The 132,316-nt window shown below is 50.6% G+C and overlaps 3 protein-coding genes and 1 non-coding gene across 4 annotated transcripts; 2 read left to right on the top strand and 2 right to left on the bottom strand.

Annotated features, from left to right (window-relative positions):
- The first annotated feature begins 11,561 nt into the window (after nucleotides 1-11,561).
- MYH6 (myosin heavy chain 6) lies at nucleotides 11,562-82,298 on the top strand. Its single transcript, XM_060255351.1, is given in 42 exon segments — nucleotides 11,562-11,573; nucleotides 13,331-13,532; nucleotides 15,392-15,535; nucleotides 15,783-15,939; nucleotides 18,047-18,074; nucleotides 18,560-18,668; nucleotides 22,617-22,709; nucleotides 25,348-25,411; nucleotides 26,698-26,796; nucleotides 28,144-28,247; nucleotides 29,328-29,466; nucleotides 31,780-31,898; nucleotides 33,489-33,638; nucleotides 35,613-35,783; nucleotides 37,714-38,023; nucleotides 40,630-40,703; nucleotides 41,413-41,500; nucleotides 41,948-42,065; nucleotides 42,180-42,303; nucleotides 44,696-44,780; nucleotides 44,783-44,831; nucleotides 47,755-47,810; nucleotides 47,813-47,880; nucleotides 51,319-51,447; nucleotides 53,109-53,351; nucleotides 54,647-54,823; nucleotides 56,185-56,330; nucleotides 58,953-59,043; nucleotides 59,889-60,278; nucleotides 61,852-61,978; nucleotides 62,747-62,865; nucleotides 62,983-63,179; nucleotides 65,129-65,312; nucleotides 66,733-66,898; nucleotides 67,039-67,163; nucleotides 67,797-68,105; nucleotides 70,650-70,853; nucleotides 71,150-71,275; nucleotides 71,944-72,219; nucleotides 76,900-76,995; nucleotides 77,630-77,764; nucleotides 82,225-82,298. Coding segments are annotated over 41 exon segments (5,811 nt in total). The 5' UTR covers nucleotides 11,562-11,573; nucleotide 13,331; the 3' UTR covers nucleotides 82,246-82,298.
- On the top strand, nucleotides 31,273-31,345 carry TRNAP-GGG (transfer RNA proline (anticodon GGG)). Its single transcript has one exon. It is a non-coding gene; the product is annotated as a tRNA-Pro (tRNA).
- A 4,668-nt stretch (nucleotides 82,299-86,966) lies between the features above and the next one.
- On the bottom strand, nucleotides 86,967-91,914 carry LOC132583740 (zinc finger protein 239-like). The gene is made up of 2 exons (XM_060255391.1): nucleotides 91,784-91,914; nucleotides 86,967-88,049 (listed from the first exon to the last, which is right to left on the bottom strand). The coding sequence occupies exon 2, from the start codon at nucleotides 88,024-88,026 to the stop codon at nucleotides 87,043-87,045; it is 984 nt and encodes a 327-aa protein (XP_060111374.1). The 5' UTR covers nucleotides 88,027-88,049; nucleotides 91,784-91,914; the 3' UTR covers nucleotides 86,967-87,042.
- A 5,165-nt stretch (nucleotides 91,915-97,079) lies between these two features.
- On the bottom strand, nucleotides 97,080-108,649 carry CMTM5 (CKLF like MARVEL transmembrane domain containing 5). Its single transcript, XM_060255401.1, has 5 exons — nucleotides 108,541-108,649; nucleotides 103,486-103,638; nucleotides 101,959-102,054; nucleotides 100,866-100,944; nucleotides 97,080-97,111 (listed from the first exon to the last, which is right to left on the bottom strand). Exons 1-5 carry the CDS (start codon nucleotides 108,637-108,639, stop codon nucleotides 97,095-97,097), a joined length of 444 nt encoding a protein of 147 aa, XP_060111384.1. The 5' UTR covers nucleotides 108,640-108,649; the 3' UTR covers nucleotides 97,080-97,094.
- Nucleotides 108,650-132,316: the final 23,667 nt, after the last annotated feature.

The following is a 132,316-nucleotide window of genomic DNA, read 5'->3' on the forward strand; positions in this document are numbered from 1 at the left end:
AGAGGCTAAAAAACTGTGAGCTAGCTCACACTAACTCAGCTTCGAGGGAACACTGGCCACGGTGTGTAAGGATATCCGGAGGAACTAAATCACCGTGTATAACCAGATTCCAGGACCGTATCTATAAGTTTTTGAGGAGAGGCAAAATTAAAAACTGGTACCCCCCTTATGGGCCCATTCTATTTTATGGGCCCATAGAATAGTATGGACTCCATACCCAATTTGGCGCCCCCCCTTCCGAAGTCGCCCGGCCCTCTGCTCCCCCCTAGATCCGGCCCTGCCAGATTCAAAACTGTTATGGTTGTAGATAACATTTATTAACAATAAAGGATGCCTGTACTTCCAAAAATTGCAGCAGTGTATTATTGAAACAAAATGAGCAGCACGACTCCGTATTACGCATATAAGCAACTAGAAAGCGAGAGCCTAGCAGACTTCGCACAAGATAACTCAAATATACAAAGAACAAGATACACAAAAGCCCAATCTCATATGTTAAAGCGCATAGGACTTCACAGGGCACAGAGACAAACAGGGACCGGTAAAATATCCCATTGTGCGTGTCTTCGTCAGAGTTGAATTTGACCTTTTCAAACACTGCAAGGGCCCAATCGCGATCAGGCCAGGCAAGCTGGTCCCCCCACCCCACACCCCCATAATGTCCCGTTTGGTTTCAAGCCTGCCGAAATCAATGGGTTTAGACTGGAATGGGCCTGCGTAGGATTGCTGTGTAAGCCACGGACAGACCGTATCCCGAACACGCCCTTGATGGCCAGGAATAGCCCTAAGATCCAACAAATGTTTTAAGCTCTCCCTGATCTTCTGGATACATCCCCCGGAGTCCTTTCGTGGTGTTGGCTGAACCCCGCCCAGGCAGCTTCCAAACCACCGGGCTTGACAGTTCCAAGAGCTATCCCGGATGCCTGATGGAGAGGTCTATCAACAGCCATTAGCCAGGTTTTCTAAATGGAGCCTCCATGTTCGAGGGCAGTGTTCCTTAAGACGAATTGCTGGTTGGCAGACAATTGGAAATGGGGGCGATGCCTTTATCTCCACCTTATGGGCTTTTCAGAAACATCCACCCAGCCACTGTTAGAAACAGGCAACCATGGCAGCCACTGAAACCCACCAAGTGTTTTTAGTGAGCGGGTGGAGCTTTGCCAAGCAAGGCTTCTGACTGGAGATTTGATTGGCTGTGCAGCTTTCTAAAAAGCAGCAGCCACCACGACACAATGATCTTCACCGTGGGGCAGAAGGTAAGCTGCGGCAGCCATCTTGGGGGTAGGATTGCCAGTAGTGTTGCCAATCCCCAGGTGGGGGCAGGGGATCCCCCGGTTTGGAGGCCCTCCCCCCGCTTCAGGGTCGTCAGAAAGCGGGGGGAGGGGAGGGAAATATCTGTTGGGAGCTCTATTATTCCCTAGGGAGATTTATTCCCATACAAAATAATGGATCCGTGGGTATCTGGGGCTCTGGGGGGCTGTTTTTTGAGGTAGAGGCACCAAATTTTCAGTATAGCATCTAGTGTCTCTCCCCAAAATACTCCCCAAGTTTCAAAAAGATTGGACCAGGGGGTCCAATTCTATGAGCCCCAAAAGAAGGTGCCCCTTTGCTTCATTATTTCCTATGGAAGGAAGGTATTGAAAAGGTGTGCCGTCCCTTTAAATGTGATGGCCAGAACTCCCTTTGGAGTTCAATTATGCTTGTCACAGCCTTGATCTTGGCTCCACCCCTAATGTCTCCTGGCTCCACCCCCAAAGTCCCCAGATATTTCTTAAATGGGACTTGGCAACCCTAGTTGCCAGCCTCCAGGTGAGGCCGGGAGATCTCCCTCTTTTACAACTGATCTCCAGCTGGCAAAGATCAGCTCCCCTGGAGAAAATGCGGGATCCCCCCCACTTTGGGGGCCCCCAACCCACCGGCCTGCCGTGGGCCAGTGGGGGGATCTCCTCCTGATGTCACCGGCGTGATGACATCATTGCACCAGTGATGTTGTGCGCCGGCCGCTCTAGGAGCTTCCAGGAAAACTCTGGGTGTTCCCGGATGCTCTAGCAATTTGGGAGGAAAACTCTAAGGAGGCCGCGGGGGCTTGGCAACCCTAAGAAAATGGCTGCTTTGAAGGGTGGATTCCATGGCACTGCACCCTGCTGAAGCCCCTCCCCTTCCAAACCCCGCCCTCTACTGGATCAACCCCTCAAAACCTCCAGGTAGTTTCAACCCAGACCTGGCAACCCTATTGGGGGGGTTATCCTGCCTCTCTTGGCAGCCATTTTGTAGCAGTCATTGTGTGGCTGTGCCCACCACACTGTGTCAGGATTTCAAATGTCCCTGCTGGGTCCAAAAGGTTGAGGACCCCTGATCTTGATAATAGAATCATAGAGTTGGAAGGGACCTCCTGGGTCATCTAGTCCAACCTCCAGCACAACGCAGGAAACTCACAAACGCCTCCCCCTAAATTCACAGGATCTTCATTGCGGTCAGATGGCCATCTAGCCTCTGTTTCAAAACCTCCAAGGAAGGAGAGCCCACCGCCTCCCAAGGAGGAAGCCTGTTCCACTGAGGAACCGCTCTAAGTGTCAGGAAGTTCTTCCTAATGTTGAGCCGGAAACTCTTTTGATTTAATTTCAACCTATTAGTTCTGGTCCTACCTTCTGGGGCCACAGAAAACAATCCCACACCATCCTTTATATCAGGGGTGGCCAAGGGTAGCTCTCCAGATGTTTTTTGCCTACAACTCCCATCAGCCCTAGCCAGCATGGCCAATGGCTGGGGCTGATGGGAGTTGTAGGCAAAAAACATCTGGAGAGCTACCCTTGGCCACCCCTGCTTTATATGACAGCCCTTCAAATACTTGAAGATGGTGATCCTGTCACCTCTCAGCCGCCTCCTCTCCAGGCTAATGATGGTCCAATTCAGCTGGGTTTTTCTTACCTATCCAAGCCTCTTGATGGGGTTTCCCCCCCCCCCCGCCCCGTTAGGGTCTGCAAGCTACCAGTCTGTGTCCACATCAGCACCCTGCAGAGCCTCAATCACCATCAGGAAACTGGGGGAAAGGATTCCTGGGGGGAGGAGTCATATCTCTGAGCAAGATTTAATGAGCAGAGGGAATGAGGGAAGAACAAAGTTCTCCATCGGGGTGGGGGGGGAGCCAACTTTTGCCTGCAATCACACGTACTAAGCAATAAGAACATAAGAGAAGCCATGTTAGATCAGGCCAATGGCCCATCCAGTCCAACACTCTGTGTCACACAGTGGCAGATTTTTTTTTTGATATATATATATATATATATATATATATATATATATATATATATATATATATATATATATATATATATATACACACACATACACACACACACACACACACACTGTGGCTAATAGCCACTGATGGACCTCTGCTCCATATTTTTATCTAAACCCCTCTTGAAGGTGGCTATGCTTGTGGCCGCCACCACCTCCTGTGGCAGTGAATTCCACATGTTAATCACCCTTTGGGTGAAGAAGTACTTCCTTTTATCCGTTTTAACCTGTCTGCTCAGCAATTTCATTGAATGCCCACGAGTTCTTGTATTGTGAGAAAGGGAGAAAAGGACTTCTTTCTCTACTTTCTCCATCCCATGCATTATCTTGTAAACCTCTCTCATGTCACCCCGCAGTCGACGTTTCTCCAAGCTAAAGAGTCCCAAGCGTTTCAACCTTTCTTCATAGGGAAAGTGTTCCATCCCTTTATGCAATGCACTTTCAATCTACCTTCAGTGCACTTTCCAACTGGATTTTGCCCGTTCACACTGTAAAATCCAGTTGGAAAGTGCATTCTTGTGTGTGTGTGTGATCGCAGCCCTTGCAACCAAAACAAATGCTGGGAATTCAACTTGATTGGGCTGTGCTGGGGCATCAAAGTCCCATCTTTGACGGCCAGTTAGTCACCATTGCTACCTGCTATTGAGGTAGCAATGAGGGCTAGAAACTTGCCTTAGTTGGGTCCTGAAAACTGAAACTCCTCAAATCAAGAAGGCGGAAACCCCAATACTTCTCTTTCGGAAATGAAGAAGCATTGCAGAGACCAAGCACGCCTGGCCCAGTTCTGAGCTGGCATTTCCCCCACCCCGCTGCCCCAGTCCAAAGAACCTTCTCAAACATACTGCCCTCCACTTGACGATAGATTCAGGAGGGCAGCTGTGCTGAAGCAACAGAACAAAGTCAGAGTCCTCCAGCGGCACGCACAGAAAAGCTTATACCCAGAATTACACTTTTTTGCTCTTAAAGGTAGGGTTGCCACTTTAAAGGTAAGGTGTAAAGGTAGGGTTGCCAAGTCCAATTCAAGAAATATCTGGGGACTTTGGGGGTGGAGCCAGGAGACTGGGGTGGAGCCAGGACCAAGGTTGATACAAGCAGAATTGAACTCCAAAGGGAGTTCCGGCCATCATATTTAAAGGGACTGCACACCTTTTAAATGCCTTCCCTTCACAGGAAGGAAGAAAGGAGAGGGGCGCCTTCTTTGGGGGCTCATAGAATTGGACTCCCTGGTCCAATCCTTTTGAAACTTGGGCAGTGGTTTGAGGAGAGGCACCGGATGTTATGCTGCAAATTTGGTGCCTCCACCTCAAAAAACAGCCCCCCCCCAAGCCCCAGATACCTGTGGATAAATTTTCCATTATACCCTATGGCAGGGGATGCCAACGGTAGCTCTCCAGATGTTTTTGCCTACAACTCCCATCAGCCCCAGCCAGCATGGCCAATGGCTGGGGCTGATGGGAGTTGTAGGCAAAAACATCTGGATAGCTACCGTTGACCACCTCTGCCCTGTGGGAATCGGTCTCCATGGAGTGTCCAGCAGACATTTCCCTCTCCCCACCCCCCACCCCGCTTCCTGATGACCTTGTAGCAGGGGGAGGGCCTCCAAACCAGAGGATTCCCTGCCCCCAACTGGGGATTGGCAACCCAACTTCCCACCCTTCCAAATCATTCCCCACCCTGCCCTATAACAAAGGGGCAGCCCAGGACGTGATCTGAACACCAGCGGCACAAACAAAGCAAGATGTTAATCTCCAAGCCCGGGGAGTCCTTCTCACTGCTTGCTCTTACCCTTGGGTTAATCCTGGCTCTGTGCACCGGTCCCCATTCTCCATCCCTCCCACAGCCCGTCAACAATAGCAGCTGGGAATAAGCGCAGGTCTCAGAGGCCTACAAGGCCATAAAGTCCTGGGGGCCGAGCACGTGCCAGTTCTCCCGCCCCCACCCTTCCCTTTCATCTCTGACCTGCCCGCACCGTCCCCTGAAACAACCCCGGAGTCCACCCAAGGTCAAGGAAGGTGAGAGACGCGGTTGAGGAGAAGGTCAGTTCATGCAATCCCACACATACACACACACTGATCGTTCATTGAGTTTTGCCTTTTGCCGTAGCTCTGACACTCTGGGGAAAAAAACAGGTCAATGAAACCAGGGCTCCCACCCCATGGCTCCGTTAAAGTAGAGCAGGAAGGATGAGCGGCAGCGTACAACTTCGACAGGAGCCAGTTTTTAGAAACTGTAATTGGTTCTTCTTCAGCTTTTAAAATCGGTTAATTTAGCCCCCGTGGCACAGGGCGGTAAAGCTGCAGTACTGCGGTCGGAGCCCTCTGCTCACAACCTGAGTTCGATCCCGGCGGAAGCTGGTTTAGGTAGCTGGCTCAGGTTGACTCAGCCTTCCATCCTTCTGAGGCCGGTCAAAGGAGTCCCCAGCTTGCTGGGGGGGGGGGGGAGTGTAGATGACTGGGGAAGGCAATGGCAAACCACCCCGTCAAAAGTCTGCCGTGAAAACGTTGTGAAAGCAGCGTCACCCCAGAGTCAGAAGCGACTGGTGCTTGCACGGGGGACTACCTTTACTTTTTAAATTTATCCCCACCGGATTCCTGAGAGCGCACTGTGCAGGAGCCATCCGCTTTCGCGTTTCCCGGGTCTGTAACAGACTTTTGACGGGGTGGTTTGCCATTGCCTTCCCCAGTCTTTTACACTTTCCCCCCAGCAAGCTGGGGACTCCTTTGACCGACCTCAGAAGGATGGAAGGCTGAGTCAACCTCTAGCCGGCTACCTGAACCAGCTTTCGCTGGGATCGAACTCAGGTCGTGAGCAGAGAGTTCAGATCACAGTACTGCTGCTTTACCACTTTGCGCCACAGGGCCGCATGAATATTAACATACCATAAAACATTAAAACAACGGAAGCAATCTAAAACATAGAAATTAACATTTCAGGAGCTATGATCGTAGGTGTGTCATCTTGCTATTCCAGCTAGGTGCTCTCGGTAGAAGCAGATCTTAATCGTCCAGATGTTCTATATGAAGCAGATTGCAAGAGGTGGGCCAGATATTATTCGGAGACTGTAGCAGCTAGGGTTGCCAATCCCCAGGTGGGGGCAGGGGATCCCCCGGGATCCCCCGGTTTGGAGGCCCTCCCCCCGCTTCAGGGTCGTCAGAAAGCGGGGGGAGGGACCTCTAAACCGCCAGGAGGTGGTGGCGGCCACAAGTATAGCCACCTTCAAGAGGGGTTTAGATAAAAATATGGAGCACAGGTCCATCAGTGGCTATTAGCCACAGTGTATGTGTGTATATAACATTTTTTGCCACTGTGTGACACAGAGTGTTGGACTTGATGGGCCGTTGGCCTGATCCAACATGGCTTCTCTTATGTTCTTATGTTCTTAAATGTCTGCTGGGAACTCTGTTATTCCCTATGGAGATTTATTCCCATAGAAAATCATGGAGAATTGATCTGCAGGTATCTGGGACTCTGGGGGGGCTGTTTTTTGGGGTAGAGGCACCAAATTTTTAGCATAGCACCTAGTGCTGCTCCCCAAAATACCCCCCAAGTTTCAAAAAGATTGGACCAGGGGGTCCAATTCTATGAGCCCCAAAAGAAGGTGCCCCTATTCTTCATTATTTCCTATGGAAGGAAGGAATTGAAAAGGTGTGCCGTCCCTTTAAATGTGATGGCCAGAACTCCCTTTGGAGTTCAATTATGCTTGTCACAGCCTTGATCTTGGCTCCACCCCTAATGTCTCCAGGCTCCACCCCCAAAGTCTCCTGACTCCACCCCCAAAGTCCCCAGATATTTCTTGAATTGGACTTGGCAACCCTAGTAGCAGCCAATGACTTAACCTGCAAATGCCTGGGGGAAGAGTGTCGTCTTGCAGGCCCTGCGGAACCGTACGAGCTCTCGCAGGGCCCTGACCTCCTCCAAGAGCTCATTCCACTAGTGTGGGGCTACTACAGAAAAGGCCCTAGCTCTAGTTGACATGAGCCTGGCCTCTTTAGGGCCGGAAATTGAAAGCAGGTTTTTTGACCCAGACCGAAGTGTTCTCCAGAGAACATATGGGGAAAGGCAGTCCCTAAGGTATGCAGCTTCCTGACCCTATAGGGCTCTGAAGGTAAGAACCAACACCTTGAAACGAATCCGGTATGCAATAAGCAACCAGTGCAGCGCTTTCAGCACAGGTTGAATGTGCTCCCGTAAGGGAAGACCCATTAACAACCTGGCTGCAGGATTCTGCAGCATGTATGATGATGATGATGATGATATTGGATTTATATCCCGCCGTCCACTCCTGAGAGTCTCAGAGCGGCTCACAATCCCTTTCCCTTCCTCCCTCACAACAGACACCCTGTGAGGTGGGTGGGGCTGGAGAGGGCTCTCACAGCAGCTGCCCTTTCAAGGACAACCTCTGCCAGAGCTATGGCTGACCCAAGGCCATTCCAGCAGGTGCAAGTGGAGGAGGGGGAATCAAACCCGGTTCTCCCAGATAAGAGTCTGAGCACTTAACCACTTAGCAAGAGCTACGGCTGACCCAAGGCCATTCCAGCAGGTGCAAATGGAGGAGTGGGGAATCAAACCCGGTTCTCCCAGAGAAGAGTCCGCGCATTTAACCACTACACCAAACTGGCTCCTTGCCATTCACATGAGTATAGGGTTACCAGCTCCGGGTTGGGAAATACCTGGATATTTTGTGGGTGGAGCCCGAGGAAGGCGGAGCTTGGGGAGTCGTGGGACCTCAGTGGGGTATACTGCCACAGAGTCCGCTCTTCATAGCTGCCATTTTCTGCAGTCATAATTCCAGGAGATCTCCTGGTCCCACCTGGAGGCTGGCCACCATACACGAAGACGGCAACGTCGCAAGAAAGTGTAGCGGACCGGATCTGACATAAAAGAGACCTTGTCGGGCCGGGCCATGTCAGGGTGGGCCGAGCCATGTCAGGCCAGGCCAAGATTAGGGCAGCTGTTGCGAGAGCCCTCCCAGCCCCACCCACCTCACAGGGGATCTGTTATGGGGGGAGAAAATATGGGAGATTGTAAGTCGCTCTGAGTCTCTGATTCAGAGAGAAGGGCGGGGTATAAAGCTGAAGAAGAAGAATTGCAGATTTATACCCTGCCCTTCTCCCTGAATCAGAGACTCAGAGAGGCTTACAATCTCCTATGTCTTCTCCCCCCCACAACAGACACTCTGCAGCTGCCTTTTCAAGGACAATCTTGGCTGACCCAAGGCCATTCCAGCAGCTGTAAGTGGAGGAGTGGGGAATCAAACCTGGTTCTCCCAGTCCGCGCGCTTAACCGCTACACCATACTGGCTCTCTACATCTGCAATTCTTCTTCTTCATCCGCACGGCCTCTCCCCGCTGTTCGCCACCCATTCGTTCTCTGCCCTCCTCTCCTCCCAGCGGATCCACGTCTCCCCCCAGCCTAGCATCGGCCTCCTCCCCCAACGACAAAACACATGTTCTCATTCCGACTCGCTTCCCCCATGCTTATCGGCCACCAGCCCTTCCAAATGCGTGAGCATGTGTGTCCCAAAGGAATGCGGCTGTCCTCCGGGAAGCAATGGGATGGGGGGTGGGGTAGGGTGGACAGATGAAGGGATGGAAGAAGAGGCCATTCATGGTCAGGCTGTGGACCTCTGGGGAGCCATCTCTGGCCCTTCCTTGTCATCGTGTCACTCACAGCTGCGATGGTGAGACGGCGGGAGGGGGGGGGAAGGATGGGGTGGGGGTGGAGGATGCTATTTTGGATGGGAGGATATAAAGGCAGGGGGGACTGCGCGGAGCTCAGATCGCTCAGACTGGGACCGAGTTGCCTTCCTAGCGTGAGAGACGGGGCTTATTTTATAATGGGGGGGGGGGAAGGAAGGTCAAGGGAGGGTGGTCTAGAAGAGAAGGCATGGTGGGTTTTAAACCAGGGCTCGGAAAGAATTGGGGGGGGAGGGCAGCAGGTAACAGGCCCTTCGGCCTGGTGGTGGAAAATGCGGTCAAGTTGCAGGCGATTTCTGGCGACCCCGTTGGGTTTGCGAGGCAAGAGATGGTTCAGAGGTGGTTAGCCGTTGCCTTGTCTCTGCTTAAGAGCCCTAGACTTACCTGGAGGTCCCCCATTTAAGTATTAACCAGGGCTGAGCCTGCTTAGCGTCTGAGATCTGATGAGAGCAAGCCAGCCGGGGCCACCCAGGCTAAGGCCCTGGAAACCTACCTTCTTTTAGATAATAGCAACCAAGCGGGGAGAAAACTGGATCCAGCGGGTGGTGATGTACAGCCCAACCTTGTAGGCGTGGGTTTGCCGTTGTGGGTCAAGTTGTCATTACGGTGGCAGCAGAGATACCTCACCTGGATGTGATACGGACACCCCCGTGTGCAGTTTTCCATGGGCAGAGCAGTGCAGCAAGGAGAAATGAGGAGAGGCCAGATATGAAAGGAGAGAATGGAAACCTAGAATTAATGAGACTGAATGGGTTTTTTTTTTTGTTTGTTTAAATCTCTTACCTTCCTAATTGTCTGGGATAAGTATGGAGTTATCAATGGGGTTTTTAAAAATAAAGATACATGCTTCATTAGACCAACAGGAAAACTGAGATTTACAGAACCCTTCCTCCTTCCAGGAGGGGGACATTTTGAAAGATAGGAAGAGTGGGGTGGGGTCAAGAAGAACATGGCTGATGAACACGGGTCATAGAATCACAGAATCGTACAGTCGGAAGGAATCTCCAGGGTCATCTAGTCTATCCCCCTGCACAATGCAGGAAAAAAGGGGAGAGAAAGCATTTCCGCTATGGGAAGCAGCAGAAGTAAGGGACGCAAAAGAGGCTGGTAGCAGAGAAGTACAAGGAGGAAAGTAAGAAAAAAAAAAGTTGACATTAAATCAAAAGAGTTTCCGGCTCAACATTAGGAAGAACTTCCTGACCGTTAGAGCAGTTCCTCAGTGGAACAGGCTTCCTCGGGAGGTGGTGGGCTCTCCTTCCTTGGAGGTTTTGAAACAGAGGCTAGATGGCCATCTGACAGCAATGAAGATCCTGTGAATTTGGGGTAGGTATTTGTGGGTTTCCTGCATTGTGCAGGGGGTTGGTCTAGATGATCCTGGAGGTCCCTTCCAACTCTATGATTCTATGATTCTAAGAAGCTGAGAGTTTGAAAACACTCAGGACTCAAATCTTCAATGTGATCCCTGTCCTAATAGAGAGGCCGTGCAGAGAGGTTACATCGTCCTAGCGACAGTAGGAAAGGAAAGGTCCCCTGTGCAAGCACCAGTCGTTTTTGACTCTGGGGTGACGCTGCTTTCACAACGTTTTCAGGGCAGACCTTTTTACAGGGTGGCTTGCCATTGCCTTCCCTGGTCATTACACTTTCCCGACCTCATGTAATTTTACCGACCTCGGAAGGATGGAAGGCTGAGTCAACCTGGAGCCAGCTACCTGAACCAGCTTCCGCTGGAATCGAACTCAGGTCGGGAGCAGAGGGCTCCGACTGCAGTACTGCAGCTTTACCACTCTGCGCCACGGGGCTCTTACACAGTAGAGCCCCGTGTCTTACACAGCGACAGTAGAGGTTAATAGAAACTTTCTGCTGAATGCTTGTTTAGTGGAAGGCTAGCAAGTAGCTTGAGAGGGGTCAAGACTGGGGGAAGGGGCAAAGGTTACCGTTTTGGCCCAGAGAAGGTGTTGGAGAGGAGAAGGAAATGGAGCTAAGATAGGGAGGAAGAGAGAGGATAAAGAGGTCGATGCAATGATTCTGAAAAGGTGCAGAGCCGGCCCTACCATTAAGCAAACTGGGTAATTGCCGGGGCGCCAGCCTTCTAGGGGCACCATATTGGGGGCTCTCATGTGACTCGGTGACATTTTCAGTGCAGGACGGGGTTTGCCAGAAGTGAGCCTTGCCTAAGGTGTCAGACAGTTTAGGGCTGGCCCTGGAAAGGAGAAGAGGCTTGGGTGGGTGACGGGAGGGGTGGATGTTTGGGAAGGAGAGCCTGAAACGTATTTGCGAATGACAGGGAGAGAAGCTGGCTGGGTGAATGCAAATAAGACCTAGGGCACGGGAAAGAGTTCTTCGTCTCCCCTCCACAACCCCAAAGTTTGCAACTCCCTGCGCCTTACTTCTTGCCACAATTGATTCTGGACTTCTTTCAGGGACAGCCGGCGTCTAACTGCACCCCCACGAGATGCGAGCAACCGATTGTGAATCTTGCCAGTTTCATCCTATGGAATAATTGCTCTTTGCTTTCCCCGCAGTCTCTTTTTTGTAGGCCTCCAGATCTTCTTCCGCTCTCTCCTGCAAAGCTCTCAGGTAGGTGGGGTCGCCAGCAGTGTTCCCTCTTAAGCTGAGTTAGCGTGAGCTCGCTCGCGGATTTTTAGCCTCTGGCTCACACATTTTTGTCTTAGCTCAGGAAAAATGGCCCCAGAACACAATCATTGATGCAGCAGCCCACCACTTTAATGCCACCAGCTCACAGCTTTAATACCAGTAACTCACAACATAGAATTTTGCTCAGGACCTAGCAATGGTGATCCATGCGACGGTCACCTCAAGATTGGACTACTGTAACGCCCGCTACATAGGGCTGCCTCTGTGCCGGACCCGGAAGTTACAACTAGTGCAGAACGCGGCGGCCAGACTGTTGCTTGGTCTCCCAAGATGGGAACACATACGGCCGGGGCTACGTGAACTGCACTGGCTACCAATTGTATACCGGGTCCAGTACAAAGTGCTGGTCATTACCTTTAAAGCCCTATATGGCCGAGGACCAGCCTACCTGAAGGACCGTCTCTCCCCGTACGAGCCCCAGAGAGCATTGAGGTCAGTAGGAAAAAACAGATTGACTACCCCTGGGCCAAAAGAAATCAAACTCCAAAACACCCGCACACGGGCCTTTTCTTCTGCGGCCCCATATCTTTGGAACCAGCTCCCAGAGGAGGTGCGGGCCCTGCGGAACCTCGATCAATTCCGCAGGGCCTACAAGACCACGCTTTTTAAACTGGCGTTTTCAAATAGCTGAATTACAAGTGCACAACAAAGAAATATTCGCCATCGATACCAACTGACAGATATAGCGTCAGCGACAATAATACAATTAGATTTAACTAATGTAACTTAATTTAATGTAATTAGATTAATAATGGTTTTAATTAATGTATTAACTGGTTTTTAAGGCTAATCTAATGTTTATTAATGCAATGGTTTGTTAATGTATTGTTGTTGTTTTTCCTGTTGTTAGCTGCCCTGAGCCTGCCTGGCGGGGGAGGGCGGGATACAAATAAAATTTTACTTACTTACTTACACAAGACTCTGCGGCTTAGAGGGAACATTGGTTGCCAGGTCCAATTCAAGAAATATCTGGGGACTTTGGGGGTGGAGCCAAGAGACTTCGGGGGTGGAGCCAGGAGCAAGGTTGTGACAAGTATAATCGAACTCCGAAGGGAGTTCTGGCCATCGCATTTAAAAGGAATCGCACACCTTTTAAATACCTTCCTTCCATTTGGAAATAACGAAGGATAGAAATGCCTTCTTTTGGGGCTCATAGTATTAGACTCCCCGGTCCAATCTTTTTGAAACTTGGAGGGTGTTTTGAAGAGAGGCATCAGATGCTGTGCTAAAAATGTGGTGCCTCTACCTTAAAAAACAGGGGCCCCCAGAGCACCAGATACCCGCAGATCAATTCTCCATTATACCCTATGGGAATTGGCCTCCATAGAAATAACGGAGTGCCCAGAAGACATTTCCTTCCCCCCACCCCTGCTTTCTGATGACCCTGAAGCGGGGGGAGGGCTTCCAAACCAGGGGATCCCCTGCCCCCAACTGGTTGCCTCTGTGCCACCCACCCAAACGCACATTTTGGGTTTAAGATGGTCTACTTGGATTTTGTTAGGTGGAACTAACAGAGGTTCTTGTGGTAGAGGGAGAGCATGGATTTGTGGAATGGAAGGGGGTTCTTCTTGGCACATCTGGGGACCAGCCCAAGTAGGATGTAAGGGATTCCTGATGCTATGCCAGAGCCAAGGGGTGCTAGGGTCCGTCTCACAGTCTCCCTGCCCTCTCTTGCCCAGAATGACGGATGCCCTGATGGCTGAGTTTGGAGCCGCGGCTCCGTACCTTCGCAAATCGGACAAGGAACGCCTGGAAGCGCAGACGCGGGTCTTCGACATCCGCACGGAGTGCTTCGTGCCCGACGAGAAGGAAGAGTTTGTCAAGGCGAAGATAACAAGTCGAGAGGGCGGAAACGTCACCGTGCAAACCGAGGACGGCAGAGTACGCCACGGCAGAGAGGGCTGGGGCATTGATAGAAGGTCAAAGAATGGTCGGGGGGCAAGGAATGTGGCTGGAAGTGAGCTGGAAATGCATGACACAGGGTGAAAGCCGGGAGTGAAAGGTCAAAAGTCACTTGTACCTTATCAGTATTCTGTTTTTTGGGGGCAGGGGCTGAAGCAGAAGATGGCAGGTACACCTCTGACCCACTTTCTTACCAGTACTGTGTACTGGGCTGGACAGGCTTACTTTCTCCTCTAGACCGAAATGGCATTACTGAAGAAAGCTTAACAGGATAGCGTACGGTTGCCACGTCCAACTCAAGAAATATCTGGGGACTTTGGGGTTGGAGCCAGGAGACTTTGGGGGTGGAGCCAGGAGCAAGGTTGTGACAAGCATAAAGGGAGTTCTGGCCGTCACATTTAAAGGGATCAGGCTTCTTTTAAATGCCTTCCTTTCGATAATGGAGGATGGGGGCACTTCCTTTGGGGGCTCATAGAATTGGACCCCCAGGCCCAATATTTTTGAAACTTGGGGGGGTGGTTTGAGGAGAGGCACCAGATGCTATGCTGAAAAATCGGTGCCCCTACCTCAAAATATAGGCCCCTGTGCCCCAGATAACCATGGATCAATTCTTCATTATACACTATGGGGGACCAGACTCCATGGGGTATAATGGAGTGCCAACGGACATTCAACCCCACCACCACTTTCTGATAACCTTGAAGCAGGGGAAGGGCCTCCAGACCAGCGTAGGGTTGCCAAGTCCAATTCAAGAAATATCTGGGGACTTTGGGGGTGGAGCCAGGAACAAGGATGTGACAAGCATAATTGAACTCCAAGGGAGTTCTGGTCATCACATTTAAAGGGACAGCACACCTTTTTAAATGTCTTTCTTCCATAGGAAATAATGAAGGATAGGGGCACCTTCTTTTGGGGCTCATAGAACTGGACCCCCTGGTCCAATCGTTTTGAAACTTGGAGGGTATTTTGGAGAGAGGCACTAGATAGTATACTGAAAATTTGGTGCCTCTACCTCAAAAAATAGCTCCCCCAGAGCCCCCGAAACCTCCAGATCAATTCCCCATTATACCCTATGAGAAATATTTCACATAGGGAATAATGACAACGTTTCCCTCTCCTCCACACACCCCCTTCTCGCAAATCTGATGTAGGGGATTGGCTGTCTACTCACCAGCCAGCTTCTTCACAGTAACAAAGACACAGACACAGAAAGTTGAAGCCTTTCACCACCTCCGGAGGTGCAAAGGCACATGGTCCTTTGGGGCGGGGCAGGAAGCAGCCTGGGAAAGCTCCGGCTGCTGCGATGGAGCTGGGTGGGAAGGGGAGGGGCAAGGAGAAGCTGCTGCGATCGGAGGTGAGAAGGGAAGGGAAGGGAGGAGAACCATCAGGGATCGGTGGGAAGGGAAGAGGAGAAGCTGCTGGGTTCTAGGCTGTGTGGGAAGGGCTGCCATTCCCCCCGCTTTCTGGATTTTTGCCAAGCGGGGGGGAGGAGGCTCCAAATCGGGGGTCCCCCACCCAGGCGGGAGATTTGGGAAGCCTAGACCAGGGGGTCCCCTGCCCCCCAATTAGAGATTGGCAACCCTAGATAGCAAGATGGCGCAGAAGGGCTGAGACGTTTAAGGAGCTCATCAGATTCCAAAAGGAAAGCGGCAGTGACATCCTGGCTGTCAAAGAGCCAAAAAGGGAAGAGGACAGCCAGAAAGTCACGATGAAGGTTCAGGAAGAGATAAGTCCAATGGGAACTGTTGGAGGAGCTGTTGTGTGTCCAGGCATGTGGACCAGGCCGCCGTCGAATTCTAGGTGCCTCATCCCGCTCCTTGGATTCTCCCCACTTGCAGACAGTGACCGTCAAAGAGGCAAACGTCCACCAGCAGAACCCGCCCAAGTTCGACAAGATCGAGGACATGGCGATGCTGACCTTTCTGCACGAGCCGGCCGTCCTCTACAACCTCAAGGAACGTTACGCAGCGTGGATGATCTATGTAAGTCCGGGAACTCCCGTAAACCAGAACTGCCCTGTTAGGCACCGTGCTCCGTAAGTAATAAGTAGTACCAGAAAGCAGGGGAGATGGTTTAACGCCCGCTGCCACACCCAGAGGCCTGGAGGAACAGCTCTGTCTTACAAGCCCAGCGGAGCTACAACACGCAGATAATGGTTCCTTTGCATCTCTGCCATTGCAACAGAATACTTTCTCCAGCTCTGAGATATTTTAACTTCCTCTTCCTCAGACGTACTCCGGGCTCTTCTGTGTGACCGTCAACCCCTACAAGTGGCTGCCCGTCTACAATGCAGAAGTGGTTGCTGCCTATCGGGGCAAGAAGCGAAGCGAGGCCCCTCCTCACATCTTCTCCATCTCCGACAATGCGTACCAATACATGTTGACGGGTATGAAGACCTTGCCGCTCTCTGTCTTGTGACATTCCCCCCCCCGCCCCCCGTGACACAGTTTTTGAGCCCTGATCACAGCCTCCCCGCCTCCCCCATGAACTGCTAAGTAACTTGAGGTATCTTGAGGATACATCCTGCCCCCAAATCCTTAGCATCAGGGGTGGAATTCTAGCAGGAGCTCCTTTGCATATTAGGCCACACCCCTCTGATGTAGCCAATCCTCCAAGAGCTTACGGGGTTCTTCTTACAGGGCCTACTATAAGCTCCAGGAGGATTGGCTACATCAGGGGGTGTGGTCCAGGGATGGAATTCTAGCAGGAGCGCCTTTGCATATTAGGCCACACCCCTTTGATGTAGCCAATCCTCCAAGAGCTTACAGGGTTCTTCTTACAGGGCCTAATATAAGCTCCAGGAGGATTGGCTACATCAGGGGGTGTGGCCCAGGCGTGGAATTCTAGCAGGAGCTCCTTTGCCTATTAGGCCACATCCCTCTGATGTAGCCAATCCTCCAAGAGCTTACAGGGTTCTTCTTACAGGGTCTACTATAAGCTCCAGGAGGATTGGCTACATCAGGGGGTGTGGCCCAGGGGTGGAATTCTAGCAGGAGCTCCTTTGCCTGTTAGGCCACACCCCTCTGATGTAGCCAATCCTCCAAGAGCTGACAAAAAAAGAGCCTTGTAAGCTCTTGGAGGATTGGCTACATCTGGAGGGTGTGGCCTAATAGGCAAAGGAGCTCCTGCTAGAATTCCATCCCTGCTTAGCATAGCCCTTTTGGTGATGGGAGGGGGCCCATCCTCCTATAGGAAAGGCTGGAAGGATCCAACGCCGTGATCTGTTGTGGGAGTCTGCGATGTGATATGCAGCGCACGCAAATCACTTGATTCCTCCACGATTGATTACGGCCCTCTCAATGACTGGCAGTTGAATGAGTGAACTGGCACCTGTGTAGTGGTGTGGAAGTTTTGTCTGTATTGTTACACCCGGCCTGGCCTACGCCAGCAGCAGAATGAGGTGGTATAGTCCTGATCCGCTCGCATAGACTTTAGCCCTGCCAGTGTGGGTGAAACAACATTTTTAAATGTTTCCCTGAACAATGAAACTACCTGCCGACCAGAACTTAACAGAGCAAGGACCTGAACTGTAGTGAGACATATTTGGTTTTAGAATCTGGGCAATCCATCTAGCAACCTCTTAATCCTGTTCCCCGTCCAATTTTTCTCCCAAACAGCTGCCTAAATTCTTCGTTTTCAATAAGTAACCCATGAAGCATAATGACGTAAGCTGTTGTTCAGGGCTGCAAGGCGTAAATAGCATCAAAAGTCTCGATAAATCCAGCAGATAATAGTCTGTGAGCGATACTCCCTCTAAGCTGTGTGGAGTCTTGTGAGTAAAAATTCTGCCTCTTGAGCTACTGGCATTAAAGTTGTGAGCTACTGCATAAAGCAGTTTTCTCTGGACCCATTTTTCCTAAGCTAAGACAAAAATGTGTGAGCCAGAAGCTAAAAAACTCTCACTAACTCAGCTCAGAGGGAACACTGTCTGTGAGTTAGTTGGCCACAGCTGCTAGAAACAGAACCTCCAGGTTCAGGGGAAGTCTAACCACCAGATCCAGAGAATGAAGGAAGGGCTTTCCTTTGCCTGTGAGATTCCTGGCAGAATCCGGCTGTCCCCTGGTAGAGACAAAATGCTGGTTTAGGAGGACTTTCCACCTGAATCAGCAGAGCTACCCTGATATTATCGAAGAATATAAGAACATAAGAGAAACCATGTTGGATCAGGCCAATGACCCATCCAGTCCAACACTCTGTGTCACATAGTGGCCTGTATATATATATATACATTGTGGCTAATAGCCGCTGATGGACCTCTGCTCCATATTTTTATCCAATCCCCTCTTGAAGCTGTCTATGCTTGTAGCCACCACCTCCTCCTGTGGCAGTGAATTCCACATGTTAATCACCCCTTGAGTGAAGAAGGACTTCCTTTTATCCGTTCTAACCCAACTGCTCAGCAATTTAATTGAATGCCCATGAGTTCTTGTATTGTGAGAAAGGGAGAAAAGGACTTCTTTCTCTACTTTCTCCATCCATCTGTTTCCTTCCAGATCGAGAAAACCAGTCTGTCCTTATCACGTGAGTACCAAGATACATTTCCTGTTTAACTTTTTTTTAAATAAAGAAGTCCCAGTTGTAAAAATAAAAGTCACATTCCAAAGACTTAACAGCTTTAGAAGTGGGATGCCCCTCCCCATCCTCACTTGGGGAGGGGCCACGGCTCAGTGCCTGGGCACCTGCATTTTAGGGATACCAACCTCCCTGTGGGGCCTGGAGATATCCCAAAATTACAACTGATCTTCAAACTCCAGGTACCAGTTTTCTTGGAGAAATGGCTACTTTGGAGGATAGAATCCATTGCATTATACCTCACCAAAGTTCTTCCCCAAATCCTTCTCTCCCCAACAATTCACCTCTGGACCTCCAGGAATTTCCCAAGCTAGAATTGGCATCCCTACTTGCTTTGCAAGAAGAGACCTGGTTCAGTGGTTGGCACTTATGTGTCTGGGATGATCTTTCTCTGCAATTTCCTGTGGTCACCATCAGTTTCTTCCTTATTCCAGTGGAGAATCCGGTGCAGGAAAGACGGTGAACACCAAACGGGTGATCCAGTATTTTGCCAGCATCGCAGCTATTGGCGACCGCAAGAAGGAGGCCGCAAGCAGCTCAAAGGTTCTTGTCCAATGTCGATCCTGATCCCTGAAGCGTGGGCCTGGGTTCTGGGTTTTTTCCTACTCTAGGCTTAGAATTTGGCCACAGAGGGGTCAGCTAAGAAGCAGAGTTCTATGGAGGCTGGTGGGTGGCTCTCAGAGTTTGTTTGGCTAGAACAGGGCAAGTCTGTGAGCGTTCTGCAGAAAAGCAAAAAAATATGATCAGCATTTTGCCCCCAAATCACCCACACGCTGTCCAGCCCTAAAAGCTCAGACAAGTCTCCTTCCTTGGAGGTTTTTAAGCAGAGGCTAGACGGTCATCTGACAGCAATGAAGATCCTGTGAATTTAGGGGGAGGTATTTGTACCCAGCTTGCTGGGGGGGAAATGTAGATGACTGGGGAAGGCAGTGGCAAACCACCCCATAAAAAGTCTGCCGTGAAAATGTTGTGAAAGCAACGCCACCCCAGAGTCGGAAACGACTGGTGCTTTTATTTAATTTCTGAGTTTCCTGCATTGTGCAGGGGTTGGACGAGATGACCCAGGAGTTCCCTTCCAACTCTATGATTCTAAGTATAAACTGGGCTTTTTTTTGAGCAGGAACGCACAGGAATGTAATTCCGGCTGGCTTTGTGTCAGGGGGTGTGGCCTACTATGCAAGTGAATTCCTGCTGGGCTTTTTCTACAAACAGCCCTTTTGTGAACAATGGTGATGTTAAGGGGGTGTGGCCTAATATGCAAATGAGTTCCTGCTGGGCTTCTTCTACGAAAGAAGCCCTGAGTATAAATGATTGTCAGGGGCATCTACTTTTGCCGATTTTATTTTGCTTTCATTAAGGATAGCAACAGGGTTGGGGGCCCGCAAGGAGTGGTAGGGAAAAGGAACAGTTTGAAACACCCCACACCCTCAAGATCTCCCCCTGCCCTGCCCTGAATGGCCCAGGAAAGCCCATTCTTGTCAGATCTCGGAAACTAACCAGGGTTGACTCTGTCACGTACCTGGATGGGAGACCTCCTTGGAATACCAGATGTCAGGAGGCAGGGGCGGATTTCATTCAGCCCTCTCTCTGAATATCTTCCATGCCCCCAGTAGGGGTCATTCACCAGACCGCCATGACTTCTGGGTGCAAACACACACATGCACATAAAAAATATTAAAAAGACCAAAAAAAGAGATCTCTCCTACCCCGGGATTATATAAATTTGCAGACGTTCGAGTTGGCTAACGTCCTTCTTTCCCTATTTCTCCTAACAGATAGATCCAAGCGAGCAGCCGTGTTGGTCTGAAGCAATAGAACAACGTAGGGGTCAAGTGGCACCTTTAAGACCAACAAAGTTTTATTCAGAACGTAAGCTTTTTGTGCGCTAGAAGCACAGTTCATCAGACGATATTTAGGACTGTTTTGTCATTCCATCCTATTGTCTGATGATGTGTGCTTCTAGCTTACATTCTGAATAAAACTTTGTTGGTCTTAAAGGTGTAGTGGTTAAGTGGTTAAGGACTCTTATCTGGGAGAACCGAGTTTGATTCCCCACTCCACCACTTGCGCCTGCTGGAATGGCCTTGGGTCAGCCATAGCTCTTGCTAAGTGGTTAAGTGCACAGACTCTTATCTGGGAGAACCGGGTTTGATTCCCCATTCCTCCACTTGCAGCTGCTGGAATGGCCTTGGGTCAGCCATAGCTCTGGCAGAGGTTGTCCTTGAAAGGGCAGCTGCTGGAAGAGCCCTCTCCAGCCCCACCCACCTCACAGAGTGTCTGTTGTGGGGGAGGAAGGGAAGGTGATTGTGAGCCGCTCTGAGACTCTTTGGAGTGGAGGGTGGGATATAAATCCAATATCTTCATCTACCTCACAGGGTGTCTGTTGTGGGGGAGGAAGGGAAAGGAGATTGTGAGCCGCTCTGAGACTCTTCGGAGTGGAGGGCTGGATATAAATCCAATATCTTCTTCTTCTTCTTCTTCTACTTTGTTCTAATTCTCGCTAATGTCTCTTGATAATCCTGACAGCAGCACTCCGAGGTAGAGCAGTGTCAGAGGTTGGGATCAGAGAGAGCCATTGCTGGGGTCCCAAGTTCCATCCTAACCAGTGGTGGCCAGACTGAGTTCCCTGAAGGGACTGGGCAGTCCTCACTCCCTCCCTCCCTCCCTGACTTGTCCTGTTCTCAACATTTGTTTCCGAGCAGCTGACTGGAGCCACTGAGGGGAGAAACACTGAGCCAGCCTGCACTGTTGCTACTTCTTTGATCACTAGAGGGGCAACGGCAGCTGGGAGCAGTTGTGCCTCTCCCCCCATGTGCTCCGTTCTCTTGGGCTCTTGCTGCTGAGGTTGTCAACCTCCTGGTGGGGCCTGGAGAGCTCCCAGAACTAGACCTGTTCTGTTCTCCAGACGACAGAGATCAGTTCCTCTGGAGAACACGGCTGCTTTGGAGGGTAGACTTTGTGGCATTATAACCTGCTGAGGCCCCTCCACACCCTGAAACTCTGTCCTGTGGGTCCAATCCCCGAAACCACCAGGAATTTCCCACCTGGAGTTGGCAACCCTGCCAGGCTTGCCACCGCACGTTAAAATGTTCCTCTCAGCAAAGCAGTTCTTTCTGAACAGAAAATGAGCTTATCACGCAGAGGGTTTGAACCAAGCGTTCTCGCAGACACATCAATGTAATTTTTTTTTATAATTAATCAGATTTTTATTAACAGATTTTCAGTTTACAATAAAGAACACTGTAATCAAGCACCTCAAATAATGCAGCCTTAGTGAGGATATAATAAATACATTTAACAAAAAAAACAAGAAAAAGAAAGAGTAATCCATAAAAATAGAGAATCAAGGAGTAATCATACAATTATACTTAAGAGCATCCAGTGAAAATACATTCTATTGACTGATTCTACTGTAGGGATGTACAATCAACTCTCCCAATATTCTATTAAGAAATCCAGTTAATCAAACTCAACTAAGTAGAGCTCGCAGTTTTTGTATTCAGATCAGAGGAGAGAAAGTGAGCCCAGAACACATTAGAAATAGATCATATCATGATGAAAATGGTTTGGGGGGAGAATATTATGTTTGGTGAGATATTCCACTATTTGGAACCAGAACACAGTAAATTTTTCTTGAGTACGTCCTGTCAGAGCATCAGCGCCATAAGTTGAGATTTTACTTAGTAGGAAATAATCCCACAGTCGGGTTCTCCAAGCATGTATTGAAGGCAGAGCCTTGTCTTTCCAGTGTGCAGCAACCTTCAATCGTGCTACTGCCAGCAAAATGTTCTATGTATGTAGATTTTGTTCCCCATGCAGAACCATTTGGTCATGTGAGAACCAACGTTCCCTCTAAGCTGCAGTGTCTTGTGAGCAAAAATTCTGCTTTGTGAGCTACTGGCATTAAAATGGCGAGCTTCTGCATCAATAAATGTGCTCTGGGGTCATCCTTCCTGAGCTGAGACAAAAACGCGCGAGCTGGAAGCTAAAAATCTGTGAGCTAGCTCGTGCTAACTCGTTTTAGAGGAAACTCATTGTGTCTGGCGTTCGTCCCGGGAAGCACAGCACACCGCACCTGTGGGCGGTGTCTGGAAGGGACGAACGCAGCCTGCCTATGACGATCAGCGGCGGGAAGTTTAACTGGCCAAGATTGGACCTGACTAGGAAGAAGGTTGTTCTGGGAAATGTATATAACAGGGGATCCGGCCCTGCCGTGTTGTCTTTGTGATGTACTCGCTAATAAAGCATGTTGCCATCTGAATGTCTTCGACTTCAGTACATTACAGAACTGGTGAGAACCACCACCACCCATAACTGCTGCAAGGAATCAGGTTCTTGCCTTGTGTTTAGCCTGTGTGACTGGAACATACCCATGTCCCCCAGGTCTCACAGCTTCTCCATGGTAGGGAGAAGATAGGCAGAGGTGTCTAATGTGGGGGGTTACCTGCCATTGCTTCTCTTCTCTGTCCTGATTGTTTGCTCCGTCTGCAGGGGACACTGGAAGATCAAATCATCCAGGCCAATCCCGCCTTGGAAGCCTTTGGCAACGCCAAGACAGTGCGGAACGACAACTCGTCCCGATTTGTGAGTCCTCCGGACAATCCAGCAAGATCATGGGGACAGAGGGAAGGTTTCTCTGGATAAGGACGGAGGGGTGGTATATCAGCATCTGCCCTGTTGGGATTTAATTTTTTAAAGAATGTGCTACTTTTTTTTGTGTAGCGCAGTTTGGTGTAGTGGTTAAGTGTGCGGACTCTTATCTGGGAGAACCGGCTTCGATTCCCCACTCTTCCACTTGCAGCTGCTGGAATGGCCTTAGCTATCACAGAAGTTGTCCTTGAAAGGTCAGCCGCTGTGAGAGCCCTCTCAGCCCCACCCACCTCGCAGGGTGTCTGTTGTGGGAAGAGAAGATATAGGCGATTGTAAGCCGCTCTGAGTTTCTGATTCAGAGAGAAGGGCGGGGTATAATTCTGCAGTCTTTTTCTTACCTTTCTCCCTCCCAGGAGTTCAAAGTGGCATCACAATAACCCTGTGAGGTGGCCATGGCCAGTCTTGGAACTAGGGCCGTATTACATATTATGTGGGAGACATGAGGTGTGAACCACCTTGGGGAAAAACAGCTGCCTGGGGGGATTTGGCTCTCCTACAGGAAGGAGTCATGATTCAATGTTTCCCCCCAACATTTTCCTGGTAGAAATCAGAGGGTCTGTGGTAGAGCATTTGCTTGGCATGCAGAAGATCTCAGATTCAATCCCTGACATCTCCAGTTAAAAGGAGTAGAAAGGAGGTGATGTGAAAGACCTCTGTCTGAGACCTTGGACATTTGCTGCCAGTATGAGTAGACAATACCGGCTATGATGGACCAGTGGTCTGATTTAGTATAAAGCAACTTCATATGTTCTGGGGAGGGGCCATGGGTGGCTCAGTGGTAGAGCATCTGCTTGGCACGCAGAAGGTCCCAGGTTCAGTTCCCGGTATCTCCAGTTAAAAGGACTAGGCAACAGGTGATATGAATGACCTCGAACCCCAAGACCCTGGAGAGTGGCTGCCAGTCTGAATAGACAATACTGAGCTTGGTGGACCAATAGTCTCTAGGGTTGCCAATCCCCAGGTGGGGACAGGAGATCCCCAGGTTTGGAGGCCCTTCCCCCACTTCAGGGTCATCAGAAAGTGGAGGGGAGGGAAATATCCGCTGGTCATTCCATTATTCCCTAGGGAAACTGATTCCCATAGGGTATAATGGAGAATTGATCTGTGGGTATTGGGAGCTCTGAGGGGGCTGTTTTTTGAATTAGAAGCACCAAAGTTGCATTAAACACCTTCCTCAAAACACCCTCCAAGTTTCAGAAAGATTGGACCAAGGGGTTCAATTCCATGAGCCCCCAAAGAAGGTGCCCCTATCCATTGTTTCCAATGAAGGGAAGGCATTTTAAAGGAGTCCCTTTAAATGTGATTGCCAGAACTCCCTTTGGAGGTCAATTCTGCTTGTCACAACTTTGCTCCTGGCTCCACCCCCAAAGTCCCCAAATATTTCTTGAATTGAACCTGGCAAACCCTAATAGTCTCGTTCAGTATAACGCAGCTGGTGTTCAAACGTTCCACCTCAAGATTAATACCCCCTTTAGGAAAACAAGAACCTACATTTATTTAAATATGTCTGCCCTGCTACTTTCTGAGAAGGCAGCTAACAACCATGCGCCAGCAGGCAGAAAATACCTCAGACTCCTAAATCCATTTCCTCAGACGCAAAACCAAAGTCAGCAGAGTTTTCCGCAGCCTCAACAGTACCCTCTCAAAACACCTCACGGAGAAGTGGGCCTCAACCAAAACACCTCAGAAATCAAACGATTTTACAAGCCTTATTACAGATTGAGGCCCACTGCCCTGTGAGGTGTTTTGAGAGGGTACTGTTGAAGCTGTGGAACATTTTGAGGGCACATTTTGGACTTCCTCGGCGCGGGGGGGCTTTCTGTAAAACCAACCCAATGACTGAGAAGGCCCAAAATGACACTGAGGAGATTCCACCAAGTTCCCAAAGGAACCTCAAGAACAGATTGAGAGCCAGTTTGGTGTAGTGGTGAAGTGTGCGGACTCTTATCTGGAAGAACCGGGTTTGATTCCCCACTCCTCCACTTGCACCTGCTGGAATGGCCTTGGGTCAGCCGTAGCTCTGGCAGAGGTTGTCCTTGAAAGGGCAGCTGCTGTGAGAGCCCTCTCCAGCCCCACCCACCTCACAGGGTGTCTGTTGTGAGGGGAGAAGACATAGGAGATTGTAAGCCGCTCTGAGTCTCTGATTCAGGGAGAAGGGCGGGATATAAATCTGCAATTCTTCTTCTTCTTCTTCTTCTTCTTCTTCTTCTTCTTCTTCTTCTTCTTCTTCTTCTTCTTCTTCTTCTTCTTCTTCTTCTTCTTCTTCTTCTTCTTCTTCTTCTTCTTCTTCTTTTTCCCCTTTAGTTGTAGCCTGGGGAGTTCTACCAGGGAAATTGCGCAGTGAGAAAGATTTAAGACACATTGCCTTTGTACCTCGGATCCAAGAACACCTACGTGCAGTTGCTTTTTAAGGTTGAAAAGCACTTCCGGGGATCCGATTACGGATCTCCCACATAAAATGTCATACCCATGCTGCTGAACTTTACATCAAGTGGGCGATTGGAACCCTGATTTCCCTGGTCTGGGGTCAGCCCCTCACGCCACGCGCTCATTCCTTTGTGTTTCTGTCCAGGGTAAATTTATCCGAATCCATTTTGGGGCGACGGGAAAGCTGGCGTCTGCCGACATAGAAACCTGTGAGTGAGGTGGCTACTGGGAGTTTGTTTTTCCTCTCTTATCCGTGTGTCTACTTGTGGCTGCAGTCCTAAGAATGCTTTCCTGGAAGTAACCCCCTTTTTTAAATACAATCTGATTCCTTCCGAGTAGACCTGAGTAGGTCTGCTTCATTCACGTCTCGATAACCATCTTTTCCTTTCTGCCTCTGCTTACTTGCTTTTCTGTCTGGCCATCCCTTTTGCCCCCCTCTCCCAATTTCTTCTCTGACCACATATACCGTCTTTCTATTCAGTTCATAGCATATATGCCCCTAAAATCGCCAGGCGTTTTCCAAGATGGAGCTGGCAACCCTATGCAGCACTCTAGGAACCCCCAAATCTCTATGGTAAAAGCCACAGAGATGAGTGGAACTCCTAGAGCATGACAGTAGCCCGTGGCGTCACTTCTGGGGTTTTGGTCAGAAATGGCATTGTGACATCGGTGACTCCCCTTTTCCTCCTGATGCCACATTGATCAGTGGTGAGCAATTAAGTGCAACGGAGAGGATTGCTCCTCCGTGTAAAAATTCCCTCCATGTGAAAAAAAAATTGCATTTATGGGAGAATGGTTTGGCCTACTTGTATAGTGTCTTGGTGCTCCAGTCACAGAGAATTATTAATGTTAGGGGATTTTGACAAATGCAATACCTTTCCCATCGTGAGGTTTTCTGTTCTATGGTCTCGGTACTCAGTTTCCTCTATCCCACCTCAGTTTTGCTTTGTGTAGGCCAGCGAGTAGAGAGAGTGATCCAGTGAACATCTTGGTTATGTAGCAAGCAGGGATTTGAACTCGGGTCCCCCTACTCCTTTAGGCAGGGCTTTTTTTGAGCAGGAACGCACATGAATGCAGTTCCGGCTGGCTCGGTGACAGGGAGTGTGGCCTAATATGCAGATGAGTTCTTGTTGGGCTTTTTGTAGAAAACAATGGTGATGTCAGTGGTGTCTGGCCTAATATGCAAATGAGTGCCTACTGGGCTTTTTCTACCAAAGAAGCCCTGCCTTTAGGCCTGCTTAATGCACCTAAATATCTTTCCTTTCTAAGTTACAATTTTCATAAAGATGAAGAAGACAGAAGGAGGTGCAAGAAGGGATGTTTACGCCCCTACTCTTCCCACCTCTTGCTTTTTGTTGTCATAACGACTTTCCTTCTCCCCTCTGGCCACACTGTGGCTGATCTTTTCCCCATTCCACGCTGCTTTTGTCATGTTTTTATGCGCCACCCTCCCTCCAATACATCTCTCCATTCATTTCCGCCTTAACTCTCCTAGACCTCCTTGAGAAATCCCGTGTCATTTTCCAGCTCAAAGCTGAGAGAAACTACCACATCTTCTACCAGATTTTGTCCAACAAGAAACCAGAGCTTCTGGGTAAGTCTTCATTGTGGGTGGGTGGGTGCATGGATGGGAGCAGCTGAGTTCCTGCTGGGTCCTTAGCTAGGGTTGCCAGCCCTCCAGATGGGACCTGGGGAATCCCCTGGAATTACAGTTTATCTCCAGTCCACAGAGATCTGTGCTCCTAGAGAACACTGATGCTCTGGACGGTGAACTCTATGGCATTGTGCACCACTGAGGTCCCTGTCCCCCAAATCTCCAGGATGAGGGAGTTGTTGACAGGCCTCAGTTGCCAACCTTCAGGTGGGACCTGGAGATTCCCTGGGCATACATGTTCAGGAAATCACTGTGGGGAATGCTGCAGAAGGTGGACTCTATGGTATTAGTCCACTGAGGTCTCTCCTCTCCTCAGCCTCACCGCCCTCAGATTGCACCCCCAAATCTCCAGGCTTTTCCCAGCCTGAAATCTGGTTGCCGTAGATGGGCCTGTGCTTAGTTTGCAGAGGAAGGATGTGACGGCTACTCTTTGGCTCTTTTGGTATTAATTTTTTTTTTTCTTTTGCCAGACTGATTGCCAATGCAAAATATTTGGAGATTTGACCATAGAGATGGCAGAAGTAGAGCAATACCATTTGACGTTGATAGAAACTTACGGGCAATGGTAGCTTTCAATTTAAAACCAGAACTGCAGCCAGAAGCGGCATCAAACACCCGTCTGTCCCTATATGGCAGAATGAAATCACCCAGGGGTGGGTGCTTTCTGCCTCAGCATCCAAAGCCTTCTGCCAGTCAACCCCAGGGCCACATTATGGTTTTCACGGCTGGTAACATCATTAGGGTTTGTAGAATCTTTCGGAGCAGGCGCTCTGACCTTCTTGGCTGCTGTGCATTGAGTGATGCACAGCAGCCAAGAAGGTCAGAGCACCTGCTCCGGCTGCAACGCCACTGAGGATGTTCTCTGCAGCCGAGAACGAAACATCTGGAAGAAAAACTTTCTCCAGTAGAACACGGCACTTAAGCCCGAAAGGTTCTACAAACCCTAATAATTATGGCTTTTGTGGGCCCATTTTGCCTTCACAGGCCACTTTCCACATAAAAAATATTTTTTAAATAAATTTAAATGCTTTGACATCCCCCCCACCCCACCCCCCCGTTTTAGGCAAAACTTGATAGATTTTCATGCGCCCTAAACATTTCATCTTTTTTCCTGATGTGACAAAAAAAATGAAAATGTTTTCCTCAGCCCTAAAAGTTCTTTCCGCTCCTGATTTTAAAAGAAATTTCAACATTTTTGTGGGCCCCTAAAGGTACCGTGGGGCAGGGGCACTGTGGATAAGCCAGGCCTGTTCGACTTTTTCCATCCTCACTTCTGCCTCCAAACAGACTTGCTCTTGGTTACCAACAACCCCTACGACTACAGCTACGTCTCCCAAGGAGAGGTAACCGTGGCCTCCATCGATGACTCCGAGGAGCTGCTGGCTACGGACGTGAGCGCTCTTGGGCGGGGAAGAGGGTTGTCAATTTTGGGTGGGGGAATTCTTGAAGATCTGGGGAGGGAACGGTTTGCAGAGGGGAGGGACTTCGGTGGGGTGTATAGTTGGTGGGGAGTCCACCTTCCAAGGCAGCCATTTTCTCCAGGGACACTGATCTCTATAATCTGGAAATTAGTTGTAATACCAGGAGATCTCTTGGTTACCTAGTATCTGGTATTGACCTGGGCAGTCCAGTATTTTCACTGACTGTCAGGAGGGGGGAAAATTAAAAGTATTTAATGTTTAAATGACCCATATTTCCTCCATTGGAGAGCCAGTTTGGTGTAGTGGTTAAGTGTGCGGACTCTTATCTGGGAGAACCAGGTTTGATTCCCCACTCCTCCACTTGCAGCTGCTGGAATGGCCTTGGGTCAACCAGAGTTCTTGCTATGTGGTTAAGTGTGCGGACTCTTATCTGGGAGAACTGGGTTTGATTCCCCACTCCTCCACTTGCACCTGCTGGTTTGGCCTTGGGTCAGCCATAGCTCTGGCAGAGGTTGTCCTTGAAAGGGCAGCTGCTGTGAGAGCTCTTTCGGCCCCACCCACCCCACAGGGTGTCTGTTGTGGGGGGAGAAGATATAGGAGATTGTAAGCCGCTCTGAGTCTCTGATTCAGAGAGAAGGGCGGGGTATAAATCTGCAATTCTTCTTCTTCATTGTTCCCCATCTGGCAACCCTACTCCAGGCCCCAGTTGGAGGACAGCAATCCTGAAGCAACTAAAAGACAGGAGTAGCCTGTCTAAGGTTCTAACCAGGTACTTATGGCAGGAAGAAGTCCACAACACTACAAGCCATGCACAATTACCTGGCTCAAGTAGAGCCAGAAACCTGCCCTGGGAGTATTTATACTAAGCCAGGACCCTTCAGCCCAATCAACTCTGAGCTATCTTCTTGAGGATGAGCAGAGCCACCTGCAGGCAGGTATCAGAATGGCAGGCCAAGAAAAGCTGCCACTCCTGGGAGACAACAGAGAGACGTTCAATTTATGCTTTGTTCTACGTCATGCTTCTTTTCTCGCTCCTTTCCATGTGTGCAGAGTGCCTTTGACGTCCTGGGCTTCACCCCAGAGGAGAAGGTCGGCGTCTACAAGCTGACGGGAGCCATCATGCACTACGGCAACATGAAGTTCAAGCAGAAGCAACGGGAGGAACAGGCAGAACCAGATGGGACTGAGGGTGAGAAGAAGAGGGGCATCGTGCCAGGGAGAAGGCAGAGGGGGATGAGATGAAGCTCTGAGGAAGAGGTCTGAAGGGCGAAGTGTGTAGGGCTGGTTCTCTAACCAAACTCCCAAAGTTGTAACCAAGGGAGGCAGGGCCTTTTTGGTAGTGACACCTCAGTTCTAGAGGTCCCTTGTCACGGTGCCAAGCTTGTCATGTTTCAGGAACCAAGTGAGCACTTTTCTGTTAGGCTTTTGATGTGTGCTTAAGGGGCTGGATTTCCCCTTTTCCTCATTTGTTGGGTGTGATAAACATTGGGGGAGGGTTTTATGGTAGGTTTTGTTGTTATCCTAGTTTTTTCATTAGGGATTCCGCCCCCCCCCCTTTCATATTGGTTTTATCGAATTAGACTTGAGTCCTGGAGCACCTTAGTAACCAATAAGATTTTGGGCAGGTATATGCTTTCAAGACTCAAAGCCCCCTTTGTCAGGTACCCCAAAAATCTTGATGGTCTAGGTTGCCAAGTCCAATTCAAAAATATCTGGGGACTTTGGAGGTGGAGCCAGGAGACATTGGGGGTGGAGCCAAGAGCAAGGGTGTGACAAGCATAATTGAACTTCAAGGGAGTTCTGGCCATCACATTTAAAGGGGACTGCACGAATTTTTAAATGCCTTTCTTCCGTAGGAAATAATGAAGGATAGGGGCACCTTCTTTTGGGGCTCATAGAATTGGACCCCCTGGTCCAATCTTTTTGAAACTTGGGAGGTATTTTGGGGAGAGGCACTAGATGCTATACTGAAGCTTTGGTGCCTCTATCTCAAAAAACAGCCCCCCCCCAGAGCCCCCAATAGCCACGGATCAATTCCCCATCATTCCCTATGGGAATCGTTCATGGAGGTGCATGATGGCTCTGGGGGCGGGGCTTCCCCGCCGGCCAGCTGGCTGGGGGAGGGGGGAAGCCTGTAAAACCGGGGGGATCCCCCTCTGGGACCTGGGGATTGGGAAGCCTATGCTGGTCTCAAAGGTGCTACCGGATTCAAATTTAAGGGTGCATTCACACTGCACTAAATCAGACGTTGAATTTAGCAGGAGCTCACAGGAGGGCAGCTCCTGAACCTTTCTGAGGGTTCCCCCTTCTCCTCCCCACCTTGCCCGTTGAATAGGAGGTGCAGCTGCATAACAGTCCCTGGATGAGCTCCACCACCTATTTTCCTACAAAACGACCCCTGCACTAAATAATGTGTTTTGCTGCTGGATTTTTTACTGTGTTAGTAAAAATCCAGCTGCAAAACACTAGGGCTGCCAAGTTCCCCTCAGGGGCAGGGGGACCCCCCGTTTGGTAGGTCCCAACCTGCTGACAGGCAGGAGGCCACCGGGGGGAACCCTGCCCCCTGAAGAGTCCTGCTGCCGCATGATGACATCACCCGGAAGTCCCCCCCTCCCAAACTGCTAGAGCGTCCCCAAGGAAAACCATAGAGTTTTACATGATTCCCTAGAGTGTCCCTGTGCAACGTGCCCAGCGCAATATGTCACTTCTGGGTGACATCTTTGTGCCGTACATTCCCCCGCCAGCAACCGGGAGAGGGGGTGGGACTTGGCAACCCTATGCCAAACACATTATTTTGTGTCGTGTGAATGCACCCTAGCTCTTCCGCTGCAGACTAACACAGCCAGTCTCTGAAACTATGTCAATGTTATTGTTAGGGTTAGAACATTTGAAATCCTTTTGGACAACTCTGTCACTGTTTATGTAGGTCTGTGCTGTTAAGCTGCAACCCACATACAGTGACCTTAACAAGGGGCTTTCAAGGCATGTGAGAAGTGGAGGTGGTGGCTCAGTGGTAGAGCATCTGCTTGGGAAGCAGAAGGTCCCAGGTTCAATCCCTGGCATCTCCAAAAAAGGGTCCAGGCAAATAGGTGTGAAAAACCTCAGCTTGAGACCCTGGAGAGCCGCTGCCAGTCTGAGAAGACAATACTGACTTTGATGGACCAAAGGTCTGATTCAGTATAAGGCAGCTTCATATGTTGGTTTGCCATTGCCTTCCTCTGTAGAGTCTTCCTGGGTGGTCTCCCATCCCAGTCTTGATCCCCCTTAGCTTCTGAGATCTGATGAGATTGGCCGATACCATGCCACCTTCCTTCCCTGGTCACTGTTCAGTGTACTGAATATTCCTATTGTTCCTTAATTTTATGCTGTGAACTTGGTAGTCATTGACTGCACATTCTGGGTTATTGTCTTCTTAACTAATGGATGGGAAAGGAAAGGATATTCGATGGGTGGCCAGTAACGGTACCCGGTAGACATATTTCCAAACGCTTTTCCCTTCCAGATGCAGATAAGTCTGCCTATCTGATGGGGCTGAACTCAGCTGACCTCTTAAAGGGGCTCTGCCATCCACGGGTGAAGGTCGGGAACGAATACGTCACCAAGGGGCAAAATGTCCAGCAGGTGAGAAGGGGGGCCATCTCAAAGGCAGCACCAGAGTTGGGCTGAGAAGGTTTTGCATGATGCTGGCGATACATGAATGGATCATCTTCCAGCCAGTAACATAGCCTCAAAAATGTAACACTGGGAAAGGAAGTTTTAACAGCCCGCCGCCAATGCATTTGTGTAATAGAAAATACCCTTCCTCTAAGCTGCTTTTAACCCTAGTATTTTCCTACTAGGGTGAAAAGAAGACCAGCGTAGGCTATTTGGGACGTGTTGGGTCTACAGGGCTAGGACGGGACTGGGAAGACCAAATCACCTCTCATATCTTTCCTGGCATCTGCCAAGAATTTTTTAAAAGTGGGTGGGGCTACTCGGAGCTCCTGGCCTGCAGGGTTTCTGAGTTAAAAGGACGCTGTTTCATCAGCGGCAGTTGTCACCCTAGTGTTGCTTTTGGTCTCCCTCTCTCTCTCCTTTCCCTCCCAGTGTATGTATTTGTTTGTTTGTTAATTTGCTTATCTATGAGATTTATATCCCGCCCTCCCCTGACAGGCTCACGGCGGCTAACAACAGTTTAAAAACATGAACAATGAACAAACATACCATATTCAAAATAAAATATATAATAAAACATTTCCGTACGTCAGCGATCGTTAATCCGTTCATTAAAAGTCCCAAGACAGCACGTTTCTGATTTCCATTATATGAATTCAGTGAGACTGTTGGTGCTGTAAGGTAATAGCCACCTCCCCCTAACCGTTGAAGGCGAGTTTGAATAATTCGGTCTCGCAGGCCCTGCGAAACTATGGCAGGTCCCGCAGGGCCCTGATGTTTTCGGGGAGGGCATTCCACAAAGTGGGGGCTATTACCGAGAACGCTCGGGCTCTGGTGGTGGATAATCGATACACCAGTTTGGTGTAGTGGTTAAGTGTGCGGACTCTTATCTGGGAGAACCGGGTTTGATTCCCCACTCCTCCACTTGCACCTGCTGGCATGGCCTTGGGTCAGCCATAGCTCTGGCAGAGGTTGTCCTTGAAAGGGCAGCTGCTGTGAGAGTCCTCTCAGCCCCACCCACCTCACAGGGTGTCTGTTGTTGGGGAGGGAGATAAAGAAGATTGTGAGCCGCTCTGAGACTCTTGAGTGGAGGGCAGAATATAAATCCAATGTCTTCTTCTTTCAGTCCAGGGATCTTAAGGAGATTTCGAGACCCTGAACGTAGTGCCTTCTGGAGTACATATGGAGAAAGGCGGTCCCGAAAGTATTTGTCGAAATTCCTGCCCCTTTCCCCTTGCTTCCTCTATGTTTGTGGCTCCACCTCCTGCAACAGCCATTTTGGGGCGGCACCCACCACCCCGTGTCAGAATACAAAGGCACCCATAGCCTCAAAAGCCTGGGTACCCCTTCTCTACAGATGTACGGGTGCTTCCCACCTTTCCTAGACCCTTTGTGGTGCAGACTGAGCGAAGGCTTATGTTCCTGCTTTTACTCTTGACGTTATTTTTCAGGACCACCAACTCCCCCCTCTTCCACCAGAGCTTTCTCACTTTCTCTTCCTTCCTTCCTGTTGCTCCTTTCTTGGGGGGCGGGGCTGCCTCTCTGGCACCTGTCCAGGTGTACTACTCCATCGGAGCCTTGGCCAAATCCGTGTATGAGAAAATGTTCAGCTGGATGGTGGTGAGGATCAACAACTCCCTGGAGACCAAGCAGCCACGGCAGTACTTCATTGGGGTGCTGGACATCGCGGGATTCGAGATCTTTGACGTAAGAGAATCCCTGAAGGGGCTGGGAAGAGCAGAATAGAAGTGTCAGCTTGCCACAAGGTAGCCTGGTTGGGAAATTCCTAGAGATTTTGACCATGGAGTCATAAGAGCATCAAAAGAGCCCTACTAGATCAGACCAGCAGTCCATTGAGAGCCAGTTTGGTGTAGTGGTTAATTGTGCGGACTCTTATCTGGGAGAACCGGGTTTGATTCCCCACTCCTCCGCTTGCAGCTGCTGGAATGGCCTTGGGTCAGCCATAGCTTTTGCTAAGTGGTTAAGTGCATGGACTCTTATTTGGGAGAACTGGGTTTGATTCCCCACTCCTCCGCTTGCAGCTGCTGGAATGGCCTTGGGTCAGCCAGAGCTCTCATAGAAGCTGTCCTTGAAAGGGCAGCTGCTGTAAAAGCACTCTCAGCCCCACCTACCTCACGGGGTGTTTGTTGTAGGGTGGGGGGAAGGTAGAGGAGATTTCGCTCTGAGACTCTGGGATATAAATCCAAAAATCTTCTTCCATCTTGTGTAGCTCATGTCTCACACAGCAGCCATTCAGTTCCTCTGGGGGTCCAACAACAAGGTATGGAGGCTGAGGCCTTCCCCTGATGTTGCCTCCTGGATATTCAGAAACTGAACTCGAGAGGAGTTTGGAGGTTCCGTTTCATCATCACAGCTAATAGCCACTGATAGACCCGTCTTCCATGAATCCCCCCTCCAAAGCAACTGATCCCTGCAGGGTATAGTGTAATAGAGCAGGGCTGGCCAAACTTGCTTAATGTAAGATTCACATAGAATATGCATAGAATAAACATCAGATGTTTGAGAGCCAAAAGATGGATGGATGGATGGATGGATGGATGGATGGATGGATGGATGGATGGATGGAAGGAAGGAAGGAAGGAAGGAAGGAAGGAAGGAAGGAAGGAAGGAAGGAAGGAAGGGAGGGAGGGAGGGAGGGAGGGAAGGAGGAAGGGAGGGAGGGAGGGAGGGAAGGAGGAAGGGAGGGAGGGAAGGAGGAAGGAAGGAAGGGAGGAAGGAAGGAAGGGAGAAAGGAAGGGAGGGAAGGAGGGAGGGAAGGAGGGAGGGAGGGAGGGAAGGAGGGAGGAAGGGAGGGAGGGAAGGAGGGAGGGAAGAAGGAAGGGAGGGAGGGAGGGAAGGAGGAAGGAAGGAAGGGAGGAAGGAAGGGAGAAAGGAAGGGAGGGAAGGAGGGAGGGAAGGAGGGAGGGAGGAAGGGAAGGAGGGAGGAAGGGAGGGAGGGAAGGAGGGAGGGAAGAAGGAAGGGAGGGAGGGAGGGAGGAAAGGAGGAAGGGAGGGAGGGAAGGAAGGAGGAAGGGAGGGAAGGAGGGAGGAAGGGAGGGAGGAAGGAAGGGAGGGAGGAAGGAAGGGAAGGAGGGAGGAAGGAAGGAAAGAAGGGAGGGAGGGAAGGAGGAAGGAAGAAGGAAGGAGGAAGGAAGGGAGGGAAGGAGGAAGGAAGGGAGGGAGGGAAGGAGGGAGGAAGGGAAGGAAGGAAGGAAGGAAGGAAGGAAGGAAGGAAGGAAGGAAGGAAGGAAGGAAGGAAGGAAGGAAGGAAGGAAGGAAATAGATGAGGGAGGGAAAGGTGTAAAAAAATCAACTTTACATGGATTCTTCAAGCTACCTGTTGGCTTAGCTTGGAGAAATGATTTAAAGAGAGAAATGCCTTCTCCGGGCCTGCTGACAAGGCATTGGGTGCTTCAGGAGCCACACAATATGTGTGAAAGAGCCACGTGTGTCTCCCAAGCCACAGTCTGGCCACCCCTGCCATAGACTCTACCCTCCAAAATGACCATTTTCTCCAAGGGAACCAATCTCTCTAGAATGGTTGCAATCCTGGGGAATCTTCAGGCCCCACCTGGAGGCTGCAACCCTCCCTCAGTGGTGCAAAAATGAGGGAAGGGGAGAGCCGCAAAAATGTGGGGATGTTCACTTGCTTCTTCCTCTCCCCACCCCCCGGACCTCCAGTACAACAGCTTCGAGCAGCTCTGCATCAACTTCACCAACGAGAAGCTGCAGCAGTTCTTCAACCACCACATGTTCGTGCTGGAGCAGGAGGAGTACAAGAAGGAGGGCATCGAGTGGGAGTTCATCGACTTCGGCATGGACCTCCAGGCCTGCATCGACCTCATCGAGAAGGTGTGGCCACAGGGATTATGGGGGATGCTCATAGTCAGCAGGATGTGGAGACAGAGAGCACCAATGGTAGCAATTAGAACAGGGATTCCCAGCTAGATCGACCACTGATCCGTGAGCCCGCCTCTTGGGCACAGTGGTTAAGAGCCAATTTGGTGTAGTGGTTAAGAGTGGCGGACTCTAATCTGGAGAACCAGGTTCGATTCCCCACTCCCCCTCCACATGCCGGGTGACTTTGGGCCAGTTGCAGCCAGTGTTCCCTCTTAAGCTGAGTGAGTATGAGGTAGCTCACAATTTTTTAGGCTCCGGCTCACGTGTTCTTCTGTCTCAGCTCAGGAAAAGTGGCCCCAGAGCACACTAATTTACACAGCAGCTCACAACTTTAATGCCAGTAGCTCACAAAGTAGATTTTTTTTGCTCACAAGACTCCACAGCTTAGAGGGAACATAGGTCACAGCTCTCCCTCAGAGCTCTCTCAGCCCCACCTACCTCACAGGTGTCCAGTTGTGGGGAGGAGAAGGGAAGGCAACTGTAAGCTGCTCTGACTCTGAGTGAAGGGTGGGGTATAAATCCAATCTCCTCATCCTCCACTACCACGACTTTCTTCTTCTAATAATAATAATAATAATAAGCTTTAAGAGGGGATTGGATAAAAATATGGAGCAGAGGTCCATCAGTGGCTATTAGCCACAGTATATATATATATATATGTGTGTGTGTGTATACACACAGAGACATATATTGGCCACTGTGTGACACAAAGTGTTGGACTGGATGGGCCATTGGCCTGATCCAACATGGCTTCTCTTATGTTCTTGTAGATGGAACTCTCTGTGTGGGGCAGAGATGCTCTGTATTCTGGGTGCTTGGAAGGGGCAACAGTGGGAGGGCTTCTAGTGTCCTGGCCCTACTGATGGACCTCCTGATGGCACCTGGGTTTTTCTGGCCACTGTGTGACACAAATGTTGGACTGGATGGGCCGTTGGCCTGATCCAACATGGCTTCTCTTATGTTCTTATGTGACACAGAGTGTTGGACTGGATGGGCCATTGGCCTGATCCAACAGGGCTTCTCTTATGTGACACAGAGTGTTGGACTGGATGGGCCTTTGGCCTGATCCAACATGGCTTCTCTTATGTTCTTATGTGACACAGAGTGTTGGACTGGATGGGCCGTTGGCCTGATCCAACATGGCTTCTCTTATGTGCCACAGAGTGTTGGACTGGATGGGCCACTGGCCTGATCCAACATGGCTTCTGTTATGTTCTTATGTGACACAGAGTGTTGGACTGGATGGGCCACTGGCCTGATCCAACATGGCTTCTCTTATGTTCTTATGTGACACAGAGTGTTGGACTGGATGGGCCATTGGCCTGATCCAACATGGCTCCTCTTATGTTCTTATGTGACACAGAGTGTTGGACTGGATGGGCCTTTGGCCTGATCCAACATGGCTTCTCTTATGTTCTTATGTGACACAGAGTGTTGGACTGGATGGGCCATTGGCCTGATCCAACATGGCTTCTCTTATGTAACACAGAGTGTTGGACTGGATGGGCCATTGGCCTGATCCAACATGGCTCCTCTTATGTTCTTATGTGACACAGAGTGTTGGACTGGATGGGCCTTTGGCCTGATCCAACATGGCTTCTCTTATGTTCTTATGTGACACAGAGTGTTGGACTGGATGGGCCTTTGGCCTGATCCAACATGGCTTATCTTATGTTCTTATGTAACACAGAGTGTTGGACTGGATGGGCCATTGGCCTGATCCAACATGGTTTCTCTTCTGTTCTTATGTGACGCAGAGTGTTGGACTGCATGGGCCACTGGCCTGATCCAACATGGCTTCTCTTATGTTCTTATGTGACACAGAGTGTTGGACTGGATGGGCCATTGGCCTGATCTAACATGGCTTCTCTTATGTTCTCAGCCGCTGGGCATCATGTCCATCCTGGAGGAGGAGTGCATGTTCCCCAAGGCCACCGACATGACCTTCAAGGCCAAGCTGTACGACAACCACCTGGGCAAGTCGGCCAACTTTGGGAAGCCCCGCAACACCAAGGGCAAGCCGGAGGCCCACTTCTCCCTCGTCCACTACGCTGGCACCGTCGACTACAACATCATCGGCTGGTTGCAGAAGAACAAGGACCCCCTCAACGAGACGGTGGTGGGGCTCTACCAGAAGTCGTCTCTTAAGCTCCTGGCCACCCTCTTCTCCAGCTATACTGGCACCGATGCTGGTGAGGTGGGGCTGGTGAGGTGGGGCTGGTGAGGTGGGGTTGGTGAGGCGGGGTTGGTGAGGCGGGGCTGGTGAGGTGGGGCTGGTGAGGTGGGGCTGGTGAGGCGGGGCTGGTGAGGCGGGGCTGGTGAGGTGGGGCTGGTGAGGTGGGGTTGGTGAGGCGGGGTTGGTGAGGCGGGGCTGGTGAGGTGGGGGCTGGTGAGATGGGGCTGGTGAGGTGGGGCTGGTGAGATGGGGCTGGTGAGATGGGGCTGGTGAGGCGGGGCTGGTGAGGTGGGGCTGGTGAGACGGGGCTGGTGAGGTGGGGCTGGTGAGGTGGGCCAAGCAGGCAGCGAAAAGGAGGTGGGGATCAAAAGATGCAGGATACAGGGATGGGAAGATGGAAGACAGGTGGGAGAGATGTAGACCAAACTGACCTGTTGGGGCTGGAGTAGATGCAAACCAATTCCAACATAGTTTCCTACGCAGAGATGGTTTGCCTCCTAAACTTTGTCTTCTCGGGCACCGTGGCACTGCCAGCCAGATTCAAGTTTGTCCCCCCCCCCCCCAAGTGGCAATGCAGGATGAGATTGTGGTGAATGTCCTTACCAGCCACGCCTACAAAAAAAAGCCCTGTATATTATAGCATTGGGGAAAGTCCAGAAAAGGGCAAGTAGAATTATTAAAGGATTGGGAACACTTTCCCTATGAAGTACCAGGGGCTCTTTAGCTTGGAGAAATATGATAGAGGTTTACGAGATTATCTGTGGGATCGAGAAGGCAGAAAAAGAAGTACTTTTCTCCCTTTTGCATAATACAAGAATTCGTGGACATTCAATTACATTGTTGAGCAGTCGGGTTAGAATGGATAAAAGGAAGCACTTCTTCACCCAAAGGGTGATTAACACGTGGAATTCACTGCCACAGGAGGTGATAGCAACTACACGCATAGCAGCTTCAAGAGGGGATTGGATAAACATATGGAGCAGAGGTCCATCAGTGGCTATTAGCCACAGGGTATAGACGGTAAAATGAGTACCCAGCTTGCTGCGGTGAAAGTGTAGATCAGCAGTTCGCAACCTTTTTGGCACTAGGGACCGGTTTTGTGGAAGACAATTTTTCCATGGACCGGGGCAGAGGGGTGGGACAATGATTTCAGGATAATACAATTGTGCACTTTATTTCTAAAGTGTTTGGGGGGGGGGGGTGGGTTAATTGTGCAGACTCTTATCTGGGAGAACGGGGTTTGATTCCCCACTCCTCCACTTGCAGCTGCTGGAATGGCTGTGGGTCAGCCAGAGTTTCTCACAGAGTTGTCCTTGAAAGGGCAGCTTCTGGGAGAGCTCTCTCATCCCCATCCACCTCACAGGGCGTCTGTTTTGAGGGAGGAAGGTAAAGGAGATTGTGAGCCGCTCTGAGGCTCTGAAATTCGGAGTGGAGGGCAGGATATAAATCCAATGTCTTCTTCTTCCTACATTGTAATATATAATGAAATAATTATAAAACTCACGGCCCGGTTGCTAACAGGCCACGGGACCGGTATTGGTCCATGGCCTGGGGGTGGGAGACCCCTGGTGTAGATGACTGGAGGAGGCAATGGGACTGGATGGGCCATTGACCTGATCCAACATGGCTTCTCTTCTGTTCTTATGTGACACAGAGTGTTGGACTGGATGGGCCGTTGGCCTGATCCAACATGGCTTCTCTTCTGTTCTTATGTGACACAGACTGTTGGACTGGATGTGCCACTGGCCTGATCCAACATGGCTTCTCTTCTTTTCTTATGTGAGTGTTGGACTGAATGGGCCATTGGGCCTGATCCAACATGGCTTCTCTTCTGTTCTTATGTGACACAGACTGTTGGACTGGATGTGCCACTGGCCTGATCCAACATGGCTTCTCTTTTTTTCTTATGTGAGTGTTGGACTGGATGGTCCGTTGGCCTGATCCAACATGGCTTCTGTTATGTTCTTAAGACAAAATACCCCTGCTTTTGGAAAACTAACATACTGAGAAGGTGAAGCTTGGAGCTTTCTTCCCTGATTTGCTAGTTTTCTATCCAGAGGGGGTTGCTTTGTGGGGAGGAGCATTCATGTGAATACTCCTGCCCATGCAGTCTGAATTGGTAATCAGTGAAAACTGGACAATGAGAAAAGGGCCTTTAGTAAAGACACAGAGCAGAGAGGGAGAGAGGGAGATGGAGGCCGCGCCAGTCAGTCTTTCAATGTTAAGGCAGTTGGAAGTTGGACAGTTGTGAAAACTTTGGGGAGGGGCGTTCCTGCCAAGCTGGGGGTTCCTAAATCCGGTGCGAAGTGGCTTCCTGTGTCTCTACCCCCCACGCTCCCGTAAAGAGTGAGCTTGCTGTAATGGTTAACTGCAGAGACTCTAATCTGGGAGAACCGGGTTTGATTCTCCACTCCTCCACATGCACCTGCTGGAGTGATTTTGGATCAGTCGCAGCTCTCTCAGAGCTGTTCTCGAAGGAGCTGTTCTTGAAAGAGCTCTCACAGCTCCACCTACCTCCCAAGGCTCCTGTTGTGGGTAAAGAAAGGGAAAGCAGACTGTAAGCCGCTCAGAGACTCCAAGTGAAAAGGCAGGGTATAAATCCCATCGCTTCTTCTTCTTTAGGTGGAGATGGTGGCAAAGGAAAAGGCTCTAAGAAGAAAGGGTCGTCTTTCCAGACTGTCTCCGCACTTCACCGGGTATGAGACCAGAGCTTGGGGGGTCAGGTGGAAGGAGGGGACATCTGTACCAAGGGACAGGGGGATCCTAGGAAGGCAGACATGGGAACTGGAGGGATAATGGTTCTGAGGTGGTACCCAAGGGGGCACAATAATTAGAAAACTTGGAAAGTGGTCAAGCCAAGAGGAGAGATCCTGGTCTTGCTGGGGTGTCCTGCTCTCCCCCTGTCTTCCCCCATTTCTTCCAGCCAAAGATTAAGATCTGCCAGGTCTCCATCCTAACTGGAAGTGTTATTTTCTAGCTTATGTTCCATTCCTCATGCCGTCAGGACTGGTTATTTTGCACCGCTGGGCACCCAGACTGGTGGTGCTAACATGGTGTAGTTGTTAACCTGTCAAACTAGGATCCAGGAGACTCAGATTTGAATCCCATTTCTGCCATGAAAGCTCGCTGGGCCAATCACACACTCTCAGCCTAACCTACCTCACAGGGTGGCTGTGAAGATAAAAGGGAGGAGAGGAGAATGACGAAGGCCACTTTAGGTTCCCACTGAAGAGAAAGACAGGGTAGAAATAAAGTAAATAAATAATGCTGAGGACTGCAGAAAGAGGAAGACCCAACAACTTCTGACATCGGTCTGTCTGTCTCTGTCTCCCTCTGTCTCTGTCTCCCTCTGTCTGTCTCTCTGTCTCTGTCTCTCTCTTTTTCTGTATCTTATGCCTTCTGCAGGAGAACCTGAACAAGCTGATGGCAAACCTGAAAACGACACATCCCCATTTTGTGCGGTGTTTAATCCCCAATGAAAAGAAGGCACCTGGTAAGGATGCAGGGTGGGGTGAGAGAAGAGCCCTTCTGTTGGGGGCATTGAAAAACCGGGGTGTGTCATTCCGTGTTCTGTCTCAACATAACCCCAAATCAGCTCGGACAGATCTGTCGTGGTTAGCGTATCACACTAGGATCTGGGAGATGCAGGTTCGAATCCTTACTCAGCCAGGGATGCTTGCTGGGTGACCTTGGGCCAGCCACTGTCTCTAAACCTGACCTTGGGAGAGCTGATAAGACTGAGCCAGCCTGGATCATCCAAAACAGGGGACAAGATACAGAACAGAATAACAAACAAGAAGACAAGTCTCTGCCTTTAAATCCGAAGAAGAGGGATAAAGATTTGTTGGGGAAACGGGAGACGTACTTACCGAAAGAGGATGACGCCTTCTGCCCAATCTTCCTCTCTCACTTTCTCTTTCTGTCCACGTTCCATGCCCAGGCGTGATGGATAACCCTTTGGTCATGCACCAGCTGCGCTGCAACGGGGTTCTGGAGGGGATCCGGATTTGCCGTAAGGGGTTCCCCAACCGCATCCTCTACGGGGACTTCAGGCAACGGTAGGTCTGGGAGTCAACCATGTGTAGCTAGCGATTCGCTTTACATGGGCACCCTGCCATCCGTGAACGTAGGCTACTTTGGTAGTTCTTACCAAATGTTTCCCTCCCCACCAGGTATCGTATCCTGAATCCAGCCGCTATTCCGGAGGGTCAGTTCATCGACAGCAGGAAAGGAGCAGAGAAGCTGCTGGGCTCCCTGGACATCGACCACAACCAGTATAAATTCGGGCACACCAAGGTGAGGGGTCAGAGCGCTTGTGGGCCAGGAGGGCGTGCGAAGACTGGAGACTGTGTCTCTTTGCAGATGATACAGAGTCAGCATCTTAGCCGTGCTACAGATTGAAACCGGTTTAACTGTCATTCTCAGACAGCTATTGCATTGTATTGTATATTGTTTTTTAGTATTCTATGTTGGGGGTAGCCAACGGTAGCTCTCCAGATTTTTTTGCCTACAATTCCCATCAGCCCCAGCCATTGGCCATGCTGGCTGAGGCTGATGGGAGTTGTAGGCAAAAAACATCTGGAGAGCTACCGTTGGCCACCCCTGTTCTATGTGGTTTTTAACTGTTGTTAGCTGCCCTGAGCCCGTTAAGAACATAAGAATACGAGAAGCCATGTTGGATCAAGCCAATGGCCCATCTAGTCCAACACTCTGTGTCACACAGTGGCCTATATATATATATAGTTTAGGCACTATAAATCCAATATCTTCATCTACCTCATAGGGTGTCCGTTGTGGGGAAGGAAGGGAAAGGAGATTGTGAGCTGCTCTGAGACTCTTTGGAGTGGAGGGCAGGATATAAATCCAATATCTTCATCTACCTCACAGGGTGTCCGTTGTGGGGAAGGAAGGAAAGGAGATTGTGAGCTGCTCTGAGACTCTTTGGAGTGGAGGGCAGGATATAAATCCAGTATCTTCATCTACCTCACAGGGTGTCTGTTGTTGGCGGGGAAGGTAAAGGAGATTGTGAGGCGCTCTGAGACTCTTCAGAGTGGAGGGCGGGATATAAATCCAATATCTTCATCTAACTCACAGCGTGTCTGTTGTGGGGAGGAAGGGAAAGGAGATTGTGAGCGCTCTGAGACTCTTCAGAGCGGAGGGCGGGATATAAATCCAATATCTTCATCTACCTCACAGGGTGTCTGTTGTGTGGGGGGGGGGGGGAAGGTAAAGGAGATTGTGAGCCTCTCTGAGACTCTTCAGAGTGGAGGGTGGGATATAAATCCAATATCTTCATCTACCTCACAGGGTGTCTGTTGTGGGGGGGAAAGGTAAAGGAGATTGCTAGGCACTCTGAGACTCTTCGGAGTGGAGGGCGGGATATAAATCCAATATCTTCATCTACCTCACAGGGTGTCTGTTGTGGGGGAGGAAGGTAAAGGAGATTGTGAGGCGCTCTGAGACTCTTCGGAGTGGAGGGCAGGATATAAATCCAATATCTTCATCTACCTCACAGGGTGTCTGTTGTGTGGGGGGGGGAGGTAAAGGAGATTGTGAGGCGCTCCGAGACTCTTCGGAGTGGAGGGTGGGATATAAATCCAATATCTTCATCTACCTCACAGGGTGTCTGTTGTGAGGGGGGGGGGAGGAAAAGGAGATTGTGAGGCACTCTGAGACTCTTCGGAGTGGAGGGCGGGATATAAATCCAATATCTTCATCTACCTCACAGGGTGTCTGTTGTGAGGGGGGGGGGAGGAAAAGGAGATTGTGAGGCACTCTGAGACTCTTCGGAGTGGAGGGCGAGATATAAATCCAATATCTTCATCTACCTCACAGGGTGTCTGTTGTGGGGGAGGAAGGTAAAGGAGATTGTGAGGCGCTCTGAGACTCTTCGGAGTGGAGGGCAGGATATAAATCCAATATCTTCATCTACCTCACAGGGTGTCTGTTGTGTGGGGGGGGGAAGGTAAAGGAGATTGTGACGCGCTCCGAGACTCTTCGGAGTGGAGGGCGGGATATAAATCCAATATCTTCATCTACCTCACAGGGTGTCTGTTGTGAGGGGGGGGGGGAGGAAAAGGAGATTGTGAGGCACTCTGAGACTCTTCGGAGTGGAGGGCGGGATATAAATCCAATATCTTCATCTACCTCACAGGGTGTCTGTTGTGAGGGGGGGGGAGGAAAAGGAGATTGTGAGGCACTCTGAGACTCTTCGGAGTGGAGGGCGGGATATAAATCCAATATCTTCATCTACCTCACAGGGTGTCTGTTGTGAGGGGGGGGAGGAAAAGGAGATTGTGAGGCACTCTGAGACTCTTCGGAGTGGAGGGCGGGATATAAATCCAATATCTTCATCTACCTCACAGGGTGTCTGTTGTGGGGAGGAAGGGAAAGGAGATTGTGAGGCACTCTGAGACTCTTCGGAGTGGAGGGCAGGATATAAATCCAATATCTTCATCTACCTCACAGGGTGTCTGTTGTGGGGGAGGAAGGGAAAGGAGATTGTGAGGCGCTCCGAGACTCTTCGGAGTGGAGGGCGGGATATAAATCCAATATCTTCTTCTTCTTATGCAGATGGTTACCTGTGAACAGAGCAGGTCATGAATCAAGGTAGCAGCTTTCTTACGTGTAGCCAGAGGTCCTCCTCACACTGACACATCTACCCTGCTTGCCTCTCCCCCCCCCCCAGGTGTTTTTCAAGGCGGGGCTGCTGGGCCAGCTGGAGGAGATGCGAGACGAACGCCTTTCCCGCATCATTACCCGCCTGCAGGCCCGCGCCGGGGCCAGCTCATGCGCATCGAGTTCAGGAAGATCATGGAGCGCCGGTGAGTGCCAAACGGACCTTGTGCTCGGTCGTCAGAAGCGCTTTAGATTTTCACGGGTTGGGAAAAATTAGGACGGTTGCACAGTAAGGCCTGGCAGTCTTGGTTACTATAATACAGTGCAGGGGTGGCCAACGGTAGCTCTCCAGATGGGTTTTTTTTTTTGCCTACAACTCCCATCAGCCCCAGCTGTTGGCCATGCTGGCCGGGGGCTGATGGGAGTTGTAAGCAAAAAAAACCATTTGGAGAGCTACCGTCAGCCACCCCTGATATAGCGGTTCAACGCAGAGAAGACATGCAGTTGCAGCGATCGTAGCTCTTTATTAAGTTACAGCACGGTGGCCGCTGAACTATGAGACTGCTCAACTGGGCCAACTCTATCCAGAGCTAGGACGCCATTGGGTCATTTAAACCAGCAGGGGGCTTGTGATTGGAGCGGAGCAGCAGGGGGTTTGGATCCCACCGCCCATTGTTCCTGAGTCCCCAAACTCAGTCCTAAAGACTCCAACGAGCCAGGTAGGAGCACGGGTAAATGCAACACCGGTCCTCATATGCAGCAGTTAACCTTCAAGATTCAATTGTCAGATGGAGCAATGGAGTCGGATCCACTGACCAAGCCAAGAATCCAACCTGTTCCCTGTGTTCCCCTCCCCCTTCTATGCACCTTTCAGTCATTCTAGCATCATATTCCATAAAGCAGGGGTGGCCAACGTAGCTCTTCAGGTATTTTTTTTTTGCCTACAACTCCCATCAGGCCCGGACAGCATGGCCAATGGCTGGGGCTGATGGGAGTTGTAGGCAAAAAAAAACCATCTAGAGAGCTACCGTTGCCCACCCTTGACATATAGGTTGTGAAATAGTGGGTTCTTCGCACGGATGAGGCGAGATGTAAGTGATAGCAAGCTCTTTGAACAAATGAACATATGAAGCTGCCTTCTACTGAATCAGACCCTCGGTCCATCAAAGACAGTATTGTCTACTCAGACTGGCAGTGGCTCTGCAGGGTCTCATGCTGAGGTTTTTCACGCCTACTTGCCTGGACCCTTTTTAGTTGGAGATGCCGGGGATTGAACCTGGAACCTTCTGCTTCCCAAGCAGATGCTCTACCACTGAGCCACCGTCCCTCCCCTGACCAGCAGTGGCTCTCCAGGGTCTCAAACTGAGGTTTTCCACGCCTACTTGCCTGGACCCTTTTTAGTTGGAGATGCCGGGGATTGAACCTGGGACCTTCTGCTTCCCAAGCAGATGCTCTACCACTGAGCCACTGTCCCTCCCCTGACCAGCAGTGGCTCTCCAGGGTCTCAAGCTGAGGTTTTCCACGCCTACTTGCCTGCACCCTTTTTACTTGGAGATGCCGGGGATTGAACCTGGGACCTTCTGCTTCCCAAGCAGATGCTCTACCACTGAGCCACTGTCCCTCCCCTGACCAGCAGTGGCTCTCCAGGGTCTCAAGCTGAGGTTTTCCATGCCTACTTGCCTGCACCCTTTTTACTTGGAGATGCCGGGGATTGAACCTGGGACCTTCTGCTTACCAAGCAGATGCTCTACCAATGAGCCACTGTCCCTCCCCAATGAATACCGCATTGTTGCTACTGCACTACAGGACAAGACTGGCACCCCGGCCAATGGGGCCTTAACTATATACAACTCTGGGTTCCTGCGCAAGCACGGCATTGGATCATTCAAACCTGTCGGATCCCTGTGATTGGTGCAGGGCAGCAGGTATTTGGATCCTGCTGCCCATTGTTCTCAGTTCCCCAAGCTCATTTCGTGTGGCTCCGATGAGCCAGGCAGGAACACCCCGTGTCCACATATATTATTTGATTCATGTACATAACATAGGTCGGACAAACGGGCAGGGTTGGTGTCAGGGGTTGACACAAAAGGGCAACTGCTGTGGCTGGAAGGACTCAGGGTTAACCTCTGCGCAGAAACCTTGCTAGATTTCTGTCTCTTGCTGAATTCCCTCCAAATGATCCTGTCCTTCTGCTTTCTTCGACCTGTTCCTCTGTTGGCCACTCCTTTTCTGGCCGCATGTGGGGGTGACCAGGCCTCATTTGGGGCAGGAGCTCACAGGAGCAAACCTTTAAATTGTATTGTGCTCTTTCTTTCTTAACCCCCCCCCCCAAAAAAAAATACTTGTTTCTGGGATCCATTGTTCAAACCCCCTGTGAGCATTTTGCTGAATTCTAAGATTTGACAAACTTTATAATATTTCAAAAAAAAAAAAAATGGGGAAATAACCAAAACATATAAAGCAGACAGATGGAAATCTTCATCATGCCCCTGTGGCCACACAGGAGAAAGCAGGCCTCAGATCAGCAGGAGCTCACAGGAGTGCAGCTCCTGAACCTTTCTGAGGGTTCCCCCTCTTCCTCCCACCTACCTTGTCCATTGAATAGTAGGTGCAGCTGCATAACAATCCCTGGATTAGGAGAGCGGGCAGCCAGCCAGCCACCAGGGGCTTTGCCACACCCCCAGCAGCCCTCGTTAACCCCTGGAGAAGCCCGTGACACCCTTTCTCCACTTCTTGTGTGATTTTGGGCGGTGGTGGCTTGCTGGCCTTTTGACTGGGGGTATGGCCCAGGAGAGCCCCAGGCGAGCGAGGCCTGCTTGGGCTGGCTGGATCTCTAGCCAGCCCAAGCAGGCCTTGCTTGCCTGGGGCTCTCTTTTTTTGCATCAGGATCCTTTTGGCTGGGGGGGGGGGGCAGCATATGCTAATGAGTTATGCTAATGAGCTCCACCACCTATTTTTCTACAAAACGACCCCTGGGGGAGAAAGTAATTTTAAAAGTATGATGGGAGTAAGGTTTTATGATGATAATTCTAATCCAAGAAGCATTTGAAGGTAGATGCTGAGCCCAAAGCAAGGTGAGACACACCTGGAGCGTCACTTCCTCCCTCTGTCTCCCGTCTGTCTCTGCAGAGATGCCCTTCAGGTGATTCAATGGAACATCCGGGCCTTCATGGGAGTGAAGAACTGGCGTGGATGAAGCTCTATTTCAAGATCAAGCCACTGCTGAAGAGCGCAGAGACCGAGAAGGAAATGCAGGTGAGACTCCTCGTGAGGAGGGAAGGCAGAGACCAAGAACACACATACGTGAATGAACACACAAAGCTGCTGAGAGAGCCAGTTTGCGGCAGTGGTTAAGTGCGTGGACTCCTATCTGGGAGAACCGGGTTTTGATTCCCCCGCTCCTCCACTTGCAGCTGCTGGAATGGACTCGGGTCAGCCATAGCTCTGGCAGAGCTGTCCTTGAAAGGGCATTTTCTGTCAGAGTTCTCTCAGCTCCACCTACCTCACAGGGTGTCTGTTGTGGGATGCGAAGATGTAGGAGATTGTAAGCCGCTCCCTTCAGAGAGAAGGGAGAGGTGTAAATCTGCAGTCTTCTTCTTCTTCTACAACTACTATTATTACTACAACTGAATTAGACCATCGGTCCATCAAAGCCGGTATCGTGTCTACTCAGACTGGCAGCGGCTTTCTGGATTTCTAGCAGGGTTCTTTCATATCACCTACGGCAGTTCTTTGTAACTGGAGATGCTGGGGATTGAACCTGAGACGTCCTTCGTGCAAACCACAGGCTCTGCTACTGAGCCCACAGCCCTTGTGGAGAACCAATCGAAAAGCAGAAAGGGATTTTTTAAAAAAAGACCTACAACATATAATTGAGTAATCAATGAAAACGCTTTTAGGAATAAAATTCTGACCACAATGTGCCAAAGGCTGAAAGCAGGTAGAATGAAAGTGTTTGCTGGCACTGGGGGCCAAGCAGGCAAGATCTCAAAAGGCATTAGCCAATCATGTTAGGGAGAAATGATCTCTCAGCAGGACTTTTCTTGTAGCAGGAACTCTTTTGCATATAGGCCACACACCCCTGATGAAGCTAATCCTCCAAGAGCTTGGAATTCTAGCAGGGGCTCCTTTGCATATTAGGCCACACACCCCCTGATGTAGCCAGTCCTTCAAGAGCTTGGAATTCTAGCAGGGGCTCTTTTGCATATTAGGCCCCACACCCCTGATGTAGCCAATCCCCCAAGAGTTTGGAATTCTAGCAGGAGCTCCTTTGCATATTAGGCCACACACCCCTGATGTAGCCAATCCCCCAAGAGTTTGGAATTCTAGCAGGGGCTCTTTTGCATATTAGGCCCCACACCCCTGATGTAGCCAATCCTCCAAGAGCTTGGGATTCTAGCAGGGGCTCCTTTGCATATTAGGCCACACACCCCTGATGTAGCCAATCCTCCAAGAGCTTGGGATTCTAGCAGGGGCTCCTTTGCATATTAGGCCACACACCCCTGATGTAGCCAATCCTCCACGAGCTTGGAATTCTAGCAGGGGCTCATTTGCATATTAGGCCCCACACCCCTGATGTAGCCAATCCCCCAAGAGCTTGGAATTCTAGCAGGGCTCCTTTGCATATTAGGCCCCATACCCCTGATGTAGCCAATCCCCCAAGAGCTTGGGATTCTAGCAGGGGCTCCTTTGCATATTAGCCCCCATACCCCTGATGTAGCCAATCCCCAAGAGCTTGGGATTCTAGCAGGGGCTCCTTTGCATATTAGGCCCCATACCCCTGATGTAGCCAATCCTCCAAGAGCTTGGAGTTCTAGCAGGGGCTCCTTTGCATATTAGGCCACACACCCCTGATGTAGCCAATCCTGGAGGATTGGTGTCATCGTGCCCGTGATGTTGTGTGCCAGATATTCTAAGAGCGTCCGGGAAAACTCTACGGTTTCCCTGGACGCTCTAGCAATTTGGGAGGAAAACTCTATGGTACCATAGAGTTCACGAAAACAGTCCCCTGCCAGAGGCCGAGGGGGACTTGACAGTCCTACCTTTGAGTAATGAAGGGCAGGGTATAAAACAACTTTTTTTCTTCTTCCAAAATGGCTATCACTGAATTGTTACAGCAGCTTGTATAGGACATATTCAGCACATACACATTCTCTGCAATTAGAAAAAGAGCCCATCAGCACTGAATTTTTCTCCTTGACATTTTAGTTTTCTACATACGAGGTGATTTAAATATGCAATTCCCCCCTCTGTGGTCTCCGGTGAGAAAAGCCCAGAGAGAAGCTCTGCAGGTTAATTCTGTAGCTTGTGTAAATCGGCCCTCTTCGTAAGACAGCTACGGCTGACTGAGACCTGACCAGCATTCCCTCTAAGCTGAGTTAGCATGAACTAACGCACAGTTTTTTAGCCTCCGGCTCACGCATTTTCATCTTTGCTCAGGAAAAATGGTCTCAGAGCAAACTAATTAATGCCGTTGCTCCCAACTTTCATGCCAGTAGCTCACAAAGCAAAATTTTTGCACACAAGACTCCACAGTTTGGTGTAGTGTTTAAGTGTGCAGACTCTTATCTGGGAGAACCGGGTTTGATTCCCCCACTCCTCCACTTGCACCTGCTAGCATGGCCTTGGGCCATAGCTCTGGCAGAGGTTGTCCTTGAAAGGGCCACTACTGTGAGAACCCTCTAAGCCCCACTCACCTCACAGGGTGTCAGTTGTGGGGGAGGAAGATAAAGGAGATTGTGAGCCCCTCTGAGGACTCTTCGGAGTGGAGGGCGGGATATAAATCCAATATCTTCATCTACCTCACAGGGTGTCTGTTGTGGGGGGGAGGAAGGTAAAAGAGATTGTAAGCCGCTCTGAGACTCTTCAGAGTGGAGGGCGGGATATAAATCCAGTATCTTCATCTACCTCACAGGGTGTCTGTTGTGGGGGAGGAAGGGAAAGGAGAATTGTGAGCTGCTCTGAGACTCTTCGGAGTGGAGGGTGGAATATAATCCAATATCTTCATCTACCTCACCAGGGTGTCTGTTGTGGGGGGGGGGGGGAAGGTAAAGGAGATTGTGAGCAACTCTGACTGGAGGGTGGATATAAATCCAATATCTTCATCTACCTCACAGGGTGTCTGTTGTGGGGAGGAAGGGAAAGGAGATTGTGAGCCCCTCTGAGACTCTTCGGAGTGGAGGGTGGGATATAAATCCAATATCTTCATCTACCTCACAGGGTGTCTGTTGTGGGGGGGGAGGTAAAGGAGATTGTGAGCCGCTCTGAGACTCTTCGGAGTGGAGGGCGGGATATAAATCCAATATCTTCATCTACCTCATAGGGTGTCTGTTGTGGGGGAGGAAGGGAAAGGAGATTGTGAGGCGCTCTGAGACTCCTCCGGAGTGGAGGGCGGGATATAAATCCAATATCTCATCTACCTCACAGGGTGTCCGTTGTGGGGGGGGGGGGGAAGGGAAAGGAGATTGTGAGCTGCTCTGAGACTCTTTGGAGTGGAGGGTGGGATATAAATCCAATGTCTTCGTCTACCTCACAGGGTGTCTGTTGTGGGGGGGGGCAGGGAAGGTAAAGGAGATTGTGAGCCGCTCTGAGACTCTTCGGAGTGGAGGTCGGGATATAAATCCAATATCTTCTTCATCTTCTTCACAGCGTAGCGGGAGTATTGGATCTGACCCTGTGTTTGCTCCTGTATAGACAATGAAAGAGGAATTTGCGAGGCTGAAAGAAGCGCTGGAAAAATCCGAGACCCGGAGGAAGGAACTGGAAGAGAAGATGGTCTCTCTGCTGCAGGAGAAAAACGACCTCCAATTGCAAGTCCAGGCGGTGAGTGCATCTCTTGGGAGTTCCCCAACACAGAGTTTGTGGGTGCCGGGTTGCCTGCCAATACTTTCCTTGGCACCTCCTGAGTTTTACAAAAAGTAAGGCAGGCCTTGTTAATGACTACCCTTATTCCATGGGTGGCCAATGGTAGCTCTCCAGATGTTTTTTTGCCTACAACTCCCATCAGCCCCAGTCAGCATGGCCAATGGCTGGGGCTGATGGGAGTTTTAGGCAAAAGAAAATCTGGAGAGCTACTGTTGGCCACCCCTGCCTTAATCAAATGAAAGGGTTTTCCACTGGAGGGCAGGTGAGCAGCACCTGGGCTTTTCTTAGTCCGTGTGCGGTTCCATTTCTCCTTCAGGCATTCCTTCTCCATAGGAGGCGTGCAGAGGGAGGTGTTCGTTCAGCTCCGCCTCCTCTGGCAGCCATTTTGGATTTGTCTCTGCCTTCTGTGGCAGCCATTTTGGATTGACGCTCACCGCCCTTGGTCAAAATTCCAAATATGCCCACAGTGTCGAAAGGGTTGGGGACCCCTGCTGTATGGTCAGGGGCCTGTCTATCTGCAGGACCACCTTTCTCCACGTGTTCCCCAGAGAGCAGTGCGTTCAGGGACAAAAAAATCTATCGTCCATCCCTGGACCAAAGGAGGCTAGGTTGCGTTTGACGTGAGCTAGGGCCTTCTCGGTGGCAGCACCAGAATTGTGGGATGCTCTCCCGGAGGCCATAAGGGCCCTGCGGGATCTTTCTGCTTTCCGCAGGGCCTGTAAGACCGAATCGTTCCAACAGGCCTGTGATATCTAACCGGGAGAGAACTGCCACCCGACATCATTATAGAGTTCTAGGTGATCACCGTCCGAAAAGAAGAACTCGCTTATTTCGTAGCGATGCAGCACCATGAAACGGTTTTGAAATCTTAAATTGTAATTATGTTTTATTGGTTTTTATTGGTTTTAACTTGTGAATATGAATGTTGTCAGCTGCCCTTAGTCCGCTTGCGGAGATAGAAATTTAAAGTAATAAATAATAATAAATAAATATCTTGAACCCCCCCCCCCCATATTTGCGAGGTGGCTCGACTCTTGTTGTACCTGTACGTGTAGATTCCAACAGAGGTTTCCACTTTGTTGATGTGGTCGTCCATGCCCTTTGCAAGCCCTTGCAAATAAACTGGGACTAACATACACCTTATCACCCTCAAAGTTGAGGGAAAGTAGAGCGAAAAAATAGCCACTTTAAGCATGAGCTTAAAGTGTTCACTGAGACAGGTCTTGAGTGGCCAGGGCCTCTACCCTTAGTCCTCAAGCACATGAAAGGAAAGCCAGTTTGGTGTAGAGGTTAGAAACACGGACTCTAATCTGGGAGAACAGGGTTTGATTCCCCATTCCTCCACATGCAGCTGCTGGGTGACCTTGAGTCAGTCACAGAGCTGTTCTCTACTTAGCATTTCTTGAAAGAGCTCTTTCAGCCCCACCCACCTCACAGGATGTCTGCTGTGGGGAGAGGAAGGGAAAGGAGCTTGTAAACCACTCTGAAACTCTGAGTGAAGGGTAGGATATAAATCCAATCTCTTCTTCTACTACTACTACTAAGGCCTAGTAGCCTAAGTCCTTTGACTTCCCATTTCTCCAGCATATAGTCTCTTACCATTGTCCTTTCACCCCCAGGAACAAGACAACCTCAATGACGCCGAGGAACGCTGTGACCAACTGATCAAGAACAAGATCCAGCTGGAGGCCAAAGTGAAAGAGCTGACCGAGCGGCTGGAAGACGAGGAGGAGATGAATGCCGAGCTCACAGCCAAGAAGCGGAAGCTGGAAGATGAGTGCACCGAGCTCAAGAAGGACATTGACGACTTGGAGTTGACTCTGGCCAAGGTGGAGAAAGAGAAACACGCGACAGAGAACAAGGTGTGCAGAGAACTGGCAGGAAGGAAGGCCGGGTTGGGAACATAAGAAATGTCAGAGCTGGGTTGGGCTGGACCAAGAATCAGGAAGAGGAGCGGAGTCTTCTTCAAACAGACTCAGCCTTGCAGGGAGGAGAAGTGTTGAAAGTTGATGATTAGCTCAGTTAGGTGCGGTCAAGAGTGTCCGAATTGGGTTCGATCTCCAAAACTCCCTGAGCTACGCAAGGATCTTTCCAAGATTGGCTAATTTGGTCAGGTCAGGTATGTGTAGCAAAGGCAGACGGAGTTTGACTAGAGTTGTGTATCTCCGGAACTGACTGGGCTGGATTGATTATTTGGAAGGAGTAAATTTGGAATGGTTCATTAAGGGAAAATGTATTGCATGCCATTTTGGGTTGAATTGTCATGGGATGGGCTGAGTATTGGAGGTCTGCTGGCTCTGGCAGAGGTTGTCCTTGAAAGGGCAGCTGCTGTGAGAGCCCTCTCTAGCCCCACCCACCTCACAGGGTGTCTGTTGTGGGGGAGGAAGGGAAAGGAGATTGTGAGCCGCTCTGAGGCTCTTCGGAGTGGAGGGTGGGATATAAATCCAGTATCTTCATCTACCTCACAGGGTGTCTGTTGTGGGGGGGGGAAGGTAAAGGAGATTGTGAGCCGCTCTGAGACTCTTTGGAGTGGAGGGCGGGATATAAATCCAATCTCTTCTTCTTCTTATAGAGAAAAATCACATTAGGTTAACTGGCAGTCCAGGTGAGACTAGGTTCCACAGGATGCACACAGAGGTTGTCGGAGGTATGTTAGATATTTTCCCATCATTCTGCCCTCTCAGGACTAGCTGTGTGAGATAGGATTGAGTGTTGACCAACAATTATCAGGGGTGGAATTCTTGCAGGAGCTCCTTTGTGTATTAGGCCACACACCCCTGATGTAGCCAATGCTCCAAGAGCTTACAAAGCTCTTTTTTGTAAACTCTTGGAGGATTGACTACATCAGGGGTGTGTGGCCTAATATGCAAAGGAGCTCCTGCTAGAATTCCACCCCTTATAATTATTATCATATAGAAGTGTGTGTAGTATAATCAGGAGATCCTAAGATTGTCTGGCAATGAGAAGTTCTAGCTCTTTTTGTGTCGTGCATGGGGTCGCAAAGAGTCAGACTTGACTGTGCGACTGAACAACAGCAATAACAAAAACCACCAGGTGGCGAGCTAGGCTTTGACCTCATATCAAAACCTTCCACCTGGGACCTCTGCATGCGTGTTTCCAAGTTCTCCCACCCCCAAACTCCTCCTGTCTCGTTCAGGTGAAAAATCTCACAGAGGAAATGGCAGGCTTGGATGAGATCATCGCCAAGCTGACCAAGGAGAAGAAGTCCCTGCAGGAAGCCCACCAGCAGGCTCTCGATGACCTCCAAGTTGAAGAGGACAAAGTCAGCACACTCTCTAAAGCCAAGCTGAAGCTGGAACAGCAGGCAGACGACGTGAGTGCGTGGACATACGGACATATGAAGCTGCCTTATTCTGAATCAGACCCTTGGTCCATCAAAGTCAGTATTGTCTAGTCAGACTGGCAGCAGCTCTCCATGGTCTCATGCGGAGGTTTTTCACACCTATTTGCCTGGACCCTTTTTTGGAGATGCCGGGGATTGAACCTGGGACCTTCTGCTTACCAAGCAGATGCTCTACCACTGAGCCACCGTCCCTCCCCTGAAACAAAAGTCGGGATCCTCAGGAATGTAATTATAGGAAGCTGCTTTATCCTGAGTCAAGATCTTGGGCAAAGACAAGGGTCTTTCCCAGTCCTACCATCTGGTGGTAGAAGGGGCTATCGAGTCAAGCTGAGCTGAGACGCCCACTGAGAAATCTCTCCAGGACTGGGTTGGGAATTTTGGGGAATCCCAAGACTGGAGACCATTCATGGGTCCCTTGATCTAGTATTAGCATTGCCAAGTCCCCCACAGCCTCCGGCGGGGGGCTGTTTTCCATGTGCGGCGCGATGACATCACTCACAAGCAACATCATTGCTCTGGCGACGTCGCGTGCTGGCCATTCTAGGAGGTTCCGGGAGAACTCGATGGCTTTCCCAGACACTCTAGCAATTTGGGAAGGAAAACTCTATTGTACAAAAGGTCCCATCGATGTTTTCCCTCCCAAATTGCTAGTGTCTGGGGGAAACCATGGAGTTTTCCTGAAAGCTCCTAGAGCGGTTGGCACATGGTATCGCTGCGAGTGATGCCATCATGCTAGTCTTTCCCAGTCCTACCATTTGGTGGTAGAAGGGGCTATCAAGTCACAGCTGACCGATGGTGACCCCATGGGGTTTTCAAGGCAAGAAAGATTCAGAGGTGCATGGGAATTGCCTGCTTCTGTGTAGAGACCCTGGACCTCCTTGGTGGTCTCCCATCCAAGAATTGACCAAGGCCGACCCTGCTTAGCTTCTAAGATCTGATGAGATGAGTTTAGTCTGAGCCATCCATGTCAGGGGATGTCTTGAAAAATACCTGGAGACTTGGAGGGTGGAGCCAGGAGAGGGAGGAGTTTGGGGAGGGGAGGGGCGTCAGCATGGGACAATGCCATACAGCCCACCTTCCAAAGCGGCCGTTTTCTCCAGGGGAGCTGATCTTTGCCAAGCTGGAGATCAGTTGTAAAATCGGGAGCTCTCCGGGCCCCACCTGGAGGCTGGCAACCGTAGGCCCCACCATCTTCTGCATGTTAGGGATGAAGTCTACCAGCGATCTGTTTGACATCCTGAATACTCTACTTGGGAGGCCTGTTCTGCAGAGTCACAGCTTAAGAGAAAGCGTTTGTGAGTAACACTCAGTGTTATTCTGTTCTGACCCAGTTGGAAGGATCCCTGGAACAGGAAAGAAAGATCCGGATGGACCTGGAACGGGTCAAGAGGAAGCTGGAAGGAGACTTCAAGCTGGCTCAGGAGAACATCATGGACCTCGAGAATGATAAGCAGCAGCTGGAAGACAAGCTGAAAAAGTAGGTGGCTCCTCTTCTTAGTGCCAGTTGAGAAAGGCGGGTTGTGGGGGCAGAGGAGCGCAGTTTGGTGTAGTGGTTAGGTGTGCAGACTCTTATCTGGGAGAACCGAGTTTGATTCCCCACTCCTTCACGTGCACCTGCTGGAATGGCCTTGGGTCAGCCATAGCTCTGGCAGAGGTTGTCCTTGAAAGGGCAGCTGCTGTGAGAGCCCTCTCCAGCCCCACCCACCTCACAGGGTGTCTGTTGTAGGGGAGGAAGGTAAAGGAGATTGTGAGCCGCTCTGAGACTCTTCAGAGTGGAGGGCGGGATATAAATCCAGTATCTAATCCACCCACCTCATAGGGTTCTGTTGGGGGGTGGGGAGAAGGTAGAGAGCCAGTTTGGTTTAGTGGTTAAGTGCACAGACTCTTACCTGGGAGAACCGGGTTTGATTCCCCACTCCTCCATTTGCACCTGCTGGGATGGCCTTGGGTCAGCCATTGCTCTTGCAGAGCTGTCCTTGAAAGGACAGCTTCCGTCAGAGCTCTCTCAGCTCCACCTACCTCACAAGGTGTCTGTTGTGGGGGGAGAATATATAGGAGATTGTAAGCCGCTCTGAGTCTCTGATTCAGAGAGAAGGGCGGGGTATAAATCTGCAATCTTCTTCAGGACGAACGAAGGGACAAAGTGCCCGAGTTTGGCCGCTGAGGCAATCTGCAAGGGGAGGGGGCAGACAGAAGATGCTTGTTTGTTCATTTAAATCAGGGGGGGGCCTCCAACCTATTTGAACCTGCAGCCCCTTTTGGAATTCTGACCTAGCTTCGTGGTTACAAAATGGCTGCTGCAGGAGGTGGAGCCAGCCACAAAATGGGTTCTGCAGCTCACCTCCAGCCACGCAGTGCAGATCCTTGTGCGGTGGTGGCAGCTGCTGCCAAATCAACTTGTGTTGGTATTGACCTTTAAAGCCCTTTTATGGTCAGGGGCCTCTCTTTCTCCACATGTTCCCCAGAGAGCACTGTGTTCAGGGACAAAAAAAATCTATCCCTGGACCAAAGGAGGCTAGGTTGCGTTCAACGCGACCTAGGGCCTTCTCGGTGGCAGCACCAGAATTGTGGAATGCTCTCCCAGAGGCCATAAGAACCCTGTGGAGTCTTTCCACTTTCCGCAGGGCCTGTAAGACCGAACTGTTCCGACAGGCCTTTGATATCTAGCCAGGAGAGAACTGCCACCTGACATCGTATAGAGTACTAGGCGATCACCGTCAGAAAAGAAGACCTCGCCTATATTGTAGTGATAACAGCACCGCGAAATGTTTTTAAAATCGAACAGTGTAATTATGTTTTATTGGTTTTTACTGGTTTTTAACTCGTGAATATCAATGTTGTTAGCTGCCCTGAGTCCAGTTGCGGAGAAAGCGGGATAGAAATTTAAAGTAATAAATAAATAATAACTTTTTTAAAAAATCTGCACCGTCAATCAAATCTTCAGTGGCCAATCAGAAGCCTTGCTGGGCAAAAGACCCACGTGGCCCCACCCACTTTCTCAAAACACTTGGTGGGTATTAATGGTAAAATACAAAAATCAGGTCACTGCCCCAAGGATGTTACAATTTAAAATGAGGAGGAGGGAGGTGAAGACTGGTGAGGTTTGTCCCTTCATGATAGCCAAGGCTTTCTGCTTCTGATCCTTTTTTAATGCGGGATTTGGTTTCTTGCCCTCGCCTTCTGCCTACTGTAGGTGATCAGGCTGCTGAAAGAAATCAGGGAGGGGGTGCATGACCATTTTACAAGGGTGGGTGCCAATGTTCCCTCTAGGGTTGCCAAGTCCAATTCAAGAAATATCTGGGGACTTTGGGGGTGGAGCCAGGAGACTTTGGGGGTGGAGCCAGAAGCAAGGGTGTGACAAGCATAATTGAACTCCAAAGGGAGTTCTGGCCATCACATTTAAAGGGACCGCACACCTTTTAAAATGCCTTCCAACCATAGGAAATAATGAAGGATAGGGGCACCTTCTTTTGGGGCTCATAGAATTGGACCCCCTGGTCCAATCTTTTTGAAACCTGGATGGTATTTGGGGGAGGGGCACTGGATGCAATACGGAAAATTTGGTGCCTCTACCTCAAAAAACAGCTCCCCTGAGCCCCAGATACCCGCAGGTCTCCACAGGAAATAATAGAATTCCCAGCAGACATTTCACTCCCCTCCCCCTGCTTTCTGATGACCCTGAAGTGGGGGGAGGGTCTCCAAACTGGAGGATCCCCTGCCCCCACCTGGGGATTGGCAACCCTAATTCTCTCTAAGCTGCAGAGTCTTGTGAGCAAAAATTCTACTTCGTGAGCGTCTGGCATTCAAGTTGTGAGCGACTGCATCAATTAGTATGGTCTGGGGCCATTTTTCCTGAGCTAAGACAAAAAGGTGCGAGCAGGAGGCTAAAAATCTGCGAACTAGCTCACGCTAACTCAGCTTACAGGGAACAACGGTGTGTGCGGACCCATCCAGAGTTTCCTAGGCGCCACATGACACCCTGTGTTCTTGAATCAAGAGTCACGTGAGGCCTGTGAGGGTCTGGGAGTTTGGCTTCTCATTCTCTGACCGTGGCAGAGAGAAAGGGGAAGGCGCCTATTCCTTGACATTCCCTTGGCAGGAAGGAGTTTGACATCAACCAGCAGAGCAGCAAGATCGAAGACGAGCAGGCCCTGGGGCTGCAGCTGCAGAAGAAACTGAAGGAGCTGCAGGTGGGTGCGATGGGCTGTCTCCTCTGGGACACCTCTGCCTGAAACATGCCCTTCTAGGTCCACCTTGTGAAATGCCTTCTCCATAGGGTTGCCAAGTCCAATTCAAGAAATATCTGGGGACTTTGGGGGTGGAGCCAGGAGACTTTGGGGGGTGGAGCTAGGAGACTTTGGGGGTGGAGCTAGGAGACATTGGGGGTAGAGCCAGGAACAAGGGTGTGAGAAGCATAATTGAACTCTAAGGGAGTTCTGGCCATCACATTTAAAGGGACAGCACACCTTTTTAAATGTCTTCCTTCCATAGGAAATAATGAAGGATAGGGGTACCTTCTTTTGGGGCTCATAGAATTGTACCCCCTGGTCCAATCGTTTTGAAACTTGGGGGATATTTTGGGGAGAGGTACTAGATGCCGTACTGAAAATTTGGTGCCTCTACCTCAAAAAACAGCCCCCACAGAGCCCCAGATACCCATGGATCAATTCTCCATTGTTTTCTATGAGAATAAATCTCCATAGGGAATAACAGAGTTCCCAGCGGACATTTCCCTCCCCTCCCCCCGTTTTCTGACGACCCTGAAGCGGGGGGAGGGCCTCCTAACCGGGGGATCCCCTGCCCCCACCTGGGGATTGGCAACCCTACTTCTCCAATCCAGCTGATTGGGTGGTGGAGGCTTTGAGAGCCACACAGAAATATGTGTGAAAGCCACACGTGGCTCCCGAGACACAGTTTGGCCACCCCTGCTCTACACCATCCGTCCCTGAGCCCTTCTCCTCTTAAACTACGTATCTCCGCAATCTGCGTCTGGGAAAATTAACAGGTTGGGTGTCTTTCTTCTTGCGCTGAGCAGGCCAGAATCGAGGAGCTGGAAGAAGAGCTGGAATCCGAGCGCACGGCCCGGGCCAAGGTGGAGAAGCAGCGTTCCGACCTCTCCCGGGAGCTGGAGGAGATCAGCGAGCGGCTGGAGGAGGCGGGGGGCGCCACGACGGTGCAGATCGAGATGAACAAGAAGCGGGAAGCCGAGTTCCAGAAGATGCGGCGCGACCTGGAGGAAGCCACGCTCCACCACGAGGCCACGGCGGCGGCCCTGCGCAAGAAGCACGCCGACTCGGTGGCGGAGCTGGGCGAGCAGATCGACAACCTGCAGCGGGTGAAGCAGAAGCTGGAGAAGGAGAAGAGCGAGCTGAAGCTGGAGGTGGACGACGTCAGCTCCAACGCGGAGCAGCTGCTGAAAGCCAAGGTGCCGCACCGGTGGAGGGGAAAGGACCCAGCCAGGCTGAAGGGGGCAGGGTCGAGCATTCAATGGCTCAGCAGGCGCTTGAAACCTGCATGGCTTCAGTAGAGCTCCCCCATGTCGAGGGAGGCTTGAATGGGGAGGTGTCAGGTGAAAATTTTGGAGAGGCCAAGCTGAGCTGAGACGCCCCCTGAGAAATCTCTCCAGGACTGGGTTGGGAATTTTGGGGAATCCCAAGACTGGAGACCATTCATCGGTCCCTTGATCTAGTATTAGCGTTGCCAAGTCCCCCACAGCCTGCGGCGGGGGACTGTTTTCCATGTGCGGCGCGATGACATCACTCACAAGCGACGTCATTGCTCTGGCGACGTCACGTGCTGGCCATTCTAGGAGCTTCCGGGAGAACTCGATGGCTTTCCCAGACACTCTAGCAATTTGGGAGGGAAAACTCTATTGTACAATAGGTCCCATCGAGTTTTCCCTCCCAAATTGCTAGAGTGTCTGGGGGGAAACCATAGAGTTTTCCTGAAAGCTCCTAGAGCGGTTGGCACATGGTGTCGCTGGTGCGATGACATCACTGCGAGCGATGCCATCATGCCAGCGATGTTGGGGGAGGAACCTTCCGAGAGGGGGAAACCTCGCCCAGCTCAGGAACTTGGCAGCCCTAGAGTTTACATATCAATCTCCATCACTCTTTGATCAGCCCACTGTGAGGCAAATGCCGTTTCATCCGTAGGGCCTGAATGCATATTCTGCACCTCTTTTATTGGAATTCTGACACAGCATGGTGGATGCAGCCACCGAATGGCTACCTCAAAATGGCTGCCCCAGGAGGCGGAGCCAGCCACTCAATGCCTGCCGCAGTTGACCTTCAGTCACACATTGGAGATTCTCGCGCAGTGCTGGCGGCTGCTGCCAAAGCAACACGTCTTTTAAAATCTGCACAACCAATCATATCTCCGGCAACCAATCAGAAGCCTGGCTGGACTTGCCCACTTTCTAACAATTAGTGGACACCAGGGAAGGTGCCAATGGCGCCATGGTGCTCCCAGGCCCCATGCTAGGAACCCCTGGCTTAAAGGATTCCAAAGCCTTCCAGTGCTTATTTAGAGGTTTTTCTCCAGCTTTCTTAGAGCGGCCCAAAGGTGCAGAGTGGTAAAGCAGCAGTACTGAAGTACTGTGGGTCTGAACTCTCTGATCACGACCTGAGTTCGATTCCAGCGGAAGCTGGATTCAGGTAGCCGGCCCAAGGTTGACTCAACCTTCCATCCTTCTGAGGTCGGTCAAATGAGTCCCCAGCTTGCTGGGGGGAAAGTGTAGAAGACTGGGGAAGGCAATGGCAAACCACCCCGTAAAAAGGTCTGCCGTGAAAACGTTGTGAAAGCAACGTCACCCCAGAGTCGAAAACGACTGGTGCTTGCACAGGGGGACCTTTCCTTTTCCTCCAGCTTTCTTAGACCTGTTTACTGAGTGCCCTGCTGCTTCCTCAGGGTCCCAACAACCTTCCGTGGCGCTGCCCTCTAGAGGTGGATCCGGTCTTCTGTGGCTACCTCAATTCCATCCTGCCTTCTCTTCACAGGTGAATTTGGAGAAGATGTGCCGCACCATGGAGGACCAGTCTGCAGATTACCGAACCAAGTTTGAGGAGTCCCAACGGACCCTCAACGACACCAACACCCAGCGGGCCAAGCTCCAGACAGAAAATGGTACCTCCCCTCTCTTGACCTCACTTCCTGTTCAACTTGTTTCTTTGCAAGGGAGCATGTAACCGGCGTTTCCTCTAAGCTGAGTTAGCGTGAGCTAGGTCGCAGTTTTTTAGCCTCTGGCTCGCACGTTTTTGTCTTACCTCAGGAAAAATGGCCGCAGGGCAAACTAATTTATGCAGCAGCTCATGCTGTCAAGACTTCACAGCTTAGAGGGAGCATTGCTTGTAAACAGGGCTATTTTTCTGGAAAAAGAAGTGCCGGAACTCCCAAGAGGGAAACGAAGGAGAAACACATGGGTGCCCCTCATGAAATTTTAAATAATTTTGTTTCCACATAGAGGTTCTGGAACTCGGTTCCGCTGCGTTCCTCCATGGGGAAAGCCCTCCTTGTAACCCTCCATTTACAGAACTAAACAATAGCCCCCGCGCTGTGGAATGCCCTCCCCAAAAACATCAGGGCCCTGCGGGACCTGCCACAGTTCCGCCGGGCCTGTAAGACCGAACTATTTAAGTTTGCCTTCAATAGTTAAGTGGAGGTGGCAAATGTCCCACAGCACTGACAGTCCCAGTGGACAAATACAGATATTTAGGAACACCAACATGCATTTTATGGTTAAAATGTGTAGAATTGATTTTATTGTATATTGTTTTTTAGTATTCTCTGTGGTTTTTAACTGTTGTTAGCCGCCCTGAGCCCATTAGGGGAGGGTGGGATATAAATCTGATAAAATAAAATAAACAAGCCTTTTTCTTAATCCCTGCCCCTCAGGAGAACTGGCCCGTCAGCTAGAAGAAAAAGAGGCTCTCATTTCTCAGCTCACTCGAGGAAAACAGTCCTACACCCAGCAAATGGAGGATTTAAAGAGGCAGCTAGAAGAGGAGGCCAAGGTAAGAGAGTCAGTTGGGATCTGTGGGTCTTGACCAGAGGACTGGGAGAGTAGAGGTCTTGAACACTTCAGCTGAAAGAAAGGTGCGGAGTTTTACATATTGCTCTCTTTCATGCAGGCCAAGAATGCTCTGGCGCATGCCCTCCAGTCGGCCCGCCACGACTGTGACCTGTTGAGGGAACAGTACGAGGAGGAGACGGAGGCTAAAGCAGAACTCCAACGCTCGCTCTCCAAGGCCAACACTGAGGTGGCTCAGTGGAGGACCAAGTACGAGACGGATGCCATTCAGAGGACCGAGGAATTAGAGGAGGCCAAGTATGTATGTGAGGGAGTTTTGAGACGAAAATTACCTGAACCCCAACTTTTCACATTCCTGACAGAATTCTTGTATTCTCAGACCTGGTTTTTGTCACCAGAATGTTGAGGCCCGGCCTCAATTTGGAGCCTGAAGACTGAGGCAAGGGTGGACAGGTTGAGGCAAGGATAGGTGAAAGTCACATTCTCCCAGGCCTACCTGGACAAAGCAGAATTTGCCACACAACCTCCTCTGGTCTGTCTGGTGTAGTGGTTAGGAGCGCTGACTCTAATCTGGGAGGACCGAGTTTGATTCCCCCCTCCTCCACATGCCCCTGCTGTTGTGACCTGGGGTCAGGCACAGTTCTTGAAAGCACTGTTGTCTCTAAAGTGGTTCTCAAAAGAGCTCTCTCATCCTCACCTGTTGTGGGAAGGGGGAGGGAAAGGAGATTGTAAGCCGCTCTGAGACTCCGAGGGAAGGGTGGAGTAGAAATCCAATTTCCTCCTCTTCTTCTTCTATCTAAAGTTTGGGCATCTCTTAGAATAGTTACTTGACTTCTCACCAGGGGCGGAATTCTAGCAGGAGCTGCTTTGCATATTAGGCCGCACCCCCCTGATGTAGCCAGTCCTCCAAGAGCTTACAAAAAAGAGCCTTGTAAGCTCTTGGAGGATTGGCTACATCAGGGGTGTGTGGCCTAATATGCAAAGAAGCTCCTGCTAGAATCCCAAGCTCTTGGAGGACTGGCTACATCAGGGGGGCGTGGCCTAATATGCAAAGGAGACCCTGCTAGAATTCCAAGCTCTTGGAAGATTGGCTGCTTCAGGGGTGTGTGGCCTAATATGCAAAGGAGCCCCTGCTAGAATCCCAAGCTCTTGGAGGAATGGCTACATCAGGGGTGTGTGGCCTAATATGCAAAGAAGCCCCTGCTAGAATTCCAAGCTCTTGGAGGATTGGCTACATCAGGGGTGTGTGGCCTAATATGCAAAGGAGCCCCTGCTAGAATTCCAAGCTTTTGGAGGATTGGCTACATCAGGGGTGTGTGGCCTAATATGCAAAGAAGCCCCTGCTAGAATTCCAAGCTCTTGGAGGATTGGCTACATCAGGGGTGTGTGGCCTAATATGCAAAGGAGCCCCTGCTAGAATTCCAAGCTCTTGGAGGATTGGCTACATCAGGGGTGTGTGGCCTAATATGCCAAGGAGCCCCTGCTAGAATCCCAAGCTCTTGGAGGATTGGCTACATCTGGAGGGTGTGGCCTAATATGCAAAGGAGCTCCTGCTAGAATTCCACCCCTGCTTTTCGCAATTCCCTTCTTTATCCAGTGCTGAGTGCCTCTGAGTACTGAAATCCAGGTCTTGGGTCTTTGCAGGTTTAAGTCTTGAACCCCCTCCCTGTTATTTTCTTTCATCTACACCCTTGCCTGCCTGGCTCTTGCATTCCTACATTCCTGGTTGACCCTCCTACCCCCACCCTCCGAGCCCCTTCTCCCATGGACATCACGCCTCCCAGGTGTTTTGTTTCCTCTAACGGCGAAGCTTTTGGCTCGGGTTATATTTTAAACTGGCAGTGTATAAGACGAGCAAAAAGCTTGTTGGTTGGAGGAGAAATCCCCACTAAAAAGACATTCAGGTAGGTGGGTAGGAAAAGCGAGCTGGGGAAAGGTTTCCCTGTTGTGCGGGGCAGTGGCTTCTCTGTAGGGAAGAGCGGGGGTATGGGGCACACCAATCCCACAGCCCCACGCTGACAGCATATGGTAACCACCCCCCCTCTCCCCGGCCAGCCGGTCAGAGGGAAAGTTAGCTTTCTGAGGCCATCTGATGATGTCATTGGTATTTAATGATGTCATCACTGCTAGCCCCTTCCTGTCTTTTATCCAAGGAGCAATAGGAAGGTGGTTTCCCCATAGACTGGGGATGGGTGAGGTCTGCTTCTGTGATATTTGACCCCCCGGGGGCCTCCCTTGTGTGACAGGAAGAAGCTGGCGCAGCGGCTACAGGAGGCCGAGGAGGCCGTGGAAGCTGTGAATGCCAAGTGCTCCTCGCTGGAAAAGACCAAGCACCGTCTGCAGAACGAGATCGAAGACCTCATGGTGGACGTGGAGCGCTCGAATGCGGCTGCGGCTGCCCTGGACAAGAAGCAGAGAAACTTTGATAAAGTGAGTCTAACTCAGAAAATACCTGGGGACTTTGGGGATGGAGCCAGGAGACGTTCCTATTCCTTAAAATATATAAAAATACAGCAGTGCAGTTGCCCTGAACACAGTCTTCATTTCCTCAGCCCCCAGCACGTCCACTTCCACTTCCATTCTCTCTTTCAGTCTTTCTCTCCCTCCCTCTCTCTCTCACACACACGCACACAGCAGCCAAAATAAACACAATTTGGAAGCACTCACTTTGTGGTCTCACTGGGGCAATTTACTCACCACGGGAGTTGTTGAATGATGTATACTCAACCAAGTTCTTCAGACCACCGCAGGGAAACCAGAAGTTCTCTCTATTTTTCTGTGCAGACGACTTCTGAAGGGGCGGGTGAAACAAACGGAGGAACCGGGCTGCTTCCTTTTCCTTTCTCACAACAGCCACGTTGTTATGCAGGCTCGCCCCGCTCCCATTCAGCCTGGCTCTGAAGATTTAAAGGCACACCTTTCAAAAAGCAAGCCTTTTCCAAGCGTCTTTTAAGCCTTCTGAGGTGGAAAGGCACACGGTGGCTGTTGGGGCGGAGCTTCCCGCACTGGCCTTCTGACTGGGGGCGGGAAGGAGCCTGGCAAACAGGGGGATCCCCTGCTGGGACCTGGGAATCGGCAAGTCTATGAGGGACTCGGTGGAAGGAAGAAATAGGGAGGCAAAGTCCAAAAAGAAGGGCCAGCAGCAGAGTCCAGAGAAAGGAAAGATTATCCAGTTCAGTTTCTTCTGTACCAGGGGTGGCCAAACTTGTTTAATGTGAGAGCCTCATAGACTACACGTCTGCAGGGCTTTTTTTGGGCAGGAACACAGTTCCAGCTAGCTTGGTGTAAGGGGGTGTGACCTAATATGCAAATGAGTTCCTGCTGGGGCCTTTTCTACCAAAAAAAGAGCATGGCACGTCAAACGTTTGAGAGCCACAAGACATGATATGTGCCCCTGATATGGAGCTCGAGGCCTTGCAGAAGGAGTCCCACGCTCTGAGCACCGAGCTCTTCAAGCTGAAGAACGCCTACGAGGAGGCTCTGGAACACCTGGAGACCTTGAGAAGGGAGAACATCTGGAGACCTTGAGAAGGGAGAACATCTGGAGACCTTGAGAAGGGAGATATGTCAGATGTTTGAGAGCCACAGGACCGGACAGGAAGGAAAATGGATGGAAGGAAGGTGGGGAAGGTGGGGAGAAAAGCAACTTTAACTTTAAATGCATTCCTCCAAGCCACCAGCTGGTTCGGCTTGGAGAAGTGATTTACAGAGACAAATGCCTTCTCCAGGATGGTTGATGGGGCAGCGGGGGCTTCGAGAGCCACACAATATGTGTGGAAAAGCCCCGTGTGGCTCCTGAGCCACAGTTTGGCCACCACCTGTACTATTTTGTTCCCTCCACACCCTTCAGGTCCTCGCCGAATGGAAGCAAAAGTTTGAAGAGTCCCAGCTGGAGCTTGAGGCCTCTCAGAAGGAGTCCCGCGCTCTGAGCACCGAGCTCTTCAAGCTGAAGAACGCCTATGAGGAGGCTCTGGAACATCTGGAGACCTTGAGAAGGGAAAACAAGAACTTGCAAGGTTGGTCAGAAGAAGGAAAACAGGACACAGCACCCCTCTCCTAAACCCTCCGGGGTCCCTAACCCCGCTTGCCGGGGCAGGGGCACATATCCTTCCGGGCCGAGCTTGAGTCAAGCCTCCGGCCTCCTCCCTCCACACAGAGGAGATCTCTGATCTCACCGAACAGTTGAGCGAAGGAGGGAAGAGCATGCATGAACTGGAGAAGGTGCGGAAGCAGCTGGATGCGGAGAAGATGGAGCTGCAGGCTGCTCTGGAAGAGGCAGAGGTAAGCGACGGACAGGTCCCCACATCCAGACTCCCTTAGACACCGTGTTCGGTGAAGAACTCGTGGGCACCCGATGAAATTGCTGAGCAGTCGGGTTAGAACGGATAAAAGGAAGTCCTTCTTCACCCAAAGGGTGATTAGTGCATGGAATTCACTGCCACGGGAGGTGGTGGTGGCCACAAGCATAGACAGCTTCAAGAGGGGGTGGGATAAGCATATAGAGCAGAGGTCCATCGGTGGCTCTTAGCCGCAGCTTATTGTTGGAACTCTCTGTCTGGGGCAGCGATGCTCTATATTCTGGGTGCTTGAGATGCCATGAAGCTGTTTCCTGTTTTGTATGTCCTTTTCCCTCCTGCCCATCACTTGAAAGAACTGCGGAAGTAGGGTTGATTCTTTCTTTAACGGAGGTTGTCTGTCTTTAGCAAGCCATCAGAGAGGCAACAGACAAGCTCTTGAAACTCTTCATTTCTTGCCTGGTAAAAGCACAAGGGTCCCTCATGGTAGCAGCATCAGCTGACAAAAACAGAGATGAGGAAGATCCCGGGTTGTCCCCCTCTTGATTTCCTTCCTTCCGCTTTCTCCTCCATTTGCTCCCCCGTTTGTCACTCTCTCCCTCGCGTCTGAACTCCGCAGGCCTCTCTGGAGCACGAGGAAGGCAAGATCCTCCGCGCCCAGCTGGAGTACAGCCAGATCAAGGCCGACATCGAGCGCAAGCTGGCCGAGAAGGACGAGGAGATGGAGCAGGCCAAGCGGAACCACTTGCGGGTTGTGGAGTCCCTTCAGGCTTCCCTGGACGCCGAGACCCGCAGCCGCAACGAGGCCCTGAGGGTCAAGAAGAAGATGGAAGGCGACCTCAATGAGATGGAGATCCAGCTCAGCCAAGCGAACCGGGTGGCGGCCGAGGTCCAGAAACACCTCAAGATTGCCCAGGCGCAGCTCAAAGTAAGGCAGCTCCAGGCCTTGGCCTAACCAGGTTCACGCAGCCATTCTGATGAGGGGGCTGTGGGATAGGAGAGCCAGTTTGGTGTAGTGGTGAAGTGTGCGGACTCTTATTTGGGAGAACCAGGTTTGATTCCCCACTCCTCCCCTTGCAGCTGCTGGAATGGTCTTGGGTCAGCCGTAGCTCTGGCAGAGGTTGTCCTTGAAAGGGCAGCTGCTGTGAGAGCCCTCTCCAGCCCAACCCACCTCACAGGGTGTCTGTTGTGGGGGAGGAAGGGAAAGGAGATTGTGAGCCGCTCTGAGACTCTTCGGAGTGGAGGGCGGGATATAAATCCAATATCTTCATCTACCTCACAGGGTGTCTGTTGTGGGGGAGGAAGGGAAAAGAGATTGTGAGCCGCTCTGAGACTCTTCGGAGTGGAGGGCGGGATATAAATCCAATATCTTCATCTACCTCACAGGGTGTCTGTTGTGGGGGAGGAAGGTAAAGGAGATTGTGAGCCGCTCTGAGACTCTTCGGAGTGGAGGGCGGGATATAAATCCAATATCTTCATCTACCTCACAGGGTGTCTGTTGTGGGGGAGGAAGGTAAAGGAGATTGTGAGCCGCTCTGAGACTCTTCGGAGTGGAGGGCGGGATATAAATCCAATATCTTCATCTACCTCACAGGGTGTCTGTTGTGGGGGAGGAAGGTAAAGGAGATTGTGAGCCGCTCTGAGACTCTTCGGAGTGGAGGGCGGGATATAAATCCAATATCTTCATCTACCTCACAGGGTGTCTGTTGTGGGGGAGGAAGGGAAAGGAGATTGTGAGCCGCTCTGAGACTCTTCGGAGTGGAGGGCGGGATATAAATCCAATATCTTCATCTACCTCACAGGGTGTCTGTTGTGGGGGAGGAAGGGAAAGGAGATTGTGAGCCGTTCTGAGACTCTTCGGAGTGGAGGGCGGGATATAAATCCAACATCTTCATCTACCTCACAGGGTGTCTGTTGTGGGGGAGGAAGGTAAAGGAGATTGTGAGCCGCTCTGAGACTCTTCGGAGTGGAGGGCGGGATATAAATCCAATATCTTCATCTACCTCACAGGGTGTCTGTTGTGGGGGAGGAAGGGAAAGGAGATTGTGAGCCGCTCTGAGACTCTTCGGAGTGGAGGGCGGGATATAAATCCAACATCTTCATCTACCTCACAGGGTGTCTGTTGTGGGGGAGGAAGGGAAAGGAGATTGTGAGCCGCTCTGAGACTCTTCGGAGTGGAGGGCGGGATATAAATCCAATATCTTCATCTACCTCACAGGGTGTCTGTTGTGGTGGGGGGGGAGGAAGGGAAAGGAGACTGTGAGCCGCTCTGAGACTCTTCGGAGTGGAGGGCGGGATATAAATCCAATATCTTCTTCTTCTTCTTCTAGTTGATGCCTGCCTCTGAAAAGTAGGCCGAAAAGCCCTTGTCCACATAGCTCTGCGCTATACACTTGACTTGAAATTTTATTGAATTCTTAGAACTTAACTGAGATAACAAACATAGGGGGTTTCATTCCAACCATTAGTGTGTGAGATCAACATATGTATCCCTAAACCAACATTCAAACAAAGTTACAAAGGAAGTTAGTATAATCGGGGGTGGCATTCTAGCAGGAGCTCCTTTGCATATTGGACCACACGCCCCTGATGTAGCCAATCCTCCAAGAGCTTACGAAAAAGAATCTTGTAAGTTTTTGGAGGATTAGCTACATCAGGGGTGTGTGGCCTAATATGCAAAGGGGCTCCTGCTAGAATTCCACCCCTGAGTATAATGATGACTCCATCTTTATCAAATTTACATTTTAGGATCCCTGAATAGTTTATGAAAAGCTAATGATCCTGTCTAATATCAGGGTTTAAAATACTGATAAGGCAGGGGTGGCCAACGGTAGCTCTCCAGATGTTTTTTGCCTACAACTCCCATCAGCCTCAGTCAGCATGGCCAATGTAAACTGGGGGGGGGGGGGGGGGTGTTAGTATTCCAGATCAGGGGTGGCCAACGGTTGCTCTCCAGATCTTTTTTTGCCTACAACTCCCATCAGCCCCAGCCAGCATGGCCAACGGCTGGGGCTGATGGGAGTGGTAGAGCTACCATTGGCCACCCCTGTGATAAGGGATAGACTAAACGCATTTGTGTAAACAACCATATATTATAATCCGATCGATTTGGTAGAACATTGTTGGATTTAAGAGAAACAATAACTGGATCCCAATAGTATTGCATATAGTTGGTTGTCAATAATAATGAGTCTCCTAAAAAGAATACATTTTAAGTAATTTGAGACATCACAAAAGTTTCCCAAATTCTAACATACCGGGTCTCGAGTGCAAGCTCAGCTGAATCTTTCCAGCGGGAGGCAATGGTCTGTCTGGCAGCTGCTGGTAGCTGGGAAATAAAATCTCTCTTGGATTTCAGCATCGAGAGATCTGACCAGTGATCCAAAAGCAGAGATTCAGGACTAAAAGGGATGTTCACCCTTGTCCCCTCTACAATTCGAATCCTGACCGTTGACCGTTTTCGATCGTTCAGGACAACCAGATCCAATTGGACGACGCCCTGAGAGCCAATGAGGACCTGAAGGAGAACATCGCCATCGTGGAAAGGCGGAACTCCCTGCTGCAGGCTGAGCTGGAAGAGCTCCGCAGCGTGGTGGAGCAGACCGAGCGAGCTCGGAAGTTGGCCGAGCAGGAACTGATCGAGGCCAGCGAAAGGGTCCAACTCCTCCATTCCCAGGTGAAAAGGGCCCTTCTCTCGTCACTTCTAACCAGGTTCTGATTTAGACAGATTCCTGGAGAAGTCTGTCACTGGCTCCTAGCTGTACTGACTCGAGGAACCTCCACGAGGACGTGAACCTCTGATTCAGGGCCAGGAAGTGACATCAGGAAAGGGACATCTGAAAAAAAAAAAGGAGGAAGTGACATCTATGCCCAGTCGTTGGCCTTCCAGAATAACTGGTTGGCTGTTGTGCAAAACAGGAGGCTGGACTCGATAGACTATTGGTCTAATCCAGCAGGTCTCTTGCGTTACAGAACACCAGCCTCATCAACCAGAAGAGGAAGATGGAGAGCGACCTGTGCCAGCTTCAGTCTGAGGTGGAGGAGGCCGTTCAAGAGTGCAGGAACGCTGAGGAGAAGGCCAAGAAAGCCATCACCGACGTGAGTGAAAAGGAGATTGGTTGATTTATGTGCCCAGTTTCTACCCTGCCTTTCTGCCCTCATCAGGACCACTCAGGCAGATCACAGAGTAAAAACAGACACCATAAAAAAACACATTTTAAAAACCATTTTAAAAGGTAAAGACCCCTCCTTTCCCTGCCGCTCTTCCCCCCATTTTCGCTCCACTGGTCTCCCTGGGCTCTTCCCACCCCGTTCTTTCCTCCCCACTCTCCTCGCGGCCCTGTTTTCACCGCTGCCCTCTCCCCGGGCTCTTCTCTGCTTCTCTCGCTCTCCCCACAACCCCATTTTCGCCACTGCCCTCCCCAGGCTCTTCCCTGCCTCCCCCGCTCTCCCCGCAGCCCCGTTTTCACCACTGCTGCTCTCCCCAGGCTCTTCCCACCCCCAAGAGCGTAAGCGTGAGCGAGCTGGGGCCTGGCCGCTGGAAGAAGCAGCCAAGCCTCCAGGCCCCCCACCCACCCAAAATGTTATGCCCTGGGCCCCCCCACCCCAAAATTTCTGGCTACGGGGCTGACTAGAGGGCCTCCGTGGTCCCTTCCAGCTCTGGGATTTGAGGATTCTGTCAGAGTTGAAATGGCTTTGAGGGAAACCGTCCCCCTGCCTCAGAAACCGGAGTACTGATTCTCCTCCTCCTCCCTTCAAACTGCCAGGCAGCCATGATGGCGGAGGAGCTGAAGAAGGAGCAGGACACCAGCGCCCACCTGGAGCGGATGAAGAAGAACATGGAGCAGACCATCAAGGACCTGCAGCTGCGGCTGGACGAGGCCGAGCAGCTGGCCCTCAAGGGCGGCAAGAAGCAGCTCCAGAAGCTGGAGACCCGGGTGCGAGAGCTGGAGAACGAGCTGGAGCTGGAGCAGAAGCACAGCGCCGAGAGCGTCAAGGGGATGCGCAAGTGCGAGCGGCGCATCAAGGAGCTCACCTACCAGGTGGGATGGCAAGGACGTCGTCTTTCTGATTGGGCCTACGCTGGGGGGGGGCGGGATTCTAACAGAAGCTCCTTCGGGTATTAGGCCACACCCCCCCAATGTAGCCAATCCTCAAAGAGCTTACAAAAAAGAGCCTTGTAAGCTCCAGGAGGATTGGCTACATCAGGGGGTGTGGCCTAATATGCAAAGGAGCCCCTGCTAGAATTCCAAGCTTTTGGAGGATTGGCTACATCAGGGGTGTGTGGCCTAATATGCAAAGGAGCTCCTGTTAGAATCCCACTCCTGGGCCTACCAAGTGGTGGCGGTCTGGGAGAAGAATCTGCGCTGTCTGTATGTTCAGAGACAGACTGGGGCGTTGAATGAGCCCCGGAGAAAGTGGAGCTTAGAGGCCTCGACAGTGTTGGCCTACCCCGTTATCGTTGGTGCCACAATTCCCAGGGCACCACAGTAGGGTTGCCAAGTCCAATTCAAGAAATATCTGGGGACTTTGGGGCTGGAGCCGGGAGACATTAGGGGTGGAGCCAAGATCAAGGCTGTGACAAGCATCATGGAACTCCAAAGGGAGTTCTGGCCATCACATTTAAAGGGACGGCACACTTTTTCAATTCCTTCCATAGGAAAAAATGAAGGATAGGGGCACCTTCTTTTGGGGCTCATAGAATTGGACCCCCTGGTCCAATCTTTTTGAAACTTCGGGGTTATTTTGGGGAGAGGCATTAGATGCTATACTGAAAATTTGGTGCCTCTACCCCAAAACACAGGGCCCCCCAGAGCCCCGGATACCCACAGATCAATTCTCCATGATTTTCTATGGGAATAAATCTCCCTAGGGAATAATAGAGTTCCCAGCAGACATTTCCCTCCCCTCCCCCCGCTTTCTGATGACCCTGAAGCGGGGGGAGGGCCTCCAAACTGGGGGATCCCCTGCCCCCACCTGGGGATTGGCAACCCTACACCACAGCCGCCTAGTGATTCCGCTTTTTCTTGGCCACTGGAGACTTCTCTCAGGACAGGAACCAGATGGAACTTTTCCCCAGTGAAAGGCCCCCTCCGTCCCTGGCAGTGCTCCAAGGAAGCATGGTGGGGAGCCAGGCCTGTAGCCACAGGGGGTAGGGTTGCCAATCCCCAGGTGGGGTAGGCTTCCCAACCCTCCCGCCCTGGCGGGGGACCCTAGGATTTCCACCCTCTTCCCCCGCTCCCCAAAAAAACGGAAGCGGGGGGAGGGGGTGGAAATGGCGCCGAGGAGCATGGCGAGCCGCCCCATCCCAGAGCGGGCGAGGCCGCTGCGCCGCTGCTGCTCCCTCCCTGCCCACCGCAGCTGCTCCTCCGAGAGGGGCCCGGGCTGAGCCCATCTCGGAGGAGCAGCCAAGAGGCGGCAGCAGCGCAGGGGAGGGCGAGGCAGGCCAGGAGCATGGCGAGCCGCGAATCCGGGCCCTTCTAGGACCCGGACTCGCGGCTCGCCATGCCCCCGGCCCGCCTCCACTCCCCCTCCGATTCTACAGCGGAGCGGGCGAGGCCGCTGCGCCGCTGCCGCCTCTTCTCCGTTCGCCGTGGCTGTTCCTCCGAGATGGGCTCAGGCTGAGCCCATCTCGGACGAGCAGCCACGGCGAGCTGAGAAGAGGCGGCAGCGGCGCAGCGGTGTCGCCCGCTCCAAGACGGGGCGGCTCGCCACGCTCCCCGGCGCCGTTTCCCCCCCCTCCCCCCTAGCTCCACCCCAGTGTCTCCTGGCTCCGCCCCCATGTCTCCTGGCTCCATCCGCAAAGCCCCCAGATATTTCTGGGATTGGACTTGGCAACCCTAAGGTGGGGGCAGGGGATCCCCCGGTTTGGAGACCCTCCCCCTGTTTCAGGGTCGTTGGAAAGCGGGGGGAGGGGAGGGAAATGTCTGCCGGGAACTCTATTATTCCCTATGGAGATTTATTCCCATAGAAAATAATGGATAATTGATCCGCAGGTATCTGGGGCTCTGGGGGGGCTGTTTTTTGAGGTAGATGCACCAAATTTTCAGTATTGCATCTAGTGCCTCTCCCCAAAATACCCCCCAAGTTTCAAAAAGATTGGACCAGGGGGTCCAATTCTATGAGCCCCAAAAGAAGGTGCCCCTATCCATTATTTCCTATGGAAGGAAGGCATTGAAAAGGTGTGCGTCCCTTTAAATGTGATGGCCAGAACTCCCTTTGGAGTTCAATTATGCTTGTCACAGCCCTGGTCTTGGCTCCACCCCTAATTCTCCTGGCTCCACCCCCAAAGTCCCCAGATATTTCTTAAATTGGACTTGGCAACCCTAACAGGGGGGGCCTGTGGGGGCACTGCCCCCTGACTTCCAAGAGGCCTCCGGGGCGCAGTCTGCTTCCCTCCCTTTTCATTTTGCCATGGCTGAGTCAGCACAGTGTCCTCAGTGACAACCAGAGCCAAGAAAGCTGAGCAGGACACAGTGCATTGAGGCAGGAAAATTAACAGGTGGAGAGGAGGGAGGAGGAAGCCATGTGGAATGGGCTGGGGGCGGGGGGAACCGATATAGCCCCTGACTGCAAAGTGCCAGAGTGGGAAAGAGGAAGGTTTAAGAAAACCCCCTCTGATAGCACACAAGGTGCAGCCCCTTCTTCACTGCAAAGTTTTAGGGTTAACTGCCTCAATTTGGCCACATTCAGAGCTTCCGGCTTTTGCCCCTACCCCAGAAAGCTTCTGAGAAGTGGCAAGCCCCGCAGTGGATGGAAAACAGTGCCCCCTGACTTTTAAAAGAGCCCCCCGACTTGTAAAATCCTGGCTATGGCCCTGTGGGGAGCAGAGAGAAGGGTGGGGACCAGGGCTTTTTTCGAGCAGGAAAGCCGTACCAGCTGGCTCGGCATCAGGGATGTGGCCTAGTATGCAAATGAGTTCCTCCCAGGCTTATTATTCGTTATTATTCCCTCATTGGGGGCTCAGAGCGGAGCGCAGCAGACAGAAATAAAATCGCAATAAAGCCAATTACAGCATTCATCGCAGTGCAGCGAGATGGTTCAGCAAGAGGACGCTACCGCAAGGTGGCATAGCGCAAAATAGTACCGCAGTACAGCATCGCAGCACAGTAGTGCAGTCGAGCAGCAGAGCAGTGGCGGGGGGAGGCCAACCGATCGATAAATAGATGCCCGCTGCCTCATCCAAAGACCGGGCGGAACAGCTCCATATTGCAGGCCCTACAAAAGGCCAGCAAGCCAGGCAGGGCCCAGATCTCCATTTTTTCCCTACAAAAAAAGCCCTCCGTGCAACAATGATGATGTCAGGGAGTGTGGCGTAATATGCAAATGAGTTCCTGATGGGCTCCTCTGAGAACTGCAGAGGAGGGGCTAGTCAATTTGGGGCCTTCTGTCGGTCATGATATAACAAAAGCACATAGGGCAGAATAGTCACAAAATAATCATGTATAGACTGTGATATAGGGTTGCCAAGTCCAATTCAAGAAATATCTGGGGACTTTGGGGGTGGAGCCAGGAGACTTTGGGGGTGGACCCAGGAGACTTTGGGGGTGGACCCAGGAGACATTGGGGTGGAGCCAGGAGACATTGGGGTGGAGCCAGGAGCAAGGTCGTGACAAGCATTATTGAACTCCAAAGGAAGTTCTGGCCATTACATTTCAAGGGACCGTACATGTTTTAAATGCCTTCCTTCCATAGGAAATAATGAAGGATAGGGGCACCTTCTTTGGGGGCTCATAGAATTGGACCCCCTGGTCCAATTTTTTTGAAACTTAGGGAGTATTTTGGGGAGTGCCACCAGATACTATACAGAAAATTTGGTGCCTCTACCTCAAAAAACAGGGCCCCCAGAGCCCCAGATACCCATGGATAAATTCTCCATTATTTTCTATGGGAATAGGTCTCCATAGGGAATCATGAGTATCCAGAAGACATTTCCCTCCCCTCCCCCCACTTTCTGATTACCCTGAAGCAGGGGGAGGGCCTCCAAACCCTGTCCCCTCCTGGGGATTGGCAACCCTACTGTGATAATATATATGAAAGTGATAGGAGAAGACCGTAGATTAATACCCCACCCGTCTCTCTGAATCAGAGTCTCAGAGCGGCTCACAATCTCCTATATCTTCCTCCCCCTTAACAGACACCCTATGAGGTAGGTGGGGCTGAGAGAGCTCTCACAGAAGCTGCACTTTCAGGGACAGCTCTGCAAGAGCTATGGCTGACCTGTTCCAGCAGCTGCAAGTGGAGGAATGCGGAATCAAACCCGGTTCTCCCAGATAAGAGTCCACACACTTAAAGCACCACACCAAACTGGCTCTTTGAAGCATTGGGTGTTTTGTATAACGTTAAGCTTATCTAAATTGGTATGTAAGAATCTTTTTTTGTGTGCTGCATGTTCTAATTACTGATATAATACTACTTTAAGAGACTTCATAGTTGTTCTATCACTTTAATATCTATTATAAGCCTTCTATTGGACAACAGGGCTGTCGAAAGGCCCCAGAGGGAAATTTCACCCAAGCTTGAAACTTCAGAATTCACAATTCCAAATCAATTCCTTAGTCTTTTGAGGAAAGGCTGATGGAGCTGGGCATGTTTAGCCTGGAGAGGAGACAACTGAGAGGTGATATGATCACCATCTTCAAGTACTTGAAGGGCTCTCATAGAGAGGAGTTGTTTTTTGTTCCCCTGAAAGATTCATCTGTTTGACTTTCTTTCCTCTGCAGGCCGAGGAAGACAAGAAGAACTTGCTGAGACTTCAAGATCTGGTGGACAAGCTGCAACTGAAAGTCAAGGCTTACAAGAGGCAGGCCGAAGAAGCGGTGAGCTCCTCTCCTCAAACATGATTTTTTTGACCCGGTCAAGAGTAATCATGGCAGAGATCCCAGCTGCCAGGCTGAATCTGAGCTCCTTGGTGCAAACCAAGAGCAGCTTTGCTGAACCTGAGCTGCTAATGTACTTATATTTCCCATTATGAAGTGCTTTGCAGGCTTTGAGGAGAATTAGGACCTCCCTCTCTCTCTCTCCCTCTCCCTTTCTCCCATAGACACACAAACACCAGCTCAGAGCTTGGTCTTGCAGGCCTGCTGCTGTGAAAAGGTCGACCTTTGCTAAACCTCAGCAACCCACTTTTGCAGCAGGCCTTGCAAGACCTTAAGCCGCCTGATACGATACAGCTTTTCTGAACCTGAGTCGCCAAGTATTCTTAGACCCTTCACACCGTCTCTTCCTGTTCTTTGCTGAAATCACAGCGGCAGGTAGTTTGATAGATTAACTCTTGTGAGTTTTTGCTCACCCTCCCCCACCCCCCAAAAAAACAGAACAAGGATTACGTTCTTCCTACCTGCCACTGACACAGCAAACAGGGCATTTCCAAGCCCCCTCCCCAGGAACAATCAGGAAGACCCACCTACCTAAGACAGACCGTCCCCTTCCTTCCCATTGTCTCTCCCCTAGGAGGAGCAGGCCAACTCCAACCTGGCCAAGTTCCGGAAGGTTCAACATGATCTGGATGAGGCCAACGAGCGAGCGGACATCGCCGAGTCTCAGATCAACAAGCTGAAGGCCAAGAGCCGCGATGTGGGAGGAAAGGTGAGGGCAGGGGGTCTCAGAGGTTGGGAGGAAACTGGGGAGGCAGTGGGGCAAATGGGTGTCTGCGGAATTTGACGGCGTGAGGAGCCCCTCAACAGAGGGACACTGCCTTTTGTGGCCTCCTCTTTCTGCTTCTGTAATCACTCCTACCCTCCTCACCTCCTCCCCCCCCCCCAGCCTTTTTTTTTTCACTGCCCCTTTCTGTCTGACATGAGAGGCCAGGACAGTAACTTCTATCATACTTACATTTGGGAGGAAGTAGAAGTACATGAACATATGAAGCTGCCTTATACTGTCTGAATCAGACCTTTGGTCCATCAAAGTCCATCAAAGTCAGTATTGTCTTCTCAGACTGGCAGCGGCTCTCCAGGGTCTCAAGCTGAGGCTTTTCACACCTATTTGCCTGGGCCCTTTTTTTGGAGATGCCAGGGATTGAACCTGGGACCTTCTGCTTCCCAAGCAGATGCTCTACCACTGAGCCACCGTCCCTCCCTGAAGTACGTTAGTGATGACACAGGCACTAGCCAGTAGGTGTCCACCACCACCGGGTTTTCAATCAGACCCTGGAAATTCATCTCTCACCTTCACGGGATTTTCTTGTTCCCCTTTCCACTCTGCTTTCTCTCTTCTCTTTCCATCTCAAATGCAAACTCTTCCTCCCCCACCCCGAGGCTTCTTTCTTCTCTGCCTTTGTTGTCCCTTCAAGTGTTCTTGGGTAGCCTCGAAACCAACAGACCCCGTAAGAACCTTCTGCTCCTGCCTTCTATTACTAAATACTGCTTGCGTTTAAATGTACTCCCTGACCTGTAAGAGAGCCAGTTTGGTGTCGTGGTTGTGTGCGGACTCTTATCTGGGAGAACCGGGTTTGATTCCCCACTCCTCCACTTGCAGCTGCTAGAATGGCCTTGGGTCAGCCATAGCTCTCTCAGGAGTTGTCCTTGAAAAGGCAGCTTCTGTCAGAGCTCTCTCAGCCCCACCTACCTCACAGGGTGTCTGTTGTGGGGGAAGAAGATAAAGGAGATTGTAGGGTGCTTTGACTCCGATTCAGAGAGAAGGGCAGGGTATAAATCTGCAATTCTTATTCTTCTTCCTGCACCTTCACCCAGTAGGCCCCAGCCTAATATTTGGGATCTCTATATTTCCACCCAGCGCAGTCTCTCCACTTTCCTTTTACAGTCATTCTTTCTTAGCTGTCCTTGGTTTTGTTCTTTTGCGCTTCAAGCAGCAGATATGTATGTGTAGGCATGTGTGTTCATTTCCCCCTCCTCATTTTAAAGCAGTTGCAAAACTGCTCCAAGACTGGGGAGCAGTGGAGGGACACTTGGTACCACTAGCACTGGCCAATAAGCATCTACCCTAGGCTGGCTTTCATTATTTAGAAATTTCTATCTCACTTCTCACGATGTTTTCACAGCAGACTTTCTACGGGGTGGTTTGCCCTTGCCTTCCCCGGTCATCCACACCTTCCCCCCAGCAAGCTGGGGACTCATTTTACCGACCTCGGAAGGATGGAAGGCTGAGTCAACCTTGAGCTGGCTATCTGAACCCAGCTTCCGCCAGGATCAAACTCAGGTTGTGAGCAGAGAGCTCGGACTGCAGTACTGCAGCTTTACCACTCTGCGCCACGGGGCTATACCCTCCCCCTCCCCCGAATAAACAGAAACAGAATTTAACCAACCAACCGAGAAAAACACAACTGCTTCTCCTGGGCTGGTCTCTGGGGTATACTGGGCCACATCTGTTGGTCACTGGCAAAGGAGCCTGTCATGAAGACGCTTCCCACTTTACTCCCCCCCCTCCCCACTAGTTTTTCCCAGATACAGTGGAAAGCTGCAGAATACTTCCCCACACACCCAACCCTACCCAAAAGTTTCTTGCGTTTGCATGGCAGCAGAAGAACTTTCCATCCTTCTGTTAGCCAAAATGCCCTCAAAACGAGGTTGGGGAATTAGTTAGGTGGGCACCTGGCTCACTAGGAATCTTTTTACCAATATATATATCAGGCTCAACCATCCAGAGGGTGATGCTCAATAAAAGGATTCTAGTTTAATAAAACCAATTGTAATTTATTTAGAAAAATATAGTTCTTTCACACAAGATAAAAATACAATACAATCACACATTCACACAGGCCTGAGAAACACAGATAGATTGATAGGGGAACATATAAGGGTAAACAGACAGGGCGATATTACCTCTCGTAGTCTTCAAGGAAGGCTCCGGTGGCGACAATTGAGGGAATGGGGGAGGACCCGAAACTGATCAGGAATCGGGGATGGATCTATGCAGCGGAATGTGGGTTGCTGATAGAAGCACACCTGTGGGTAGCTAGTCCACAGGTTATAAGGACTCACCTGAGCCCTTAGGGGATGGGAGGTGATGGGGAGGAGAAAGGGGAGGCTCTGTGATGACCATGAAGGCTGGACATTAGCAGAGCCAATTGCGAGTCCCTTGGTGACACCTAATTGGGTGTTTGCTTTGACCAATGAACTTCACCTTAGTCCTGTGAACCTGGAAATTTCCAGGCCTGAGGCGGCTCCAAGGTGTTAGACTGGGGTAAGAATGGGAATGGCTGGATACTTAAGATTAAATGGGATTATCTAGGAAGGTGACAATAGGGAATCAAATATTGACCTAGGTATCCCCGGTATAGACAAAAGGCTTAGTGGAGACAGGAGATGTTCTTCCTCTTATCCCATCATCTTCTGGGCAGGAACCATTGTTTAGGGTCTTGCCAGACAATCAGGACCAACACTTGAGCTGTTAATCCATTCATGGGGCAAATGGGTTGCTTGCGGGCTAAGGGTGTACGTGAGCTTCCCACTACGAAGGAATGAAGTCCAGCCTGGCAGTAAGATGGCTACGAGTGGTGTTAGCGATACACAGTGGATTCTATGTTCAGCGCTTCATCACCGGTCGCCTGGATAGCTCCGTGGCGGCGCAGCTTCTTCCCTACCATGGCAGACCCACGCAGTGACGGGGAAACGTCCATGCACGTTGGCAAGCACTCTATACCGGTTTAGAATGCCTGCAAACTTAGGCTGTTTGTACACATGAGTCCCTTTAAGTTCCTGGATGGCTTTGCCCACACCCTCTTGCCAGACGTGTGCGAGCTCACTTCTCCAGGTGCCCTGGCAACCATACTGGTGACTATGATGTTTGGGGGGGAAAGGGGGCTTTTCCTCACACATCCCCACCAAGTTTAGAAGGCCCCTTACAGTGGACTTCCCCTTCCTGGTGTCTGCCATCCTTTTTTCCTCTCCTCCGTTTTCTTCAGTCCCCTCTTGAAGCTGTCTATGCTTGTAGCTGCCACCACCTCCTGTGGCAGTGAATTCCACGTGTTAATCACCCTTTGGGTGAAGAAGTACTTCCTTTGATCAGTTCTAACTCGACTGCTCAGCAATTTCATTGAATGCCCACGAGTTCTTGTATTGTGAGAAAGGGAGAAAAGAAGTACTTTTCTCTCTTTCTCACAATACAAGTGATGGGGCAAGTGATGCTCTCTATTCTTGGTGCTTGGGAGGGGCAAGTGAAAGGGCTTCTAGTGTCCTGGCTCCACTGATGGACCTCCTGATGGCACCTGGGTTTTTGGCCACTGTGTGACACAGACTGTTGGACTGGATGGGCCATTGGCCTGATCCAACATGGCTTCTCTTATGTTCTTATGTCTGGGGCAGTGATGCTCTGTATTCTTGGTGTTGGAGAGGGACAACAGTGGGAGGGCTTCTAGTGTCCTGGCCCTACTGATGGACCTCTTGATGGCACCTAGTTTCTTTGGCCACTGTGTGACACAGAGTGTTGGACTGGATGGGCCACTCTCCTGATCCATCATGGCTTCTCTTATGTTCTTATGTCTGGGGCAGTGATGCTCTGTATTCTTGGTGCTTGGAGGGGGGGCACAGTGGGAGGGCTTGTGATGGATCTCCTGATGGCACCTGGTTTCTTTGGCCACCGTGTGACAGAGTGTTGGACTGAATGGGCCATTGGCCTGATCCAACATGGCTTCTCTTCTGTTCTTATGTGACACAGTGTTGGACTGGATGGGCCGTTGGCCTGATCCAGCGTGGTTTCTCTTATGTTCTTATGTGACACAGTGTTGGACTGGATGGGCCATTCGCCTGATCCAACATGGCTTCTCTTATGTTCTTATGTGACACAGAGTGTTGGACTGGATGGGCCACTGGCCTGATCCAACATGGCTTCTATTATGTCCTTATGTGACACAGAGTGTTGGACTGGATGGGCCACTGGCCTGATCCAACATGGCTTCTATTATGTCCTTATGTGACACAGAGTGTTGGACTGGATGGGCCACTGGCCTGATCCAACATCGCTTCTCTTCTGTCCTTATGTGACACAGAGTGTTGGACTGGATGGGCCACTGGCCTGATCCAACATGGCTTCTCTTATGTTCTTTTCCTTCCTCCATTACCCCTTCTCTTTCTCCTTCTCTCTTCCAGAAACTTCACGAGGAAGAGTGAGCAGCTTTCGAATTGGCAGCCGAACTGTGGCCCCGCCTCCCTGGCGCTCCCCCTCTCCTCTGAGTAGCATTTACCACAAACGGAGCAGAATTAATAAAGCCGAACAGCAGATTTAATCGAGTCAGACAGCATTGCCTCTCCTCACCATATAAACCCAAAAGGGCCTACAGTCGCCAGCTCCGAGATGGGAAATTCCGGGGGGGCAGAACCTGAGGGTGGGTTAGCTGTGGGGTGGGACCTTAGCAGGGTATGACGCCATAGAACCCACCCCTCCCAAGCAGCCATGCTGTCCAGGGGAACCTGAGCTCTGTCATCCGGCGATCATGCAGTAATTCCAGGAAATCTCCAGACGCCACCGGCAGATTGGCTGCCCTGTGCCAGACCAGAGAGGGGGGTTGTCACTCCGTGCCTTTAATAGCATTCTGGAGGTGTCTTACTAGAGGTCTGCCTTGTGGTGATCATGTGAGGGCCCAGCTAGGAAAAGGAGGATGCGGCGTCCCTGAGGGGTATCTGCAGATAATAGCATTTTGCTTCTATGGAGCTTCCAAAGAAACTTCAGCCCTGGGCTGCCAATCCCCCAGGTGGGTCAACCGACAACAAAAAACTGAGGAAAAATAACGAAAAATGAGCGAAGAATACTTCGAAAGTGTACTAGATAATTAAACGCTTCAGCTGCACACATTTCCACATAGCATTACATACAACAGCGTTGTTATCACAAATGCAAGATAGAAAGTACAAAGAATAAATATTCAAAAGGGCTTGCAGTTAGTCCATATCCAGTTTGAAGTCCTTGAAAACCATTAATTAAAGTGCCGGCGTCCAACAGTGATGTTAAGACGTCGCTTGTAATACTGTTTCAAATGTCTTCTTCATCTAAGAGACGTATTCCACTTATCGTCCAGCTTAGGAGGTTTTCTCCAGAGCTAGTGGTATAGGGATGTTGTATGCTGGAAGTTGATAAGTGGAATACGTCTCTCAGATGAAGAAGACATTTGAAACATCATCATCATCATCATTTAATTTATATCCCGCCCTCCCCGCCGAAGCAGGCTCAGGGCGGCTAACAACATAAATCAATGCATTAGTTATACAATATATTTAAACAAAAATTAAATTTAACAGTTTAATTAAAACCTACTAAAATTGATAAAATTAATACCCTGGTGCTATTATACAGATGGTGGATTTCATTAGCAGAATCTCTCTTTATTCGGCGAAGGCCATTCGAAAAAGGATGGTCTTGCAGGCCCTGCGGAACTGTTCAAAATCCCGCAGGGCCCGCGTCTCTTCCGGAAGCTGGTTCCATAAGTGTGGGGCCATAACAGAGAAGGCCCGAGCGCGGGTGCTCTGTAGTTTTACCTCTTTGGGCCCGGGGATAGTCAGCAGGTTCTTCCCTGCTGATCTCCGTGCTCTCTGGGGTTCATATGGGGAGAGACGGTCCCTAAGGTAGGCAGGTCCTCGGCCATATAGGGCTTTAAAGGTAATAACCAGCACTTTGTAACGAATCCGGTATATAACTGGCAGCCAGTGCAGTTCACGTAGCCCCGGCTGTATGTGCTCCCATTTTGGGAGCCCTAACAGCAGTCTAGCAGCCGCATTCTGCACCAGCGGCAGCTTCCGGGTTCGGCACAAAAGCAGCCCCATGTAGAGGGCATTACAGTAATCCAGTCTTGAAACAGTATTGCAGGCTTTACCGTTAGGGGCTTATGACCATCCACTATATAATAAACGTCTTTAGAGAAATGAAGTTTGAAGAAACGACTGAACATCATAAATTCTTTGCTGGGAGAACAAGAATTACCTGCAGTTGCAACACAATAGACACTGGCACTTTAATTAATGGTTTTCAAGGACTTCAAACTGGATATGGACAAACTGCAAGCACTTCTGAATATTTATTCTTTGTACTTTCTGTCTTGCATTTGTGATAATACGCTGTTGTCTGTAATGATATGTGGACATGTGTGAAGTTGAAGTGTTTCATTACCTATTACGCTTTTGAAGTATTTTTCACTAATTTTTCGTTATTTTTCCACAGCTTTTTGTTGTTGGTCGAGTCATTCTCTGTGGAACTCTAGGCTTTTCTTCAAATCCCCAGGTTGGGGCAGGGGATCCCCCAGTTTGGAGCCTTCCCCCACTTCAGGGTTATCAGAAAGTGGTGTGGGGGAGAGGGAAATGTCTGCTGGGCACTCCATTATTCCCTGTGGAGACCGATTCCCATAGGGGATGACGGAGAATTGATCTGTGGGTATCCGGGGCTCTGTGGGGGCTATTTTTTGAGGAAGAGGCACCAAATTTGCAGCATAGCATCCGATGCCTCTCTTCCAAAGACCCTCCAAGTTTCAAAAAGATTGGACCAGGGGGTCCAAGTCTATGAGCCTCAAAAGAAGGTGCCTCTATCCTTATTTCCAATAGAGGGAAGGCATTTAAAAGGTGTGCGGTCCCTTTAAATGTGATGGCCAGAACTCCCTTTGGAGTTCAATTCTGCTTGTCACAACCTGGCTCCACCCCCAAAGCCCCCAGATATTTTCTGAATTGGACTCGGCAACCATACTTCATCGTGTAGCCTCTGTTAGTTAATATTGGTCTGTCTATGCATTTCCTAACCCAGAGACAACCAATCTTGTCCCTCCAGTGGTCAGGCTGAGAAATCAACATGGTGGAGTTTAGCACTGCAATGTGGGCAGGATTTATTTGCTGTATTGCAGCACATCCTGGTGGCTAATGTGAGAAACTGCAACCAGTTCCTAGAATTTAAAATATATCTCTCTCAATTAGGGTGGCCGAACGTTGCTCAGCGTAAGAGCCACGTAGAATAAACTTCAGAGGTTTGAGAGCCCCAAGTCAGGAACTTCAGAGGTTTGAAAGCCATGAGGCATGAACTTCAGATGTTTGAGAGCAGGTGGACAGGCAGGCAAATAGATGGGTGGGGGGAGGGAGAGGTTGAAAGAAAGCAACCTTAACTTCAAATGCATTCTCCAAGCTGGTTGGCTTGGAGGAGTGATTTAAAGAGACAAAAGCTTTCTCCAGTCTGGCTGACGGGGCGGTGGGGGCTTTGAAAGCCACACAATATGAGTGAAAGACCCACATGTGGTGCCCGGGCCACAGTTTAGCCACCCTGATATCCTTTAAGGCTCTGCAATGGAGACTATAACCTGCTCTGGATGGCTCAGACTAGCCCGGCCTTGTCAAACCTCAGAAGTTAAGCAAGGTCTTGCCACCCCTTAAATGCCCATTACACCAAAATCACCATATCAGATACTTAGTATATTCTTTACAATGTCTAATAAAGTTTATATCAGGCACTATTGTGCTCACATATTATTTTCTAGAAGACAAAACCATAAATTCCAAAGCTCGTTAGCCACAAATTCTGATAAGTACAGAGGAAATATTCAATACTCTAAGCACGATACGAACAATAACGGATACAAAAATCTGAACTCAGACAGCATGAATGTCCATACTTCTCTAAGGAACATTCAGGCTTTCACAGCAGCTCAAGTGAAGCCAGACAAGACAACAGGCTTCCCGTTTTCCAAACCTTCCTCAGGTCTTTAGAGAAATCTGTTACGTTTTCAACATTCCACTACTTCCATAAATTTACCTGTAATCACTTCACAGCTGTTTGGTGTGGTGGTGTAGTTCACAGCTTGGTGTAGTGGTCAAGTGCGTGGACTCTTATCTCTGAGAACCAGGTTTGATTCCCCACTCTTCCACTTGCAACTGCTGGAATGGCCTTGGGTCAGCTATAGCTCTCGCAGAGCCATCCTTGAAAGGGCAGCTTTTGGTAGAGCTCTCTCAGCCCCACCCATCTCACAGGGTGTCTGTTGTGGGGGAGGAAGGTAAAGGAAATTGTGAGCCACTCTGAAATTCAAAGTGGAGGGCGGGATACAAATCCAATATCTTCTTTCTTCCACAAAAAATCTTCCACGTTTTTAGCTATTGTTTAGCCAGAGGAAATCACCATACAGTTATACACGTAGCCTCAGCTTGCTAGAAGTTTCACTTAACGGGGTACGATTCTCCTGTATCTTGCTTTAAATACTGAATACATCATTTGTACTATAAGGATCTGTGGCTGCTGAGCTTTGGAATTTATAATTTTACCTTCTTAAAAAATTATATGTGAGCACAATAGTGTCCGATACAAACTTTTATTATATAGACATTGTAAAGAATGGATATGCTAAGCATCCAGCATTATACATGACAGTTTTGTTGTAATAGTTATATCCTACACACCCTGGTATGTGTGCATGTATATATATTGGCCACCAAATGAGAAGGGAGCACTCCCTGGAGAAGATCCTGATGCTAGGAAAGACAGAAGGCAAAAGAAGAAGGGGACGGCAAAAGAGGAGATGGCTGGACAGCGTTACTGATGTAACAAACACCAATTTGAGCAGACTTCGGAGGATGGTGGAAGACAGGGGGGCCTGGCGTGACTTTGTGGGGTCGCAAAGAGTCGGACTCGACTGTGCGATGGAACAACAACAAAACACACCCTGGTCCTTTTTGTTGATTAATACTACTTAAATGCCCAGCCGGAGGTGTCGACATCCATCTCGGAGCCTGCCAAAAGTCACCGCAGTGCCAGTTCCCTTCTGAACCAGCTGGGAGAAGACCGAGCCAAGAAATCCCCCACTCCCCCCCCGCCCCCCCCCCCCCCCCCCGGCAATCCCACACCCACCAGGCAAGGCTATTAAAACACAGAATGCAGTTCCTTCACAACCCTGCAGGGGGAGCCCTTTATTGTGCCCCTTCTCCCCACAAACACGGCCCGGGCGCCTCTCACCACTCCGCCCCACAGCCGGCCTCCCCGCTGCGTCTCTGCCACCCTTTCCCCACCCCTGCCCCCTCCCTGGCGTGGATCTGCCGGTGCTTATGCAGATGGCCCGATGTCTTGAAGGCCTTGGGGCACTCTGGGCAGGCGTGGGGACGTTCCCCGGTGTGGATTTTGACGTGGCGTCGGAGGAGGAAGGAGTAGGTGAAGGTCTTGCCGCAGTCGGCGCAGAGGTAGGGCTTCTCCCCCGTGTGGACGCGCCGGTGCTCGGTGAGCTGGGAGGCGGTGATGTAGGCCTTTTGGCACGTCTCGCACTTGTAGGGCTTCTCCCCCGTGTGGGTCAGCATGTGCTTGGCCAGGACGGAGGAGCGCGAGAAGGTCTTGCCGCACGGCTGGCAGCGGAAGGGCCGTTCGCCGGTGTGGATGCGCTGGTGCCGCAGGAGGTCCGAGGAGCGGAAGAAGTTCTTCCCGCAGTCCTCGCAGCGGAAGTTGCGCTCGCCGGTGTGGAAGCGCTGGTGCTGCACGACGTCCCAGGGCCGCAGGAAGGTCTTGCCGCAGAGCGGGCAGCAGTGCTTGCGCTCGGCCCAGTGGATGCGCCGGTGCTGGGCCAGGTGGGAGGAGGACATGAAGGCCTTCCCGCACTGGCCGCAGGCAAAGGGGCGCTCGCCGGTGTGGGAGCGGGTGTGGTTCTCCAGCTGCACCGCCTGGGCAAAGCCCTTGCCGCACTCCCCGCACTTGAAGGGCTTCTCTCCGCTGTGGGTGATCTCGTGGCGGAGCAGGGCTGAGGAGCGGAAGAAGGCCTTCCCGCACAGCTTGCAGCCGAAGCCACGCCCCTCGGGGTGCGAGCGCATGTGGTAGCGCAGGTCCCAGGAGCGAGGGAACTCCGCCCCGCAGTACTTGCAGAGATGAGACAGAGGGCATCGGGGGGCGCCGGTGGCGGGGAATCTGGCTTCTGACATGCCCAAGGGACGAGGAGGGGGAGTCTCCCCCATGAGTGTTCAGCCCATGGTCAAGTCTGCAAAAGAGGAAGGACGGAAAGGTTAATAGGGGGGCCCTGGGAACACAGAGGTGGCCATCTTGTGTGGCATCTCTTCAGTGCCCGTAGCCCAGGGGTGTCAAAAATGAGGCCCGACGGCTGGATTAGAACAGCTGTTATCAGGCCCGTGAGCAAGTCTGTTTCTTTCTTGCTTCCTTCTGCATCCCAGCCTGCTTAGCCGAGATTTCTCAGCTACAGAGCAAAGCCTCTGTTTCCCCTATTGGCTGAGGCTCCTCTCTTGGGGAGGAAGGGGAGAGCTTGCTTGGATGGCTGACTGCAATATTGCAAGAGCGCTAATACTTGAAGCATGTTTTATTTTAGGGGGTTTTTTTAATCGTTACTTGTGTTTGCCTGTGTCCTTTACAACAGGGGTCCCCAACCCCCGGGCCGTGGACCGGTACCGGTCGGTGGCCTGTTAGCAACCGGGCCATGAGTTGTATAATTATTTCATTATATATTACAATGTAGTAGTAAAAAGGTAAAGGTAGTCCCCTGTGCAAGCACCAGTCGTTTTCGACTCTGGGGTGATGTTGCTTTCACAATATTTTTAATAATAGTAACAATAATGATAATGATGATGATAATAAGAAGAAGAAGATGAAGAAGACGAAGACAACGACATCGGATTTATATCCTGCCCTCCACTCCGAATCTCAGAGTGGCTCACAATCGCCTTTAACTTCCTCCCCCACAACAGACACCCTGTGAGGTGGGTGCTCTCCCAGAAGCTGCCCTTTCAAGGACAACTCTGCAATAGCTATGGCTGACCCAAGGCCATTCCAGCAGCTGCAAGGGGAGGAGTGGGGGCCGGTTCTCCCAGATAAGAGTCCGCACACTTAACCACCACACCAAATTAAAGTGCGCAATTGTATCATCCCGAAACCATGCCCCCTCCCCCTGCCCAGTCCATGGAAAAATTGTCTTCCACAAAACCGGGCTCTGGTGCCAAAAAGGTTGGGGACCACTGCTTTACACATGGCCCGGCCCAACAAGGTCTCATGTATGCCAGATCCGCCCCTCATAAAATGAGTTCAACGCCCCAGCCGGTGCAGCAGAGAGCAGCCTGAATTTATTCACGCCTTGCAGCTGAAAGGCTGGAATAGGAAGACTCAGATTCAAATCTCACATCAGCTGGGCTCCTAATGCTTTTTGCCTCTCATTCCGGCAATACTAATACAGACCTACCTTGCAGGGCTGTTGTGAAAGACGACAGCCTCCACACACTGAAATGTTCCCCCTCAGCACAGAGAGGCTCTCACACATCCTAGACGCCATTATGATTAGGAATCATTTGTGCGCGGCGTGCTGCCCTCCTCGCTTTCCTGCAGCTTCGCCTTCTCTACAGCGCACAAGGACATCTGTTTCTAGGGCCCTGTGTGCAAATCCTCCCATCCTCTCTACTCCACTGCACCCAACTCTGTCCCTCTGCAGCAGATAGCCTTTCCCACCCGCAACGTATTTATTTCACCTCTCATACTGTCTGAACGCACTTTTGACTTCCCTGATTTTCAGCAGCCCCTAAACCAACTCCCTGTTCTTTCAGAGGTTTGAGTGACTGTGAACATTCCATAACCTACAGGGGTGTCAAACATGTGGCCCGGGGCTGAATCAGGCCCCCAGAGGGCTCCTATCAGGCCCCTGAGCAACTGGCTGTCATCTGCTTCCTTCTCTCTCACTTGCTTCCTTCTGCATCACAGCTGGCTTGGCCAGGCTTGCTCAATCGCACAGGAGCTACAGAGCAAAGCCTCTATTTTCTCCATTGGCTCAGGCTCCTCCCTTGGGGAGGAAGGCGGGGAGAAGAAGAAGATGATATTGGATTTATATCCCGCCCTCCACTCCGAAGAGTCTCAGAGCGGCTTACTATCTCCTATGTCTTCTCCCCCTACAACAGACACCCTGTGACGTGGGTGGGGCTGGAGAGGGCTCTCACAGCAGCTGCCCTTTCAAGGACAACCTCTGCCAGAGCTATAGCTGACCCAAGGCCTTGCCAGCAGGTGCAAGTGGAGGAGTAGGGAATCAAACCCGGCTCTCCCAGATAAGAGTCTGCACACTTAACCACTACACCAAACTGGCTCCCTCAATCGCACCGCAGAGCTACTGAGGCATGCCACTCTTCCTTCTACTGGCTGAGGCTCCTCTCCCTCCTCATCCCCTGGGGAAGGAAGGAAAGCGCTTGGGCTTTCTTTGACCAGTTCCCTGGATCCCATGGGAGAAATATAAAGAGCTACTGAGGCATGCCACTCTTCCTTCTCCTGGCTGAGGCTCCTCCCCCTCCTCATCCCCTGGGGAAGGAAGGAAAGCGCTTGGGCTTCCTTTGACCAGTTCCCTGGATCCCATGGGAGAAATATAAAGAGCTACTGAGGCATGCCACTCTTCCTTCTACTGGCTGAGGCTCCTCCCCCTCCTCCTCCCCTGGGGAAGGAAGGAAAGAGCTGGAGCTTCCTTCGCCCAGCTCCCTGGATCCCATGGGAGAGATATAAATAATGCCCCTTTAAGACCAACAAGTGCTGATGTTTTAAGGTTTTTCTCCCATCTTTAATTATGTCTGTCTGTGTCCTTTATAAAGTTTAATTCTCTGCTACCTAATCTTGGATAAGTACACATATGGCCCAGTCTGACATGGCCCGGCCCGACAAGGCCTCATTTATGTCCGATCCGGCCCCCATCACAAATGAGGTTCTGAGGCTACACGGAAGGCTTCCGAAGGGAGGGGGGGTTCTCCGTAAGCAAGAAGGCTTCAATCCATGGCCCCTCTTCCTGCCCCACCTTTCCTTGGGGTGGGGGGGCTTTTCATGCTTATTCTTGAGTTCTGCACCCCCACCCCACCTCGTGAGGGGCAAACTGAGCACCCCTTTTGTCTCCAGCCAAATGCGAGCGGGGCAAGGCCAGCTCCACAACCGGGCAAACTAGCAGGGGTGGCCAACAGTAGCTCGCCAGATGGGTTTTTTTTGCCTACAACTCCCATCAGCCCCAGCCAGCATGGCCAACGGCTGGGGCTGATGGGAGTTGTAGGCAAAAAAAAATCTGGAGAGCTACCGTCGGCCACCCCTGAACTAGGGGGTTGCCTAGGGCGCTGGCCTTCTGGGGGTACCAAACTGGGTGCCCCCCATGGACCCTGGGGGGCCCCAGAAGCAAGCCTTGCCAGACAGTCTTGGGCCAGCCCTGAAGCGGGGAAGGGGGGGGTTGCAACAGGGGGGCCAATGGGGAAGGCGGGGAAGGGGTGCCAAGGTGGGGGGGGGGGTAAAGGGAGACACAGAGAGAGAGAGCTGTTGTGAATCGGAAGGGAGGGGGGGGTCCCCAACTGGATTTGCATGGCTTGTGCAAGAATTCGGGGCGGCTGCAGGAGGGGCTAGTGGGGGGGGGGCTCTGTCCGGGGTTTCCAGAGGTGGGGCGAGGGTGCATCGCGGGGGTCTGGAGTGCTGCGAGGAACTGGGGGTGGGGGGGATCGGACACGGGGAAGCTATCCAGAGATTGCGGGGGGGGGGGTTGCACTGGGGAGAGGCGATTTCCGGGGGGGGGGCGGCGCTTGGGGCCATGAGCCCGGGCTGGGCTGGCAGCGGGTGGCGCCGGGCCCGGGTTTAGACGTGCAAAATCCCCGGGATCCGGATTGGAAAACGGCTAGGAAGCGCCCCCACCCTCCCCGGGAAACCCGGAATCTGCGACTGCAACGAGGGCGGTGGGCTGGCTGGGCTAGCTGCAATCTCCCCCCTTACCTGCTGCAGCCGGCCGCGGCTTCCGCCGATGGAGCTGGGGAGGAAGGAAGGCTAGATTTGGCGAGGGGGGGGGGGGGGCGTCGCTGCTGCAGAGAAGAGGCCGGGCGGCTCCCCTCGCGGCCACGCCCCCCGCCTCTGCGTCACGGGGCGGAGCCCCGCCCCACGGCCCCCGCCCGCCTCTGTCTGGCCCTCTCCCTGGGGCAACCCTCCTCCCTGTGGGTGCCAACCTCCCGGCGTCGCCGGGAAAGCGAAAATCAGCCTGTTCCCTGGAAGGTCAGATGCTGAAGCTGAACCTCAAATCCTTTGGCCACCAAATGAGAAGGGAGCACTCCCTGGAGAAAACGCTTGAGAGTCCCTTGGACTGCAAGAAGATCCAATCAGCCAGTCCTAAAGGAAATCAACCCAGACTGTTCCCTGGAAGGTCAGATGCTGAAGCTGAAGCTCAAATCCTTCCGCCACCAAATGAGAAGGGAGCACTCCCTGGAGAAGACTCTTGAGAGTCCCTTGGACTGCAAGAAGATCCAATCAGCCAGTCCTAAAGGAAATCAACCCAGACTGTTCCCTGGAAGGTCAGATGCTGAAGCTGAAGCTCAAATCCTTCCGCCACCAAATGAGAAGGGAGCACTCCCTGGAGAAGACTCTTGAGAGTCCCTTGGACTGCAAGAAGATCCAATCAGCCAGTCCTAAGGGAAATCAACCCAGACTGTTCCCTGGAAGGTCAGATGCTGAAGCTGAAGCTCAGATCCTTTGGCCACCAAATGAGAAGGGAGCACTCCCTGGAGAAGACTCTTGAGAGTCCCTTGGACTGCAAGAAGATCCAATCAGCTAGCCTCCTCCCTGGGGGTGCCAACCTCCCGGCAACGCCGGGAAAGCGAAAAACCTCCAGCCTGTTCCCTGGAAGGTCAGATGCTGAAGCTGAAGCTCAAATCCTTCCGCCACCAAATGAGAAGGGAGCACTCCCTGGAGAAGACTCTTGAGAGTCCCTTGGACTGCAAGAAGATCCAATCAGCCAGTCCTAAAGGAAATCAACCCAGACTGTTCCCTGGAAGGTCAGATGCTGAAGCTGAACCTCAAATCCTTTGGCCACCAAATGAGAAGGGAGCCCTCCCTGGAGAAGACGCTTGAGAGTCCCTTGGACTGCAAGAAGATCCAGTCAGCCAGTCCTAAAGGAAATCAACCCAGACTGTTCCCTGGAAGGTCAGATGCTGAAGCTGAAGCTCAAATCCTTCCACCACCAAATGAGAAGGGAGCACTCCCTGGAGAAGACTCTTGAGAGTCCCTTGGACTGCAAGAAGATCCAATCAGCCAGTCCTAAAGGAAATCAACCCAGACTGTTCCCCGGAAGGTCAGATGCTGAAGTTGAAGCTCAAATACTTTGGCCACCAAATGAGAAGGGAGCACTCCCTGGAGAAGACTCTTGAGAGCCTCTTGGACTGCAAGAAGATCCAATCAGCCAATCCTAAGGGAAATCAACCCAGATTGTTCCCCGGAAGGTCAGATGCTAAAGCTGAAGCTCAGATTCTTTGGCCACCAAATGAGAAGGGAGCCTCCCTGGAGAAGATCCTGAAGCTAGGAAAGACAGAAGGCAAAAGAAGAAGGGGACGGCAAAAGATGAGATGGCTGGACAGCGTTACTGATTTCACGAACATGAATCTGAGCAGACTTCGGAGGATGGCGGAAGACAGGAGGGCCTGGCATGCGTGACTTGGTCCATGGGGTAGCAAAGAGTCGGACTCGACTGTGCAGCTGGACAACAACAAAAAAAGCGACATCTCGGCGTGCACAGAGTACAAAAAAACCCTGGTCAGATAATCTCTTATAAATGTGGGCAGATAATCAAGAATAGTTAATCGTCTCAGGTACTCTCTACCAGGGGTGGCCAAATTTGCTTGGCGGAAGAGCCACATAGAATAAACATCAGATGTTTTTGAGAGCCACAAGCCTGGAAGGAAGATAAATGAAGGCGGGTGAGAGAGAGGGCGAGGTGGAAAGAAAGCAACTTTAACTTTCAATGCCTTCGCCAAGCCTCTGGCTGGCTTCGCTTGGAAAAGTGCTTTAAAGAGGGATATGTGTTTTTCAAACTGGCCAACAGGGCAGCGGGGGCTTCAAGAGCCACACAATATGTGTGAAAGAGCCACGTGCGACTCCCAAGCCTCAGTTTGGCCACCCCTGCTCTGTACAAACCAGGGCATAGAAAAGGACATCCACCATTCGTGGAACGAAGAACAGAGAACCCGCAACAGCTCAATCATTTTGCTGATGCTTTATTGAAGCAACAGTCAAATTAACATTGTAACACCAAGGACAAAGTCTTGCTCCCTTCACACCCAGAGGAAAAAGCATTTACATACCTTTGCAGTGATCCAGAATGAATTCTAAGATGGGAACATTCAAGAAACTGTACATATCCTCAAGGTGACAGTTTTGAATACAAAAACAGAGAATGCCTGTTTGGCTTGTTAGCTGGATTGCTGAAATCGAATTGGGTGGACGTTTGAAGACTACCTTCACTCCCGTATTCATCTAGATATCCTCTGGTAAAGAAGTTAATGACTTACCGGCTGAGCTGTTGTGGATTCTTTGTTCCTCATTCTATGAATGGTGGGTGTCCTTTTCTATGCACTGGTTTGTACAGAGTGCATTGTGGAGTTTGGGGGAAAGGAGAAAAAGCCCTCCTCCCAATTCTCTTCACCCTGTACATAATTTTAGAAACCTGCCCCCAGGAAGAAGAAGATATTGGATTTATATCCCGCCCTCCACTCCGGAGAGTCTCAGAGCGGCTCACAATCTCCTTTACCTTCCCCCCCCACAACAGACACCCTGTGAGGTAGATGAAGACATTGGATTTATATCCTGCCCTCCACCCCGAAGAGTCTCAGAGAGGCTCACAATTTCCTTTACCTTCCTCCCCCACAATAGACACCCTGTGAGGTAGATGAAGATATTGGATTTATATCCCGCCCTCCATTCCGGAGAGTCTCAGAGTGGCTCACAATCTCCTTTACCTTCCCCCCCACAACAGACACCCTGTGAGGTAGATGAAGACATTGGATTTATATCCCGCCCTCCACTCTAAAGAGTCTCAGAGTGGCTCACAATCTCCTTTCCCTTCCTCTCCCACAACAGACGCCCTGTGAGGTGGGTGGGGCTGAGAGAGCTCTCACAGCAGCTGCCCTTTCAAGGACAACCTCTGCCAGAACTATGGCTGACCCAAGGCCATTCCAGCAGGTGCAAGTGAAGGAGCAGGGAATCAAACCTGGTTCTCCCAGATAAGAGTCCGCACACTTAACCACTACACCAAACTGGCTCTCCAGTGTTTCCCATGCGCACAGATCTATGCTCATGTGCCAGGGTCTAATTCAGCAGGAGCTCTTTCGCATATTAGGCCGTGCACCCCTGATGTAACCAATCCTCCAAGAGTTTGCAAAAAAGAGCCTTTTAAGCTCTTGGAGGATTGGCTACATCAGGGGGGAAGCTTAATATGCAAAGGAGCCCCTGCTAGAATTCCAAGCTCTTGGAGGATTGGCTACATCAGGGGGTGTGGCCTAATATGCAAAGGAGCCCCTGCTAGAATTCCAAGCTCTTGGAGGATTGGCTACATCAGGGGTGTGTGGCCTAATAGGCAAAGGAGCCCCTGCTAGAATTCCAAGCTCTTGGAGGATTGGCTACATCAGGGGTGTGGCCTAATATGCAAAGGAGCCCCTGCTAGAATTCCAAGCTCTTGGAGGATTGGCTACATCAGGGGGTGTGGCCTAATATGCAAAGGAGCCCCTGCTAGAATTCCAAGCTCTTGGAGGATTGGCTACATCAGGGGTGTCCTGATACGTCTGCAGGCACCTTGGGTGTATGTATACCCATAAAATTGCACGTGTGCACACAAACACGGCTGCACATATGTGCCCACCCGCATTCCGACAAGCGGATAGAGTCAGGAGGGCAGCCATGGTGGTCTGAAGCAATGCAGCAAAATTTGAGCCCGGCGACACCTTTAAGACCAGCAGATAAGCCAGAATGAAACGTCGTTGGTCTGAAAGGTGCCACAGGACTCAAAACTTTGCTATTCTGACAAGGAAACGCACAGCGTAGTACAAAAAGGCACGCCTGTCACTCAGCCAGTGTGGTGTCACAGCTTGAGGATTAGGCTTTAGACAACCGGCAGGGTCCGAGTTCAAATTCCCCATCTGTCACTGAGGAAACCTTGGGCCAATAATTACAGCTCCGTCAAAATGGAGTTGTTGGGAAGGGAAATCCAACTGTGCACACTGCTTTAAGCTTCAAAGAGGAAGGGTAATAAATGCAGGGAGGGAGCAGGTTCCAGCGCTTCCACTAGGCAACCTAGACAACTGCCTAGGGCGCTGGCCTTCTGTTGGGTGCCGAATTGGGCACCCCTTCCCCCATGTGACTTAGTGGTGTTATCAGTGCAGGGAGGGGCACCAGAAGCTAGGCTTTGCCTAGGGTGCCAGACAATCTACAGCCAGTCCTGTGTGTGTGTCCAGTTGCCAGCCCTCAGGTAGGGCCTGGGGACCTCCTGGAATTACAACTAATTCTCCAGACAATGGAGTTCAGTTCCCCTGGAGAAAGCGGAGGCTTTGGTGGGAGGAGTCTATGGCAATAGAGCTCCCCCTCCCCTTCCCAAACTCTGCCCTATGCAAGCTCCACCCTCAAATCTCCGGGAATTTCTCAACCTAGAGTTGGTAGGGGTGGAATTATAGCATATTAGGCCACGCCCCCCGATATAGCCAATCCTCCTGGAGCTTACAAGGCTCTTAGAACAGGGCCTACTGTAAGCTCCAGGAGGATTGGCTACATCAGGAGGTGTGGCCTAATATGCAAAAGAACAGCTAGAATTCCACCCGAGAGTTGGCAACTGTAGCGCCATCCATAGAGGCACGCCAACACAGGTGTGCATCTGACTGCTCGCATGCGAAGAGACAGAGGCTACAATTCCACACAGATGGTATCTTTAATCCTGACGACCCATCAAGTTTAATAAGACCCCTCTCGGAGTCAAAACCGCGGTCCAGACTTCTTCCCCAGCTCCTCAGGGGAGAGGGAAACAGGGAAGGTGTGTAAAGAAGGTCTTTTCTTGGAGGAACACAACGTGGAATGGGCGCTTGCTGCCCAGAGGGGAATTCAAAGTCCACTGGGTCCTCGCTGAAATGCCGTAGAGCTCTGAAATGGAGGAGAAAAGGTAGAAGCAGAGAAGAGAAGCCAAGATTCTGCCGCAGGGTATGAGGGTTAGGAGATGTCCATAGGGCACGGCAGTGGCTTTGGGGGTGTAGCTTTCCTCAGCAGGGGGGTACCGATTTTCTCAGCCGAGATCTGGGTCTGTAAGAGCAAAAAAAAGCATAACTAGACTTTATGGCTTCAAGGAGACAGGCTCAGGCAGCCCAGCAAGGCATCAGGTGTTTTGGGGGGGGGAGGGTCATAGAATTGCAGTGTCGGAAGGGACCATAGAGGTCATCTAGTCCAACCCTCTGCTCAATGCAGGCTCAGCTTAGAGCAGGGGTGTCAAACATGTGGCCCAAAGGCCGAATCAGGCCCCCCGAGCAACTAGCTGTCATCTGCTTCCTTCTCTCTCTCTCGCTTCCTTCTGTATCACGGTTTGCTTTGCTAGGCTTGCTCAATCGCACAGGAGCTACAAAGCCTCTGTTTTCTCCATTGGCTGAGCAGCACACGAAGCAACTTACGTACAAAAAAGCCATTTCGTGTTTTCCCCTGGGTCTTAGGCTCAAAGCACGGACCAACGAGATTTCTGCAATGAATGTCAATAAATCAAAAGTCTGTTTGCAACGTACACCCACACCTGAACAACAGCACACTCAAGATTGCTACAACGCAGACGTTGTCTCCAGATTTTGATGCAACAATTCAGAGCAAGTGTTGTCAGTTATCAGAAACAATGAAAGAAACAATATATATTCCAAGAGTGTGACTCTTTTAAGCATATTTTAAGTTGTACAAAAAAATCTTCCAGTTTTGTTGGTCTGCGTCCTCTATAAAGTTTGTATCTCCACTACCTTGGTATTATATTTTGTGGCCTGGCCTGAAAATGTCTCATTTATGGCAGATCCGGCCCTCATAACAAATGAGTTTGACACCCCAGGCCTAGAGCATCTCTGGCAAGTGTTCGTCAAGCTGCCGCTTCAAGACTGCCGGCAAGCGGGAGCCCTTCGGAGCCGATTCCACTGTTGACCAACTCTTATCATTAAAAAGTTTTTTTCTTAATATCCAGCTGGTCTCTTCCTACAAGGTAGCCTTGTGGCGCAGAGCGGGAAAGCTGCTGTACTGCGGTCGGAGCCCTCTGCTCACAACCTGAGTTCGATCCCGGCGGAAGCTGGGTTCAAGTCGCCAGCTCCAGGTTGACTCAGCCTTCCATCCTTCCGAGGTCAGTAAAATGAGTCCCCAGCTTGCCGGGGGGGAAGCGTAGATGACTGGGGAAGGCAATGGCAAGGAAAGGAAAGGTCCCCTGTGCAAGGACCAGTTGTTTCCGACTCTGGGGTGACGTTGCTTTCACAACGTTTTCATGGCAGACTTTTTTGCAGGGCGGTTTGCCATTGCCTTCCCCAGTCCTCTACACTTTCCCCCCAGCAAGCTGGGGACTCATTTTACCGCCCTCGGAAGGATGGAAGGCTGAGTCAACCCAGAGCCGGCTACCTGAACCAGCTTCCGCAAGAATCGAATTCAGGTCATGAGCAGAGAGTTCAGACCACAGTACTGTAGTACTGCTGCTTTACCACTCTGCGCCACGGGGCCGCTAGGCAATGGCAAACCACCCTGTAAAAAGTCTGCCGTGTGAAAACATTGTGAAAGCAACGTCACCCCAGAGTTGGAAACGACTGGTGCTTGCACAGGGGGCGACCTTTACCTTTTATCTTCCTACCCTTAATTTAAACCCATTTATGAGTCCTCTCCTCTGCTGCCCCTAGGAACAGCTCCCTGCCCTCCTCTAAGGCACAGCCCTTCAGATACTGAAAGAGAGCAGCCCCCAAAAGGCAAGTATTCTGACCTGGACGACCCAGACTCGTCCTACGCCCCATCAGATCACAGACGCTAAGCAGGGCGGACTCCGGTTCGCAGGGCTTTTTTTGTTGGAAAAGGCCAGCAGGGACTCATTTGCATATTAGGCCACAGTAGACTTCCCAATCCCCAGGTCCCAGTGGGGGACCCCCCGTTTTTACAGGCTTCTCCCTGCCCCCAGTTACCTGGCCGGCGGGGGAAGCCCCACCCCCCACAGCCACCATGTAGTTTTAGAGCTCCTGCAGCTCCGTTTTTAAAATATGTGCCTTTAAGGCTGAGCAGGAAGCAGGAAACAGGAAGGGCTTCGGAGAACGGCCCCTCTCTTTGTTTTGCTTTCGTTTTCAAATTAAGTAAAGTTCTGCAGGAACAAGACCCAGTAAGTATTTGTGTGTGAGAGAGAGGGAGGGGGCAGGGGATTCCCTTGTTTGGAGGCCCTCCTCCGCTTTAGAAAGCGTGGGTGGGGAGAGAAATGTCTACTGGGCACTCTATTATTCCCTATGGAGAACGATTCCCATAGGGTATAATGGGGAATTGATCCGTGGGTATTGGGGGCTCTGGGGGGTCTATGTTTTGAGGTAGAGGCACCAAATTTTCAGTACAGCATCTAGTGCCTCTCCCCAAAATACCCCCCAAGTTTCAAAACGATTGGACCAGGGGGTCCAATTCGATGAGCCCCAAAAGATGGTGCCCCTATCCTTCATTATTTCCTATGGAAGGAAGGAATTGAAAAGGTGTGCGGTCCCTTGAAATGTGATGGCCAGAATTCCCTTGGAGTTCAGTTATGCTTGTCACACCCTTGTTCCTGGCTCCGCCCCCAATGTCTCCTGGCTCCACCTCCAAAGTCTCCTGGCTCCACCCCCAAAGTCCCAGGTATTTCTTGAATTGGACTTCGCAACCCTAGGCCAGACCTGATGTCACCATTGTTTCACACAGGGCTTTTTCGTCGAAAAACCCCAGCAGGGACTCATTTGCATATTAGGCCCCACCCTCTGATAAGTGGCCTCATGGCGCAGAGTGGTAAAGCAGCAGTACTGCAGTACCGTGATCTGAACTCTCTGCTCATGACCTGAGTTAGATTCCGGCGGAAGCTGGATTTCAGGTAGCCGGCCCAAGATTGACTCAGCCTTCCGAGGTCAGTCAAAGGAGTACCCAGCTTGCTGGGGGAGGGGAAGTGTAAAAGACTGGGGAAGGCAGTGGCAAACCACCCCGTAAAAAGCCTGCCGTGAAAACGTTGTGAAAAGCAACATCGCCCCAGAGTCGGAAGCGACTGGTGCTTGCACAGGGGACCTTTCCTTCCTTTCCTCTGATACCAAGCCAGCCGGAACTGCGTCCCTGTGCATTCCCGCTCCAAAAAAACCCCTGCCGGTTAGTATGTGGATGGAAGACCAGACCAACAAGGAAGTCCCGGGTTGTATGCAGAGGTGGGCAGCAGCAACCCACCTCTGAATGGGCCTTGCCTTAAAAACCTCAAGGGGTCCTCATAAGTCAGCTTTCCACACACACACACCCCAAAAGGGCACCATCTAGATTTTGTGCTTCAAGACCAGGCTTCATTGTTATGTTAGTTAACTTTGGGCAGGCCTTGATTTCAGCAGGAGCTTTCTGAGGGTTCTCCCTCCTCCTCCTCCTCCTCCTCCCCACCAACCTTGTCCGTTGAATAGTAGGTGCAGCTGCATAACAATCCCTGGATTAGGAGAGTGGGCAGCCAGCCAGCCACCAGGGGCTTTGCCACACCCCCAGCAGCCCTCATAACCCCCCGGAGAAGTCCGCGCCACTCTTTCTCCATTTCTTATGTGATTTTGGGCGGCTTGCTGGCCTTTTGACTGGGAGGGCAGCCCAGGAGAGCCCCAGGCAAGCGAGGCCTGCTCAGGCTGGCTGGATCTCTCGCCAGCCCGAGCAGGCCTCGCTTGCCCAGGGCTCTCCTTTCTTGCGTCGGGTTGCTTTTGGCTGGGAGGGGGTGCGACATATGCTAATGAGTTATGCTAATGAGCTCCACCACCTATTTTTCTACAAAATGACCCCTGACTTTGGGAGATGCCACCCCCACCCTAGCTGGACTCACCCTGCTCCGATCCCATTTCTGCCCTGTAGGTTTTGTAGGCGTCGAAACAGAAAACAGCTACGAGGATCAGGCTGAAGACCTGGGGGAAGGAAACAATAATGTGGTATATGCTTTCAGCTGCACGGACGTTATATGCGCAAATGTGGAAACAAGATAAAATACCAGAAATGTGGGAATGGACTTTGAAAGTTATGCATTGGAGTGAAATGGACAAACTTACAAGAATCTTAAAAGAACAAGACTTAGAGAAATTTAAAAACGAATGGGGAAAGTTTCAAAAATACATTGAAAAACAATGGAAATTTAAAGGACATTTGGTGATCTTTGACAATGGGTAATGTTTAAAGAAACGATATAAGGACCAGAGTTTTAAAAATATGATTGTTGGATTATAACTTTTTCATTTTTTCTTTCCCTTAATGACTAAGAAGAACTAATATGAGGATGGACTATAATTATATTTGCTGGGTTTTTTGGAGAACGATTCTTTTAATAGATTTAAGTTTATTACCTTTTAACGATTCTTTTAATAGATTTAAGTTTATTACCTTTATTATAACAAGTTAGGTTAAATAGCAATACGGAGATACTTGTCAAGGGGGTATGCACCGCGGGAAGTCACAAAAAGGGGGGGTGGGTGGAGAAAAGGTTATAGATGTGTACTAACATTTAAGGACAAATGATGACATGTCATTACAATATATTACATTATAATAAATTGTTTTAAACAAGGCCTGGGGGAAGGACAAAGATCGTGAAAGGCACAAAGCAAGGAGACAGTCCGCACTTCCCAACTGGCCCATGTATGGAAGGGAGTCCTAGTCTTGGCTGAATCTTTCCCAGTAATTGAGTGCCACCAAGAAACCGGGAGTCAGGATATCATGTGCATCGATTTCAAAAGATGCAGCTTGTCTTTTCAGCAAGACAACAGAACTGCAGATCCCCAAACTGGCAAGTCTTCTTCCACTTGCAAGAGTTTCCAATGGGTTCCAGCTGCCTTTCTAGATTCTCTGATTCCAAAAAAGGGGAGGAGCTTTCCAAGGGGGTAGGGCCCAGAAGGGAACTTCTATAGGGAAAGCTGGTGGTCACTCACGAAGGCAGAGACAGCAGACCCCTCATGACTGGCAGCGATCACCGCAAAGGCCACCACGACGAAGACAATCGCAGCGCTGACGCAGCGAAGGAAGTCCTGTGTGGGGAGAGAGAACAGTCCCTGAGGTCTGAAGCGTGGAGGAAGGGGGCCACTACCGAAAAGCCGCCGGGTCTTCTTAACGCCCCAGTTGCCAAATTCAGGACATGGTGTGTTATTTATTCACTCACTTCCTTTACACCCTCATCTTTCTCCCCAGTGGGGATCCAACGGGGCTTACATCATTCTCCTCTCCTCCATTCAACAGTCACAACCACCCTGTGAGGTAGGTTAGGCTAAGACAGGGATGGTCAAAGTGTGGCTCTTCCACACATATTGCGTGGCTCTTGAAGCCCCCACTGCCTAGCTTGGAGAAGGCATTTCTCTCTTTAAATCACTTCTCCAAGCCAAGAAGAAGATATTGGATTTCTATCCCGCCCTCCACTCCGAAGTGTCTCAGAGCGGCTCACAATCTCCTTTACCTTCCTCCCCCACAACAGACACCCAGCTGGTGGCTTAGAGAATGCATTTAAAGTTAAAGTTGCTTTCTTTCCACCTCTCTCCCCCTCCATCACCTACCTACCTACCTTCCTTCCTTCCATCCTGCAGCTCTCAAACATCTGACGCTTAGTCTATGTGGCTCTTATGTTAAGCAAGTTTGGCCACCCCAGGACTAAGATAGGGTTGCCAAGTCCAATTTAAGAAATATCTGGGGACTTTGGGGGTGGAGCCAGGAGACATTAGGGGTGGAGCCAAGATCAAGGCTGTGACAAGCATCACTGAACTCCAAGGGAGTTCTGGCCATCACATTGAAAGGGACGGCACACCTTTTCAATGCCTTCCTTCCATAGGAAATCATGAAGAATAGGGACACCTTCTTTTGGGGCTCATAGAATTGGACTCCCTGATCCAATCGTTTTGAAACTTGGGGGATATTTTGGGGAGAGGCACCAGATTCTGTACTGAAAATTTGGTGCCTCTACCTGAACAAACAGCCCCCCCCCCAGAGCCCCAGATACCGGCGGATCAATTCTCCATTATTTTCTATGGGAATAAATCTCCATAGGGAATAATAGAGTTCCCAGCAGACATTTCCTCCCCTCCCCTCCCCCCGCTTTCTGACGACCCTGAAACGGGGGGAGGGCCTCCAAACTGGGGGAATCCCCTGCCTCCACCTGGGAATTGGCAACCCTAGACTAAGAGGATGTGATTACCCCAAGGTTACCCAGCAAGTTTTCAGGGCAAAGGGGGGAGGGATTCGAATCTGGTTCTCCCAGATGCTAAACGGACACCCTAACGCCCACAGCACACTGGCTAGCTGAAATGGGTACAGACAGCGATTGCGCTTTAGCACCAAAGGCAGACTTATTTCCGCAGGACGCACTCCAAGGCGCTTGAGTGCAGCCCAGTCGACGCCACTCCTTTTCCAAGGACAACCACCGGTGTAATTGACAACTGCCAAGATGGCTGGAAGAGGGAAGAGTCACCCACCAGGCAGGGCCAGTTGACGCGGGTCAGGTGCTCGTAGTAGTGCGTCGCTCGCAGCACCAGGAACGCCAGCGTCACCAACACTTCCAGGAGGGCGGCACCCATGTAGGCCGAAATGGACGCCGTCAGCAGCAGGAACACCAGGAAACAGAGGCCCTGGGGAGAGGGGGGAGGCAACAAAGAAGGGGTGAGCAGAACAGGATTGGGTGGGTGGGAAGCTGCTCTCCGAGGGTTGCCAATCCCCAGGTGGCACAACCAAAAATTGCAAGCTAGTGACCAATTTACTAAGAAGTATACAGAAATCAGTCCAAAACGTGTATATTCAAGTCCCAAAGTAGTGTGGTGACAAACCAATCGATTAAGTACCAGTTTGGTGTAGTGGTTAAGTGTGCGGACTCTTATCTAGGAGAACCGGGTTTGATTCCCCACTCCTCCACTTGCACCTGCTGGCATGGCCTTGGGTCAGCCATAGCTCTGGCAGAGGTTGTCCTGGAAAGGGCAGCTGCTGTGAGAGCCCTCTCCAGCCCCACCCACCTCACAGGGTGTCTGTTGGGGGGGAGGAAGGTAAAGGAGATTGTGAGCTGCTCTGAGACTCTTCGGAGTGGAGGGCAGGATATAAATGCAATATCATCTTCTTCTTCCTCCACTTGCACCTGCTAGCATGGCCTTCGGTCAGCCATAACTCTGATAGAGGTTGTCCTTGAAAGGGCAACTGCTGTGAGAGCCCTCTCCAGCCCCACCCACCTCACAGGGTGTCTGTTGTGGGGGAGGAAGGTAAAGGAGATTGTGAGCCGCTCTGAGACTCTTTGGAGTGGAGGGCAGGATATAAATCCAATATCTTCTTCATCTTCTTCTTTCCAGTCTTCATCAGACCTGGGACCAATATTGATTCAATTATATAGATTCTTTACACAATTTTCAAAAGAGAGGGACGCAGAGCGTCTCCAGCAGCAATTTCACATTGGCTACAGCTCGGTATGTGGCTTCTTGCGACCGATGTGAAATTGCTGTTGGAGACGCTCTGCGTCCCCTTTTTTAAAAATTATGCAAAGAATCTATATAATCGAATCGATATTGGTCCCAGGTCTGATGAAGACTGGAAAGAAACAAGTACTTAATCGATCGGCTTGTCACCACACTACTTTGGGACTTGAATGTACATGTTTCGGACATTTGGACTGATTTCTATATACTTCTTAGTAAATTGGTCACTTGCTTGCATTTTTGGTTGTGTTATCCATTATAGTGACCTCTCTCGGATTGTATTCAATTCTCAGGGGGCAGCAGGGGATCCCCTAGTTTGTTGGCCCTCCCCCCACTTCAGGGTCATCAGAAAGCGGGAGGGGGGGAGGAAGCAAATGTCTGCTGGGCACGCCATTATTCCCTATGGAGACTGATTCCCATAGGGCAGGGGTGGCCAAATTGTAGCTTGGGAGCCACATGTGGCTCTTTCACACATATTGTGTGGCTCTCAAAGCCCCCACTGCCCTATCGGCTGGCTTGGAGAAGACATTTCTCTCTTTAAATCACTGCTCCAAAGCAAGCAAGCCAGCCTGCAAGTTAGAGAATGCGTTTTTTAAGTTAAAGTTGCTTTCTTTCCATCTCTCCCTCCTGCCCCATCGATCTGCCTTCCTTCCTCTCTCCATCCTCCCCTCCCTTCCTGTCTTGAAACAGCTCTCAAACATCTGATGCTCATGTCTTGCGGCTCTCAAACATCTGACGTTTCATTCTTACGGTTATGCAAGTTTGGCCAAACCTGCCGTAGAGCATCATGGAGAATTGATCCATGGATATCTGGGCTCTTGGGGAGCTGTTTTTTGAGGTAGAGGCCCCAAATTTGCAGCAGCGCATTCAGTGCCTCTCCTCAAAACACCCTCCAAGTTTAAAAAAGAGCAGACCAGGGGGCCCAATTCTATGAAACCCCCAAAGAAAGTGTCCCTATCGTCCATTAGGGCTTGCAAAATCGTCCTTTCCCAGCTGGCATATTAAGATGGAACCGTCGCATCAATAAGCTATGTTTACATGTACATTAAGAATGTAGCACCATTAAGTTATACTGTGATTTAAATTTTAATCTAATCGCTGTTTTTAGGAAATGTATTTTAATGATTATTGTTGTATTTATTGTTATATCATGGTGTGACCCACCATGTCCTGTAAGCCGCCCTGAGCCTGCTTCGGCGGGGAGGGCGGGGTATAAATAAAAATGTGTTATTATTATTATTATCATCATCATTTCCAACGGAGGGAAGGCATTTAAAAGGTGTGTGGGTCCCTTTAAATGCGGCGGCCAGAACTCCCTTTGGAGTTCAATTCTGCTCGTCACAACCTTGCTCCTGGCTCCGCCCCCAATGTCTCCTGGCTCCACCCCCTGAAGTCCGCAGATATTTCTTGAATTCGGCCTGGGAACCCTATGCTCTCCTGTCAGTGTCCTCCTATCAACAGAGACTCTGAAGAGAAAGGCCCTTTTCCAGTGACCCAAATTCCCCTGGAGGCAAATGTGGAATTCTGACACAGCACAGTGGGCGCTGCCGCAAAATGGCTGCCACAAGAAACTAAAAACCCTCACCTGGCCACACCCAGGGCTTCTTTTGTAGCAGAAACTCCTTTGCATATTAGGCCACACACCCCTGATGTAGCCAATCCACCAAGAGCTTACAGCAGGCCGTGTACTAAGAGCCCTGGAAGCTCTTGGAGGATTGGCTACATCAGGGGGGTGCGGCCTAATATGCTTGACAGGAAGTCCTTCTTCACCCAAAGGGTGATTAACATGTGGAATTCACTGCCACAGGAGGTGGTGGCGGCTACAAGCATCGCCAGCTTTAAGAGGAGATTGGATAAAAATATGGAGCAGAGGTCCATCAGTGGCTATTAGCCACAGTATATATATATATATGTATGCGTGTGTGTGTGAGTGTGTGTATATATCTATATACACACACACATATATTGGCCACTGTGTGACACAGAGTGTTGGACTGGATGGGCCATTGGCCAGATCCATCATGGCTTCTCTTATGTTCTTATGAATCTACCACCCACCAGTTTTGTAGGGCGACTCCAAGTTCCAATATCCCGGGAGAGAGAGAAAACTTTTCTTCTCTTTCTGCATCACGATTTAACTTTGTGAATCCTGGCTTGTTACTCCTGAGTTGCCCTGTTTTTCTAAACAAAAAGGCTGCGGCAGCTTTTGCAGCTCTTCCTTGGACTGGCGTTCCCAGCCGCTGTTCAGTCTTTTCCCAAATTAAAGATTTTGGGTCACTGATGCGGAATTCTTTCCCCCCTGGCTGCATGTACAGACGCACGAACACACCACTTCTTTGGACTCCATTTCCGATGGTGCAATGAGTTTATTGAAAGCATTTATTCACCGCCTTTCTACCTACAGGAAACTCAAGGGCAGGTCTGCAACGCAAACACAGGAAAATACTTAAAAGAATGGTGACCAATTGGTGATCACCTTCCACCAAGGCAAATAAAGCCAGACGAACACTTCCATACTGCATGCGAGGAATCCCATTTCTTTGCTGGAAAAGGGAGTCAAAATCTCCAACCTTTGCCTGCACCGTTCTAGGCAAGGCATCTCTGGATGGTTTTGAACAGCAACCCACCACCTGCTGTTTTCCCCTCCCTCGTTTCCTTCATTTTGGAAGAAAGTTCCTGACTTTCCACCAGTGCTTGGGTTGCCAACTTTGTCTTGGGAAAGTCCGGGCCGTTTGCAGCTCTAAAAGGTGAAGGTGCAAGCACCGGTCATTTTCAACTCTGGAGTGACATTGCTTTCACAACATTTTCACGGCAGACTTTTCACGGGGTGGTTTGCCATTGCCTTCCCCAGTCATCTACGCTTTCCCCCCAGCAAGCTGGGTACTCATTTTACGGACCTCGGAAAGATGGCAGGCTGAGTCAACCTGGAGCCGGCTACCGGAACCAGCTTCCGCTGGGATCGAACTCAGGTCGTGAGCAGAGGGCTCCGACTGCAGCACTGCAGCTTTACCACTCTGCGCCACTAGTAAGTGAAATTTGGGGAGGGAGAAACCTCAGTGGGTTATAGTACCACCGAGCCCCCCCCCCTCCCAAAGAAGCCATTTTCTCCAAGGGAACTGAGTTCAAAGTTCAGTTGGGTTCCCGGATCCCCCTGGCCATGGGTGTGTGTGTGTGGGGGGGGTAGAGTTGTCGGATCCAAGTTTGGAAACTTCTAGAGATTTGGGGACAGAACCCGCGGAAGGCGGGGTCTTTGGTGGGGTACAATACCCGAGAGCCCACCCACCAAAGCCTCCATTTTCTCCAGGGGGAGTGATCTCTGTCTGGAGATCAGCTATGACCAATGTGCCGCAGAGCCTTGTGAGCCAAAATTTGTGAGCTAGTGGCACAAAAGTTGTGAGTGGCTGCATAAATTAGTGTGCTCTGGGGTCATCCTTCCTGAGCTAAGACAGAAACGTGTGAGCCGGAGGCTAAAAATCTGTGAGCTAGCTCACTAGAGGGAACACTGGCTATGACTGGGGGGGCGGGGGCCCATGGAGGTTACCAACCATTAAGACCAACCAATTTTTATCTAGAGCGTAAACTTCCGTGCGCTCTTAAGCACACTTCATCAGACGAGGAATCCAGCACAGATCGCTGTGCTGGATTCCTCGTCTGATGAAGTGTGCTAACAGAGCACACAAAAGCATATGTTCTAAATAAAAACCGGTTGGTCTTAAAGGTGACACTTGAATCCTGCTTTGTTCAGCTGCTTCAGACCAACACGGCTGCCGGCTCGGATCCGTTACCAACCATAGTAACTGCAGTCACCCCCACCACCACCAAAAAAAAGCCCCAGCCCTGGAGTCTTGGGACTGGCCCTTTCAAGCCCCCCCCAGCCCAGGTGGATCCCAACTCCCGGCAGGAGGAAGGCAGGGGAGGAGCTGGAGGGGAAAGAAAGGGGGGTGGAGTGGGGTGGGGGAATCGCCTGATGGAAAATCTAGCAGGGAAAGGGAAAGGAGGACTGAGTGGAGGAAATGGGGAGGGAGTGGAGAGATGTGGGAGTCAGGGAAGGTGCGGGGAGGGGGTGTCTTTTACCAGCTCGGCCTCCATCAGCACCCCCTTGGGGGAGCGCAGGAAGTCCTTGTCCAGGGAGAAGCCCGGCAGCCCCCCAGCCGCCTCGTCCTGCTCCCCCATGGCTCGCTCTGGGCAGATGTGTGGGGGGGAGTCTGCTTTGCAATTCCCCCCCCCCCTTGCTGCTGTTGCTGGCACTGGGCCGGATTTCCACGCCCGGGCCCGGGGCGGGCGAGAGAAGATCGCGGAGAGGGAAAGGGGTGGAAGAAAGGGAAAGTGGCCGGGGGTGGAGGTGGGGGTGGGGAGAGATGAAAGCAGCGCTTGGCCGGCCAAAGGGGGGTTCGAGCCCCGGGGGGGCTGCTTTCTTTGTGCCCCCCCACCGACCCTTTTGCACCGCGGACAATGCAGGGCTTGTCCGGCAGGGCCAGGAGCGGCCAGCCCCGGAGAACAAGCCGCCGATTGTCCGGCCCCCGACCGGCCCCAGTGAATGGCCGCATTCTCGGGCCACGCCGAAGCGGGGGAGGCAAGGACAGGGGACGGTTCCCCGACCGGGCGGCAGGAGGCGCTCGAGAGCTGGGGAAAAAGAGAAGCGCCCGACGGGGCGGACTTGTCGCTTTCGCTCGCCAGGGGGCGCGCCGGGAAAGGAGAATCTCACGCCTGTTTGCATTTCGGAGAAAGGCTTTTTATTGAACGTCGGTGGGGAGAACAGAACGCAGAACACGGCGGAATCCGCTCTATAACAGGATTCTTGACATTGCAGACAGCCAACCATCGACAAGAAGAAGAAGAAGAAGAAGAAGAAGAAGAAGAAGAAGAAGAAGAAGAAGAAGAAGAAGAAGAAGAAGAAGAAGAAGAAGAAGAAGAAGAAGAAGAAGAAGAAGAAGAAGAAGAAGAAGAAGAAGAAGAAGAAGAAGAAGAAGAAGAAGATATTGGATTTATATCCCGCCCTCCACTCCGGAGAGTCTCAGAGAGGCTCACAATCTCCTTTCCCTTCCTCCCCCACAACAGACACCCTGTGAGGTGGGTGGGGCTGAGAGAGCTCTCCCAGAAGCTTCCCTTTCAAGGACAACTCCTACGATGGCTGACCCAAGGCCATCCCAGCAGGTGCAAGTGGAGGAAGAAGAAGAAGATGATATTGGATTTATACCCTGCCCTCCACTCCGAAGAGTCTCAGAGCGGCTCACAATCTCCTTTCCCTTCCTCCCCCACAACAGACACCCTGTGAGGTGGGTGGGGCTGAGAGGGCTCTCACAGCAGCTTCCCTTTCAAGGACAACTCCTACGAGAGCCACGGCTGACCCAAGGCCATTCCAGCAGGTGCAAGTGAAGGAGTGGGGAATCAAACCCGGTTCTCCCAGATAAGAGTCCGCGCACTTAACCACTACACCAAACTGGCTCTCCAGTTTGCGCTGTTGTCTAAAGTGACAATAGTGCAAACTGACAAGGCGTGGTAAAGTGACAATAGTGTAAAGCTGGCCATCTGACAGGAATGAAGATCCTGTGAAATTTGGGGCAGGTATTTGTGGGTTTCCTGAATTGTGCAGCGGGGTTGGACTAGATGACCCTGGAGGTCCCTTCCAACTCTAGGATTCCTTTGGGACAGGAGCTCACAGGAGCTGAGCTCAGAAACATCTTTCTTTCTTACCCCACCCCCCACCCAAATACTCTCTTCTGGGCTACATTGTACAACCCCCCTGTGAGAATTTTGCTGGCTTGACAAACTTTCTACTATTTCCCTTCACAAAAAATGGGGAAAGAACCAAAGCCTATAAAGCAGACAGATTATTTCTGATGCTTTCCCCCCCTCTTCTCGGCTGGATGTCAGGGACGTCTGTGGGAAGCCGTGACGGCTAACCAGAAAGCGACCTTGGTAGCTTATGCTAGGAGCAGTGTTCTCGCTAACCTAAGTGAGTGTGAGCTAGCTCACAGTTTTTTAGCCTCCGGCTCACGCTTTTTTGTTTTACCTCAGAAAAAAAATGGCCGCAGATCAATTCTGATTTCTGCAGTCGCTCACAGCTTTCATACCAGCAGCTCACAAAGTAGAATTTTTTTCCCTCACAAGACTCTACAGTTTAGAGGGAGTATTGGCTGGGAAGTCCTCGCCCTTTTATTTTAGCCTGGGGGTGCTTTTGGAATTTTGACAAAAAATTGACACAGTGTCATGGGTACAGCCGCAAAATGGCTGCCACGGGAGGTGGAGCCAGCCACAAAACAGCTTTGTTGCAGTTACGCAGCAAAAAATCTGCACTGTCAATCAAATCTCCAGTGGCCAATAAGAAGCCTTGCTGGGCAAAAGACTCACTTGTCCCCGCCCCCTTCCTAAAAACAGTTGGTGGGCACCAGGAAAGTGTTGGGAGGCACCTGGGAGCTCACGTTCACCATGTTTGGGGACCCCTGGCCTTTACCTTAGTTACGGTGATTCAGTTCAGCTAAAAGGAGATACCAGAAGTCCCAGTTTGCTTGACAGCGCCTCTTAATCCCAGATATGTGAATGACAGATTCTGCTGGGTGGTGTGGGGAAGAAACTCTGCATGTGCACAGAGGCACTCTTTCTTCTAGTACTACTGCTACTCTCTTCCAGGATTTTGCTACTAGGATCACCAAGCTCTTCCAGGATTTTGCTACTAGGATCACCATGCTTAGCCATGTCGCTTCCCTAGCATTGTAACGAGGTATGTCCAAAACGCATATCCAGATAATGCCGTGGGAAGCCAAACAGAAGGCATTCATCCTAACCTCTGCCCCGAGTGATTTGAACCTCATCGGGCCTTCTGTGGGATCACGCATGTGCAGGATACGTTCACGTTGTACGGCTCAGGTACCAGTTTAAATCCGTCCGATTCTCCTCTGCACCTCTCCCGGCGGAAAACGAGAGTCTTGTATGGGACGGGGACGGAGTTGCCATGCTGGCTCGTTGTGTATCTGTGGTTGCCGGGCTCCAATGAGGGCATCAAGGCGATGCATCGGGAGCAGGTACATTGGGCTTGCCAGAGGCGGAAGGGGAAGCGGCCATCTTGTTCGTCTTTCCTGCAGGAGGCAGCAGAAATGGATGGTTTGACGCAGCCGTCTGTGGTTTCGACATGTCTACTTGACCCGTCACCAAAAACGGGACTAAAGGTGCATTTGGGAAGAAGGGTTCCCCGCCACCCCACCCCAGCCCAGGCCCAAAGGATACGATTTCTCTGGGATTTCATGCAACGGTTTGATGAAACAGTGGCTAGTGCCGTTGAATGTTTGGATCCGGTTTCTAATTGGGCCATCAGGAATGTAGGCAGCACGAATTGCAAAATATCTTCCTTCCATTGGGAAATAACAAAGGATAGGGGCGCTTTCTTTTGAGGCTCATAGAACTGGACCCCCTGGCCCAAGCTTTTTGGAACTTGGGGGGCGTTTTGAGGAGAGGCACCAGATGCTATGCTGAAAATTTGGTGCTTCTACCTTAAAAAACAGCACCCCCAAGCTCTAGATACCAACAGATCAATTCTCCAGTATACTCTTGAGGCAGGGGCGGCCAACGGTAGCTCTCCAGATGTTCTTTTGCCTACAACTCCCATCAGCCCCAGCCAGCATAGCCAATGACTGGGGCTGATGGGAGCTGTAGGCAAAAAAACATCTGGAGAGCTACCATTGGCCACCCCTACTCTAAGGGAATAGGTCCCCATAGGGTATAATGGCGTGCACAGCAGGTATTTCCCTCCCCACCCCTGCTTTCTGATGACCCTGAAGCAGAGGGAGGGCCTCCAAATCGGGGGATTCTGCTGCCCCCAACTGGGGACTGGCAACCCTACAATCCACTGCCAAGCTCTATTAAAGATGATGATGATGATATTGGATTTATATCCCACCCTCCACTCCGAAGAGTCTCAGAACGGCTCACAATCTCCTTTATCTTCCCCCCACCCCACAACAGACACCCTGTGAGGTAGATGAAGATATTGGATTTATATCCCGCCCTCCACTCCGAAGAGTCTCAGAGCGGCTCACAATCTCCTTTACCTTCCTCCCCCACAACAGACACCTTATGAGGTAGAAGAAGATATTGGATTTATATCCCGCCCTCCACTCTGAAGAGTCTCAGAGCGGCTCACAATCTCCTTTATCTTCCCCTCACCCCACAACAGACACCCTGTGAGGTAGATGAAGATATTGGATTTATATCCCACCCTCCACACCGAAGAGTCTCCGAGCGGCTCACAATCGCCTTTATCTTCCCCCCACCCCACAACAGACACCCTGTGAGGCAGATGAAGATATTGGATTTATATCCCACCCTCCACTCCAAAGAGTCTCAGGGCGGCTCACAATCTCCTTTATCTTCCCCCCACCCCACAACAGACACCCTGTGAGGTAGATGAAGATATTGGATTTATATCCCGCCCTCCACTCCGAAGAGTCTCAGAGCGGCTCACAATCTCCTTTACCTTCCCCCCCCCCTCCACAACAGACACCCCGTGAGGTGGTTGCGGCTGAGAGGGCTTTCACAGCAGCTGCCCTTTCAAGGACAACCTCTGCCACAGCTATGGCTTACCGAAGGCCATGCCAGCAGGTGCAAGTGGAGGAGTGGGGAATCAAACCTGGTTCTCCCAGATAAGACTCCACACAGTTAACCACTACACCAAACTGGCTGAGTTTAGCCTTTAAACCCCTGCATCACGGGAGAAGGGGCCAGGATATCTAAGGGACCACCTTCTTCCAGATCAATGGGGTGGGTGGGTGTCCAGGATAACTCAAGGACTGCACATTTCTCCTTCCTTACTCGTATTTCCAGGGTGAGATGGACCTCTCGCTCAGATGCCCGCTGGAGGATGCTCTGCAGTCCAGGGGGGAAGGCAGGTACCTTGGGATCTGGAGTCCGGATGTGAGTTGAAGCCCGGCTTCCTTTATTTCAATGTCATTGCAACAATGCGACAGGCAGTATCGGGCTCGGCAGGGCAAGAAGGCCCAGAGCGCGACGCACATCACTGCCTGCAAGAGGGAAAGGAGGTGGAGGTCAGTAGCAGGCCACAGTCTGGTCTGTTCACCTTCCGTAAGAACATAAGAGAAGCCATGTTGGATCAGGCCAATGGCCCATCCAGTCCAACACTCTGTATCACACAGTGGCCAATACACACACACACAAACAGTGTGGCTAATAGCCACTGATGGACCTCTGCTCCATATTTTTATCCAATCCCCTCTTAAAGCCAGGTATGCTTGTAGCCGCCACCACCTCCTGTGGCAGTGAATTCCACATGTTGATCACCCTTTGGGTGAAGAAGCACTTCCTTTTATCTGTTTTAACCTGACTGCTCAGCAATTCCATCGAATGCCCACGAGATCTTGTATTGTGAGAAAGGGAGAAAAGTACTTCTTTTCTCTACCTTCTCCATCCCATGCATAATCTTGTAAACCTCTACCATGTCACCCCGCAGTCGACGTTTCTCCAAGCTAAAGAGCCTCAAGCGTTTTAACCTTTCTTCATAGGGAAAGTGTTCCAACCCTTTAATCATTCCAGTTGCCCTTTTCTGGACTTTTTCCAATGCTATAATATCCTTTTTGAGGTGCGGTGACCAGAATTGCATACAGTATTCCAAATGAGACCGCACCATCGATTTATACAAAGGCATTATGATACTGGCTGATTTGTTTTCAGTTCCCTTCCTAATAATTCCCAGCATGGCGTTGGCCTTTTTTATTGCAATCGCACACTGTCTTGACATTTTCAGTGAGTTATCTACCACGACCCCAAGATCTCTCTCTTGTTCAGTCTCTGCCAGTTCCAAATGAGTCTGATTGCCCCCTGCTGCTAGTTTGTCAACCGGATCATTGCTGGGGGACCCAGGGTTGTTGGGGTTACATGACACTGTCAGGTAGGGATGTCAGCCTCCAATGGGACCTGGGGATGCCCTGGAATTCCAGCTCATCTCCAGAGTAAAGAGATCAGTTCTCCTGGAGAAAATGGTTGTTTTGGAGGATGGAGTCTGTGGCACTGTATCCGACTGTCTTCCCCAAGCTCCACCCCCAAATCTCCAGGAATTTCCCAACTTGGAGCCGGCAACCCTTCCACCCCATCCTCTGCCTGTGGTCAAGGGGGACCTGGCGATCCTACCATCGAGCGGATCGCTCAGAGCTGGTTCAAAATGCTTTGCCAACCAAGCAAGGTACCCCTTCTGGGGCTTGCACTGTTCTAGCCATGTCGGCTTCCCAACCTCCGGGTGGGGCCTGGAGAGCTCACAGAATTGGACTTTGGGGGTGGAGCCAGGAGACTTTGGGGTTGGAGCTAGAAGCAAGGGTGTGGCAAGCACAACTGAACTCCGAAGGGAGTTCCGGTGGCCATCCTATTTAAAGGAAATGTGTTTCTTTTAAATGCCTTCCTTTAATTGGAAATAATGGAGGATGGGAGTACCTACTTTTGGGGCTCGTAGAATTGGACCTCTTGGTCCAGTCTTTTTGAAACTTGGGGGGGTGTTTTGAGGAGAAGCAGCGGATGCTATTTTGGTGCCTCTACCTAAAGAAATAAGCCCCACTGGAGCCCCAGATACCAACGGATCAATTCTCCATTATACTCTATGGGAATTGGTCTCCATAGAGTGAAACAGAGCGCCCAGCAGACATTTCCCTCCCCCTCTCCCACTTTCTGATGACCCGGAAGCTGGGTGGGGGGAGGGCCTCCAAATCGGAAGATCCCCTGCTCCCGCCTGGGGATTGGTAACCATCTGTATTGGGGTATTGGCTAATATAGCAGGATTTTGCCCACATAGAATGCAGTAAATGAATCTCCCAAGAAGTATAGCGCAAAAAAAGGGGGTAAAGTTACATTGATTCCAGTCGATCCAGTTCATATTCAGATTGCAGGAAAAAAAAGGCTTAATCTAAAGAGTGCTTCCCCTATCACAAGCGGTCAACTTGTCCGGCATCCTATATATGGGAGTATGAAGACACTTGTCTCTACAGGAGAGACATGCAGAGACATGTATCTCCATGGAAGGCCATGTGAGAGAGGGAGAGGACAAAGTGATAGGGGGGAGGGGACAGCGGGCAGCTCCCAAGTTAAGACAAAGGGAGGCATCCTGTTCAAAGAGAGAACACCTAGACCAGGTGTAGCCAAACTTGCTTAACAGAAACGCCACATAGGTTAAACATTAGATGTTTGAGAGCCGCAAGGCATGAATGTCAGATGTTTCAGAGCTGCAGGAAGGAAGGCAAACAGATGGGGGGAGGGAGGGAGAGGTGGAAAGAAAGCAACTTTAAATGCATTCTCCAAGCTGCTGGCTGGCTTGACGTGGATAAATGATTTAAAAAGACAAATGCCTTCTCCAAGCTGACCGGCAGGGTGGTGGGGGCTTCAAGACCCACACAGCATGTTTAAAAGAGCCACACGTGCTCCTGAGCCACAGTTTGGCCACTCCTGACCTAGACACATTTATAGTGATGCGATGCTCCCCAGTGTTCAGGCATGCTGAGTCACTCACTCCAACAGCTTGACTCTCTACCCATCAAACTCATTTATTATGAGGGCAAGAACTGACATAAATGAGACCATGTTGGGCCAGGCCATGTGTGTACCTATTTAAGATTAGATAGCAGAAATATAAACTTTATCAAGGACACAGACAAACAAAATTAAAGATTTTTTTAAAAAACCTTAAAACATTAGCACTCATTGTTCTTAAAAGTGCTTTCTTTGTATTTCTCCCATGGGATCCAGGGAACTGGGCCAAGGAAGCTCCGGCTCTTTCCTTCCTTCCACAAGGGACCAGGAGGGGGAGGAGCCTCAGCCAATAGAATCCTTGGCTCTATAGCTCTGTGTGCGATTGTGATAGCTGGGCAAAGTAAGCTCTTCCTCCCCCCCCCCGTCCTCCCCAAGGGAAGAGCCTCAGCCAATGGAGAAAATAGAGGCTTCGCTCTGTAGCTCCTGTACGACTGGGCAAGCCTCGCAAAACAGGCTGTTACACAGAAGGAAGCAAGAGAGAAGGAGAAGGAAGCAGATGACAGCCAGTTGCTCGGGGGCCTGATAAAAGCCCTCTGGGGGACCGATTTGGCCCCCGGGCCAGATGTTTGACACCCCTGCATCACACCATTATGCTGCTGACTATATCATGCCGCTGAACACGAAACGTCTGCTAGAGCGTCTCATAGCTAAAAATCCCAGAAATCGGCTTCGGAGAGCCAAGAGGAGAATCCCCAGATGTTGTTTGAACATATGAAGCTGCCCTATACTGAATCAGACCCTCGGTCCATCAAAGTCAGTCTTGTCTTCTCAGACTGGCAGCGGCTCTCCAGGGTCTCAAGCTGAGGATTTTCACGCCTACTTGCCTGGACCCTTTTTGGAGATGCCGGGGATTGAACCTGGGACCTTCTGCTTCCCAAGCAGATGCTCTACCACTGAGCCACCGTCCCTTTCTAGTCTGCCATGCCATCTCACCCCTTAGAAGATCCTCTGCCCCTTCGGAAGCTGGAGGGCGCAGAGTCTTGGGACTTACCAGTTGGGCGTTGGCCATGTCGGGATTCCCTGTGCCTGGGTCTCGTCTCTGGACAGCTCCGGTGTCTTCCTCTCCATCTGAGCCCGGGAATGCCAGTTTTATTGCCGACTTCGAAAATGTTCCACCCATCACCTATGCAAATCGGTGGTAAGAGGAACCACCTTTGGACACCAGCTAATTGTTCTTCCTTTCCACTTACTCATTTTAAATGGCACGTTGATAGCAACAGAGATTGGTGTTGAGATACGGTAAGAAAATTGGAGCTCGGTTTGGAGGAGGGGGCTGGAATTCAAGGCCGAGTGGCAGAGATGCCAAATATTTGGGTTGCTGGGGATGACAACTGGGGATACCAGTTCCAAGGCCCATGACACCCTGGGATACCTGTGGTAGTCGGCTAGGGTCCCCTGGCCGGACCCTACCCCCCGGCCACCTGGAGATAGGGTTGCCATCTCCAGGTTGGGACCAGGGTTCCCTCTAAGCTGAGTTAGGGTGAGCTAACTCACGGTTTTTTAGCCTCTGGCTCACACATTTTTGTCTTGGCTCAAGAAGGATGGCCCCAGAGCAAGCGAATTGATGCAGGCGCTTTCAACTTTCATGCCGGTAGCTCACGAACTAGAATTTTTGCACACAAGATCCCACAGCTTAGAGGGAGTATCGGTTGGGACGCTCCTGGAGACTTGGGTGTGGAGGCTGGGGAAGACAGGTTGCTCAGGAGGGTACAATGTGAAATGGTCTCAGGGTGCAGGCAGGCAGGAGTCCAAAGCCAGTCCAAGGTCAAATTCCAGGAAGTCAAGCAGGAGCCAGGTCACCAAGGCAGAATCACAAACCAGAATCAGAAGTCAATGTCCAGAAGCCAAAAGGTCAGGGTGTCAAGGAAATCAAGCAGGTCAAGATCAGGGATCAGGAAGGAGCGTGGATGCAAGCCAGAGAATAGACTTGTTGCTTCCACAAGGTTACCAGGTTCTGGGTGGGAGCTATATGGGAGTCTCAATCAGCTTGCTCCCTGGGTAGCAGTGACTCTGCTGGAACTCAGGGCTGAGAGATCTGAAGCATAGGTGTGCCTCATGTCTTTGCTCTGAAAGTTCTTTCCGGAGCCTGCTTTGAACTCTTGCGATGGGAGGAGGAGAGCTTGGAGGAGACTGATCGTCAACAGCTGACACTGGTGCCTAGAGAGTGATTGATGGGTCAGCTGCCGTTTGTTCAGCTGAGGAACTGGCTGGCAACTCTTCCAGGTCTGTTAACCCTTCCAGCTCCTCCTCGTCAGGCCTCATGACACAATGCTGTAGAACTAGGGCTGCCAAGTTCCCAGGCTGGGAGGGATTCCTCCGCCTTGAAGGTTCCCAACACACCAGCCCACATTGGGCCAGCAGGGGGGATCCTCCCCCGATGTTGCTGGTGCGATGACATCACTTGAAGTGACATCATTGCACTGGCCGCTCTATTGTTTTCCAGGACACTCTAGCAATTTGGGAGGGAAAACTCTATGGTATGGAGGCTGTGGGGGACTTGGCAACCCTACGTAGAATCCACCCCACCCCAAGCAACCATTATCCCCAGGGAAATCCCCAGGCCCCACCTGGAGGCTGGCCCAGGACCCCCGGTATGGCTCTCAGCCCCCAATTGGCACCTCTACAAGTGTCGAGTTCAAATTTTACCTCTCTGGGTGGTCTAATGCAAGCTGTGCTCCCTCAGAATAGAAGGAGAGTTTTACTGGACTGGACCAAAGTGTCCACTGAGTCGGCCATCTTGCTTTCAGCAGTGGCTGCCCACCCACTCCTTAGATGCCGGCAAGCAGGGAACGAAGGCACCCACCTGCCAGCGACAGGTTGCCTGGAAACCGGAAGCTTCAGTTTAGCAGTCGCGGCAGAGAGAACGTCCACAGCTCAGCTCGGCTCAGCTCCCCACCGGCAATATAAGAATATTTACTTTGCAGGATTGTTGAAATAAAGCAGATGTGGCTTGGATCACAGGACAAACAGTATATAAGTATCAGCTGCTCCCTATTAGCCAAGGTGCTTCGAGTCATGGCTTTATAGCTCCAGGTATTCTTGCAGAAGGTGGATTATCTAGACCAGGGGTCCCCAATCTCTTGGAGCCAATGAGCGCCTTTGAAATTCCGGCACAGTGTGGCGGGTGCGACAAGAGTTGCCAGCCTCCAGGCGGCAACTGCAGATCTCACGCAGTTCTCTTCAGACTACAGTTCCCATAGAGAAAACAGGTGCTTTGGGGGATGGAGTGACTCTGTCACAATGTGCCCGGCTGAAGTCCCTCCCCTCTGCAAACCCTGTCCTCCCCAGGCTCCACCCCCCCCCCCAAAAATCCAGGTATTTCATAATCCAAAGTTGGCAACCCTAAACCCTGCAGCAGTCACAAAATGGCTGCCGCAATATGACTGGAGCACAAAATGGCCGCCACACTTAACTCAGTCACATGAAGATTCTTGTGCTGTGGGGATAGCTGCTGCCGAAGCAATATTTTTTAAAAAATTGCACAGCCAATCAAATCCATCTTGTTCACATGCTGTTCAACATAGACGCGAAACTGCTGAGAGAGATTGCCTGGGGGTTGGAATACGGTGCCACCGATATGCTGCTGTTTTCGGAGGGTAGACAGTCTTGCAGAAAAGACCAATAGGGTCGATCTGTTGATGACATTCAATTTTATTTCTCCTGATCAGCTACGTTGGATGGGTTTGGGGAAGTCCTGAACAGGTGGCCTGGAGAAAGTAATGGGATGGATGAAGACGAGTAAACTGAGGCTAACTCCAGACAAGACTGAGGTGCTTTTGGTCAATGAATATTTTCCCTTAAGACTGTGGAGTCAACCTCTTCTGGATACGGTTGCATACACACACACACCCCGCCAAGGAGCAGGTATGCAGCTTGGATCCTGGCTTACAGTTGGAAGCACATTTCCTGTGGTATGCAGTTCCTTTCATCCACTACGGTTGTTCCTCAAAAAGTGTGACGTGGCCACTGTGATCCAGAGTCTGATAACACCTAGGATTCCAGTAGGCAGCCGTGTTGGTCTGAAGCAATAGAACAAAGCAGTAGACACGCGCACCTTTAAGACCAACTAAGTTTTATTCAGAACGTAAGCTTTAAGACCAACCAAGTTTTATTCAGAATGTAAGCTTTAAGACCAACCAAGTTTTATTCAGAACGTAAGCTTTAAGACCAACTAAGTTTTATTCAGAACGTAAGCTTTAAGACCAACTAAGTTTTATTCAGAATGTAAGCTTTAAGACCAACTAAGTTTTATTCAGAATGTAAGCTTTCGTATATTCTTAAGCAGACTTCAGACAAAATGGAATGGCAAGCTATCTTTAAATACAGAGAAAGTGGGCAGTGAGTTGGTATGTAGAGTCATGGGAATGTTTTTTTAGCAGATCAGAAGAATCCCAAATTGGGGTCTGCGTTTGTTTGTTTAGTATAGTTAACTGGGCTGTAACAGCAGTGCAAGGTGATAAAAAGCAGACATGTCAGAGGTCTGAAGTGCCATAAATCTGGGTGTCATTCTGGCTTCTTAGTTGTGGGTTTAAATGGAGGGCATTAGTATCTCAAGAAGTTATAGCAACATTAAACTTTGCCATTAGAAGAAAAGAATACAATAGAACATAGTTGAAGATGGCTTAGTGTATGGCAACAAGATGAACAGCCAATACCCCTATTTGAGTATGCAAATAAAAAAAACCAAAATATTCTGATACGCTGTTCTAAAAGAGAAATAAATCCTAGTTTGCCATTAGGAAAAAAGGGTACATTAAAATATAGTGGGAGATGAGCCAGTACCTGTGACGAGATAAACAGGCCATACGTCTAGGATTGTGAGCTCTTGGAACATCCCTGGAGATTTGAAAGTGGAGACTAGGAAAGGCAAAGGTTGGGGAGGGAAGGGAAGGGACCTCAGCAGGGTATGCCATAAAGTCTAACTCCTCCCCCCCTCCCCCCGCGGCCATTTTCTCCAGGGGAATTGATCTCTGTAGTCTGGAGAGCAGTGGCAATTCTGGGAGATCTCCAGCTCCCACCTGCAGATTGGCAACCCTATCCCAGGTTATAGCACTAGCCTTTGAAAACTGTCCAGAAACTTAAGCTGGTTCAAAATACGGTGACCACGTTACTGTCAGATGTGGGAATACAGGAATCATATCATCCCCATACTGAAAGATTACTGCCAAAGGAGGTGGTAGCAGCTACAAGCATAGCCAGCTTTAAGAGGGGATTGGAAAAATATGGAGCAGAGGTCCATCAGTGGATATTAGCCACAGTATATACATATATATATATATATATACATACATACATATATATATATATATATATATATATATATATATATATATATATATATATGTGTGTGTGTGTGTGTGTGTGTGTGTGTGTGTGTGTGTATTTATGTATGTGTGTATATATATACACATACACACGCATATATTGGCCACTGTGTGACACAGAGTGTTGGACTGGATGGGCCACTGGCCTGATCCAACATGGCTTCTCTTATGTTCTTACGTGACACAGTGTTGGACTGGTTTTGCCACTGACCTGATCCAACATGGCTTCTCTTATGTGCTTATGTGACACAGAGTGTTGGACTGGATGGGCCATTGGCCTAATCCAACATGGCTTCTCTTATGTTCTTATGTGACACAGTGTTGGACTGATTTTGCCACTGGCCTGATCCAACATGGCTTCTCTTATGTGCTTATGTGACACAGAGTGTTGGACTGGATGGACCATTGGCCTGATCCAACATGGCTTCTCTTATGTTCTTATGTGACACAGTGTTGGACTGGTTTTGCCACTGGCCTGATCCAACATGGCTTCTCTTATGTTCTCCTGTGACACAGAGTGTTGGACTGGATGGGCCATTGGCCTGATCCAACATGGCTTCTCTTATGTTCTTATGTGACACAGTGTTGGACTGGTTTTGCCACTGACCTGATCCAACATGGCTTCTCTTATGTGCTTATGTGACACAGAGTGTTGGACTGGATGGACCATTGGCCTGATCCAACATGGCTTCTCTTATGTTCTTCTGTGACACAGAGTGTTGGACTGGATGGGCCATTGGCCTGATCCAACATGGCTTCTCTTATGTTCTTATGTGACACAGTGTTGGACTGATTTTGCCACTGGCCTGATCCAACATGGCTTCTCTTATGTGCTTATGTGACACAGAGTGTTGGACTGGATGGTCCATTGGCCTGATCCAACATGGCTTCTCTTATGTTCTTATGTGACACAGTGTTGGACTGGTTTTGCCACTGGCCTGATCCAACATGGCTTCTCTTATGTGCTTATGTGACACAGAGTGTTGGACTGGATAGACCATTGGCCTGATCCAACATGGCTTCTCTTATGTTCTTATGTGACACAGAGTGTTGGACTGGATGGGCCATTGGCCTGATCCAACATGGCTTCTCTTACGTTCTTATGTGACACAGTGTTGGACTGGTTTTGCCACTGGCCTGATCCAACATGGCTTCTCTTATGTTCTTCTGTGACACAGAGTGTTGGACTGGATGGGCCATTGGCCTGATCCAACAGGGCTTCTCTTATGTTCTTATGTGACACAGAGTGTTGGACTGGATGGGCCATTGGCCTGATCCAACATGGCTTCTCTTATGTTCTTATGTGACACAGAGTGTTGGACTGGATGGGCCACTGGCCTGATCCAACATGGCTTCTCTTATGTTCTCCTGTGACACAGAGTGTTGGACTGGATGGGCCTTTGGCCTGATCCAAAATGGCTTCTCTTATGTTCTTACGATCTGTGCTGTCAATTTCCATGTGCAATTCAAAGTGCTGATTCTTACATTTAAGGCCCTAAATAGCTTGAGGCTGAAGAATCTGAAGGCATACCTCCTCCCTTACTGTCCAGCCTGCTAGATCTGCCTCACAAGCTCTGCTCTCTGTGTCTGCATCTTCAGAGATAAGGCCAATATTGTCCAAGGAGAGGACTTATTAACTGGTGGCAACTCACCTCTCCAATACCCCTGCTCTCCCTCCCCCCCCTCGAGACTCACCTGTTGCCTGCTCTTCTCTCTTCTATTTGCCAGCGCCAAACTCTTCTCTTTTTTTAACCAGGCTTTTAACTACAGCGTTTGATCTTCTAAAATTGTTGTGTTTTTTTTCCGGTCTGCTTCCACCTGAGTTGTGCTTTGAAAAGATCATTTTAGTCTGCGAAATGTTTTGGCCTGGGTTGTTGGTTTCAGCTATTTTAATATCATTGGTTGAATTTCAGCCTTCAGCAGGTTTCTGAAGTTACGTATACGTTTTCTGAACAGGTTAATACAACAGCGCGTGATTGGGGAGAATCTGGATCTCTGCCCTTTTTCAATCCCCCGCAGGGAGCGTAACAGGAGTTCTATCCTCATCCGATTTGTGGAGATTTTGTGGGATTTTCAAGGCAAGAGTTGAACAGAGGAGCTTTGCCATTGCCTGCCTCTGCGTAGCAACCTTTTCGCTTCCTTGGTGATCTATACGGTGAGCATCCTGTACCGGCTGCCTATAGAGTACTGGATCCGTTTCAAGGTGTTAGTCTTGACTTTTAAGGCCTTGCGCAGCCTGGGACCAGCATCTGCTCCGATATATGCCCTGGAGATGGCTTCGTTCGGCCTCCCAAGATCTTCTGTTAGTCCCCGGCTCAAGAGATGCCCGTCGTGCCCCCACCAGGGCCAGGATTTTTTCGGCCCTGGCTCCGACCTGGTGGAATCAGCTTCTCTTGGAGATCTGGGCCCCACCTGGTCCATCGGCCTTTTGTAGGGCCTGCAAAACGGAGCTGTTCCACCTCGGGTGGCCAAGTCCAATTCAAGAAACATCTGGGGACTTTGGGGGTGGAGCCAGGAGACTTTGGGGGTGGAGCCAAGATCAAGGCTGTGACAAGCATAATGGAACTCCAAAGGGAGTTCTGGCCATCACATTTAAAGGGACGGCACACCTTTTCAATTCCTTACTTCCATAGGAAATAATGAAGGATAGGGGCACCTTCTTTTGGGGCTCATAGAATTGGACCCCCTGGTCCAATCTTTTTGAAACTTGGGGGGTATTTTGGGGAGAGGCACTAGATGCTATACTGAAAATTTGGTGCCTCTACCCCAAAAAACAGGCCCCCCCCAGAGCCCCGGATACCCGCAGATCAATTCTCCGTGATTTTCTATGGGAATAAATCACAATAGGGAATAATAGTTACCAGCAGACATTTCCCTCCCCTCCCCCCGCTTTCTGACAACCCTGAAGCGGGGGGAGGGCCTCCAAACCGGGCGATCCCCTGCCCCCACCTGGGGATTGGCAACCCTAGTTCCACCAGGTCTCTGGATGTGGCAGCGGGTATCTATCAATCGATCAGTTGGCCTCCCCTCTACTGCTCTACTGGTGCTATATTGTGGTGCTATTTGTGCTATACCACCTTGCCATCCTGCGGAATTATTTTGCTGCGCTTGATGAATGTTGTAATTCGTTTTGTTATGATTTTATTGTGATTTTATTTTACTGGATGTACCCTGCTCTGAGCCCCCAATGGGGGAACGGGAGGAATATAAATAAACAAATAATATTAATCGTCGTCGTCGTCATCATCAGCTCCCCATTTGAGTAATAACCAGGGCTGACCCTGCTTCGCCTTTGAGATCTGATGATAAAGAAGAAGAATTGCAGATTTATACCCCGCTCTTCTCTCTGAATCAGAACATAAGAACATAAGAGAAGCCATGTTAGATCAGGCCAATGGCCCATCCAATCCAACACTCTGTGTCACACAGTGGCAAATTTTTTATATATATATATATACACACACACTGTGGCTAATAGCCACTGATGGACCTCTGCTCCATATTTTTATCTAAACCCCTCTTGAAGGTGGCTATGCTTGTGGCCGCCGCCACCTCCTGTGGCAGTGAATTCCACATGTTAATCACCCTTTGGGTGAAGAAGTACTTCATTTTATCCGTTTTAACCTGTCTGCTCAGCAATTTCATCGAATGCCCACGAGTTCTTGTATTGTGAGAAAGGGAGAAAAGGACTTCTTTCTCTACTTTCTCCATCCCATGCATTATCTTGTAAACCTCTATCATGTCACCCCACAGTCTACGTTTCTCCAAGCTAAAGAGCCCCAAGCGTTTCAACCTTTCTTCATAGGGAAAGTGTTCCAGTCCTTTAATCGTTCTAGTTGCCCTTTTCTGGACTTTCTCCAATGCTATAATATCCTTTTTGAGGTGCAGCGACCAGAACTGCACACACTACTCCAAATGAGACCGCACCATCGATTTATACAGGGGCATTATGATACTCAGAGACTCAGAGAGGCTTAGAATCTCCTATATCTTCTCCCCCCACAACAGACACCCTGTGAGGTGGGTGGGGCTGAGAGGGCTCTCGCAGCAGCTGCCCTTTCAAGGACAGAGACTCAGAGTGGCTTACAATCTCCTAGATCTTCTCCCCCCACAACAGACACCCTGTGAGGTGGGCGGGGCTGAGAGGGCTCTCACAGCAGCTGCCCTTTCAAGGACAGAGACTCAGAGCTGCCTACAATCTCCTAGATCTTCTCTCCCCACAACAGACACCCTGTGAAGTGGGTGGGGCTGAGAGGGCTCTCACAGCAGCTGCCGTTTCAAGGACAGCCTCTGCCAGAGCTATGGCTAACCCAAGGCCATTCCAGCAGGTGCAAGTGGAGGAGTGGGGAATCAAACTCGGTTCTCTCAGATAAGAGTCCGCACACGTAACCGCTACACCAAACTGGCTCTCTGATGAGATCAACAGCCAGGGACATCCAATCCAGGGAGCATCCCATACTCACCCACCCCGCCACCCAAAAAACCCCCTGGAAAACTGACTCTCCCGGTATGCCTCTTCTGTCTTGCCAACTCCACCCCGGCCCCCAAAAGACCCTGAAGTTCTGGCTGCCAGCCCAGAGAGCGTGGTCAGCACAATGGGGACGTCCCCGGAGCCACCGACGTGTTGATATGCTGATTTTCAGACGGCTTTCCTTGTGGTTATGAAAACTCAGGTTCCGCAGCAAAGTGTTTTTTCTAGGCTTTCCCCTCGTCGAAGGTATCTCCCGTCCTTCTGGGGAAGGTGGCCGCTTCCTCCTGAGTCATCCAGTAAAATGAGAAGCCAGACAATGGGCAGCATTTTGAAAAGTGGATCCTTGACCCCACTGAGTCACTTTCTGCCAAAGCGCTTACAACCGCTAGGAACTAATCATTGACTAGGGACCAGGCCTCATTTTGGAGCAGGAACTCACAGAAGCGGAGCTGCTGAACCTCTACAATTCATTGTTCTCTTTCTTCCTTACCTCCCCCCCCAAAAAAAAAATACTTGCTTCTGTTGTTGAACGCTACCAACGTTCTAATATTTTCCCTCACAAAACATGGGGAAATAACCAGAACATATAAAGCGGACAGATGGGAAACTTCATCGTGGCCACATAGTAAGTAAAGTAAATTTATTTTTATATCCCGCCCCCCCCCCCAAAGGCGGGCTCAGGGCAGCTCACAGACATGGAGTACCATGATTTGAATAAAATACAATGTAAACAACAGTTTTAAAATACAATTCAGTTACATAAGTTAATTAAAACAGATAAAACAGGCGCTATAAGGTGCTATAAATCACAAGCATGCATAAGATGGGTGGATGGCTACAGGTCAGTTTAGCCAGGTTCTGTCTTAAAAGCAAGCTGAAAGAGAAAGGTTTTGCAAGCCCTGCGGAACTGATTCAGGTCCCGCAGGGCTCGCACCATCTCTGGAAGTTGATTCCACCATCGAGGGGCCATTGCTGAAAAGGCTTGCTCCCTGGTTGTCTTCAATCTAGCCTCTCTTGGCCCAGGGATTTTTAAGAGATTTTGAGAGCTAGATCTCAGTGCTCTCTGGGGAACGTATGGGGAGAGGCGGTCCCTAAGGTAGGCAGGAGAAAGTTATTTATTTATTTATTTTTAGGCAGTGTTCCCTCTAAGCGGAGTTATCATGAGCTAGCTCACAGATTTTTAGCCTCCGGCTCACACGTTTTTGTCTTGGCTCAGGAAGCATGACCCCAGAGTGCACTAATTTATGCAGTAGCTCACAACTTTAAGGCCAGTAGCTCACAAAGTAGAATTTTTGCTCAGAAGACTCTGCAGCTTAAAGGGAACATGGAATCTGTGAGTGAGGTTTTTCTCCCCTGACAGCTGCCTTCTTAATCTCCCTAGAATCAGAGTTGGAAGGGACCTCCAGGATCATCTAGTCCACCACCCCCCCGGCACAATGCAGGAAACGCATAAATCCCTCCCCCTAAATTCAGAGGATCTTCATTGCTATCAGATGGCCATCTAGCCTCTGTTTCAAAACCTCCAAGGGAGGAGAGCCCACCACCTCCCGAGGAAGCCTGTTCCACTGAGGAACCGCTCTAATGGTCAGGAAGTTCTTCCTCATGTTGAGCTGGAAACTCTTTTGATTTTGATCCCTGTTAAGTGGAGACCAAAGGACTGTTTGGAGTTTTTTAAATTGGGAAAATAGCAGCCATTGTGGGGGTTTGGGAGGGAGGCCCCCCCCCCCCGGGAAATGCAGTGTTAAACCCCCAGGGTGAGATAATGGTAGCCAAACACACAGAACAATGCAACAGCTTCTACAAAAGAAGCAAGAGTTTCGTAACTCTGGGATTCTGTCATTCCGCAGAAGCTGTGGGACCATCAGTCGCGCATGCTGATGTAACGTGGGCTGGTTGCTTCAGCAGCAAACAAATGTCATGTGGTGGCAATGTCAGATGAACCCACAATTCCTTGGGAAACCCAAAAGGTTAGTCTTCATGAAGGATTACCCATGCGTGGAAAGCACCAATGAGTGAGCAGTTGCTGAACGACTCTATGATGTCATGTCACCTTGCTCAGTATTCACCTCATAGCAAGTGAGTAAGGAATGCCTCTCTAAGCCAGGGGTGGCAAATATGTAGTCCGGGGGCCGAATCAGTCCTCTGGAGGGTTCCTATCAGGCCCCCAAGCAACTGGCTGTCCTCTGCTTCCTTCTCCCTCCCTCTTGCTTCCCTCTGCTTCCTTCTCCCTCCCTCTTGCTTCCTTCTGCGTAACGGCTTGCTTTGCAAGGCTTGCTCAATCACACAGGAGCTACAGAGCAAAGCCTCTATTTTCTCCATTGGCTGAGGCTCCTCCCTTGGAGAGGAAGGGGGGGAGGCAGAACTTGCTTCGCCAGGCTCTCTCAGTCGCACAGCAGAGCTACTGAGCCAAGCCTCTCTTCCTTCTATTGGCTGAGGCTCCTCCCCCTCCTGGTCTCCTGGGGAAGGAAGGAAAGAGCCAGAGCTTCCTTTGTCCAGTTCCCTAGTTTGCACAGGAGAGATACAAAGAAAGCACCTTGAAGACCAATGAGTGCTAATGTTTTAAGTTTAAAAAAAAAAATCTTTAATTGTGTCTGTCTGTGTCCTTTATAAAGTTTATCTGTCTGCTACCTAATCTTAAGTAGGTACACAAATGGTCCGACCCAACATGGCTCGGCCCAACAATGTCTCATTTATGTCAGATGCGGCCCTCATAGCAAATGAGTTTGACACCCCTGTTCTAAGCTGTGAAGTCATGTGAGCAAAAATACTACTTTGCGAGCTTGAAAGTTGTGAGCTGCTGCTGCATCAATTAGTTTGCTCTGGGGCCATTTTTCCTGAGCTAAGGCAAAAATGCGTGAGCGGGGGGCTAAAAAACTGTGAGCTAGCTCACACAAACTCAGCTTAGAGGGACTGCTGCCTATGGGTACAAACAGTGGTAAGAGCATCTGACTACAATTGGGGAGACCTGGGTTCGAATCTCCCCTCTGCCATGAAAGCTCGCTGGGTGACCTTTGGCCAGTCCAACATGGCTTCTCAATGTGACACAGAGTGTTGGACTGGAGGGGCCATTGGCCTGATCCAACATGGCTTCTTTTATGTTCTTATGTGACACAGAGTGTTGGACTGGATGGGCCACTGGCCTGATCCAACATGGCTTCTCTTATGTTCTTATGTGACACAGAGTGATGGACTGGATGGGCCATTGGCCTGATCCAACATGGCTTCTCTCATGTTCTTATGTGACACAGAGTGTTGGACTGGATGGGCCATTGGCCTGATCCAACATGGCTTCTCTTATGTTCTTATGTGACACAGAGTGTTGGACTGGAGGGGCCATTGGCCTGATCCAACATGGCTTCTCTCATGTTCTTATGTGACACAGAGTGTTGGACTGGATGGGCCACTGGCCTGATCCAACAGGGCTTCTCTTATGTTCTTATGTGACACAGAGTGTTGGACTGGCTGGGCCATTGGCCTGATCCAACATGGCTTCTCTTATGTTCTTATGTGACACAGAGTGTTGGACTGGATGGGCCACTGGCCTGATCCAACATGGCTTCTTTTATGTTCTTATGTGACACAGAGAGTTGGACTGGATGGGCCATTGGCCTGATCCAACATGGCTTCTCTAATGTTCTTATGTGACACAGAGCGTTGGACTGGATGGGCCACTGGCCTGATCCAACATGGCTTCTCTTATGTTCTTATGTGACACAGAGCGTTGGACTGGATGGGCCACTGGCCTGATCCAACATGGCTTCTCTTATGTTCTTATGTGACACAGAGCGTTGGACTGGATGGGCCATTGGCCTGATCCAACATGGCTTCTCTTATGTTCTTACGAAGATAAATGACTTGGCTCAAATGTTCATAAAGGTAAAGGTAGTCCCCTGTGCAAGCACTGAGTTGTTACCGGCCTTTGAGGTAACATCGTGACGTTTTCATGGCAGACTTTTCCATGGCCTTCCCCAGTCATCTACACTTTACCTCTAGCTAGCTGGGTACTCATTTTATGTGTCTCGGAAGCAATAGTCCCTAAGCTGTGGAGTCTTGTGAGCAAAAATTCGTGAGCTACTGGCATTAAAGTTGTGAGCTGCTGCATACATTAGTTTACTCTGGGCCCATTTTTCCTGAGCTAAGACAAAAATGCGTGAGCCGGAGGCTCAAAAACTGTGATGTAGCTTACACTAACTCAGCTTAGAGGGAACATTGCTCGGAAGGATGGAAGGCTGAGTAAATCCTTAAGCGGGCTAGCTGAGCCTGGTACAGTCCACTGTCCACTGTCCACTGTACCCTATCCCCTTGTCTGAAGAAGTATGCAATGCATACGAAAGCTTACATTCTGAATAAAACTTTCTTGGTCTTAAAGGTGAAACTTGACTCCTACTTTGTTCTTCAGACCAACACGGCTGGCCACTTGGATCTATCAAGATAAAATACAACATAGGTGGTGCGGGCACATTTTGCAGATTAAAACATAGATACCGGCCTGAATATAATAATCCAGAGGGTAATTTGCTAAGTCCTTGTAGGGGAGGTCAAATAGATGGTATAAGGCTAGCGGTAGGGTAAGGGCGCCCGGTTACCTGAACCAAAAGCCTGACGGAAAAGCTCTATCTTGCAGGCCCTACAGATCTGACCAACATCTAAACAGAGGCTAGATGGCCATCTGACAGCAATGCAGATCCTGTGAATTTAGGGGGAGGTATTTGAGAATTTCCTGCATCGTGCAGGGGGTTGGACTAGATGACCCTGGAGGTCCCTTCCACGATTCTATGACCTGTTTGCATCCCACGTTCTTCAGAATCTGTGAGTAATATTTGCAGAGTGAGATGCAAACACCCTTCCTGGAATTGCCTCCCTCTGTGCGTGGCTTGCAATTACTCAGCGATACTGGGAAAGGGGCACTCTGTACATGCTCTGGGAGATCCGGCCTGTATTTGTTTCTGCACCTCTTCCAGGGTAAACTTTGAAACGCATTCCAGGGGTGAACTCGAGGCCTTGGGTCAAGAACAAGTGTGCCTCCCGGAGTCTGCTGTTACTCTCTCGCACCCCCCCCCGTGTCCCCCCCCTCCCAGCTTTGCAGTTCTTGGGATTCCCGTTTTGTTTGCTTTGCTATGGTAACCTGCCTTGTTGTCAACTAACTTCCCAGCTATTTCACTGCCTGGCTAAACCGCACGGGATGCCCGCGGAATCAAATGCAAATCGCCTCAACAGGCCTAGAAACCCAGCTGCGATTTCTCTCCGAAACAAAAAGGTGCTCCAAGGAGACAGAGCATCTCTCTTGAGGGCGCACGTGCCAAAAACTGAGGGTTTGTGGAAAAAGAGGGCTGTTCTCTCCCCCCCCCCACCAGTCATTTATGGGAAACACCTCAATGACGTCTTCCAAAACAGATAAAATTTGATTTCCGGGGAAGACGTTATTTGAATGAGAGAACCATTGAATTGCTCGGAGCTCGGCAGAACAAGGACGAGATAAAGAAAATTTACAAAATAAATCATAGTGACTAAACTGTAGGTGAGGGTTCGGCACTGGGATGCCAACCTCCAGGTTGTGGCTGGAGGCTTCCTGCTAATACAAATGAACTCCAAGCAACAGAGATCAGCTCACCTGGAGAAAATGGTCATGTTGGAAATTAAAAAGGCATTAAAAAGGTAAAGGTCGCCCCCTGTGCAAGCACCAGTCGTTTCCGACTCTGAGGTGACATTGCTTTCACAACATTTTCACTGCAGACTTTTTACGGGGTGGTTTGCCATTGCCTATTCCCGGTCATCGACACTGTCCCCCCCAGCAAGCTGGGGACTCTTTTGACTGACCTCAGAAGGATGGAAGGCTGAGTCAACCTGGAGCCAGCGACCTGAACCAGCTTCCGCTGGGATTGAACTCAGGTCGTGAGCAGAGAGTTCAGACTGCAGTACTGCAGTCTCTGCCAGTTCACACCCCATCAACTTGTATATGCAGCTGGGATTCTTGGCCCCAATGTGCATTACTTTGCACTTGGCCACATTGAACCTCATCTGCCACGTTGACGCCCACTCACCCAGCCTCCACAGATCCCTTTGGAGTTCTTCACAATCCTCTCTGGTTCTTACCACCCTGAACAATTTAGTGTCATCCGCAAACTTGGCCACTTCACTGCTTACTCTCAACTCCAAATCATTTATGAACAAGTTAAAGAGCATGGGACCCAGTACTGAGCCCTGCGGCACTCCACTGCTTACCGTCCTCCACTGCGAAGACTGCCCATTTATACTCACTCTCTGCTTCCTATTAATTAGCCAGTTTTTGATCCACAAGAGGACCTGTCCTTTTACTCCATGGGCGTTTTCGCACTCACGTTCAGCCGGCGCGACCCCCCTCTTCACCGCGCAGAATCTGCGCGGATTTCGCACTAAATGCCGCGGAGCAGCCTTTTGCGCCGGAAACACCCGGCGCAAAAGCCACTCAAACGTAAACCACCAAAAAGCAGTTTCCGTTTGCGCGGCTTTTGCGACGGGAGTTTCCGGCTCTTCCGGCTGCTCCGCGGCATTTAGT

The sequence above is a fragment of the Heteronotia binoei genome, chromosome 15, assembly GCF_032191835.1.
Source record: "Heteronotia binoei isolate CCM8104 ecotype False Entrance Well chromosome 15, APGP_CSIRO_Hbin_v1, whole genome shotgun sequence".
Lineage (NCBI taxonomy): Eukaryota > Metazoa > Chordata > Lepidosauria > Squamata > Gekkonidae > Heteronotia > Heteronotia binoei.

Coding starts and splice junctions, on each gene's coding strand:
- LOC132583740 (XM_060255391.1), bottom strand. CDS start 88,026: ATGGGGGAGACTCCCCCTCCTCGTCCCTTGGGCATGTCAGAAGCCAGA.
- CMTM5 (XM_060255401.1), bottom strand. CDS start 108,639: ATGGGGGAGCAGGACGAGGCGGCTGGGGGGCTGCCGGGCTTCTCCCTG. Junction 102,055..103,485: donor GCGTCAACTGGCCCTGCCTG/GTGGGTGACTCT, acceptor CTCCCCACACAG/GACTTCCTTCGCTGCGTCAG. Junction 100,945..101,958: donor GGTCTGCTGTCTCTGCCTTC/GTGAGTGACCAC, acceptor TCCTTCCCCCAG/GTCTTCAGCCTGATCCTCGT.